We start from the raw sequence: 142,906 nt of genomic DNA on the forward strand, positions 1-142,906 counted from the left end.
CTGGTGAATACAGAACTGTACTCAGTTTCTATTCTTTTTTTTACACAGAATATAATACCGATGATATAATTATAGAAATGTATAAGACAACTTTCTACTCATGACTGCATTGTAAATGAATGGCTGGACAACTCAAATGCAGTAACACCCTGGGGTGACTTATTGTTGTGTATTAACCCACGAGTATTCAGTCTGAAGGTGGACAACAAAATCCTCTTCTGTGCATTTTAAGTGTGTAAAAACACTGTTTTACACATTCTGTACCCAAATATACACTTAATGTATACAGCAGCAGTTATGAAGGGAAAACCTAAAGCTGAATCTTAAATTCTCTTCCTCAAAATTGGCTCAATTTCTCAAGAGCAATTTCCTCACAAGATCCTTCTTCTCCTTATTTGAATTGAGCATCTTGTTTGCACTTTATTTCACCGTTATAACTCCCTAATATATTAGATTTGTATTAAGTAATAGCACAGCAGCTTCCTGCAAGTTAATACACTGGAATAAGTCTCTTGTAAAGGGAAATGTTACAATTTTTTCTTTCTGGTTTAACTTTGACAGTTGAGTGACAAAGACGGAGTACCTTAATACTAATGCTATTGTTAATGAATGCCTTTGTACAGTAGTGGATAAGAAGCTTTTCATTCTCCTGTTTTGTAACTTATGGTATTTAAATGTAGGTATTATTATTGTATTTAGAGGTATGAGAAGACTGGCAATATTTTTGACTATTTAAAGTAATTTTGAACTCATGATATTAAAGAGGTACCTCAGGCCAATGACGTTCGTAGACTGGTGAGACTTGTGAGTTCACAGGAGAAAGGATTTATCAAATGCTGGTGACAAATGATCAGGAGACATACCTGTTGGTGCTTCACCCAAACTACTACACCCTCTGTTGAAGTCAAAGAAACACACCTCTGTGAACAAACAAATGCTATGTTTTATATTCAAATACAGTGACCGCGGCATTCAGTGGGTGCAAATTGTTTTTGCTGGTTTTTTTTCTTTTTTTTTCTTTTTTTTACAGGCATTATTAACTAAATTAGTCAGCAGACAATCCCAGAATTTGCTTCACAAGGTTTTATTCAAATGCAAGGGCAAGACTGTAAATTAAAAAAAGAAAACATCAGAATAAATGAAAATGCTAGGACAAAAGGCAAACAGGTATTCTTGGAACAGTTTGTCGATACACTATGGTGTAAAAACAACTGCAGTGTTTAGTGAGTCCACTATTTTAGGCAATCTTTCCTCTTCTTGTATTTCTCTATTTTGATATTGCACTTCTCAAGTGACTGACAGGTATTCAGACAAAGGATCATGTAGTCAGCTTGCTTTGATTATAGCTCTTTATAGGAAGCAAGCGCATTGGGAAAAAAAAAAAAAGATTTGGCTGGAAACACTTTGGAAAGAAAAACAGGATACAAACAAAGCAATGAAATGCAAAAATACAGCCGTGTCAAGGTTATTTATATATAAAGGTAAGTGCACGTGACAGTTGGGTCAGTCAGGTGAGAGACAGCTGGTTCACAGGTGTCACCGTGTGAGCCTGCTTTCCCAAAAGTTTTGAACACACTGGTGACCGTGGTTAAGAGGAGCAACATAAACCTCAACACTAACATCTTATGGGAAACTTTGTCCTGGGTGGTTAGAGTGATGTGAAGTCAGGTAAGGTCTGAGTTAGGCTTAAGCTAAAAGTCAGGTCAGTGTCTGTTTTATGCTACATGATGAGGGTACCATGGAAGAACGTTGTGCTGACAGAAGACATGCCTCAGGCTGGCTCTGCCAGGAAAACAAACCATCTCAAGAACTCAGCTGCTTTCACGCTGTGACATATACATCCGTGCCTGTTCTTTCTGCCTTGTGATTAATCTGTGAATGGCTCCCAACAGAAGCATATTAGAAAAAAAGCACAATCTTTTTGCATTAAAGCTGTTTAAACCAGTGCATGCTAAAACTCTTCCAAGCTCAGATCTACATTTGTGAATCCACATCTTTTTGCTATGTTTATTCATTCCATGAATTCAGGTCCAATTCCACAAGTTTGTTCAGTGCTTTTAAACTTACTTAGCTAAATATATATTTTTCACCAGTGATTAAAGCATAATAATTGTTCCTATACAGATAAAGTGATTTTGAATTTGGACTATGTATCATCAAAGTGCTCAAACCATTTCTGTCACTGAAAGGATTTTGCACTTGTTGGCTGTGAATTTAGAGTGTGAGTCCATGTGTGCATATCTTCACTTCCAGCACTGTGAGTAACAGGCCTCCTACTGTGTTCTTCTGCCCACCGAATGCAGAGAAAGAAATTTGAAAAAAATGCAATAAAGTGGAGGAGAGAAAGTGGAGAAGATGGCAGGAGAAACCGCATCAATCACAGCCGAATGCTCCACAGCCCACATCGACTCCCCATAGCGCAGAGAGAATCTAGCCTCCTACGTACCATCCATCACTCAAACAAGCGTGACTGGTTTCACTGTTCTGTCGTGACTATCCCTCATATGAAGTTTGGGAATCACCAAGCAAATCTGCCCACAAGCACCACTAACCGTGACCTCCACCTCACTGAACAAACTCTGATATCCCCTTGTCCAAGCCTCTACTACCATAGGTGTTTCAGATTAGAGATGCTGCTGGACGTGGCAAATAATGATAAACCTACTGCACTACTACTGATAAATTTACTGCAGTCTCTATTTCTCCTACCAACCCAGCCATCTGCTGCGGTCAAACAGATGGGTCGATACATATTCGCTCACCCAGAGAGGCAGTGAGAGTTGGGGGGTGGTGAGGCCTGGAAGAGGACAAGAGCAGAGGGAGGGGCACAAATCTGGTGGCACAGAGAAAAGGATTTAAAGACAAGCTCAGCTCCTTATACTGTCAGACACGCCCACACTCACATGAAATGGGACAAAACCAGATGGGCAACATAGTGAGGGGGCTCAGTCTGAGGATGCCACTTGATGAAAAATATCAGATTACTGTAATGATTTACAATCTGGACATTAAATCCAGCGATCCCAGTTTGAACGCGTAATCTTCTTTACATCTTTCAATCTCCCATGTGTCCTCAAATTACCAACAAACCAAATGTTTCATGCTCTAGGGTGAGTGAAAAAAGATCACACACCTCTCAGCACTATAACTTTCCATATACAGTTTCGCAAATAAGTGTCAGTGCAGTGTGTCGGTGAAACAGTACATCTGATAAAAATAAAAAATAAACATGGAATCAGTACAGTCTGGTGACAGGAATAAAACCACAAGGAGCTACAGTAGTAGTAAAAACATAATTACTAACCATCATGATGGTGAATGTAGGGTGAAAAAGAAACTGGAAACAGATTGACCATAGACCTTTGAAGCATTTGGTGAGTCTGTGATAATTAGTGTGACTCTCTGGCCTTGGCTTAGTCACTGGGTACATGTGTGACTGGGCTGTGTGTGCTTGAATGAGTGATTAACTGTTTGTGTTTTTACAGTACAGTGCAGCACTCTACAGTGCAGTACAGTACAGTGTGTGCAGTGCCAGAGGGTGAAGTCATCTGAGTTATCGATTCGGCCCTGAATCCTAGCTTTCCCAGTCATGGCCAGCCAAACCATCATCATCTGAGTCAGATTCTGGTGAGGCCTCCTTGATGCGGCGCAGCGCCTCATGGATACTCCTAGTCAGGGGGTCAGTGGAAGGTGGGAACTCTCCCTGGTCTTTTCTCTCTTTGCAGGGGACCCGGCGAAGTTTGACCCCCTTGCGAATTTGAGCCAGGATGCTGTTGGGGTCATCCTCACCCTTGGCAGGAGGTAGGGAATGCTGGTCGACCTTCCTCAGATGGAAGCTGCCTCTCTTCAGGGAGGCGAGCACCTCGTCCATGGGGGAGCTTACTGCATGCAGGCAGGGGAGAGGAAGATGGACCATGATTGGCTACTGTAATTAGCTAATGTGAAAAGTCAAATAATTTTGATACTTAATGGTCCTAGTACCTTTTCTGCTGTGGACGTCAAACTCTGGGGTCTTCCTCAGCTTTTTGCGGGCGCTTACCAGCTGACTGCTGTCAAAGAAGCGAGGGATGAATGGGCCTAGCGGGGAGAGAGCAAGCTCTTCTGATGCAGTTTTCCCCTCAGCCCTCTGCCCATGTCGCCCTGGGCTCCCAGAAGGTGACAACTCCTCCCTTGTTGGTGGTGGAGGGGGAGGGGGAGGGGGAGGAGGAGGGGAGATAGGGGACGCCAGCAGTGAGGACAAGGAGCAAGGAGAACAGGAGGAGTCTGCAGGACTGGGCACAGGCAGAGGTGGAAGTGACGCATTGTGTGCCGTTGTGGGTTGAGTGGTGAGTGTGGAGCTGGGGCTAGGGTCCGTCTGCACGCTGGTACTCAGACACAACGGCTGACCCCGTTTCTGCACATAAACAGAGTCCACACACTCCCCCCTCTCACTCAAGCTACTCATTTCCGCGGTTCTTCGCTCTCTTCTTGTGGTGTGAGACGCACGTAGACGAGTGGACTTTAAAATCACCTGACCTGGGTACCGCTAGAAAAAGACACATGAATAAGAAATAATTACATATACTGAGATGGTTCCACTTAACAGGAGACCACATACCTGTTTGAAAGTGCGTAGTCTGTCTAGAGTTCTCTGCCTCTCCTGGCTTACTCTGCTGCTCTTCTTTTTCTCATCTTCCTCTTCTTCATTTTTGAACTGGCAAATTTATAAGTTTGGAGTAGGAGTGAGTTAATGATGCTTTAGCAGCAAAAAGTACAATTATTAGAAAAAAAACAACTTCTACCTGGGATGTGGGATCCTTTTGGAGGATCTGACGTTTCTCTTGTTTCTGAGTGTGGTTGGAGACACAAATTTCCTATTGATAAAAAAACACAAACATACTGATCCTCACACACCAGCACCAATTTAAAAAACTGCTTCCATAAAAACTTAGTCATGGATATACCATGATTTTATATATATGTATATTTGGTTGGAGCCATGTTAAAATAGTGAAAGACTTTTAATTTAAAAGTTTGTGTATGTCTGTACAAAAGAAATTTGCTACAGAAGAGCTGAACAGGATCGGGACCACAGTATAGCAGTCACTTCTGCTTGGAGATTTGGCCAACCCCCCCCCCCCCCCCCCCAAAAAAAAAAAACCCAGCACAATCTATTGCCCATTTTGAATAGCCTCCAGGATCCAGGATATACTTCAGGAATGAAAATAAAAGCAAGTAAAGCACACATACCCTCTTGTTCCTTAGATAGGAGCGCTTGGCAGTGATGCGCCCCCTCCTTGCCTCCAGCTGTCGAGCGCTGACCTGAAGCCTGCGCAGCTCCTCTCTCTCTGCAGTATCATCCTCTGTTATATCATCTGCAGTTTCAAAGGTGTCATAGTATACCACTTCATCCTGACGCTCTGAAAGGATATATACATAAATATATACCATTAATGTACTGTCAGAATTCAGAAAGCAGCCAATAGTGCAGAAATGCAGTGTCGGGACTCTCTTCAAAGTAGGACAATCCATTTTAAGGGCCTTATCTTGTAAACAAAAAGTATTTGTAGCAGAATACCTGTCATCTGTCTACGGATGCTGTCCAACTGAGCAGTGAGGAGCAGCTCTTCACACTGTAGTATCTCAGCCTGGATGTCATAGAGTTGGAGCTGCAGCTCATAGTACTGCGTTTCCATGTAGTCTAAGAGGGCCATCGCGTCCTCACTGCTACACAGACTCTGCATCTGGATGGAATGTTGCAAAAAAACGATCATCACAAAACAGAGTGTGCTTACTGTAGGTATGTGCTTGTCGGTTTCATTTGGTTCCGAGTGTGCTAACACACCTCTTCTCGAAGTGTGTGTTTCCTCTGTTCTAGACAGATCTCCCTGGCTCTCTGGAGCTGCAGGGTTTCCTTTGCAACAGAGTAACGCAGCCTCTCCATGCGCTCCACCGCCGCCGTCCACGAAGACTTACCAAACTTACGCTGGTCCACCTTCATACGCTCATACACACCTACACACAGAAATGCATAGTACAGGTGCCTGAGTGAAACATGAGAGTGAAGCACAGAATTGTTCAGTTTCGCCCTCTGATACAGTGAGTGGGCACGTCACCCAGAATTTCTTTTCCCTTTATGTGTTGACTAAAGGCTCACATGAAAAGGAGTAAGAGTTTCTTACAGTAGCACAGAGGGAGACATCTATTGGCCACATTTGGATACTACAACCACTTTCTTTTCAGTTGCCTCTTCAAGCCACTGACTTACTTGATTTTTTGATCTGATGAATGTCAGATAATAAAAGAACAAGGCAGCTGTGTAGGAAAACATGGGATAAGAGGGGCACATTGTGGAGTAACCCTGCACAGACAACATCTGCTGGTAGAGCTGGTTGATCAATAGGTTGTCCTTGTTTCCTCCTGTTACTGCTAAAGCACAGCTGTCTGCAGTGTCTCATTGATACCAAATCACATTAGGTCACAGTTCAATAACATGCCAATATGTCTACTATGTGAGCGTGTTCTGTGATTGATTATTCAAAGTCATCCTTCTACTTCTTTATTGACTTGATGTGTCAGTGATGGCAGACTGTACCTTTCTGTGCTCTGGCAGTGATTTCAAAGTATTTTACAGTAAACTCTTGGATATTGAGGACGGCCTCCTGAGCCTTCTTCTGCCAGTCAGAGTCTTCCTTTTTTAGAGCTTCAATCCGCCTCGGGCCCAAGTAGTCATTCTCCATGGAAATCTAACGAGAAGATATGCACATATTTTTATCTGCAAGACTAAAAAGTGACATTTAAAGAGACACATTTTTCTGTGAAAAATAAAATACGAAGAAAGTTTTTTTTTTTTTATAAATCGTATAAACCCTTCTCAAAATCCATGCACGTTGGAATATAGTATATAATCTGCTGATATAGATATGGATGGAATAAGAATGATTTCATCTGAACTAATAAAAAAAAAGATTTGGAAAGCAGCTCCTGTGTACACAGAGGAGTCAAATCTCACTGGCAAGTTAGTGGCATATTCATAAAAACCCACAACTTTAACACAGCACTGCTTCTTTCTCATTTGAAATTCAGAGGTGGTTGCACCCCTAATTGTCACACATTACTAAACTACTGCCACTTAGTGGTAAGACTGAGTTACAGAAATGGTTCCCCAAAACTCTGGAGTCATTGCCCGACAGTATACATATCAGTACAGTTACCACACACACACTGTGTGTGTTGATTGGCTGCATGCTGTGAGGAACAGTTTTAAAATTTTAAACACACACTCCATCTGAGTGCTTTCACCACAAAAAGCAGGCCTGGAGAGGGAGCCACACTCCCACACGTGGAAGCACTGGCAACTGATATGAAATTCATCTTCTCTTTTAGTTATGTTGTTGAATTCCCATATGCACAGTCAAATGAGCATGAATGCAATGTATGCATCTATAACAAATATTGTCAGCCTCAGATGGTCACAAAAACAAGTAAATCTGACACGTTTTTGTTTTTTTGGTTATGCATGCGAAAGATAGAATAATGTCAGTTATGTGTTTAATTATTTATACTATTCAATTCAGTTCAGTTCAATTCAATTTTATCTATATAATGCCAAATCACAACAGTCACCTCAAGGTGCTTTACTTTGTAACTGATTACAGAGAAAACCCAACAATCAAAACAACCCACTATTAGCAAGCACTTGGTGACCGCGGGAAGGAAAAACTCCCTTTTGACAAGAAGAAACCTGCAGCAGAACCAGGTTCAGGGAGGGGCAGTCGTGTGCTGCGACCAGTTAGGGGTGAGTAGAGAGAGACAGGAGAAAATACAGTCGGAGATTAGTAATAGCTAAGATTAAATACAGAGTGGTGTATGAACACAGAAAGACTGAAAATAAGTCTGAAAAGGAAATACTCAGTGCATCATGGGAAGCCCCCAGCAGCCTAATCTTAAAAACAGAGAGGGTGTCTGTCTCCCGAATTCAAACTGCGAGCTGGTTCCACAGAAGTGGGGCCTGAAAGCTGAAGGCTCTGCCCCCCATTCTACTAAAGGATCCTGGGAAGCACAAGTAAGCCAGCAGTCTGAGAGCAAAGTGCACTATTGGGGTGATATGATACTATGAGGTCTTTAAGATAAGCCCCGATTATTCAAGACCTTGTATGTGAGAAGAAGGATTTTAATTCTGGATTTAACAGGGAGTCAATGAAGAGAAGCCAATACAGGAGAAATATGCTCTCTCTAGTCCCCGTCTTTCTCATTTTTGAGATGCAAAAAATGCAAATGCAAATGCAAAAAAGCAGTACTACGTATTTTTTTAACATGTGCATTTAAGGATAAATCCTGGTCAAGAATGACTCCAAGATTCTTCACAGTGTTACTGAAGGCCAAGGTAATGACAGTAACTTTAGTTTTATCTGAATTTAGAAGCAGGAAATTACAGGTCATCCTGTCTTTATGTCTTTAAGTCATTCCTGCAGTTTAACTAACTGGTGTGTGTCATCTGGCTTCATGGGTAGTTAAAGCTGCTATCGCCTGCATAACAATGAAAATATATGCAATGCTTTCTAATAATACTGCTTAAGGGAAGCATGTATAACGTAAATAGAACTGGTCCTAGCACAGAACCTTGTGGAACTCCATAATAATCTCAGAAAATTCCCCATTTACATTAACAAATTGGAACCTATTAGGTAGGTATGATTCAAACCACTGCATCAAAAAATATACAATATCATGAAAAAGCTTTTTTTTCATAGCTTAATTGAAAAATATAAACTTCATTTTGATGATCATGGCTTGTAGCTCATTAAAGTCAAGAATCCACTATCACAAATTATTAGAAAATTTCATTTTGACTAAATTACTCTTCAAACATTTTCTCTGTATTATTGTAGCATCTTTACCTTACAATATAAAGCACCTTGTGGTAACTGTTGTTGTGCTATATAAATAAAATAATTGAATTGAGCACTATATATACTGCACATCTCTCTGTCTAGATCAGAACACTCAACCAAAACCATGGAGTCCAAATCACAATCATCTATAACAAGAGCAGGCAATTTATTTCAGAGTGTACATGAGAAACTGGGACTGTTGTGGAGGGCTGCACCAATGAGCTAAACTCAATTCTGTTTAATATTAATTTGATCTCTTTATAAACTGCTACACGAAGGAGTAGATGTTGCAATCAGGCATTGAATATGTGAAATAGGCATAGTAAAAACACCAACATTTTATCACTATTTGTACAACATTCCTAAAAACAATTGTGAACAAAACATGTGTTTTTTTGCAAAATTAAAATTTTTGTTAACTTTAGTCAAAGTGCTATTGCTGTTTTGTTTGTAGTTAAAAGACTTCATCTGTATTTTTCCAGTTCTTTTTTCCTGTTCAGTGAGAGAAATCTAGCCTTTTTTTGGCTTGAAGGTTCAAATGTCTCTGCATCAGTTAAGCTGTTGTATGTCTCTGCATGTTTAGTCTGGTAATGGCGAATCAGATTGTAATCCTTAAACACAGCACTCTGCTCTCCACACACTAAGCACACAGCTTTATCTCTGACTTCAGTAAATAAATACTTCCATGCCTTGTAAAACTGTACATTCATCTTTCTCACATCTTTTATAAATGTCAGTTTCAACGCATTTACAGTGAAGCTATGTTCAATTACACACACACATATATAAATTTTTGTTAAAAAGCAGACGCCTTCAAAATAAGAGCAACAAAGTTGTACTGTGATTTCTCACAAAATCGCAAAAAAACTGTAAAGAATTCTCTGATGGGGAGTGGCTGGAGGAGGCCTGGGGGTCTCATCCAGCCCAGTATGAGCACTGGTCTGATCTGCAAGCTCCACGAGGAGGGTAAGCCACAGAAAGTCAGTGCTGAAAAGACTGGCTGTTCTCACACTGCTGTATCACAGTAAACTAATACAGAGTTATATGGAAGGAAAACCTGTGGTAGGAAAAGGTGCACAGGCAACAGTGATGACTGCAGGCTTGACAAGGATTGTCAAAAAAAGTTGATTTAAGAACTTGGGAAAGCTTCATAAAGAGCGGGCTGAGGCTGATGTTGCTGCTTCAAGAACGACTATACACAGATGTTTTCAGGAAAGGGGCTACAACTATCGCAATCCTAATATCAAAACACTCCTGAACCATAAAAAAAAATGGCTTCACGTATTTCACTTCATGTGTAATGAATATAGAATATATGAAAGTTTACCTTCCCGAATTAAATTATGAAAAGTATGAGCTCTTTTACAATGTTCCAGTTTTTTGAGATGCACTAGTACAAACTTAAATAACCAATTAAAGTCTGAATCATTTCAGCATTACACACTTTGTCATCTAATTATTACAGTGCAGCATCATTAAGGAGTTTAAAACCAGAAGTGGAAGATGACATTACTTTCTGTGCAGAATCATTCTCAGTCATCATACTCAGAAAACAGAAAATGTGAAGTTTGATTTAAAATATTTAACAAATAAAACAAATTTGTCATTAATGAGGAAAACAAAATGGGTTCATTTATTACAAGAAGAGAAATGAACAGATGAGATTAGAGAGCTACAAATCACCTGCCTGACCCTATTCAACCTTACCTCACTATTCAGAAGTGCACAGGTATCATTTCCTACTGCAATTTCCTGCAGCTTTTTTTTTTTTTTTTGGAATTCATCCATATTGATTTGTGCTACTGCATAGCTAAGATTACAGGAAATAAAGAAATATTTCACTAGAGGATATCAAATGCTCTGGATCTATATGCTACCTTGGGTACAAATGCTGTCAATACATTTCATATGTATAAAACCTTTCTTGCTAAAACTTAAGCTTGTTTTCTTTCCAATGTGTTTTTCTCTCCATGAATCCTCTGAGAAGTATTTTTTCACCAAAAACAGCTGTTTTTGCAGTTTGATATTAAGCACTTCAACCAAAAATTAAAAATCCTACTCCATCATAAAGTAGACAGACACAGTGTTTGATTCACATATTCACACCTAATGTCAGTTCTGAATCACCAGTTAATCAAATACGCATGAAAAAGCTGGGGTACCCAACGAATGTGTACTCATATTGGTGTCTGACTATTTAGTGAAGTTAAATGAAACACTGAAAGTCTCCCTGTGTTGTAGCTGCAGACACTGTAGGCTATAAATAGACCTGGAAATATGACTATGACTTCCCCTCCCGCCTCCCCCTCCCCAGTAGGAGGTTCCATGGTGTAATGGTTAGCACTCTGGACTCTGAATCCAGCGATCCGAGTTCAAATCTCGGTGGGACCTGCAGCTTTTGCAACCTCTTTGTCCCCTCTTGTTTTCTGGCAAAGCTTCTCGCTTGAGATGACATGTTTGTTAACAAACTAAATGCACTGCAGTAAAAACCAAAGAGTGCAATGGCAGAGACACAAAAAGGAAGGGTCTACTCTGGCACAAACAACTGAATATACATGTATCTATACTGAATATACATATATCTATACTATACCCATCTGACCTACTATCAACATAGAGGGTTAAAGCTGCAAATAGTTTAACGGCTTATCAAAGGAAAAAAACACTTATTTGGCTGTCAAACTCACTGACTATTATTTAATATGAAATAAATATTAAATTCCACTGGAAATATTTTTCCCTGAGCCTGATAACAAACACCCTGCTGTCAATTCTGAAGGACTGTGATTGAAAGCACCCACACATGAAGTGTGTGGAGGATTTACTCGACAATCCATCTTTCCATTCAGTGCCATCTTAATGACAGTTTGTGAAATAGTAACAATCTCTATTGATTTGTGCTTCTGAACATAAATTTTCCACCTTATTCCACCTATTATTTTTCACTAAAATCTGTCACTGAAATCATCTCTCTATCTGTCCAGTCTCATATGTACCGATTTCTTTTCATGTATATGAAATGAATATTTTCCACCTTTAAAGGGCAAAAAAAGTCAACATTCAAAGGATGGAGGGGTTGGTGGTGGAATGAATAATGCTTACACCAGAGACTACAGTTTGAATCATACATGATTTTGACACACTATTTGTATTATTTTTTATATTTTTTTGAGTTATTATTTAAAATTCATTATCAATTAAACTTGGTTAGATTTAGGCAACAAAAAATACTCGGCTAGAAAAAGATAATCATCTGGGGTAAAGTACAACGATTCCCACGTCTTCTGAGGCTCAGTTTCCCTGGTTGCCAGAGTGACTCATCCCTGCTGAACAGTGTGGACATACTGTATGTACTGCAGGCATAAAATATACTTCCTACTGATATACATCAGTTTCAAAATAGTCTTGTCATAAAAGAACGTGACATTTCACATCCAGGAACATAAACATATAGACTGTTTTTTTTTTTTGGTACTATTTCACAGAAAAGAGATCCTGCTGCATGCCTGTTGATCCCAGTGTGTCAGCATGGGCTTGTATCTGCAGTAAGCCTATAGGACCTCACATAACATGATTTATTCATGTCTCTGTGAGAATACAGGAAATTGGAGATCCATTCCAGCTGACAGCATGTCACTCAAACCCCAGGTTCCCCATCTCAGAGGTTTTCCAGATACTGTGGAATACTTAGAGGAAAGAGTTTTGATCCAAGGTTGGAAAGGCTGTGTTTTTTTTCTTAGTAAATGAATATTAGGTGGTAATATGACACAGAGGTCTTATTATTATTGATGTGCTGTGTGTGAGTCATGGAGCTAAATATAAATGTACCATCATCACTGCAATGATTGAACAAAGCTTTTCCACCATTTATTCATTCACCAGCGTTCATCGTCCCTTTGTAATTAGATCCATCTCATCCCCCTCCCACTGTGTTGGAGCTTATCAGAAATACAAGATAATGTGTGATACCATAATACATCCTAGTCAAACATGCACATACACACTGATGAACACAAACAGAGCAGGTCCTATTTTAGGAGACATGAGAATTTCCTGTCACATCAGTTGTGTTTTATGATCCTTCCACACCACTGGCCGTAACTAAATGCAGAAATTCATTGATTCACTGTCCCATCTCCATAGCTGCTCATTTCCCACCTATGTAATTTAAACATAGCATTTAAAAAAAGAAAAGAAACCCACACAATTCTCATGATCTACGATAACAGGGTGAAACTAACTGTTTGAGTCATATTTTATTTTTATTTTCTGCTGATTGAATGTCTCTTTTTTGTCCACCATGTGTTAAAAGCTGTGTATATCATGTAGGCTACTTGTCAGTGGCGTATCGTGACTGAAAAGGGCCTGGTAAAATGCCAAAGAGGTCCTGACAAATTACTGGGTCACTAAAGGATTTTAGGTCTTTTAGTGGAGTAATTACCATAAAATATCAAGAATGCCTCTCTGATTCCCGTGGACTTAAACAGCAGTACAAAACGAGGGGAAATCATTACCTTGATCTGCTGCCTGCGCAGCATGGCTAGTTCCCGCATGTCTCTGAAGGGCTGCAGAAGGTACTGGTACAACTGTGTGGAGGCCTCAAGCAGACCTCCATAGGCCTGGTCTTCTTCCTCATATAGTTCCAGTAACTCCACCATACTGTCCATGGACTTGTGCTTCTCCAGCAGCTGCATTACATGCACACAAGATGTTATTCTTCTTAATGTCAACAACTTGGAATATAATGGAAAAACGTGCACATCAAGCAGATTACAAACATACTGTAAGTCAGGGATGTGCTACCATGATTTTTAAAATGGGGGTTGCATTGGGGGGGACCTTTTACTTGAGTAAAAGTCTTAAATCTACTTGAGCCATAGTACAATATTTTTAACAAAATATACTTACAAATGATCTAAAGTAAAAGTATTTATTATGCAGAATAACATATATTAATGTGTGTATTATTACTTCAGTGTTTCAGCAGGAGGTGATTTTGATCACTTATATAATGTTGTCTATAATGAAAATCCTTAATACTAAATCCCTAATATTATATATGGTATTTGCATCCAAAAAGAGGAGAGGGGAGCAGAAAAAGAAAACAAAATAAAATGGGTGGAAACCTGCACCTGACTGTGAGACTATGAGGATGCTTTGTGTAACTGTAAATAACAGGAGTATATCTGAACGCAGTCTCTTGCTGCAGAGACTATGGCTAAGTGAGCAGAGTCATTGCAGCTGCTGGGAATAAGATCAATACACACACATTCTTGCCAGACTGAACGATCCTGTAGGCTACCAGCAACACCAAAACAGGCATTAACTCATCCCTCAAATGGAGTGAGAGGATCGATGTGCCAGTGTGTGTGCTTGTGTGTGTGTACATGCGCGCGCTCGTGCGTGTGTGTGTGTGTGTGTGTGTGAGATATCTGACAAAACAAACAGCTTCTGTCTTTGAATGAGCTACAGAGCGCTCTTACTGCAGACAGGCGAGCTCAGGCTGTGATAAAGAGTTGAATAAGATCAGTAGCTCTGTCCTGTCTCTCCTTCAAGTAAAATGGGAATCCCAAACTGACAAACACTTACTGAAACAATCAGAGGCAATTAGCTCTGGATGGTTGGCGCATATTGTGTGAGACTGATGACTCTGCTGTTTGATGTTTTCAGATCAGGAAAAGGGCAGCAAAGCAAAACGCTTCCTCTGTCTGGTTTTCTGCCTTTTTTTTTAACTTTGACTGCGGGTGTTTCTGAACAGTGGGAGTGGGTGTGGAACTGTCTGGGTGGAACGATATGTGGGTAGATCGTGTACGCTATTCAGTGTCTTTCACTGCCAAAAGGAGAGCAAAAGCTTCAGCCAGAAAAAAAATCACATAAGCACATCAGTATAAATGAATGTAGTTTCAATTCTGAGATTAAAAGATATGAAATGCACAGACTGTGACTATAGTCCATGTATTTCAAAGATTGTATCCCATAAATTCAGGTAACACAGCAAAGTGTATCTACCACTTCCACTGTAATGTAATGAAGAAGTAACACTGTGATGGGAACAATTGAAAACCCTTCCATTAAAGGCCTCTCTCACCTGTTCCCTCAGGGGCTTTCTTGCACTGCCTGGCTCCATGAGTCAAGGATGCATTAATCTACCACCATTGATTAGTAGGACAATGTGAGAGCCAGTGAGCATCAACATAATGTCTGTTTCTATTATGAACTGTTAACCAATCATTAGCTGCTGCTGGTGTGTCAGATGAGCAGGCCCGGAGCATGAATGGTGTCTGGAGTATGTCTGCATTGTTGGTCAGAGTCTGTGTTACTGCAATTTGAAATGAAGGATGTTATTAAAATAAATACAAAAGTACTTTTACTGCATAACATCTTTTATTAAGGCCACAAATCAGCCATGCTCATAAGTTCAAAAACTAGTTAAAGGTCATTAACATAAATGTCCCTGTCTTTACCACAGACAAGACTTCAGCCAGCAAAACTAATGTTTTTTCACTTCTTCTGAGCCACAGTAAAACTATGTGATTTGAATGCTGATCTGTTAAATAAATGTACTGTTCTAGTAACAATTCCTATTTCCTATTTCACCCTTTTCCTCACCTTTCTACACCTCACTTTCTGTCTTCTTTTCCTCATCATGTTGGTTTGCCACTTAACTGAAATTGCTTGTCTCACATTATTTAAAGAAAGCACTCTTTTTCACCTTCAAAGGGGGTGGCAGTTATAGTGAATTAGGCTAAGAAAGAGCAAATAACCTAACTCACTTATATCACTAACTTTATGATTTACACGTTCATCTAACAAGCGAAAGATCCCTGGCTCAATCCCGAGAGGAGACACAAATCCCTTTGGGCTTGCATCAGGAAGGGACTCTGGCATATAAAACTCTGCCAAATCATACATGTGGAGCTAAAAAGTAGCTTTATGTAAGCTATAAGCTCAACAATTAAAAGTATAATGTTTTGCTTTTTCCCAGATTAAGCAGTTTGTGTCTCCTTTTCTTTGTTCATACACAACTACAACTAATTTAAGTGGAAATGATGGTGTAATCCTTTATATATTCTGACCACATGCCTTTGATCATATCAAATCTTTACCTCTTAAACATCCTCATTAACAACCACTATGTTACAAAATACTTACATTTGACAAAATGGTCACTGTTTAAAAACCATGCATTCCCTGCTATCTACTCTCTGCAACAGGAACAGAAGAAAGAAATCTCACCATGATAAATTCCATTTCGGCCAAATGGATTGCTTTGCAAAGAAACCTTTTTTTCTGAAATTTTTTGACACTCCTCATATAAGTGTCATTCATATGTTGACTACTCTCAAAAATAAGGACACTGCAATAAAATAATGACATGGGTCATTAGAAGCAGCACAGTTCTGTCATAGGCAACAATTTTGCACATTTTTTTTATAGGCAGCTCTTTACAAAAGAAAATAAGTGCTTAGATTGAGTCTGTGTGTGTGTGTGTGTGTGTGTGTGTGTGTGTGTGTGTGTGTGTGTGTGTGTGTGTGTGTGTGTGTGTGTGTGTGTGTGTACTTGACTCTCAGCTGTATAAGCAACAGACTGCAGTGTGTTTAGTACTATTACTGGGCACTCCACCTTATCTCTGGAGCAAAGGGAAAAACTGAAGCACTTTAACTGTCACTGACTGGGTGTCTCTTGTACTACAGAGGTTACACTGACTTATTTTTTTTTTAACCTCCTCTAACTTCTTGTGGTCTGTTCTTCTAACAGTTTAGTCCCCTTCATGCTTTAGACAGGTGGTTCTTAACTTGTAAAATAGAGGTGCAATACAGCACTGTGCCATCAGTGTCTGAATTACTAAACTCGACCTGTTATGTTTCGTCTTTTCTGTTCCAGTGGTAGTTGCACATATTAAACATGGTCAAAGTTTCTCATAATGAGGTGAGTATATGTGCAGCGTATGTGAGCCCAGAGCTGAGGTTTCAGATTGCTCTAAACACTCTGTATCTGACAATTTTGGTTTTTCTACTCTTGGCTCTGGAGGTCAGAGAAGGACTATTCTTAGTAAAGTAATCTTAGGCATGAGGGGCAGCCAATCCGAATAAAACTGGCTTAAAGGAAGAAATTAAAATAGAAGGGCTGCACCAAGGCCCAATAAAAAGGGCTTATTGAGGTTATTCTTAAATGAGGATCTTTGTTAGTCTGTTGTGTTTCATTTTGTGATCAGTTATTACAAAAAAGAAAGCCTAAAAACAAATATGTTGATCATTATTCTCTGACCCTCACTCCCAACAGATTGCAGCAGAGGGCTGTCCCTCCCCAAGCCTTGTTCTACCAGAGGTTTTTCCCATTAAAGGGAGTTTTCCCTTCCCACTGTCACCAAGTGCTTGCTCCTAGGGCGTCATATTGTCATATTGTAGGGGCTTTACAATATAAAGTGCCACAAGGTGACTGTTGCTGTGAATTTGCACTATATAAATAAAACTGAATTGAATTCAATTTTCTTGTTTCTTCCTGACCTCAAACAACAGAAACTAGCTTCTTGCTCAAAGGGAATGTGATTCTGTTTGTTGTTCTCTCCTCCTGTTAAGTTTTATAGCAGTGGACAGAAATAAAAATGAAAGTGTGCTTGTTGTTTTAATTAATTCTAGGTTTTGTGGTTTTAGTCATTATGCACGACAGTTTTTTAAAGAAAAATAAAAACTTAAGTCCATCCTGCAGTACTACTCTAACCCCTAAGGCTTCTAGTACCCTCACTAGTACCAGAGCTTGTTAGACTTGACTTGGAGCTTAATGCAAAGAAATTTAAAGAAAATTTCCACCTAGTTTCACTAGAAAACTGCTCATTTTTTAATTGATAATAAAATATGCATGGAATGCATGCAGATCTTCAGGTTTTTTTTTTTTAACTCAAATACTTTGAGTAAAAAAAATAACCTTGCCAGCTTAAAAAAACAAAAAACAAAACAAAACAGCAGATCAAATAAATCAGGTTTCAACAGTTCAGCCATTTCTGTTGAACATGTCTGCTTTGTGCTGGTCTGCACAACATTTATTTTGTATTAAGTCTGCCTATTATAACTGTCTAACCTACAGAGAACAAATTTATTACAGCAAAAGGAAATTACAGAATCCTCACTGAAGAATAAGCCAGTGTTTGTCTCAAGAGAGTTCCTGCTGTGTGCATCATTATTCAGAGCAAACTCTGACTTGTCCTGTATACTGATGACTCTTATTCTGTCAGTTCTACTCCCACAGCTTTTGCTTGTATGTTTGTTTTCAGCCTGAATTTTCGTTCCGGTTTTGGTTTTCTGATGCCTTTTACATCCTGGTAGAAGAGAGAGGCTCCCACTTGCCTGATCAACTTTTTAAGTCTTATTGCAGATGAATCCCATGTAATAGTATTTTTGTGTTGTTAAAATTCACAATTACATTAAACAAAGACCCTGAGCAGTTAATTGGGTCTGGTAGGAGCAGCACATCTTCATTTTCCAGATGTGCGGATTACACCCATGTGAATAGGAAGCAGATGGAGTAACTGAGAAGCCGTGGGAGGACCACAGAAACTCACCTCATGTAGATGTTTATTTGCTCGGTTGAGCGCCTCCTCGTACCCGGACTGCCTCAGTTCGCTCAGGCTTTCGTAGTACTCATCCGGGTCGTCGTTTTCCGTGAACAGAACCTGGGAAAGTATCTTCCAACCACAGGTGTCGAGCGCGTGACCCAAGTACACCTGTAAACTGTAGCACAGCTCGTCCATTTCTGTTTCGGATACTTCCGCCGGGCCGAACAGCACCGTCCACATCCCGGCCGGCTCCTCTGGAAACACCGGGAGGCAGGGCTCCAGGACGGAGTTTACCGAGCACAGCTGCTGGTGGATTGCCCGAAGGTCCTGAAAGGAGAAGAGTCCTGCCCAGCTGCAGTCCTCCCTGCTTAGACTGTCCAGCTCCTCCAGGTCCAGGCAGTCCAGTGAGGGAGACAGCTGGTCCTCTCTTAGTGATTTTAACGCGTCGATGTCGGGGCCAACGTGAGCGGCAGCGGGTTTGAACGCAGTCTGAATTTTGACAGGACTGTGTTTTGATGCGGACTTGATTTTAGGGCTGCATCCTTTAGCCTCACTGGCTCCTTTGCTAGATGCTTTATCCCTGACGGGACTTTCGGGCCATTTTGTTTTGTCCCCATCCAGACTAGTCACCTCGGCAGGAGGGTCCCTACCAAAGCTTCTCCTCTGCACCGTCCTGTTATGACACGTAATGGCAAATTTACCCTCCACTTCATTCCAGGCGACGATGAAAACAAATTTATGCTTCTCTTTCTCCTCAAACGCATTCGGGCGAACGGCTACCCACCCCGATTCCAAATTATCCTCCATTGTAAAGGACATCTCTGCAAAGTGATGAAACAGAAATACGCTCCGGCCAACAGACGCTGCAGTGGCACTGTTTGGGAGCGGGACGCAGCGTCGTAAAACGGTGCGCCTCACAGCGCTATAACGTCGTTTACCAAACCTTTTTCTCTCCGAGGATATTTCGCCTGAGGGGCTATCCTCCTTCGCTCAAGCGGATGAATTTGGAGCAGTGAGGTTTCATGTCCCATCTCTGGCACACCTGCATTCAACTCGGACGTCTAAAGCAGCCTCGAGCAGCCCTTACCTCTGCCATTAGCTTCAAAGGCTCGGCTCTGACACATAACAGACGCCCGTGTGTCTACCAGTCCAATGGTCGATCCGCCTGTCAGCTGGGTTCCGTTATTCTCGGTCTCTCGGCTCCAGAGCCCCTTTCTAATCATGAAGTATGACACCAAAACAGCTGCGTACATCGTTCAGATACAGCACACAGAGAGCACGCGTGAGCGTTACACAGAGATTTCTACGAAAGGTGAGCATCGTCTCCAAACTCAAAACATTACCCTGCTTTCTTCAGCGTTTGCCAGCAGGACCACAGACGCAAAATATGACGCCTTCACATTGCGATGAGATAAGTGGGACTTTAGAGCTCAGTAATAAACTTCGCGACATAGCGGGAGATGGGCAAAGCTACATGCCAAAGCGAGACTGCGATATATTTATCAAAAAAATATGCGACTTCATACAAACACGAAAAGCGGTTTCCTTTGGGGTTTGTAATCCCATGGAAAGTTGCTATGACATTTTTGACTGCTACCAGATATTTACCAGCATGTGTTTGAGTATTATGTAGCCGTTTGTAGTACTTATCATATTCCTACTGACGGCTATGCTAGTGAAAGCTCCCCGTGGGCATTATCAAGTTTCATTGTGGCAAATGGGGCAAAAAAAAAAAAAAAAAGGTCTGCAGTGCTGTGTTCCAAAGGCACGTGAAGGCAGCATTAGAGTCTGCACTCGAGTAGGGCACGCCAGTACGTGCTGACGTTCAGGGTCGAGCAGTCAGGCAGTTCAGAAAATAAAAACATTAAATAATTCATTAAATAATAATTTGATACACTCGTGAATGAAGTTCATCTCAACATTTCAACAATTAAACTGACAGCTGTTGCTGTAGCCCCCTTGCATTCAGTTTTGAGAATGATCCATGTCATCATGACCACTATTTCTGCGATGGCGCTTTATAGCTCATAATTAACTCGATTCCCAGAAGGCCCCTGAAATCATGTAATAAAAAAAAAAAAAAAATCCTCCTCCTATTAGAGGACAGGCAGGAAGCCGAGTGGACATACATTATCTGCAGTTCACCAGGGATCACTGAGATGACTCATACGGATGGCCATTCACACCTACAGCCAGTTCAGAGACGCTTAATCTAACCCGCTTGTCTTTGGGCTGTGGGAGAATTTTGTTGCCATCATAATGATGATGTAGTCCAAAACGAATAACGTATAATAGCGTGGTTAAAAAAAAAATAATAATAAAAATTAAAGCCGCAAGCGGCGTTTTACGGCCCTCGCTGCCTGCGCGACCGCCAAACCCAGCGCGAGCCGCAAGTGAGCCCCCGCGAACCCCCAGCGAGCCACCTACGAGCTCCGCAAATCTCCAGCCAGCCACCTGCGAGCCCCGCAAACCCCACTGCATGCCGCCTGAGAGCCGCTGCTCCTGCAACCTGCGACCTGCCTTCCCTGCGAACAACGTGCCCTGCAAACAGCCTGCAACCCACGTGCGAGCCACCTGAGATCCCCCTTCAAGCTGTGAGAGAGCCAACTGTTCTGCCAAATGTAATCCCCACTGGCAAAAGATGAAAATCTTGGCAAGGACGGACATGATAACACTGGTGAATCTATCTATTTGACTGTCGCGAAGTTGTCTACCTTTTTTCATGCATTTCAGAAAACCTAAATGTGATTCCCACCATCTAATGCTTTTGTTCCATCTGTAGGGGGCACTAGTGCACTTGTTGCTCTGAATCCACAAATCTAAATTAAGTCTTGTCCAGTACATAAGGGAAAGGAAATTGCAAGCAAAGTGCAGAAAGAGTGCGTGAGTGATTGCGCAATACGTGTGACAAGGTTGTGGTTTCTCCATAGTGACGTCATCTTGACATTGGGGTGGTGGGCACGGCTGCAGCGTGCAAAATAGGGCATAGGTCTGATTGAAATGCATGAAAATTTTTTTACATGTTCTTCAGATACTCCTGATCAGAAAAGTCAAAGAAAGTAATGCGGTGGACCTCCATACAAAATTGCAGTGTCTTCTGTAGGGGGCGCTATTGCAGCAATCGCCATTGTTTCTCCACTTATGGATTCAGTGTAGGTGTGTTCATAAATGATTCCATTTTGGGGCAGATCGGGCAAAGCACGTGCGATTGATGGCAGGAAAGAGGACGGGAATTTTTGGTCAAACGAACGCCAAATTCAGGGGCCTCATGTGACAAGCCCGTTGAATTGAATACGAAGCCTTCGATAACTTTGGATGCCCTATGTCTCTAGATGATGCAGAGCCATTTTGGTGTTAGTGCGTCAAATGCCCTAGAAGAAGTTCGAGCAAATATGAGGTGTCCAACAGTGCAAAATTGGCAAAAACAGAATTTCAAGCCAAGCTAGCGGATTTCCTGTGAGAATGTGGGCATGGGTCTCATTGACTTTTTTGATCGTGCTGGGGTACAGAATGTTTGTCTCGAATTGCATGCATTTCTGAGAAAGTAAATTGTTGGCTCCCCATATAAACGCAACGCACATTTGCGGTGTGGTGGCGCGTGTGGCGTGCAAAATTGGGCATAGGTCTGATTGCCTTTTCTGACCAGGAGGATCTGAAGATGGTGTAAAAAAATTTTCATGCATACCAGAGAAACTAATTTTGTGGACCCCCATACAAATTTTCATTTTGTTCTGTAGGGGGCGCTATTGCATCAATCGACATGGTTTCTGCACTTATGGATTCAGTGTAGGTGTGTTCATAAATGATTCCATTTTGGGGCAGATCGGGCAAAACATGTGCGAGTGATGGCAGGAAAGAGGACCGGAATTTTTGGTCAAACTAAGGCCAAATTCAGGGGCCTAGTGTGACAAGACCATTGAATTGAATACGAAGCCTTCGATAACTTTAGATGCCCTATGTCTCTAAATGATGCTGAGCCATTTTGGTGTTTGTGGGTCAAATGCTGTAGGAGAAGTTCGCGCAAATACAAGGTGAGCGAAATTGCTGACTCGGCGAAAGCCAAATTTCAAGTCAACCTGGTGGATTTCCTGTGGGTCATGGAGGGGTGCCTCAAGAGGATTTATTGTTTGTCCAGACATGCTCTATGTGTGACGAGAATTTCATGACTCTAGGGCAAACTTGAATTTGGCCTCTCCCATAAGGGCCCCGAAAAATGAAATTTCCAGGGGGCGCTGTGGAGCCGTGTTTTGGAGTTAGTTTGTGGCGACATTAAAATACGTAATTTTTCGCCAGACCTGACCACCATGCAAAAAATGGTGACTTTTCGCGCATGTTCAGGGGGTCAAATTTAGGTTCAAAGAGAGAGAAAGTATAATAATAATAAAGAAAAATAATAATAATAATTAAAGCCGCAAGCGGCGTTTTACGGCCCTCGCTGCCTGCGCGACCGCCAAACCCAGCGCGAGCCGCAAGTGAGCCCCCGCGAACCCCCAGCGAGCCACCTACGAGCTCCGCAAATCTCCAGCCAGCCACCTGCAAGCCCCGCAAACCCCACTGCATGCCGCCTGAGAGCCGCTGCTCCTGCAACCTGCGACCTGCCTTCCCTGCGAACAACCTGCCCTGCAAACAGCCTGCAACCCACCTGCGAGCCACCTGAGATCCCCCTTCAAGCTGTCAGAGAGCCACCTGTTCTGCCAAATGTAATCCCCACTGGCAAAAGATGAAAATCTTGGCAAGGATGGACATGATAACACTGTTGAATCTATCTATTTGACTGTTGCGAAGTTTTCTACCTTTTTTCATGCATTTCAGAAAACCTAAATGAGATTCCCACCATCTAATGCTTTTGTTCCATCTGTAGGGGGCACTAGTGCACTTGTTGCTCTGAATCCACAAATCTAAATTAAGTCTTGTCCAGTACATAAGGGAAAGGAAATGGCAAGCAAAGTGCAGAAAGAGTGCGTGAGTGATTGCGCAATACGTGTGACAAGGTTGTGGTTTCTCCATAGTGACGTCATGTTGACATTGGGGTGGTGGTCACGGCTGCAGCGTGCAAAAAAGGGCATAGGTCTGATTGACTTTTCTGATCAGGAGTATCTGAAGAACATGTAAAAAAATTTTCATCAAGAATCAAGAATCAAGAATCAAGAATGCCTTTATTAGTCCCACAAATGGGGAAATTGCAGTTAACAGAACATCCATCCAAAACAAAAACATAACACAGACAGGGGGGGACAGATGTCTGAGGTCATGCAGCCGTTTCACAACGGCGCTACCTTTAGCAGAGAGACAGAAAGAGATACATTGGGATAGTTAGGTTCAAAAAAATCATCTCATACTGTGTTCATAAAGAACACCTTACGAGGTTCCAAAAAACACCTCAGCAAAAGCATATTGCACATATAAAGCCGGGATAGCAGTATGGTGGGTAGGGTCAGGGTCAGGAGGGGACGCAGACGGAGACGAGAGGGTGGGGGCATTGTGGAGCCCAGATGCCAGCTCTCAGGCAAACAGTTTGCTGATAGTGATGGAAGATCATCAGCAGCCTTGGTACACCAGATCCAGCTTCACAAATCACAGAGAGGGCTGAGGGGGATAGCGGCCTTCACACATAGTTCTGGAGAGATATGATTGCCAGCCAAGGCCGGCTAGGGAGCCGAATTCTGATAATGCAGGTGTTGTTTTGGAACAGGCTGCTTGTTTTTTCAACAGCCTTCAGTCTCACTGGGAAACCATTCAATAAATCCAATAATCCAAATTCATTAGTTACCGTCCTCACTGAGCAGAACCGTACCTTATCTCCAGATCGAACCCCTCTCACCTGCTACTCCCCAAGTCTATGGCTCAGGTTCATCAGGCTTTGAGTCTGAGTCTGTACCATTCTGGTCAGCCCATCCACCTGGGTCGGCAGCCTCTGCAGATGTCGAACTGCCGTCCAGGTTTTCTTGATTTCACGGTAAATCAGGTATCCTCCAAGCCCAAACAGAAAAGATACCGCTACCAGATAGCCAAATATGTAAGCGTCTTCCACGTCTTCCACCTCTAGGGCCGAGAAGCACACAGGTCTCCACGAGCTCCAAGAGTCGATGACGTATCCAACCGGGTCTGTTCCACTCGGACACGCAGGCTCCCCTTTCCCAGATCTCATAGTGGAAAAAATTCGATCCATGGTCTTGAAGGCCCAGTTTGCCAAATCCATATTGCTCTCAATCTTATTCTTATTCGAACAGTGTGCAAGAGACGCTCTCACAGCAAGCAGCAAGCAGGAAAGATAGGGAGGGCAGGGAGAGAGATAGAATGCGACCGTCCCCGTCAGAGGCTGGAGCAAGAGTCATGCATTTCAAAGAAAGTAATGCGGTGGACCTCCATACAAAATTGCAGTTTCTTCTGTAGGGGGCGCTATTGCAGCAATCGCCATTGTTTCTCCACTTATGGATTCAGTGTAGGTGTGTTCATAAATGATTCCATTTTGGGGCAGATCGGGCAAAGCACGTGCGATTGATGGCAGGAAAGAGGACGGGAATTTTTGGTCAAACGAACGCCAAATTCAGGGGCCTCATGTGACAAGCCCGTTGAATTGAATACGAAGCCTTCGATAACTTTGGATGCCCTATGTCTCTAGATGATGCAGAGCCATTTTGGTGTTAGCGCGTCAAATGCCCTAGGAGAAGTTCGCGCAAATATGAGGTGTCCAACAGTGCAAAATTGGCAAAAACAGAATTTCAAGCCAAGCTAGCGGATTTCCTGTGGGAATGTGGGCATGGGTCTCATTGACTTTTTTGATCGTGCTGGGGTACAGAATGTTTGTCTCGAATTGCATGCATTTCTGAGAAAGTAAATTGTTGGCTCCCCATATAAACGCAACGCACATTTGCGCTGTGGTGGCGCGTGTGGCGTGCAAAATTGGGCATAGGTCTGATTGCCTTTTCTGACCAGGAGGATCTGAAGATGGTGTAAAAAAATTTTCATGCATACCAGAGAAACTAATTTTGTGGACCCCCATACAAATTTTCATTTTGTTCTGTAGGGGGCGCTATGGCATCAATCGACGTGGTTTCTGCACTTATGGATTCAGTGTAGGTGTGTTCATAAATGATTCCATTTTGGGGCAGATCGGGCAAAACATGTGCGATTGATGGCAGGAAAGAGGACCGGAATTTTTGGTCAAACGAAGGCCAACTTCAGGGGCCTAGTGTGACAAGACCATTGAATTGAATACGAAGCCTTCGATAACTTTAGATGCCCTATGTCTCTAAATGATGCTGAGCCATTTTGGTGTTTGTGGGTCAAATGCTGTAGGAGAAGTTCGCGCAAATACAAGGTGAGCGAAATTGCTGACTCGGCGAAAGCCAAATTTCAAGTCAACCTGGTGGATTTCCTGTGGGTCATGCAGGGGTGCGTCAAGAGGATTTTTTGTTTGTCCTGACATGCTCTATGTGTGACGAGAATTTCATGAATCTAGGTCAAACTTGAATTTGGCCTCTCCCATAGGGGCCCGAAAAATGAAATTTCCAGGGGGCGCAGTGTAGCCGTGTTTTTGAGTTAGTTTGTGGCGACATTAAAATACGTAATTTTTCGCCAGACCTGACCACCATGCAAAAAATGGTGACTTTTCGTGCACATTCAGGGGGTCAAATTTGGGTTCAAAGAGAGAGAAAGTATAATAATAATAAAGAAAAATAATAATTAAAGCCGCAAGCGGCGTTTTACGGCCCTCGCTGCGTGCGCGACCGCCAAACCCAGCGCGAGCCGCAAGTGAGCCCCCGCGAACCCCCAGCGAGCCACCTACGAGCTCCGCAAATCTCCAGCCAGCCACCTGCGAGCCCCGCAAACCCCACTGCATGCCGCCTGAGAGCCGCTGCTCCTGCAACCTGCGACCTGCCTTCCCTGCGAACAACCTGCCCTGCAAACAGCCTGCAACCCACCTGCGAGCCACCTGAGATCCCCCTTCAAGCTGTCAGAGAGCCACCTGTTCTGCCAAATGTAATCCCCACTGGCAAAAGATGAAAATCTTGGCAAGGATGGACATGATAACACCGTTGAATCTATCTATTTGACTGTGGCGAAGTTTTCTACCTTTTTTCATGCATTTCAGAAAACCTAAATGTGATTCCCACCATCTAATGCTTTTGTTCCATCTGTAGGGGGCACTAGTGCACTTGTTGCTCTGAATCCACAAATCTAAATGAAGTCTTGTACAGTACATAAGGGAAAGGAAATGCAAGCAAAGTGCAGAAAGAGTGCGTGAGTGATTGCGCAATACGTGTGACAAGGTTGTGGTTTCTCCATAATGATGTCATCTTGACATTGGGGTGGTGGTCACGGCTGCAGCGTGCAAAATAGGGCATAGGTCTGATTGACTTTTCTGACCAGGAGGATCTGACGAACATGTAAAAAAATTTTCATGCATTTCAAAGAAACCAATGCGGTGGACCTCCATACAAAATTGCAGTTTCTTCTGCAGGGGGCGCTATTGCAGCAATCGCCATTGTTTCTCCACTTATGGATTCAGTGTAGGTGTGTTCATAAATTATTCCATTTTGGGGCAGATCGGGCAAAGCACGTGCGATTGATGACAGGAAAGAGTACGGGAATTTTTGGTCAAACGACCGCCAAAGTCAGGGGCCTCATGTGACAAGCCCGTTGAATTGAATACGAAGCCTTCGATAACTTTGGATGCCCTATGTCTCTAGATGATGCTGAGCCATTTTGGTGTTAGCGCGTCAAATGCCCTAGGAGAAGTTCGAGCAAATATGAGGTGTCCAACAGTGCAAAATTGGCAAAAACAGAATTTCAAGCCAAGCTAGCGGATTTCCTGTGGGAATGTGGGCATGGGTCTCATTGACTTTTTTGATCGTGCTGGGGTACAGAATGTTTGTCTCGAATTGCATGCATGTCTGAGAAAGTAAATTGTTGGCTCCCCATATAAACGCAACGCACATTTGCGGTGTGGTGGCGCGTGTGGCGTGCAAAATTGGGCATAGGTCTGATTGCCTTTTCTGACCAGGAGGATCTGAAGATTGTGTAAAAAAATTTTCATGCATACCAGAGAAACTAATTTTGTGGACCCCCATACAAATTTTCATTTTGTTCTGTAGGGGGCGCTATGGCATCAATCGACGTGGTTTCTGCACTTATGGATTCAGTGTAGGTGTGTTCATAAATGATTCCATTTTGGGGCAGATCGGGCAAAGCATGTGCGATTGATGGCAGGAAAGAGGACGGGAATTTGTGGTCAAACGAAGGCCAACTTCAGGGGCCTAGTGTGACAAGACCATTGAATTGAATATGAAGCCTTCGATAACTTTAGATGCCCTATGTCTCTAAATGATGCTGAGCCATTTTGGTGTTTGTGGGTCAAATGCTGTAGGAGAAGTTCGCGCAAATACAAGGTGAGCGAAATTGCTGACTCGGCGAAAGCCAAATTTCAAGTCAACCTGGTGGATTTCCTGTGGGTCATGGAGGGGTGCCTCAAGAGGATTTATTGTTTGCCCAGACATGCTCTATGTGTGACGAGAATTTCATGACTCTAGGGCAAACTTGAATTTGGCCTCTCCCATAAGGGCACCGAAAAATGAAATTTCCAGGGGGCGCTGTGGAGCCGTGTTTTGGAGTTAGTTTGTGGCGACATTAAAATACGTAATTTTTCGCCAGACCTGACCACCATGCAAAAAATGGTGACTTTTCGTGCACATTCAGGGGGTCAAATTTGGGTTCAAAGAGAGAGAAAGTATAATAATAATAAAGAAAAATAATAATAATAATAAAGAATAATGGAGAATTCGAGCAAAAACAATTAGGCGTTTTCCCAGTCACCCCGACGCATACCTTTTCGGAAACGTCTCGACCTGACCCACGTCCCTATGAGGTCAGGGGTCACTGGCGACCGCGTCCCATGCGACCGTGGGGATTTTAACGCATTTTGGGGTATGTGGCATAGTGAATCCAATAGGCTCCTCGCCGAGACTTCGTCGGCTCGGGCCTAATAAAGAATAATGGAGAATTCGAGCAAAAACAATTAGGCGTTTTCCCAGTCACCCCGACGCATACCTTTTCGGAAACGTCTCGACCTGACCCACGTCCCTATGAGGTCGGGGGTCACTGGCGACCGCGTCCCATGCGACCGTGGGGATTTTAACGCATTTTGGGGTATGTGGCATAGTGAATCCAATAGGCTCCTCGCCGAGACTTCGTCGGCTCGGGCCTAATAATTAAAGCCGCAAGCGGCGTTTTACGGCCCTCGCTGCGTGCGCGACCGCCAAACCCAGCGCGAGCCGCAAGTGAGCCCCCGCGAACCCCCAGCGAGCCACCTACGAGCTCCGCAAATCTCCAGCCAGCCACCTGCGAGCCCCGCAAACCCCACTGCATGCCGCCTGAGAGCCGCTGCTCCTGCAACCTGCGACCTGCCTTCCCTGCGAACAACCTGCCCTGCAAACAGCCTGCAACCCACCTGCGAGCCACCTGAGATCCCCCTTCAAGCTGTCAGAGAGCCACCTGTTCTGCCAAATGTAATCCCCACTGGCAAAAGATGAAAATCTTGGCAAGGATGGACATGATAACACTGTTGAATCTATCTATTTGACTGTCGCGAAGTTGTCTACCTTTTTTCATGCATTTCAGAAAACCTAAATGTGATTCCCACCATCTAATGCTTTTGTTCCATCTGTAGGGGGCACTAGTGCACTTGTTGCTCTGAATCCACAAATCTAAATTAAGTCTTGTCCAGTACATAAGGGAAAGGAAATGGCAAGCAAAGTGCAGAAAGAGTGCGTGAGTGATTGCGCAATACGTGTGACAAGGTTGTGGTTTCTCCATAGTGACGTCATGTTGACATTGGGGTGGTGGTCACGGCTGCAGCGTGCAAAAAAGGGCATAGGTCTGATTGACTTTTCTGATCAGGAGTATCTGAAGAACATGTAAAAAAAATTTCATGCATTTCAAAGAAAGTAATGCGGTGGACCTCCATACAAAATTGCAGTTTCTTCTGTAGGGGGCGCTATTGCAGCAATCGCCATTGTTTCTCCACTTATGGATTCAGTGTAGGTGTGTTCATAAATGATTCCATTTTGGGGCAGATCGGGCAAAGCACGTGCGATTGATGGCAGGAAAGAGGACAGAAATTTTTGGTCAAACGAACGCCAAATTCAGGGGCCTCGTGTGACAAGCCCGTTGAATTGAATACGAAGCCTTTGATAACTTTGGATGCCCCATGTCTCTAGATAATGCTGAGCCATTTTGGGTTTAGTGGGTCAAATGCCCTAGGAGAAGTTCGCGCAAATACGAGGTGTCCAACAGTGCAAAATTGGCAAAAACAGAATTTCAAGCCAAGCTAGCGGATTTCCTGTGGGAATGTGGACATGGGTGTCATTGACTTTTTTGATCGTGCTGGGGTAAAGAATGTTTGTCTCGAATTGCATGCATGTCTGAGAAAGTAAATTGTTGGCTCCCCATATAAACGCAACGCACATTTGCGGTGTGGTGGCGCGTGTGGCGTGCAAAATTGGGCATAGGTCTGATTGCCTTTTCTGACCAGGAGGATCTGAGGATTGTGTACAAAAATTTTCATGCATACCAGAGAAACTAATTTTGTGGACCCCCATACAAATTTTCATTTTGTTCTGTAGGGGGCGCTATGGCATCAATCGACGTGGTTTCTGCACTTATGGATTCAGTGTACGTGTGTTCATAAATGATTCCATTTTGGGGCAGATCGGGCAAAGCATGTGCGATTGATGGCAGGAAAGAGGACCGGAATTATTGGTCAAACGAAGGCCAACTTCAGGGGCCTAGTGTGACAAGACAATTGAAATGAATACGAAGCCTTCGATAACTTTAGATGCCCTATGTCTCTAAATGATGCTGAGCCATTTTGGTGTTTGTGGGTCAAATGCTGTAGGAGGAGTTCGCGCAAATACAAGGTGAGCGAAATTGCTGACTCGGCAAAAGCCAAATTTCAAGTGAACCTGGTGGATTTCCTGTGGGTCATGCAGGGGTGCCTCAAGAGGATTTTTTGTTTGTCCTGACATGATCTATGTGTGACGAGAATTTCATGAATCTAGGGCAAACTTGAATTTGGCCTCTCCCATAGGGGCCCGAAAAATGAAATTTCCAGGGGGCGCAGTGTAGCCGTGTTTTTGAGTTAGTTTGTGGCGACATTAAAATACGTAATTTTTCGCCAGACCTGACCACCATGCAAAAAATGGTGACTTTTCGCGCATGTTCAGGGGGTCAAAATTGGGTTCAAAGAGAGAGAAAGTATAATAATAATAATAATTAAAGCCGCAAGCGGCGTTTTACGGCCCTCGCTGCCTGCGCGACCGCCAAACCCAGCGCGAGCCGCAAGTGAGCCCCCGCGAACCCCCAGCGAGCCACCTACGAGCTCCGCAAATCTCCAGCCAGCCACCTGCGAGCCCCGCAAACCCCACTGCATGCCGCCTGAGAGCCGCTGCTCCTGCAACCTGCGACCTGCCTTCCCTGCGAACAACCTGCCCTGCAAACAGCCTGCAACCCACCTGCGAGCCACCTGAGATCCCCCTTCAAGCTGTCAGAGAGCCACCTGTTCTGCCAAATGTAATCCCCACTGGCAAAAGATGAAAATCTTGGCAAGGATGGACATGATAACACTGTTGAATCTATCTATTTGACTGTTGCGAAGTTTTCTACCTTTTTTCATGCATTTCAGAAAACCTAAATGTGATTCCCACCATCTAATGCTTTTGTTCCATCTGTAGGGGGCACTAGTGCACTTGTTGCTCTGAATCCACAAATCTAAATTAAGTCTTGTCCAGTACATAAGGGAAAGGAAATTGCAAGCAAAGTGCAGAAAGAGTGCGTGAGTGATTGCGCAATACGTGTGACAAGGTTGTGGTTTCTCCATAGTGACGTCATCTTGACATTGGGGTGGTGGTCACGGCTGCAGCGTGCAAAATAGGGCATAGGTCTGATTGACTTTTCTGATCAGGAGTATCTGAAGAACATGTAAAAAAATTTTCATGCATTTCAAAGAAACTAATGCGGTGGACCTCCATACAAAATTGCAGTTTCTTCTGTAGGGGGCGCTATTGCAGCAATCGCCATTGTTTCTCCACTTATGGATTCAGTGTAGGTGTGTTCATAAATTATTCTATTTTGGGGCAGATCGGGCAAAGCACGTGCGATTGATGGCAGGAAAGAGGACGGGAATGTTTGGTCAAACGAACGCCAAATTCAGGGGCCTCATGTGACAAGCCCGTTGAATTGAATACGAAGCCTTCGATAACTTTGGATGCCCTATGTCTCTAGATGATGCAGAGCCATTTTGGTGTTAGCGCGTCAAATGCCCTAGGAGAAGTTCGAGCAAATATGAGGTGTCCAACAGTGCAAAATTGGCAAAAACAGAATTTCAAGCCAAGCTAGCGGATTTCCTGTGGGAATGTGGGCATGGGTCTCATTGACTTTTTTGATCGTGCTGGGGTACAGAATGTTTGTCTCGAATTGCATGCATGTCTGAGAAAGTAAATTGTTGGCTCCCCATATAAACGCAACGCACATTTGCGGTGTGGTGGCGCGTGTGGCGTGCAAAATTGGGCATAGGTCTGATTGCCTTTTCTGACCAGGAGGATCTGAAGATTGTGTAAAAAAATTTTCATGCATACCAGAGAAACTAATTTTGTGGACCCCCATACAAATTTTCATTTTGTTCTGTAGGGGGCGCTATGGCATCAATCGACGTGGTTTCTGCACTTATGGATTCAGTGTAGGTGTGTTCATAAATGATTCCATTTTGGGGCAGATCGGGCAAAGCATGTGCGATTGATGGCAGGAAAGAGGACCGGAATTTTTGGTCAAACGAAGGCCAACTTCAGGGGCCTAGTGTGACAAGACCATTGAATTGAATACGAAGCCTTCGATAACTTTAGATGCCCTATGTCTCTAAATGATGCTGAGCCATTTTGGTGTTTGTGGGTCAAATGCTGTAGGAGAAGTTCGCGCAAATACAAGGTGAGCGAAATTGCTGACTCGGCGAAAGCCAAATTTCAAGTCAACCTGGTGGATTTCCTGTGGGTCATGGAGGGGTGCCTCAAGAGGATTTATTGTTTGTCCAGACATGCTCTATGTGTGACGAGAATTTCATGACTCTAGGGCAAACTTGAATTTGGCCTCTCCCATAAGGGCCCGAAAAATGAAATTTCCAGGGGGCGCTGTGGAGCCGTGTTTTGGAGTTAGTTTGTGGCGACATTAAAATACGTAATTTTTCGCCAGACCTGACCACCATGCAAAAAATGGTGACTTTTCGTGCACATTCAGGGGGTCAAATTTGGGTTCAAAGAGAGAGAAAGTATAATAATAATAAAGAAAAATAATAATTAAAGCCGCAAGCGGCGTTTTACGGCCCTCGCTGCCTGCGCGACCGCCAAACCCAGCGCGAGCCGCAAGTGAGCCCCCGCGAACCCCCAGCGAGCCACCTACGAGCTCCGCAAATCTCCAGCCAGCCACCTGCGAGCCCCGCAAACCCCACTGCATGCCGCCTGAGAGCCGCTGCTCCTGCAACCTGCGACCTGCCTTCCCTGCGAACAACCTGCCCTGCAAACAGCCTGCAACCCACCTGCGAGCCACCTGAGATCCCCCTTCAAGCTGTCAGAGAGCCACCTGTTCTGCCAAATGTAATCCCCACTGGCAAAAGATGAAAATCTTGGCAAGGATGGACATGATAACACTGTTGAATCTATCTATTTGACTGTCGCGAAGTTGTCTACCTTTTTTCATGCATTTCAGAAAACCTAAATGTGATTCCCACCATCTAATGCTTTTGTTCCATCTGTAGGGGGCACTAGTGCACTTGTTGCTCTGAATCCACAAATCTAAATTAAGTCTTGTCCAGTACATAAGGGAAAGGAAATGGCAAGCAAAGTGCAGAAAGAGTGCGTGAGTGATTGCGCAATACGTGTGACAAGGTTGTGGTTTCTCCATAGTGACGTCATGTTGACATTGGGGTGGTGGTCACGGCTGCAGCGTGCAAAAAAGGGCATAGGTCTGATTGACTTTTCTGATCAGGAGTATCTGAAGAACATGTAAAAAAATTTTCATGCATTTCAAAGAAAGTAATGCGGTGGACCTCCATACAAAATTGCAGTTTCTTCTGTAGGGGGCGCTATTGCAGCAATCGCCATTGTTTCTCCACTTATGGATTCAGTGTAGGTGTGTTCATAAATGATTCCATTTTGGGGCAGATCGGGCAAAGCACGTGCGATTGATGGCAGGAAAGAGGACAGAAATTTTTGGTCAAACGAACGCCAAATTCAGGGGCCTCGTGGGACAAGCCCGTTGAATTGAATACGAAGCCTTCGATAACTTTGGATGCCCCATGTCTCTAGATAATGCTGAGCCATTTTGGGTTTAGTGGGTCAAATGCCCTAGGAGAAGTTCGCGCAAATACGAGGTGTCCAACAGTGCAAAATTGGCAAAAACAGAATTTCAAGCCAAGCTAGCGGATTTCCTGTGGGAATGTGGACATGGGTGTCATTGACTTTTTTGATCGTGCTGGGGTAAAGAATGTTTGTCTCGAATTGCATGCATGTCTGAGAAAGTAAATTGTTGGCTCCCCATATAAACGCAACGCACATTTGCGGTGTGGTGGCGCGTGTGGCGTGCAAAATTGGGCGTAGGTCTGATTGCCTTTTCTGACCAGGAGGATCTGAGGATTGTGTACAAAAATTTTCATGCATACCAGAGAAACTAATTTTGTGGACCCCCATACAAATTTTCATTTTGTTCTGTAGGGGGCGCTATGGCATCAATCGACGTGGTTTCTGCACTTATGGATTCAGTGTAGGTGTGTTCATAAATGATTCCATTTTGGGGCAGATCGGGCAAAGCATGTGCGATTGATGGCAGGAAAGAGGACCGGAATTATTGGTCAAACGAAGGCCAACTTCAGGGGCCTAGTGTGACAAGACAATTGAAATGAATACGAAGCCTTCGATAACTTTAGATGCCCTATGTCTCTAAATGATGCTGAGCCATTTTGGTGTTTGTGGGTCAAATGCTGTAGGAGAAGTTCGCGCAAATACAAGGTGAGCGAAATTGCTGACTCGGCAAAAGCCAAATTTCAAGTGAACCTGGTGGATTTCCTGTGGGTCATGCAGGGGTGCCTCAAGAGGATTTTTTGTTTGTCCTGACATGATCTATGTGTGACGAGAATTTCATGAATCTAGGGCAAACTTGAATTTGGCCTCTCCCATAGGGGCCCGAAAATTGAAATTTCCAGGGGGCGCAGTGTAGCCGTGTTTTTGAGTTAGTTTGTGGCGACATTAAAATACGTAATTTTTCGCCAGACCTGACCACCATGCAAAAAATGGTGACTTTTCGCGCATGTTCAGGGGGTCAAAATTGGGTTCAAAGAGAGAGAAAGTATAATAATAATAATAATAATAATTAAAGCCGCAAGCGGCGTTTTACGGCCCTCGCTGCCTGCGCGACCGCCAAACCCAGCGCGAGCCGCAAGTGAGCCCCCGCGAACCCCCAGCGAGCCACCTACGAGCTCCGCAAATCTCCAGCCAGCCACCTGCGAGCCCCGCAAACCCCACTGCATGCCGCCTGAGAGCCGCTGCTCCTGCAACCTGCGACCTGCCTTCCCTGCGAACAACCTGCCCTGCAAACAGCCTGCAACCCACCTGCGAGCCACCTGAGATCCCCCTTCAAGCTGTCAGAGAGCCACCTGTTCTGCCAAATGTAATCCCCACTGGCAAAAGATGAAAATCTTGGCAAGGATGGACATGATAACACTGTTGAATCTATCTATTTGACTGTCGCGAAGTTGTCTACCTTTTTTCATGCATTTCAGAAAACCTAAATGTGATTCCCACCATCTAATGCTTTTGTTCCATCTGTAGGGGGCACTAGTGCACTTGTTGCTCTGAATCCACAAATCTAAATTAAGTCTTGTCCAGTACATAAGGGAAAGGAAATGGCAAGCAAAGTGCAGAAAGAGTGCGTGAGTGATTGCGCAATACGTGTGACAAGGTTGTGGTTTCTCCATAGTGACGTCATCTTGACATTGGGGTGGTGGTCACGGCTGCAGCGTGCAAAAAAGGGCATAGGTCTGATTGACTTTTCTGATCAGGAGTATCTGAAGAACATGTAAAAAAATTTTCATGCATTTCAAAGAAAGTAATGCGGTGGACCTCCATACAAAATTGCAGTGTCTTCTGTAGGGGGCGCTATTGCAGCAATCGCCATTGTTTCTCCACTTATGGATTCAGTGTAGGTGTGTTCATAAATGATTCCATTTTGGGGCAGATCGGGCAAAGCACGTGCGATTGATGGCAGGAAAGAGGACAGAAATTTTTGGTCAAACGAACGCCAAATTCAGGGGCCTCATGTGACAAGCCCGTTGAATTGAATACGAAGTCTTCGATAACTTTGGATGCCCCATGTCTCTAGATAATGCTGAGCCATTTTGGGTTTAGTGGGTCAAATGCCCTAGGAGAAGTTCGCGCAAATACGAGGTGTCCAACAGTGCAAAATTGGCAAAAACAGAATTTCAAGCCAAGCTAGCGGATTTCCTGTGGGAATGTGGACATGGGTGTCATTGACTTTTTTGATCGTGCTGGGGTAAAGAATGTTTGTCTCGAATTGCATGCATGTCTGAGAAAGTAAATTGTTGGCTCCCCATATAAACGCAACGCACATTTGCGGTGTGGTGGCGCGTGTGGCGTGCAAAATTGGGCATAGGTCTGATTGCCTTTTCTGACCAGGAGGATCTGAGGATTGTGTACAAAAATTTTCATGCATACCAGAGAAACTAATTTTGTGGACCCCCATACAAATTTTCATTTTGTTCTGTAGGGGGCGCTATGGCATCAATCGACGTGGTTTCTGCACTTATGGATTCAGTGTAGGTGTGTTCATAAATGATTCCATTTTGGGGCAGATCGGGCAAAGCATGTGCGATTGATGGCAGGAAAGAGGACCGGAATTATTGGTCAAACGAAGGCCAACTTCAGGGGCCTAGTGTGACAAGACAATTGAAATGAATACGAAGCCTTCGATAACTTTAGATGCCCTATGTCTCTAAATGATGCTGAGCCATTTTGGTGTTTGTGGGTCAAATGCTGTAGGAGAAGTTCGCGCAAATACAAGGTGAGCGAAATTGCTGACTCGGCAAAAGCCAAATTTCAAGTGAACCTGGTGGATTTCCTGTGGGTCATGCAGGGGTGCCTCAAGAGGATTTTTTGTTTGTCCTGACATGATCTATGTGTGACGAGAATTTCATGAATCTAGGGCAAACTTGAATTTGGCCTCTCCCATAGGGGCCCGAAAAATGAAATTTCCAGGGGGCGCAGTGTAGCCGTGTTTTTGAGTTAGTTTGTGGCGACATTAAAATACGTAATTTTTCGCCAGACCTGACCACCATGCAAAAAATGGTGACTTTTCGCGCATGTTCAGGGGGTCAAAATTGTGTTCAAAGAGAGAGAAAGTATAATAATAATAAAGAAAAATAATAATAAAGAATAATGGAGAATTCGAGCAAAAACAATTAGGCGTTTTCCCAGTCACCCCGACGCATACCTTTTCGGAAACGTCTCGACCTGACCCACGTCCCTATGAGGTCAGGGGTCACTGGCGACCGCGTCCCATGCGACCGTGGGGATTTTAACGCATTTTGGGGTATGTGGCATAGTGAATCCAATAGGCTCCTCGCCGAGACTTCGTCGGCTCGGGCCTAATAATAATAAAGAATAATGGAGAATTCGAGCAAAAACAATTAGGCGTTTTCCCAGTCACCCCGACGCATACCTTTTCGGAAACGTCTCGACCTGACCCACGTCCCTATGAGGTCGGGGTTACTGGCGACCGCGTCCCATGCGACCGTGGGGATTTTAACGCATTTTGGGGTATGTGGCATAGTGAATCCAATAGGCTCCTCGCCGAGACTTCGTCGGCTCGGGCCTAATAATAAAGAATAATGGAGAATTCGAGCAAAAACAATTAGGCGTTTTCCCAGTCACCCCGACGCATACCTTTTCGGAAACGTCTCGACCTGACCCACGTCCCTATGAGGTCAGGGGTCACTGGCGACCGCGTCCCATGCGACCGTGGGGATTTTAACGCATTTTGGGGTATGTGGCATAGTGAATCCAATAGGCTCCTCGCCGAGACTTCGTCGGCTCGGGCCTAATTAAAGCCGCAAGCGGCGTTTTACGGCCCTCGCTGCGTGCGCGACCGCCAAACCCAGCGCGAGCCGCAAGTGAGCCCCCGCGAACCCCCAGCGAGCCACCTACGAGCTCCGCAAATCTCCAGCCAGCCACCTGCGAGCCCCGCAAACCCCACTGCATGCCGCCTGAGAGCCGCTGCTCCTGCAACCTGCGACCTGCCTTCCCTGCGAACAACGTGCCCTGCAAACAGCCTGCAACCCACCTGCGAGCCACCTGAGATCCCCCTTCAAGCTGTCAGAGAGCCAACTGTTCTGCCAAATGTAATCCCCACTGGCAAAAGATGAAAATCTTGGCAAGGATGGACATGATAACACCGTTGAATCTATCTATTTGACTGTGGCGAAGTTTTCTACCTTTTTTCATGCATTTCAGAAAACCTAAATGTGATTCCCACTATCTAATGCTTTTGTTCCATCTGTAGGGGGCACTAGTGCACTTGTTGCTCTGAATCCACAAATCTAAATGAAGTCTTGTACAGTACATAAGGGAAAGGAAAATGCAAGCAAAGTGCAGAAAGAGTGCGTGAGTGATTGCGCAATACGTGTGAGAAGGTTGTGGTTTCTCCATAATGATGTCATCTTGACATTGGGGTGGTGGTCACGGCTGCAGCGTGCAAAATAGGGCATAGGTCTGATTGACTTTTCTGATCAGGAGTATCTGACGAACATGTAAAAAAATTTTCATGCATTTCAAAGAAACCAATGCGGTGGACCTCCATACAAAATTTCAGTTTCTTCTGCAGGGGGCGCTATTGCAGCAATCGCCATTGTTTCTCCACGTATGGATTCAGTGTAGGTGTGTTCATAAATTATTCTATTTTGGGGCAGATCGGGCAAAGCACGTGCGATTGATGGCAGGAAAGAGGACGGGAATGTTTGGTCAAACGAACGCCAAATTCAGGGGCCTCATGTGACAAGCCCGTTGAATTGAATACGAAGCCTTCGATAACTTTGGATGCCCTATGTCTCTAGATGATGCAGAGGCATTTTGGTGTTAGCGCGTCAAATGCCCTAGGAGAAGTTCGAGCAAATATGAGGTGTCCAACAGTGCAAAATTGGCAAAAACAGAATTTCAAGCCAAGCTAGCGGATTTCCTGTGGGAATGTGGGCATGGGTCTCATTGACTTTTTTGATCGTGCTGGGGTACAGAATGTTTGTCTCGAATTGCATGCATGTCTGAGAAAGTAAATTGTTGGCTCCCCATATAAACGCAACGCACATTTGCGGTGTGGTGGCGCCTGTGGCGTGCAAAATTGGGCATAGGTCTGATTGCCTTTTCTGACCAGGAGGATCAGAAGATTGTGTAAAAAAATTTTCATGCATACCAGAGAAACTAATTTTGTGGACCCCCATACAAATTTTCATTTTGTTCTGTAGGGGGCGCTATGGCATCAATCGACGTGGTTTCTGCACTTATGGATTCAGTGTAGGTGTGTTCATAAATGATTCCATTTTGGGGCAGATCGGGCAAAGCATGTGCGATTGATGGCAGGAAAGAGGACCGGAATTTTTGGTCAAACGAAGGCCAACTTCAGGGGCCTAGTGTGACAAGACCATTGAATTGAATACGAAGCCTTCGATAACTTTAGATGCCCTATGTCTCTAAATGATGCTGAGCCGTTTTGGTGTTTGTGGGTCAAATGCTGTAGGAGAAGTTCGCGCAAATACAAGGTGAGCGAAATTGCTGACTCGGCGAAAGCCAAATTTCAAGTCAACCTGGTGGATTTCCTGTGGGTCATGGAGGGGTGCCTCAAGAGGATTTATTGTTTGTCCCAGACATGCTCTATGTGTGACGAGAATTTCATGACTCTAGGGCAAACTTGAATTTGGCCTCTCCCATAGGGCCCGAAAAATGAAATTTCCAGGGGGCGCTGTGGAGCCGTGTTTTGGAGTTAGTTTGTGGCGACATTAAAATACGTAATTTTTCGCCAGACCTGACCACCATGCAAAAAATGGTGACTTTTCGTGCACATGTCAGGGGGTCAAATTGGGTTCAAAGAGAGAGAAAGTATAATAATAATAAAGAAAAATAATAATAAAGAATAATGGAGAATTCGAGCAAAAACAATTAGGCGTTTTCCCAGTCACCCCGACGCATACCTTTTCGGAAACGTCTCGACCTGACCCACGTCCCTATGAGGTCAGGGGTCACTGGCGACCGCGTCCCATGCGACCGTGGGGATTTTAACGGATTTTGGGGTATGTGGCATAGTGAATCCAATAGGCTCCTCGCCGAGACTTCGTCGGCTCGGGCCTAATAAAGAATAATGGAGAATTCGAGCAAAAACAATTAGGCGTTTTCCCAGTCACCCCGACGCATACCTTTTCGGAAACGTCTCGTCCTGACCCACGTCCCTATGAGGTCAGGGGTAGGGTTAATATTTTTCCCGAAAATGACATGAATCAAATCCCGGGAAATGACGAGCCATTTCCCGGGAATCCGGGAAAAAGTTTATTTATTTATTTATTTATTTTAATTAGGCCTTCTGTAGCCTGTGTCGGCCTTAACCTATTGTGATATTGTAGAGGTAGCTTTCCAGCTATGTCCTGTTATGCCCAGTAGGGGGCAACGTTGGCTTGATTAACGCAATAAAACCTACATCTCGGCATTTGAGTGCTCGAGCTATGCGGTGTTGTATCGTTCCTCAACACTCCCTTAACAAATATAATTCAAATATTCCTGCATTGTACATGGAATTATACCAAGATATTTTACAACTGCTGGTGCAAAACAATACGGTTCATCTCCACAGCATTGATAATGGCTCAGCCACGCTGTCGTGGCGACATCTGTTACACTGTATCTCCACCAGTGGAACGCTGTAATAGTCATTGAAAAGTTAACTACCGTACTTCACTATAATATGGCATAACACAGGGCCTTGAGTAATGCACTACGACTTGGTCATTGCCATTCTGGCAACAGCAAATTTATAACACCGTGTCTGAGGGTTAAAGTAGGTTCGCTGTGAATCGTCTTTTGAAAAACTGGCCAATCCTTATAGCCTAAAAAATATACATTTTACTCAACTCCATTTTAAAAGCGAAATATGTTAAAGCAATCTATTTCATGATAATTTCTTCACACATTAGGCCCGTATCCTAATTCATGGTTGTTAGTAAGCGGCTGCAAACGAGGAAAAGAAACACTCGAAGTTAAACAGATATTTCTTTATTGTTCAGGGCAGGCATATTTTATAGGCTATATAATGCAATATAACAATATATAATAATATAAAATTATATAATACAAAATACCTTAGGGTAAACACATTGCCTACGATTTCAACAAATTAAAGAGGAAAAAAGTACAACTGTGTAATACCTCTATTAAAACGCTTGCGATGAAGGCTGAAGCCTTAAACGGAGGCTGAACGTGCCTGAAATGAAGAGTAATGCTTTTCGCATTAAACGAACCCTTCTCTCAATATTTCCTTTAAATTTAACATTCTGAAGCTTTCTTTTCTTTCTGAAAGTCAAATCGACGCGCGCGACTTTTTCCCGGTTTCCCGTCTAACGTTTCCCGGGAAACGGGAAATGGTTCTGATCGCATTTCCCGGGAATCCCGGATCCCGGGATTAAACCCTAGTCAGGGGTCACTGGCGACCGCGTCCCATGCGACCGTGGGGATTTTAACGCATTTTGGGGTATGTGGCATAGTGAATCCAATAGGCTCCTCGCCGAGACTTCGTCGGCTCGGGCCTAATGACTGAACTTGCATGGCTGAGTTCAGAGCTTTGGGAGAGAACTGTTATTGAGCTGCACAGTCATACCGTTCCTGATGTTTACACGTTGGCTGGAGTGTTACAGAAGACAGGAATGGAAAATAGCATTCCCTATTATTGGTCACAGCCTTGAGACAGATAAAAGTGAGTCTCTCACTAGGGTCGGTTATTCCTAATGGTGCAAAGAAAATCCTTAATGGGCTCCAACGAAGATTGCCTGCAGAAACAGCCTATGGAGCAGTATGTTTGCATTATTAAAAAGATCCCTGGCGTCCCTTCTATATCCAGTAGCTTTTTAACACATTCACTGTGCAAAATGCTGATCGCCTGCTGAGAATATTGAGCAAATGAGGACTGAGCAGTTTTGAACCAAAATTAAGATGGCATACTCATCCGAAGCCTAGAGAACAATTTTTTAAAAATCCTACAATAACTGGAAAGCTGCCTGCATCTATGGGTAATGACGGGTTTAAAACGGCTGAGCTGCGATGGTTAGCTCTTAGAATACTCATGGTCCTTGCACTGCTGTGTTTGATCTTTTGATTATACTCACACTATGAAAAGGATCAGCAAAGGATTTGCTCAGAATAAAAAAGAAAGTTGATTGTTGATACTTAATAACAAGAAACAGAGCCCGTCTTCATGCACAGAGGTGAAAGAGGAAGGAGCAATTTCATATCCATGTTGCCATTTAGTCTGCTAATTCTTTGATGTAATGATCACTTTTACTTCTAGTGTGTTACCACGCCTGCTGTTTTACCTTGTTCTGATTTCACTGGATGGCCATCTATCAAAACATGCATAAAACCCTCCATGTTGTTGAACTACTGTCTAGGAGCGCGGCGGGATGCTTGAGCTGATGTATTAAATGTTTAAGCTCCCCGTTCTGAGTTGTTGTTTTTTTTTTGTTTTGTTTTGTTTTTGGAAAGAGCAATAAAAGAAAAACCTGTTATTTAAAGTCTAAAATTTGTGAGTAGATAACAACTTGTGAGCGTGAAAAGACCAGAAGTAAAAATATTTAATTCAAAATGCTTAAAATCTTCGTGGGCGATCTCACTGCCTGTGCCACTCACGCTAACAGAAATCCAATAATACAACTCAGAAAATGAAAGTGCCACAGCTTAAAAAGTGCAAAAGATATTAAAAAACTGGATACAGTTTTAATAGTTCATGGGGTTAGGTTAACTGAATTAGCCAAAGGTGTTAACGGACGAGTTTGCAGCTAAATTTCCTTACAACAACTTACTGTATAGTGAGATTCATGCTTTGCAAAAGTCTCACCAATTATGTAATCAAGAGTATATTAATAATGCTGGTGTTAAAACAACTTTTCTATACCGTTTCCCCCCTTTATTGTCATCTAAGTGACATCAAAAGCATATCATCCCAAATTCTGAATGTGCGGCATAAGCTTGTGTTGATAAAGTCATAGGAAAATGAAAGTGAGCTGACCTTATCAGGGGGCCAGATAAATCAAGTGAATGCTGGCTCAAGTACACATGAGCTTAATATTGCATCAATATTTCTAATGCTAACTGCATTAAAGAAAAGCTTTATCTGGCACTTAAATCACCCCACTGTCCAACATACTTTTTTCTGCCAACAATCGACCCTGAAAGAGCAAAGAGCTAAGGTGGGGGTAGACTGAAAGAAAGGGAAGCAGTATTTATATAAGCTGCCCCCCCCCCCCCCCCCCAAAAAAAAGCTGTATACTATAATTGTTAGTATCATATCATGTTCTTATATAGCAATCACTTAACATCTTATTAACATGTTGGGAAGGTGGTTTTTTTGGGAGATACACCATAAATTTTCCCTCTATTGGATCAGATCATCTTTAGACTAACCAGTGACTGTAACACAAAAAACAATTTCTATAATTGTTCATATCTACTTGATGTAGTGTTTGTGTGAGAATATTTAAATATACCAATAAATAAATACAGTGGTGTGAAAAAGTGTTTGCCCCCTGCATCATTTCCTGTTTTTTGCATGTTTGTCACACTTAAGTGTTTCGGAACATCAAACCAATTTAAACAATAGTCAAGGACAACACAAGTAAACACAAAATGCAAGTTGTAATGAAGGTGTTTATTAGTAAAGGTGAAAAAAATCCAACCATCATGCCCTGTGTGAAAAGTGATTGCCCCCCTTGTTAAAACATACTATAACTGTGGTTTTTCACACCTGAGTTTCAATTTCCCTAGCCACACCTAGGCCTGATTATTGCCACACTGTTCCAATCAAGACATCACTTAAATAGGAGCTGCCTGACACAGTAAGGTCCACCAGAAGATCTTGAAAGCTACACATCATGCCGAGATCCAAGAAATTCAGGAGCAATTGAGAAAGAAAGTAATTGAGATCTATCAGTCTGGAAAGGGTTAAAGCCATTTCCAAAGCTTTGGGAATCCAGCGAACCACAGTGAGAGCCATTATCCACAATGGCGAAGACATGGAACAGTGGTGAAACCTTCCCAGGAGTGGCCGGCCGCCCAAAATTACCCCAAGGGCGCAGCGACGACTCATCCAAGAGTCACAAAAGACCCCACAACAACGTCCAAAGAACTGCAGGCCTCACTTGCCTCAGTTAAGGTCAGCGTTCATGCCTCCACCATCAGAAAAGCCTGAGCAAAAATGGCCTGCATGGTAGAGTTCCAAGAAGAAAACCACTGCTGAGCAAAAAGAACATTAAAGCTCGTCTCAATTTTTCCAAAACGCATCTTGATGATCCCCAAGACTTTTGGGACAACATTCTGTGGACCGATGAGACAAAAGTGGAACTCTTTGGAAGGTGTGTGTCCCATTACATCTGGCGTAAAAGGAACACTGCATTTCAGAAAAAGAACATTATACCAACAGTAAATACGGTGGTGGTAGTGTGATGGTCTGGGGCTGTTTTGCTGCGTCAGGACCTGGAAGACTTGCTGTGATAAATGGAACTATGAATTCTGCTGTCTACCAAGAGATCCTGAGGGAGAGTGTCAGACCATCTGTTCGTGTACTCAAGCTTAAACGTACTTGGGTTCTGCAGCAGGACAATGATCCTAAACACACACCAGCAAGTCCACCACTGAATGGCTGAAGAAAAACAAATGAAGACTTTGGAGTGGCCTAGCCAAAGTCTGACCTGAATCCTATTGAGATGTTGTGGTATGACCTTAAAAAGGCCGTTCATGCTCGAAACCCTCTAATGTAACTGAATTGGGACAATTCTGCAAAGAGAGTGGGCCAAAATTCCTCCAGAACGCTGTAAAAGCCTCATTGCAAGTTATCGCAGACGCTTGGTTGCAGTTGTTGCTGCTAGGGTGGCCCAACCAGTTATTAGGTTTAGGGGCAATCACTTTTCACACAGGGCATGATGGTTTGGATTTTTTTTTTTCACCTTTACTAATAAACACCTTCATTTACAACTTGCATTTTGTGTTTACTTGTGTTGTCCTTGACTATTGTTTTAAATTGGTTTGATGTTCCGAAACACTTAAGTGTGACAAACATGCAAAAAAACAGGAAATGAGGCAGGGGGCAAACACTTTTTCACACCACTGTAGATATGGCAATTAGCAAATAAAGAACTCATTTAGAGCAGGAAGCACCCTGAAACTGCAGAAGAAATGCAAATGCTTTCATAAAGTCCTCAAGTAAAAGTAAAGACCCCACTGCTGGTCCTAACCAGAGCCGGCCCAGGCCTTTAAGGGGCCCTTAGTAAAATTTGATTCGGGGCCCCCTTCATACCACTTCATTGTCCCCTGAACCTAACTGTATTAATGCTGGAGGGTTAAGGTTGATTATTATTTTTTTTTTAGGATGGATTGGTGTTTCAGCCTCATGTACATAAGCCACTGAAAAACAATGTATTTCCAATTCAATCACCTCAATATTATACAGTTCAAATCAACAACAAACAGTCGCCTCAAGGCACTTTATATTATAAGGTAAGACCTTACAATAATTACACAGGAAACCCAACAGTCAGCCTAATCTTAAAAATAGAGAGGGTGTCTGTCTCCTGAATCCAAACTGGGAGCTGGTTCCACAGAAGAGGGGCCTGAAAGCTGAAGGCTCGTAACAAACAGTTAAGTCTCACCTTAGGCAAGAGGATGTTGAAGCCATTGCACAACACAATGAGGTCCTGAAGAAGAAAAACAACTTAAACATGAAACACTTTAAAGAGTCCAAACCTCCTCACTGCTGGGTTTATTTTTGGAAGTCGCACTTACAGAGTTGTCTCCCACATAGCATGAGGTCGCTTCAAGGTGGATGATGGGAGAAGCAGTGGGGCAGGACTGTGCAACGTGTGAGCCATGACATCATGCTTCAGCATTCGCTCTTCTTCAGCCACCATGGCAAAGTCGATGTCCTCTGCGTAGCTATCCATCTCTGCAATCTGAGCATCAGTGGGGGGCAGATCCAAAGCCTGAGGATGAGAACATTAAAGATAGGTGTGGTGAGAAAGAGGAAGAGTTTATACAAGCAGCTCATGAAGTTTAAAACTGTGCAACTTATTCTTAACTTTTTTACTAATTTAATTATGTTGACTTGTGTCATTTGGCACTATACAATAATACTGAATGTAGTTTTTACAGTAGCAATGGTAATAAACTACAACAGTAAATCCCAGCATAAGAACTCAGTAATAATGAACATGCTCGAATAATTACTTTTTATGTTTTTTTGTGTTTATGCAGATCCTGGACATCCTCATCTGACACACCTAAAGGTTTCTCCTTCATCTTCAAGAAACAATGCTGATTCCAAACCCACCAGGTGAGCTCATTTTTGGACAATATGAACATTTTTTTAACTCAGTCTGACATAAGCATCTATTTTAAACTCAAAATGCGAGCAGCGTTTTTAACCCTTTACTGTCTGATAGGAATGTTTAGTTTAACAAACTGTACATAGCTAATACTTGTATGCATTTTTTGTTATTTTGCTTTTGTTGTATTATTATGTTAGCTTCTGCTTCAGTGATATTCTCTGAGGTCGTCTATGAAATGTTTGTAGATCTCTGCTGGCCAAACGCGCACATCCAATAATTAAAGGGGTGCAGGAACAAAGATAGTTACATAAGTAGAAGAAGACAGTCTGCACACCGGAGCGCTCCTGGGAGATAATTTATTACAAAGTACCTTCAATAAATCAGTCTGAAGAAGGGCATGGATGCCCAAAACATCACTTATTTATTGAAGGTACCTTTTGTAATAAATTATCTCCCAGGAGCGCTCCGATGTGTGGACTGTCTTCTTCTACTTATGTAGTCTATGAAATGTGTCACTTTTGAACAGTTCACAAACTTTTCATAGTTTCTTCATAAAGGAGTGGAGTCCTGTATCAGAGCGATGATGGAGGAGCTGCTGGAGGAGCAGACTGACCCTGGATCAGTTGAAGTTGCTGCCATTTTAGAGGGTGCAGATGTCTGAGGGGGACTGCCACATTTTGGTGTGATGTTTGATCTGCTCTACACTCTCAGCACTGAGCATCCAGAGAACTGCAAGTACACATTTAAGGCAGTCCAGAAGCTTTTGTTGGGGTGCTGGACTGAAACTGATCAAACTGTTACAGAGTTCTAGTTTCCCTGTGGTGGACTACTGACCTGTCTGTGAATACATGCAGCCTTATACTGTATTTGTCTCTGTGTTGGTGTTTCAATATCATAATTAATGTTGTTCCAAGAGTATCATTGAAACTGACTAGTCACCTTGCTGTGACCTCGCAGCTTTGCAAAGACAGCAGTGGGAGAAGTTTTCTAACAGGGGTGGCTGTAGTTCAGGAGGTAGAGCAGGTCACCCACTGATCAGAAGGTTTGATTCCTGGCTCCTCCGGGCCGTGTGCCAAAGTATCCTTGGGCAAGATATGGAACCCCAAGTTGCTCTCCAACGCAAGTGTTGGAGTATGAATGTTAGACAATAAAAGCACTTAGCTTAGTTATATATGGAAGTGCTTGTATGAATGGGTAAATGTAAACGTGTTGTATAAGTGTGTTGAGTGCTCAGATAGAGTAGAAAAGCATTATATAAGAACTAGTCCATTTACAAAAACACTTTAGAGTGAAACCCTCACAGCTCCGCTGTGGTGACAGACGACAGCTGTCAGCTGACAGACATCCAAAGGATCTTAGCAGCTACAGGCCGGTAGCCCTGACATCGCATCTAATGAAGACCCTCGAGAGGCTGGTCCTCAACCATCTACGCCTCATGGTGTCGTCTTCGTTGGACCCGCTGCAGTTCGCCTACCGGCCTGGCATCGGGGTGGGGTGGATGACGCCATCATCTACCTCCTGCACCGAGCTCTGACCCACCTGGAGAAGCCTGGAAGCACTGTGAGGATCATGTTCTTTGATTTCTCCAGTGCTTTTAACACCATCCAGCCAGGACTTCTGAGAGACAAGCTGGAACTGTCAGGAGTGGACCACCACATCTCCGAGGGATACTGGACTACCTCACTGACCGCCCACAGTATGTGAGGACACAGGGCTGTGTCTCTGACAGGCTGGTCTGCAGTACGGGGGCCCCACAGGGAACTGTGCTGGCACCGTTCCTCTTCACCCTCTACACTGCAGACTTCTCCATCAACTCCCCACGCTGCCATCTGCAAGTTCTCTGACGACTCTGCCATAGTTGGCCTCATCACAGGTGAGGATGACTCAGAGTACAGACAGTGGACTCAGGACTTTGTGGACTGGTGCCAGCGGAACCACCTCCTGATCAACGCCGCTAAAACCAAGGAGCTGGTGGTGGATTTCCGCAGGCGCAGACCCACCACACGGACACCGGTGAACATCCAGGGAGTGGACATTGAGATAGTGGACTCTTATAAGTACTGGGTGTCACCTAAACAATAAACTGGACTGGACTCATAACACTGATGCGCTCTACAGGAAGGGTCAGAGCAGACTCTACCTGCTGAGAAGGCTGAGGTCTTTTGGAGTGCAGGGGACACTCCTGAAGACCTTCTATGACTCTGTGGTGGCATCAGCCATCTTCTATGCAGCAGTATGTTGGAGCAGCAGCTTATCTACAGCTGAGAGAAGAAGATAGACAAGCTCATCAGGAAAGCCAGCTCTGTCCTAGGATGCTCTCGACTCAGTGCAGGTGGTGGGAGACAGAAGGACTCTGACCAAAAAACATCACTGATGGACAAGGTCTCCCATCCCATGCATGAAACTGTTGCTGAGCTGGAGAGCTCCTTCAGTGACAGACTGCTGCATCCTAAATGCACAAAGGAGCGTTACCGTAGATCCTTCCTCCCAGCAGCTGTAAGACTTTATAATCATCACTGCTCCCAACAAAACCACAATAACCTACACAATGTAGGATAATATAATATACTGTAAATAGTCCGGCCTTTAAGGTTCAACACACAGGCACATCATGTACATTGTATATAGTGTTATTATTAGTAGTATTAAGGTTAATATTGTTTGTTGATTTTATATATATTTATATTCTTTCTTAGTGTGAATTTATATTTTTACTTATATTTATAATAACTGCGGCTGCTGTTACACCCAAATTTCCCCTCTGTGGGACAATAAAGGCTGTTTCTTCTTCTTTTCTTCTTCTTCTCAGCTACTCCTTGTTCATTTAGATTTGAAATCTAAATCTAAACTTGGCACAATACTCCTTGGATAAGGCTCTACAAAATAGGGGAGACTGATTTTTTGATTTCTGACTTTTTTAAAATTTATTTTTTTTAATTTTTTAAATTTCCAAAACATGAAACAGCATCAGTTCAATGATGGTTGACCTGCAGTCAAATTAGTTGCTTCCAGTTTATCATATTGTACACGTAAAACATTTGACAGCAGAGCTCTGAAGGCCAACACGACACTTGTTTAATTTTTTCAGTTATAGTTTGGGCAGGTTTAGGCAACAGAACTACTCAGATTTAGGCTTGTTTAATAAAGTTTGGGGTTAAAATCGTCTCTTTCACAGATGAAAACTTGTGTTAGTGCAGTTTTTAAGCATAAACCCTGAAGACAAATTTCTTAGATATCAAACGTAGTTAAGGGACGGCCTCTCCCATCTGAGAACCCTCAGTCACCCTCCCTGACTCTTAATACTGAACTCACCCATTCTCTGAATCATCATGTTTTACTGGTTTCAGGTCAGTTTTATGTTCAGCAGTGTCAGAGCATCACATGTCACTAAAATGTGATTGGTCAGTTTCAGTGAGGCTCCTGAAACAACATTAATTAGTTTTTAGTAGTTAAAGATTAGTGATTATTAAATATAGAATCTGTAAGGAAGGAGAGACACCAGTCTTTATGGACCTTTTGCTGCTTTTTCCTTTGTGATTTTTAAGGTAAATAAAGTTTTTTTTTTCTTTAAATCAAATGGTTGTGTATTTAATTTTTGAAGTGACCACACTGTAATTATGTTAGGCCAACTTGCTGTGAGAGAACAACAATGAGTGAGACCAACAACTGCAACTAACTGAGCTAACTTAATTTAAATAGTGTAACAGCCGGGGGAACTGGACCCCAATGAGAAACATTAAGTTGACCCAACAACTGTAATAAGCTGCGCTAACTTAATAGTTCACCTTGGAGGAAAAACTGGGCAACTTTGACCCAAATAAAATAAGTTGAGCCAACTCAAAAGTCTGAATGATAAAGTTCTGTCAACTTAAGATTTTGAACTGTGTACATGTTGTATCAATTAAATGGCAACATAAAGTTCTATGTTTTTTGAATAAACTCAAAAAAGCTGTGTAACTTTTTACTGAACGTTTTTACTTAAACCACTGGATATATATATATATATATTTTTTTTTTTACAGTGTGTAAATCAGCTCAGTTTATCCACAAATATCTAAAATCATGAACGGTACACAAATATATGCACAATGAAACCAAGAGATTATAAATTTAGGGAACTCAGTCAAATTAATTTTATTGTATCTTTTATTGTTATTTTGGTGTTTGAAAGCCAAAATGTGAACCACATTAACCTTGTGAATGTGGTTCCATGGTGTAATGGTTAGCACTCTGGACTTTGAATCCAGTGATCCGAGTTCAAGTCTCGGTGGAACCTGTTAGTTTTCAGAAAAGGCGCACTTAGATAAGTTATTGCAAAGATTAGCTGTGATACATCGATCGTTATCTGTCCGATACAGGAGGAAATAAAAGACCAGCTGGTCCCGACAGACTGTTTATAGCACCAACTCTGGAGCAGAGGGGCGAATGAGGGAGACCAAACTTCACAACGAAAGAAAGCATTACAGCAAATCACGTCTGTGCTCTCCTTGATGAAGAATATTTGTTTCCAGATACTGTATTAAATAATGTACAGTGGCTCTATAGCGCTACTCTGTCACTTATAAAAAAAAGAAAAAACGCTAATCTTCCGTATGCATGCGTGGCCTAAACACAATAAACCTGTGTGTTTGTGCTTTCGTCCTCTCGGCCTGCACGGGGCGCTGCATCGTTTGGTGGTGACAGACATACGTGTACGTATCTCGACTCTCCGTTATGTCTTGGGGGACCGCGTCGTTATAAAATTGAGCGGCGGGGTGTGTAAACAAGCGTTTAACATATTGCAGGTGACCGGAGATTGTCGGAAAAAAAAAGCCACTTCTATTAAATCAACCAAACAACGTTAACGTTAAACAGCAGCGTAACATAACAGGGACGCGGGAGCGTAACCTTTACGTTTATTCATCTGACGACGTAAGACAGCGTTAACCCAACGTAAACAAGGTAAGACTTTTTAACGAAACTTCGGTAGATTTAGCGCTGAGGTATAATGGATGAAAACACGTTAATAACATTATGTGGGAACGATCTGTTTACATGACGCTCTTACCCTGAGCCGGCGTTTTTTTTTTTTTTATAGTGTATTATGTTTGTTTACGCTGCGGTATCGTCACAGCTTTCCTATCCAGGAACCCGGGGTTTGTTCTTAATTCGAGTTTCCTTTTACTTCCCCATAATAATTCACTTAGCTACACCTTTGCCGGTGCTGGGTTGGACCGCCTTTTGCCTTCAGAACTTGCCCTCATACTTGATGGTACAGATTCAACAATGTGTTGGAAATGTTGCTCAGAAACTTTGGTCCATATATTAAAGGATTCTTATTGCCATTCGCATCACATTTACATGCGGTGGAACGAAATTTCTGACCTCAGTCCCAGTGTTGCCCTTAAAGAAGAATAATATATAGAAAGTAACAATAATATAAAAGAAATATTTACATGTATACAAACACACTCACACATATATACACACATCCGTACCCATACACATACATAATTGATTAATATAAACAACATACAATTAAAGTTTGAGATGCAGTAGAGGTAGTGATAGTTGGTGGAGGGGGTCCTTCAGGATGCAGGTGGCCATTTTTCTGCATCTGGCGGTGTAAATGTCAGTGGTGGTGGAGAAGCTGACTCCAACAGTCCTCTGTGCGGCCTTCACCACCCTCTGCAGAGCTTCTTCTCTGCCGCACAGTGATGCAGGAGCCCAGGATGCTCTCCACCACACATCTGTAGAATGAGGAGAGGACTGAGCTTCTGAGTCCAGCATGCCTCAGCCTCCTGAGGAAGTAGAGGCACTGGTGTGCCTTCCTGACCAGACTGGAGGTTGTGCCCCAGGTGAGGTCATTACTTAAGTGAACACCCAAGTACCTGTACCTTGGACCACTTTCACCACAGATCCTCCAATATTCGGGGGAAGAGGGGGTGTCTGACTCTTCTGAAGTCCATGATCATCTCCTTTGTTTTTGCCACATTGATGCAGAGATTGTTCTCTCTCACCAACCCTCCAGGTGTTCCACCTCCTGTCCGTAGCCAGACTCACCGTTGATAGCGATGCGTCAGACCACTGCTGTGTCATCCGCAAACCTCACAATATGGCAGCTTGGGTGTTTTGCTGAGTAGTCATATGTGAGCAGGGTGAACCGAAAAGGGCTTAGCACACAGCCCTTGGGGGAGCCAGGATGATGGGGAAGGAGGAGACATCATGGATCCTCACAGATTGCAGCCTGTTCATCAGGAAGTCCAGGACCCAGTTGCAGAGGGAGGAGCTCAGTCCAAGTGTGAACAGTTTGTGCACCAGGTCCTATCTTGACATGATAGCATCACACAGTTGGTGCAGATTTGCAGCATTTGCACACTCATGATGCAAATCTCCAATTCCAGCTCATCCCAAAGGTGCTCTGTTGGATTGAGATCTGGTGACCGAGTGCAATGAACTCATTGTCATGGCCAAGAAATCAGTTTGAGATGGTTTGAGCTTTGTGACGTGGTGCGACGTAGTTTATCCAGGTGGTAGCAGCCATCAGAAGATGGGCACACTGTGGTCATTTGTGACGTGGTGCGACGTAGTTTATCCAGGTGGTAGCAGCCATCAGAAGATGGGCACACTGTGGTCATTAACGGATGAACATGGTCAGCAAAATACTCAGGTAAGCTGTGGTGTTTAAATGATGCTCAATTAGTACTAAGGGGCCCAAAATGTGCCAAGAAAATATCCCCCACACCATTACACTACCAACAGCCTGAACCATGGTTTACAGCAAATTCTGACTCTACCATTTGAAATTTGCAGCAGAAATCAAGACTCATCAGAACAGGCATCATTTTTCCATTCTTCTGTCGTCCAATTTTAATGAACCTGTGCAAACTGTAGACTCAGTTTCCTGTTCTTAGCTGGCAGGAGTGGCACCGGTGTGGTTGTCTGCTGCTGTAGCCCATCTGATTCTAGGTTCAACATGTTGTGCATGCAGAGATGCTCTTCTGCATACTGTGGTTGTAATGAGTGGTTATTTGAGTTACAATCTAGTCATTCTCCTCTGCCATCAATAAGGCATTTTCACAAACTGACACTCACTGGACATTTTCTCTTTTTCAGACCATTTTCAGTAATCCCTAAACATGGGTCGTGTGGGGAAAATCCCAGCAGATCAGCAGTTTCTGAAATGCTCTGACCAACCAGTTTCGCATCAACAACTGTGTCGCATTCAGAGTCACTTAAATCACCTTTCTTCCCCATTCTGATGCTCAGTTTGAACTTCAGCTCTCTTGAGCATGTCTACATGCTTAAATGCATTGAATTGCTGCCATGTAATGGACTATTTGTGTAGACAAGCACTTGAACATGTATACCTGTGAAGTACAGTGAAGGGTCAACAAGCAGACAGAGACTAAATAGCTGATTATTAAGCTGTTATCGGTACCTCCCATACAATTATAAACATGTGAGCTGATAGGAGTGAAAGATAAGTGTGTAGGCTGACATGCAAAATTGTTCTGCGGGGCCTCTAGTAGTTCGAGAGGAGTTGTGTAATATTTCTAAAACTGGAAACATCCTGTTTCAAAGTGATGATGAAAAAATAATTCATGCATTTATTACTTCTAGGCTGGACTATTGTAATTCATTTTATCAGGCTGTCCTAAAAACTCCCTGAAAAGCCTTCAGCTGATCCAAAATGCTACAGTTAGAGTACTGACAGGGACTAGAGGGAGCATATTTCTCCATATTGCTTCTCTTCATTGGCTCCCTGTTAAATCTAAAATACAATTTAAAATTCTTCTTCTCACATATAAGGTGTTGAATAATCAGGCCCCATCTTATCTCAAAGACCTTTTATAGTCCCATATCACCCCAATAAAAAAACTTCGCTCCCAGACTGCTGTCTTACTTGTGGTTCCTAGGATATTAAGAGTAGAATGGGAGGCAGAGCCTTCAGCTTTCAGGCCCCTCTTCTGTGGAACCAGCTCCCAGTTTGGATTCAGGAGACAGACACCCTCTCTATTTTAAGATTAGGCTTAAAACTTTCCTTTTGATAAAGCTGATAGTTAGGACTGGATCAGGTGACCCTGAACCATCCCTTAGTTATGCTGCTATAGACCTAGGCTGCTGTGGGGGTTCCTCTGATGCATTAAGTATTTTCATTCACCTCTTTTTACTCTGTTTATACCCACTCTGCATCATTCATTATTAGTCTCTGGTTCTCTTTCATAGCATGTCTTTTGTCCTGTCTCCCGCCCGTTACCCCCAACCAGTCGTGGCAGATGACCGCCCTCCCTAAGCCTGGTTCTGCTGGAGGTTTCTTCCTGTTAAAACAGTGAGAAGGTTCCCACTGTCGCCAAGTGCTTGCTCATAGGGAGTCGTTTTGTGTTGGGTTTTCTCTCTATTTTATGGTTTTAACCTTACAGTATTATGTGCCTTGAGGCGACTGTTGTGATTTGGTGCTTTTACAAAATTGCTTTGACTTGAACTGCTTTAGGGATAGCTGCGCAGGAAGGAATGTATGTTGGGAAATTTATGTTGAAAATTTGAGTCATAAAGAGATGATACTGTTTTAGTAGTAAAAGTTGCTTGTGAAGTGGAAATTTATAGGGTTGTTTTTTTTCCCCCTATATATGTATAATGCAACGGTTTCAGTGCTCTGGGCCACTAAATGCTTATATATCAGACCGGCTGTACAAGTAAGGAAGAAGACATAAATAGAGAGAGAGTAATACCAAGCTTTTTTTTTTTTTTATAATAGCTGGTTAACATAATTAACTAGTTGCTCAACTGTAGTCTAGGGTGAGTATTGAGTAGTCTGTATGTAGGTAGTGGGTAGGGTTGCTTAAGTTGTTCACTTATGAACGTATATGTAAAAATTTGTCAGAGGTTAAAATGAGCATTAAAGAAAGCTAATCCAAGTGTCACTGCAGCAGTCTTGCGGAAGTGCATGAGTAGTAAAGAAGAAACAAAACTGTTAACGTGGACGTTCTTACTACCAAGCCACAGTTTTCCACTCCAGCCCGGTAGGTGGCGGTATTGAACCTGTAGGTGGTTGCTGATACATCCCAAAGAGTAACAATAACCCATTTAGCGCAGTGACGGCAGTCATACCTATTGCGCAATTGATTGCTGAACAGCACCTGTACAGATGAGTGTGAACAGTTATCCTGCCGTCACATTCAGTGACTGACATTAACCAGCTAAGCTAACAGAGGCTGCGCAGGCGTTGCTCAGTTTATGCAGTTTGGACTTAAAGCATCATTAATTACGTTACGAAAGGTAAGAATTTGCTTTAAAATAAATCCACTTTAGTTTTAGCGTTAAGATGGTAGCTGCTGAAAAACAGCCGCGGTCACCTTAAAAAGATGATGTGCTCTGACTGGAGCTGCCAATATAAACTGTTTTACAGCGCTGAGAGGTGGGGTGCTAGTCCAGATTTCAGCTTCCTTTTTTTTTTTTTTTCTCTTACCTTCGTTTTAAACCTGAAGCCCGCATCTTGGTTTATGCTTGACTATCAAACCGACGGGTGACAAATTAAAGGAACAATCCGTAAGGACCCCATGTGCACAAATGTGCAACGCGTGGCACTTTGAAGCGATGACACTACCAGTGATCATAGGCGTGGGAACCGGGGGGATGGAGGGGACGTGCCCCCCCACCCCCCCCCCCCCCCCCCCCCCCCCCCCCCCCCCCCCCCCCCCCCCCCCCCCCCCCCCCCCCCCCCCCCCCCCCCCCCCCCCCCCCCCCCCCCCTCAATATTGGAGACAGGCGCATTGTCCCAACCAAAATTACACAGCAGAGGGAAAAATACTTGATTTGAAATCTTTATCTCGCGTGCTTTTATTTTGAAGGCACAACATGCCCCCCCCCCCCCCCGAACGGCTCTGAGTCTTTGGGAGGTGGGAGACAGTGGCAGGAATCAGAAACTCTTGAATGAGGTAAAACAGTCTGTTGGGATCGTTGCCATGAACAGAGCCGACTGAGGCATAGGCAACATATGTGGCTACCACCACCAGGGACCCCCAAACTCACTTACATTTGTAATGAAACTTTATGCTAGTGCACTGGTAACAATTATCTGTGCACTGGTAACAATTATCTGTGCACTAGTAACATTTAGCTGTGCACTGGAAACATTTATCTGTGCACTGGAAACATTTATCTGTGCACTGGTAACATTTATCTGTGCACTGGAACATTTATCTGTGCACTGGAAACATTTATCTGTGCACTGGAAACATTTTATCTGTGCACTGGTAACATTTATCTGTGCACTGGAAAACATTTATCTGTGCACTGGAAACATTTTGTCCCCTTAGAATTATAAGTTCTATCTACATTCTGACCAGTTTTGAGATATTGAGCTTTAAAGTTTTTGCACGCTGTATAGCAAAAATTACACATGGAATAGTCTTGTTCACACATGATTATGAAACACCACCTATATGTATTCTAAATCAGTAATATCAAAATCCTATTAATGTGCCCTAGATCTTTTTAATTTTACAAGCTGCAATCTACCTGAAAAAGCATTCTTTAAAATTCTGAATAACATTTAGATTCTGAGTCTAGTCCACTGAGTACAAAAATCCAAATAAAAACTCATCCCACTTAAAAGGTAGATTTTTTAAACTTGGATCTTTAATTAAAATCATTCTGCTATAAAAATGTCACTGACATGAACTGTTTTCTTTCGGTTGTATTTTATTCAGGAAAAATGTAACAATTTCTTTGCCGTCCCTTTTCTGGTGTTTTTTTTTTGTTTTACTTGCTCTTCTGGAGTTTGATGACAGAAATAAAAAAGAAAGAGCTCATTAGCATGGTACCACTACTAGGTCATAGAATATATTAAAATCTGAAGTCATTCTTCAATAATATTTTATACGTGAGGTAACTTATATTATGACCTTTGACTATTCTCAATATTACCAACTACATTGCTTGTTTGTTTTTTTATGTTAGCACTGACCACAGACAAACAATACAAAACTAGTGTTAGCTCGCTAGCTTCGTAGCTAACAGTGCAAAGAAACAGCTCAGTGCAATCTAAAAAAAAGAAATCAAAATTTAAGAATTTTCCTGCCATTAGTACTTCTGTTTGTTGTCAACTCATTTTTGAAATCCTCAAGCTTTAGATGTCTTGTAAACAGCCCCAGCTTACATGAAACATTTTCTCTAGCATCTCCTCTGCTCCTTTGCTTGACATTGGGCACCAACATTACAAAAAGAAGCAGCCTGATTGGCTCTTGTGAACATTTCAAGTGCCTATTGGTTCACAGATAGAACCTTATAGTACAAAGTTAAGCTTGATTTTGCAGATAGAACCTTATTATTTTGTGAATAAAACGCCCAAAAATATATATATTTGAAAAAATCTCTTACATATTGTTCATAAGTGGTCAGCAAATAAGTATATGACAATAACTCAGTTTCGTCAAAATGTCAGAACCTTATTAATTCTAAGGGGACGATTTATCTGTGCACTGGTAACATTTATCTGTGATCAAGCCAGTTTCCTACGATTATAAAACATATACATATGTAAATTATACACACAATCATATAAGTGTACACAACACTATTTTTCCAAGAAACATTTGAAAACTAAGAAGGTAAAAGATCAAATAGCATTTTTTCTTTTTAATGCTTTTCTCAGAGTATTTATGGATCTGTCAGGTTTCCGATATGTGTCCCCCCCCCCCCCCAATAGGAAACTCATTCCTACGCCTCTGCCAGTGATAGTGTATCATTAAATAAATGCTGAGCAGGCCAGGTTAATAATGATTTTTTTTTTTTTAAAAATTAATTTTTTATATGAGATGACAAGAGAAGGTTGAAGTGAGTTTAGAAGTGGGTCCATTGTGTGGACACAGGTGCAGGAGCTTCAGCCTCTTTGCGCGTATCCGGATTGCATTTTCCGTGCATGCTCTGCCGATAAAGAGCTGTTTTGCAAACCACTGATTTCAGTGGTTATAGTTGAAGGGCGACAGCCAGGAAATCCCATAGATGCAGCCTGCAGAATCTGCTTGCAATTTTCTTCTTGTGGCAATTAACCCAACTTAACTACATAATGTTATGTAGGGCTGGGAGATATGACCTCCCATTGTCATATTCTGATAAAAGTCATTTCATGGATATATGATATAGTAGAGGTGGGGCATGGTATATTAGATTTTACACCAAATGCATATATATTGAGGTATGAATGAATGTAAGGCTGTATGATAGGGGTTTGTATGTTGGGATATGTATGGATGCTTATTTCTGCTGCTGGGGGGGGGGGTCCTCATTGCCAGAGCCAAGTTTCAAGTTAAGTATCTAAAAATTTCTGCTTAACTCAAAATTTCAAGTTATTTTCTCAGAAGTTTTGTCAGTAGGTTGAAATTTTGAGATGCACTATATTGCCAAACAGTATTCACTTCCATGGCCACAGGTGTATAAAGCCAAGCACCTAGGCATGCAGACTGCTTCTGCAAACATCTCTGAAAGAATGGGTCGCTCTCAGGAGCTCCGTTAATTCCAGTGTGGTACTGTGATAGGATGTCACCTGTGCAGTCCAGTCGTGAAATTTCCTCACTACTAAATATTGTACAGTCAACTGTTAGTGGTTTTATAACAAAATGGAGGTGACTGGAATGACAGCAACTCAGCCACAAATGTTAGGCCCTGTAAAATTACAGAGCGGGGTCAACGGATGCTGAGGTGCATAGTAAACAGAGGTCGCCACCCTTCTGCAGAGTCAGTCGCTACAGACCTGCAAACTTCATGTGGCCTTCAGATTAGCTCAAGAACGGTGCACAGAGAGCTTCATGGAATGGGTTTCATGGCCGAGCAGCAGGCATCCAAGCCTTACATCACCAGGTGATGCAACGCGTTGGAGGCAGAGGTGTAAAGTCGCTGCCACTGGACTCTAGAGCAGTGGAGACATGTTCTCTGGAGTGATAATCACACTTTTCTATCTGGCAATCCAAAGGTGAGATCCATAAAACATGAATGAGCAAGTTTGGTGTGGAAAAAACTTCACTTGCCTGCACAAAGTCCTGACCTCAACCCACAGAACTCCTTGGGATGAATTGGAGCGGAGACTGAGCTTTCTCTTCCAACATCAGTGTTTGACCTCACAGGTGCACTTCTGGAACAATGGTCAAAAAATTCCTATAAACACACTCCCTAAACCTTGTGGAAAGCCTTCCCAGAAGAGTTGGAGCTGTTATAGCTGCAAAGGGTGGGCCGACATCATATTAAACCCTGTGGATTAAGAATGGGATGTCACTCAAGTTCATATGCGTGTGAAGGCAGACAAGCAAATACATATATAATATTATATATTGGTCTTTTTCAGTATCGGTGAATAGTAGTTCCTTACTTTGGATGAAAACCCACATGTGATCTCACATGAACCATCTCTGTGGTTTGATTTGTCCTCTCCAGGCACCGTCACACTTTTTTGTGATGGATTCATCTGACAGCGAGGGGAACCTCAATCACGTGGTGAGGACCGTGGGGCTAAATGATGCTCCTGACAGCACCACCGGACAGAGAGACACCTCACCCGCAGACATGCTGAGGTTGTTCTCCGCATCTCTCACCCACAGCATGGCGTTTAAAGTCAGCTTTAATCCAGTTGTATTCATGTTCCCTCTGGTCTTTACTTTACAGAATAAAACAGCAGATGTCCAGCCAGTGCTTGAGATGGCAGTACAGCTCAATGCAGGTACAAAAACAACTCCTCTCGATGACACTGGATATATTTATCTTTCTTTAAGAACACAAACAAATTGATTTTAATTTGCCCCTGACAGGAAAAAGTAAAAGGTCATGCAGCGCATCTGAAGCAGAGAGAGACCTGTGAGTATTTGACATTTTGACTTGATGTGGATCCAGATTTTAAACCAAATGTTTCAAAGGAGTTCATTTCACAAATAACGCTGCCACACGGATGTTGCAGGCCAGAATGTATGAGTGAGCTCGAAAGTGTGAAGACGCTTCATTTAACAGCACATTGGCCCTGCACAGGTAATCAGTGCTTGCATTATTAGTTTTTTAGACTTTGGGTGTTCTGTTCTTAACCAATGACGGATCATTGATCATTTCTGGCTTCTTTCAGAATGCAGATGTGGCACGCTATCGGAGAAGAAAGCTGAACTGGAGTGACTCTGAAGCAGAGTGAGTCAATTCACAACATACAGAAACAACTGAAGTACATTTTATTTTTATTTTATTTTTGTCCAAACCCTTTGTTGTGTCATGTTTTTTGTTTTGTTTTGTTTTGTTTTGTTTTTTTTCTTCTTCCATCAGTGCCCTGAAAGCCATAAGTGCCGCTGCATGAGCCTTTGTTCACACATAAAACACCTTCAACAGGTAAGCAGCTTCAATGTGTATTCTTCTTTGAAGTGTTCTCTGCCTTTCTGTTGAGGTGTGTGTGTGTGTGTGTGTGTGTGGTGTGTGTGTGTGTGTGTGGTGTGTGTGTGTTAGAGGACACATTTGTCATTAGGCTGCTGTGATTGCTAACAGTACTGTGCAAGTCTCGAGCCACCCCTCATTTCTTTATATTTTGCTAGGAAAATGGGTGCAGTGATTTTTTATTGAAACATGTGCAAACATATCTGAAAATACAGGATATAAGGCAAAACTGAGTTTGTACAATTCTAACAAGCTTGAAAGTCATATTTCTAATGACCACCTTTATTCTTCAGCACAACTCTGAACTCTCTCAGGCAGCTTTCTTGTCATTTCTTTAAATAGTCTTCAGGAATAGTTTTCCAGGCTTCTTCAAGGATAATCGGAGCTCTTCTTTGGCTGTTGGCTGCCTTTTGTTTTGTTTCTGTCAAGATGATCCCACACTTGAAAATGTTGAGGTGTGGGCAGGTCAATCCATGACTGAAAATTCAATTTCATTTTTATAGTGCCAGTTCACAACAGTTGCTTCAAGGTTGCATTTCAAATGAGGAATTTATTTCTACAGCTGACAACTAATGTATGTCAAGTTGAGTTGTTTCATACCCACATCTCTTCTGCTTTCCACAGGAGTCAAAGAGTTTCAAGATGAAATTACAGAAATGCAGAAGAGCAGACTTGGTGTGTTGTATGGGAAAGAAATATATTTTTCATAGTTATTTATTAATACTTATTTATTAGCTGTTTTTGACTGTGGATTAAGTAATGTGTTTGCTGCAGAGATGAAACGACTCACGCGTGAGAAAATCAAACAGATGGAAGAGTTGTCGTCAAAGAAGGAGTACCCAGATATGGAAATATACAAGGCTGTGTTGGAGAAGGGCCAAGCAAACCTGGAGAAATATAAAAGATGGCATCATGGCACAAAATGTTCTCAGGGGTAACTTTAACAAAAATAGATGGGGCAGTGTTAAATGTGTAATGCAATTAATAAAATTAGGAGTGAATGTGTTAATATTTGTTTTCCTCCTCAGGGCATCCTTCTGGCCTGTAAAGTCAACTGGCTGGATGATCCCAAACTTCGAGACATCGTCATGACACTTGAGGAGTTTCCCATTTCTGAATAGAGATGGAAGTCTTTTGTTTATGTTGTGTTTAAATAAACTGTTTTAAAAACAGTTTCGTTTAATCTTTAAAGCAATATGGTCAAGCCTCCACTAGGGGGCGTTGAAGAAACTATTAAAGCGATGACATCTGCAGCTCACCTGTCAGTGAAGAAGAGAAGGAGCAACACCGTGAAGGATTGCACGTGTTCACTGAGTTCAGGCGGCCCGGCTTTGGCTAGTTATTTAAAATTGTACTTTTTGCTCTTTAGCGGGGATAAAACAAATAAATGCCGAGGTAAAACGGGAGAAGAAAAGCAGGCAGCACCAGGAGGTGAAAAACCAAGGTACGTTTCTCAAGGGGCGGGTTAGCATTAGCACGTTAGCACATGGGCTTTAAAGTCGGGGTCCATGTCTGTGCAGTTTGCAACACAGCTCTGTTATCACGGTCTAACAATCAGCGTTCATATCGGCTGCTTGTAATTGTCACTTTTGTTGACGTGAAAGCTTTTGTTTATGTTAGCATTTCAGGTCTGGCTCAGCAGCTGCTTCAATTAAAGCCTTCGCAAATAAAAGTTAAATTTTATTTTTTTCTGCAAATTGCTCATTCGTCATAACTGCGATGCTAGTCCAGATATTTAATGTTTTGTGTATACACTGTTTTAGAATGTGAACAAATATAAACATACTTGCCAAATTAGTTGATTATGGTTAATCAGATAATCCTCTACATAGCTATCAAATCAGAAGAAACAACTGACTGCAACAGTTCTGATTAAAGTCAGATTTACATTTTTTTTTTTTTTTTTTTGCAATATTGTGTGTATGTATACGTGTATATAGTTAGACAAGAGGCGACTTTTGTATTAAGAAGTGTTGAAAGTCATTGTTGATAAATAAATAAATGCCTTATGCTCTTATTTAAAAATGTTCGTTTTTCATAATTTTCATTTATTATATGAATGGCAAACGTATATTGATGATCAGGGGCTGCAGTTTGGGGAAGGCGTCTGAGGGTTGGTAGTGTCAGATCCTCTTGAGACGACAGCCAGAGAAAAAGGGGGAGTGAGGGTGTGTTGCAAAGAAAGAAGAGCAATTAATGTGTGGCGCAAGTGACCATTCCTAGACATCAATTACTCTCACATGGCAGGTAGTTGTGAGCATATTTCAAATGAAGTTGATCCCACCGGAGAGGAAGTTGGAGATGACAGCAAGAGAGATGCATTTGATGCTTGTAATGAGCACCAACGGCTGAGTGTGGACGGGGGACGGCTACTGTGATAATTACAGTACACATTTTAATTCACAGGAAGAGCTGGGCATGGGAAACGGAGCAGCAACATTGAAAATTCTGAAAAGCAGGTTGAAACTGGAATGAAACGAGCAAGGTTCTAAATTTGGCCGCATTAGTTGAAGACGAAGATTGAAAGTTGCTCTGCCTCATATGGTTGTCTCAACCAAGGGTAGGTTGTCAGTGTGAAATAAAACTGATCTTTCGATGATTTATGCCTCCAGAGAAGAGCCGCAGTTAGTGCAGAATAGGTCTGAAAACAGCTGAAGTTGGCTAGAGAGAGTTGACCTATAGTTTCTGAACTTGGGTGATTTGATGGAGATACACATTCTGCTGTTAAACCCCAAAACTGGTGAAATGAGTAGAGTGAATGTTGTGTTGGAGAACACTTGGTCCCAAAAGAAGATACCCCTTAAAGCTGGCTAGGGGTGTTACTGGAGGCACATTTGGGATTAGATGAGCTGCTAAAGGTAATTGTGATGACAATGAATGAGTGGCCCAGAGAGATGATGCACAGGGCCAAAGTTAAGTGCCACAAGGAGGAGCAGAAAGTCTGATGCCATCAAGTTTCTCTAAGAATTGGACGGCGCCTGCGCAAGGAGCGTTGAGGATGACAGTTGTTGAAGCTCCATAGCATTTTGTTGTTATGGATTCACAATGAGGCTTTGCAAAATTGACGATTTAACCTATTGATACTTGGCATATGGGAGCTTACAGGCTACAGAAGATTTTATTTCTACTCTGTTGAAAGGTGGCATCACTTGTAGAAGGGAGAATTGGCCTCAGTAGCTCAGAGATGTAGCAACTGGTGCTGAGAGCTGTGATGTAGGTCGATGATGAAAATTTCAGAAGCAGTATGTTTCACCTGGCAACTTTTACTGAGAAAGTGATGAAGAGGCAGGCCTGAACTGTTAATTCATCCCTGTCTGAAGGCTGCCAACATGTAAAGCCAAATGATGTCTCAGTGCCAGAGAGAAGTGGAGTTAAAAAAAAAAAAAAGATGAGAGCAGGAACACTTTTTAATCTGCAGCTGTGGTCACGTTTCTCAGCAGTTTCTAGACAGAATAGAAATAGTGTGTAATGGGTTTTAAATCATCAGAAATTTAACCTTATCACCGCTGGGTGTGCGTAAATCCCACTGAACAAAAAGGAGTGCAACATCTCATCAGCAATAGATGGAATGCTTAGTAACAATCTCTCAAGACACCAGATCAGGAGACCAGCTGATGGGCCCTCAGATTGCAGCAACATAATAAGGCATTTAATGCAGCAGCTTTTAAATAGACATTTTCTTGGGCAGAATCTAGCCCAGATGAAATTGGGAGAACAACTGGCATCCCTGTGTCAAGTATGAGCTGAGTGACCTTTTGTTGGCAACAGATTCCTACAGTTTCCAGCATGAACAATGAAGAGCAACTGCCACCTTGCCAGATCAGAAGGCAGTGCACACTGGATCAGCTGTAATCCCATCTGGGGCAACACTTGTATGTTGTAACATCTGGTTGCTACATTTTATTGAGATTAAATGCAGACCTGGAGAAGGCTCAACTGTGGGGATGGAGAAGATTTGGCAACCTGGTGCCGGAAGAAAGAGCAAACGGATGTAACAAGTAGGATAGAGAGAGTGTAGCTGGAAACCGCTGCCTGAAATGGGAGCAGAAGAACACTTTAAAAATGGGATAAACACAGTATCTGTGCCTGAATTGAGAACTCAAGAATGTTTAAAAAGTAGGATAGAGAAACGATAACTTGGCATCTTGGTGCCAGAAATTGGAGTAGTTTCTATCAGCGAGCAGGAATTAGCATCTCGGTGCTTAAAAATGTCTTATTATTTGAAATGGTAATATTACGCACTTTCCATTGACTGTCATCTTATGTTCAGTTATTTTGTTACATAGCGAGTTAGTTTTTTTTGCTGTGTTGAGAGTGTTGATGTAGAGAAGAAGTTGCACTGTGTCCTTGTGGATCTATAGAAGGGATATGATGGGATACCAAGAGAGGAATTGTTGTACTGCAACTGGAAGTCGGAAGTGGCAGAAAAATATACAAGGCTGGTACAGGACATGTATGAGGACAGTGAGACAGTGGTGAGGTGTGCAGTAGGAGTGACAGATGGGTTCAGGGTGGGGGTGGGATTATATCAGGGATCAGCTCTGAGCCCCTTTTTATTTGCTGTGGTGACAGGCTGACATATGAGGTCAGGCAGGAGTCTCTATGGACTATGATGCTCATAGACAACATTGTGATCTGTAGTGAGAGTATGGAGCAGGTGGAAGAGAGCCTGAAGAGTTGTAGGTATCGACTGGGAAGAGGAATGAAAATTAGAATACGTGTGTGAATGAGAGGGAGACAGATGAAACAGGAATATGCAAGGAGGAGAGGTAGTGAGGGTGGGGTCAACCATGGGAAGCAATGGATGGAACAAAAGGTGAAGAAGAGAGTGCAGGCAGGGTGGAGTGGATGGAGACGATTGTGAGGGGTGATGGGTGACAGAAGGATGGCAGCAAGGGTGAAATGGAAGGTTTACAAGAGGGTGGTGGTATGTGTGGTTTGGGGATGGAGGCACTGACAAAAAGACAGGAGGCTGAGCTGGACAAGATTAGAAATGAGTCCATCAGAGGGACAGCTCAGATTGGAGATGGTTTGGAGACAAAGCTAGAGAGGCAAGGCTGACATGGTTTGGACATGTGCAGAGGAGGGATAGTGGATATACTGGATGTTAAAGATGGAGCTGCCAGGCAGGAGGAAAAAAAGAGACCGCAAAGAAGATTCATGGATGAAGTGAAGGAGGTCACGCCGAAGAGGTAGAAGGGGTGCAAAGGATAGAATGAGGAAGCAGATATCCATTGTGGCAACCCCCAAAGGGGTCTGTCAGAGACCTACACTCACCTGCCGTTTTATTAAGTATACCAGTAAAATGCAGCATGAGCGAAAGACCAGCTCTTCAATAAATCCTACTTTTACTAACCACACACCTACATATTCTTCTTCAAATGGTAAAAATTGTGCTTTGTGTTTAGAACTGAAGTTATGCGGTAGTAGTATACTGAACTGCATTATATTTAAAAGCATTCTTAAGATTGTATACCCCATTAACATCTTTGTTTTTCTTTTTTTTTTTGGCTAGCAAATAATTTGTGTACAGATTTACTTGATGATTGTAAAACATTCCACAAAAGCTGTTTAGCTTGAAAATGATCCTCAGTGTTTCGTACTGTACACATATAGACAGTACAAGGAGTCAGTTGCATTAAAATCCAATTCAGTAGAGAGGCTCAAAAAAATACATAAAAAATCAAATTATGCTCAGAATGGGAGCAAACAAATGAAGTATTTGGAGTAGAGCTTTAGGATTTTGCATGAACTTCACAGATGTTTTCTCATGGGATTAGATGAGCTGGCATGGATGGACTCATCCTTGGCTTTAACTGTGAACTAGAGACATAAACAGATCTAAGTGTTCTGATATGCACGACTGTAGTTGTCACACACGGCCAGCATGCAGTGTCCAGTTTGCTTTCTGTTGCAGGGATCATGTTCAACACTAGCGTCGGGCAGCACATCCTGAAGAATCCTCTGATTGTTAATGGAATTATTGAAAAGGTGGGAAGTACTCGCTGACTCTGCTACAGAAATGAATAAAAACATTTTAACATACATAATCAGAAACACATGAATGCATTTAAACAGTAAAAACTGGGCTGTCAGGTACAGGCTTCTGCTCAGTGTCTCTAACTGAACTGTAATGCGTCTCTTTCAGGCTGCCCTGAGGCCGACAGACGTGGTGCTCGAGGTGGGACCTGGTACTGGTAACATGACGGTTAAGCTGCTGGAAAAGGCTAAAAAAGTGAGTCTCACACTGTCTGGGGTCTTTTTCCAAGCACTCAGGCTGAGGTTCATTAATAAGAGTAATGCTATATACTTTATACAATGTCAATAAATACAGAATGCATGTTTTTTTTTTTTTTAATAATTTAAAATGTGTATTTGAGAATAATGTAAATGTATCAAATGTTGAAACTTAAAAATAAAATAAAAAGTTTTTACATTATTAATTTTTTTTTGTTATGAGATGTTCTGCAGCTTTTTGAGTCCCAGATTTTTTTATGCACAGCTGACATCAGATACAAAGTGAACATGTTTTTAAAAAAAAAAAAATAGGCTAATCATTACATTCATTTTATTAATATTTTACACTGCATCCCAGTCTGGCAGCAAGAGTTGCAGTCAAGCATTTGTGATAGCTGGCAATGAATTTTTCATATCGCTGTGGATGAATTTTGGCCCACTCTTGTTTGTAGAATAGCTTTAATTCAGCCACAGTGGAGGGTTTCCGAACACGAACGGCCTGTTTGAGGCCATGCTAAAGCATCTCAATGGGATTTAGTCTGGACTTCAGCTAGGCCACTCCACAATCTTCATGTGTTTTTTGGTTTGTTTTTTTGAACCATTCAGAGGTGAACTTACTGATTTTGGATCATTGTCCTGCATAACCCAAGTGTGCTTGAGGGCACAAATATTCTCCTTCAGGATTTTCTGGTAGAGAGCAGAATTCATGGTTTCCTCAATTACAGCAAGTCGTCCAGGTCCTGAAGCAGCAAAGCAGCCCCAGACCATCACACAACCACCACCATGTTTGACTGTTGGAGTAATGTTCTTTTTTTTTCCAATGCTGTGTTAGTTTTCTGACAGAGGTAACGAGACTCTAAGCTTCCAAAAAGTTCCGCTTTTGTCTTGTTAGTCCACAGAATATCTTCCCAAAATTTGGGGTATCATTAAGATGTTTTTTGGCAAATGTGAGCCTTTTGTGTTCTGTTTGGTCTGCCGTGGTTTTCTCCTTGGAGCTCTGCCATAGATGCAGTTTTTCTTCAGTCTCTTTCTTATTGACCTTAAGAGAGGCAAGTGAGGCCTGCAGTTCTTCGGATGTTTGTAACCTTCTGGATGAGTTGTCAATGCGCTCTTGGAGTAATTTTGGTAGGCCGGACCCTCCTGGGAAGCCACTGTTCCCAGGTTTTCTCCAGTTGTGGCTCTCACTGTGGTTCACTGGAGTCTCAAAGCCTTAGATATGGCTTTGTAACCCTTTCCAGACTGATAGATGTCAGTGACTTTGTGGCACGATGTGTTGCTTTTTGAGATCTTTGACAAAATGAAGTGGGCTTAAACAGGTTCTATTTAAGTGGTTTCTTGATCCAGCAGGTCTGGCAGTAAACAGGCCTGGATGTAACTAGTGAAATTGAACTGAGCTTTCCCAAAAATGCAGTTAATCACTTTTAATTCATTTCACTAGTTACACAAAGGAGGGGTGATTACTTGTTCACACAGGGCTGGATAGGATTACAGATAAGGAACTTTTCTCCCTTTAATAAATTAAATCATAATTTAAAAACTGCATTTTGTATTGACTCTGGTTATTTTTGAGTAATAGTAAATTTTGTTTAATGAATGTGCAAAAAAAAAAAAATCAGGAAGGGGGCAAATGCTTTTTCACAGCAGTGTACAATCTGTGAAGTTTGGCATTTGTTCAATGCTGCAGTAAAGAGTAAAGAAAAGCACATGTGAACACAGATTTTTGAAGTTTAATCCAAAAATTGCTGTTTTTGCAGGTTGTCGCCTGTGAGTTGGACTGCAGATTAGTGGCTGAACTTCAGAAAAGAGTACAGTGCACGTGAGTGAATAAAGCAGCGCTTTTCTCACTTATACTGTATATTTGTAAAAATGTAAATAAATTTAAAGTGATCAAATGAAACTGTTGTTTCTCCATCAGGCCCTTACAGACCAAGCTTCAGGTCTTAATTGGAGATGTACTGAAAACAGATCTGCCTTTCTTTGACGTCTGTGTGGCTAATTTACCGTACCAGGTACAGACATGTTTGTCACGCCACACAAGAGTTTCAGTGTTGTTCATGGCAACTATCTCAAATACAATTTTTCTTTGTGCAGATTTCATCACCTTTTGTCTTCAAGCTCCTGCTGCACCGACCTTTCTTCAGGTAAGACACGGCTGAAGGTTCACTGAGGAAGTTTGTCTCCTTCTCATTTCCATGCTGAGTGTTAAGTGCCAACTTTGTTTGTTTCCCCTGCAGGTGTGCCGTGTTGATGTTCCAGAGAGAGTTTGCCATGCGCCTGGTAGCCAAGCCTGGAGACAAACTGTACTGCAGACTTTCCATCAACACGCAGCTTCTGGCTCGTGTAGATCATCTCATGAAGGTCGGCATTCAGTCTGTCTTGGTTGTCTAATGCTAACAGCAACTCTCTCCTGACCAGTGTTTCTCAAACTGTGGGGCGCGAATGACTTGAGAGAAAAATCATGCAGAACAAATGTTGAACATCGGATGAAATGGCGAATAGTGAAATTCTCCACAGTGTTTTGTCTACATGGAGCCATCATGCCGCTTCTCCACCAAGCCAAGTTTGAGAACCACTGCTCTAGACTATGCAGTGTCTTAACATTTTATTTTGTCATAGTGTTGTTTGTTTCCCCCCCTATTATCAGGTAGGGAAGAATAATTTCCGCCCTCCTCCCAAAGTGGAATCAAGTGTTGTCAGGATAGAACCGAAAAATCCTCCTCCTCCAGTGAACTTCCAGGTCGGATTTGATTGTTAATGATTTGTGCTGTAAAAAATTACTCATTAAAAAAAGATGATGAACTGAAGGGATCTTATTTTTTTCTTTTTTAAAAATTCTGAATAGGAGTGGGATGGCCTGGTCAGAATAGCCTTTGTAAGGAAAAACAAAACCCTCAGTGCAGCTTTCAAGTGAGTACCTCTCAAACTGAAGCCAGTTCTATCAAAAGCAGATGATCATGTCAGCTTTTAATTTGTAGATCTGCAGCAGTGGAGCAGCTACTGGAGAAGAACTACAGAATTCACTGTTCTCTTCACAATGCGGTGAGTGAATATTAAGTGAACAATGTTGTCAGTCCACTTCAAAGATCCCCCATTGGCTGGTTTGAATCATAAATGTTTTTCTGTATCTTGACAGGATGTCCCAGCTGACTTCAGCATTAGCAAAAAAATCGAGAGTGTTTTACAGGAGGCCGATTTCAGTGAGAAGAGAGCCAGGTCGATGGACATTGATGACTTCATGGTGTAAGCTGATATTCTACATCTTCATTTGCAGCCTGCAATTTATAGAGTGATCAGTACTCAGTAGTTTGTATGGCCCCCAATGGGCTTGTATGCATGCTTGACAACGTCAGGGCATGCTCCTAATGAGACTATGGATGGTGTCCTTGGGGATCTTCTCCCAGATCTTGACCAGGGCATCATTGAGCTCCTGGACAGTCTGAGGTGCAACCTGGCGGCGACTGAAACATAACATCTGAGAGGTGCTCTATTGGATTTTGGTCAGGCGAGTACGGGGGCCAGTCAGTGGTATCAATTTCTTCATCCTGCAGGAACTGCCTGCATACTCTCGCCACTTGAGGCCGGGCATTGTTGTGCATCAGAAGGAACCCAGGCCCCACTGCACCAGCATAGGGTCTGTCAATGGGTCCAAGGATTTCATCCCGATAACTAATGGCAGTCAGGGTGCTGTTGCCTAGCTTGCAGAGGTCTGTGCGTCCCTCCATGGAAATGTCTCCCCAGGCAAGGGTAGAACAAACAAATTATATGACAGGTAGGCGGACAGCATGGTGGTATGGTGGTTATTTTGTAGGCGTTCTATACCTACAAATAAGTCAGAAGTGGACTTTAGGATTAGAAAAACTGCAGCACTTGTCTAAGACCGGACTGCCACTTCAATGAAAGAGAGGCTGTCTGCAGTTATGAGCAAAGGGAATTTAAGAATGAACAACTTCTCAAGATAATCTTTTTTAGCTGAATGTCTACTCCAGTGTCTCTATCCCCCAAAAACAGAGGAGACGGCACCAATCAAAATCCTGCCAAATGTAACACATGGCAGATGAGTCTTGAAATCGGTTTTTGTTATAGTTGTGATGTCTGAATGATGTAGTTTGGTACGTTAATGTAAATGTGACCTGCGTCTGTATGACATAACTTCATCCATTATAAATTGCAGACTGCATTTGTTTAAAGGCTTTAGTGTGTTAATTTATTTCTTTTCTTCTTTCTCAGACTGCTGCATGCGTTCAACTCTGCAGGAATCCACTTCTCTTAACTTGCAGAAGAAGCTGATGAGAAGATCTCAATGTCTCCCAAATTTATCACGTGAGGCAGAAGTTTGTGATCAGATCAGTGAAGGTTGGTCTGATCCTGCTTCTGGAGCTCTGCTTGAGGGAAGTGATTGAAACAGCTGGATGAAATATACAAGTATTATCAGATGCATTTAAACAGCTCATATTGAGCGCTGTTTTACATTTGTGAAAATATATAAAGTGTGATAACTTTTGGCACAGAGAAGACTTCAAGGCCTCTTTGCGGTTCATTGGAGTGTGTTTGTCCAAAAATGCTGATTTGCAATCTAAAGAGACATTTTCTAAATTACACAAATTTTGTTCCTTGTGAAAAATGTCAGTGTCCAGTTTATAAGATTTTATTTTTTTGTTATTCTCAATCTATGCAGTTAGTCCTGTGAAATCCCAAAATAGAAACAGAACTAGAAATAATAGGTCTCCTTTTGCAAGCATCATTATTTCCTGTCACACTACATAGCCAATTGGAATGCCTTCATCACAAGTGTTGCCTCATGGTTTTGCCCTGGTGTCTTTTTATTTTTTAAAGTCTGTACCAGAAAATGACCTGTTAATGGCATAACTATATGTGTAAAAGCCAGAAACAACCTGCAAGCAGCCCCTGGATAACTCAGAATAAGGATCATACTAAAGAACGCATGGGGGGGGGGGCTCAGTTAATAAATGTTGTGAAACAAGAATAATCAGCACCTTTTTCTCTCTCACAATAATGCACATCTTCATTAACTCCTGGGGACAGAAAACACTGCAAAAACATGGACATACAGCAAGAACGTTGTACATCATGAACACATGTGGCCACTAGAGGGAAATAAATAGCAATGAATGCCCTGCTCATGTTAAGGTATAAATATTTGCTACCAATAGTGAGGTGACTTTCAAAATAAAATGCCCACCTTTTGCCATTCAGGATTTGTTCACAGCTGTAAGTTAATTACTCTCACAGACATCATTCAAATGAAACATGAACTTTATTACTTCATCCAGCATTACATCTGGTGGAAACACTGAGCAACATAACCCATGATAGGTCAGTGGTCTTCACTATACATTTAATAGTTTTTCTAGTTCCATTTTTTTTTTTTTAACAAAGTGTTAAATGGGTGGAAAAACATTTTTCTTTTGAGTCAGTTGCCACATGGCACAGACTGAAGCAAAACTACATGTAAAAGTCTGTCAGGGGACAGAAGGAACGAAACAATGTGGTTTAAAGGGGACGTATCATGCTTTTAAATCCTTCCTTTTCATATGTAAATCATTCACTTGTGGTCTATATGAAGTAGAACTGCTTTGGTCTGAATTCCTCATTGTTGTAGCTCCAGAGCCCTCGTTTACCTCTCTTCTGAAGTGCATCTTAGAGCAACTCGTTTTGGTGCGGTCTCTTTAAATGTGAATGAGACGTTTACATTTTCTGCACTCCTAGACACTCAAAAAAAAAATGTATTTAAGGGATATAAAAGTGGATTTTGCATGATATGTCCCCTTTAATGCTTCCTCCAAACTGGTAAAAACTTTTGAGGAGGGGGCAAAAGGGAGAAGAGGTCCCCTACAATGAAGTATGACTTTAGGATGCTGACAGGGACCCCGAATCATGAAACAGCGGTGTACATAAGTTATCACAGAGTGCACATGCAGAAATGTCAGCCAGAGCAAACCAGAAACCAAATACTGGTTTTGTGTAGTAAACTTTGAAGTATGTTAGACCGAGATCTCCTCTTAACAGGTCAAAAGGTTTCTGTTCAAAGGAAGTACAAACGGGTATAAAAGAAAAAATAATTTAAGTACAAGGAAAGGAAACTAAACATTCTCCATTTAAAAAAAAAAACAAAAAAAAATCATCTAAATAGGAAGGAAATAAAACTAGTTTCCTTCCAGTTTTCTAACAAGACCAAAGTGTGAGTGGAGAGCCAGTTTTTGTTACTAGAGGGATCATAACAAATGCAATTCATTGAGCCTGTTGGTACATTAGACAGGCCTTATTTGTGTTTTCACAGCTGCTAGTGTCAGCTCGAGTTGTGCCAAACATCTAGTGGTTATGTTTCCGAATGTGCCACTTAAACCTCTCCAGACTCTAAAGAGCACGTGGCCTCTTGGGATTGATCTGCTTACTGGCTTGCTCCTCCTCCTGCAGTGCAGAGCGGAATGACTTCACTTTATCTGTTGATGAGAGGAAAAGGGTTTCATACATTTTAAAATGAAAACGGTTGAATATTAACTGAAAGGAGGAAGATGTGTTGTTAGTGATGCGCGTGTGTGCTTCAGGCATACCTCGGAGCTCGGTGAGGATTTCTATCTTTTGATCTAGGATTTGCTCCAGCTGTGTGGCATAAGACTCCACGTCATAATCCACCTCTTCTGTCATCTCCAGCAGCACCTTCTCATCTTCCAGCCACCGGATAGACTCCTGCTCAGAGAAGAGACACAGCACCAAAGAACAATGAAGAGAAGTTATGAATTCATTTTCGTTTATCTATTTGGATTCATGCAAGGATGAGCTGGACTGTTTTCTAACCTGGAAAACAGCCCTGTGGTCCTCTAGGACCTGCTCCTCCATCTCTACCAACTGTGACACAGCTTCGTGGAAGGTGAAGAGCTGGGGAGACACTTCTTCCTCCTAGGAAACAGGTTTACAGATTCAGCAACAAGATCCAGATTTAAACAAAGGAGATCGGGCCTTTTCAATAGCTGCTCCTAAACTGTGGAACAGACTTTTCCATTAGGACGTCTTCAACGTTAAACGTTTTTTTTAAACCCTACTGAAACCCCATGTTTATTCTTTTCTGTTTGTTCTTCCATTTGCATTTAGCTTGTGTTTGTGATTTTTAAATGTGTTTTAATCTTTTATTGACTCACTATTTTGTATGGCACATTTCAGTCAAAATCTCATTTCCTTACAAGAACTTAATGGAAAGAGACGGCACATCAGACACCATTTCTGAAATCTGGTCATCTACCTTTCACTGATAAATAACAGTATTAAGCCTAAGCACTTTTAACCTGATGTTCACACTTTTGCACTGATGAATGCATTGGGAGCAATGTGGGGTTCAGAATCTTGGCCAAACATGCAGGTTTGCAGGCTGAGTTACAGCCCCCACATTTACAGATATAATTTCCAGATCCTAATAACGAGATTTATGTTTCAAAAAACCGACTGTGTACACTTACATTCTGCTCACATAGAAGTTTGAGGTCATCTCTCTGCGGTGAGATGCTCAGCCACTCCTCATCCAACAGTTCCAGCTGGTTGACAGCATGGATATTGGGCCGCCCCCCTTCCATCACTTGGTTGGGGTCCACTGTCAGCTCCTTCACCCTGCAGACAAAACAAAAAACAAAAAGATAAGGACCCAGTGATCACAGGTCAGACCTGTTCTTAACAAGGCTGGTGTTCGTGGTTTGCACAGCATGGTAGCATCATGGCAGCAGTGACATCATGCACAGGGATAGATGACAATGCTCAATCTCCAGATATCAGTTTTCACAGGAACTGGAGTCTGGGTGGTCAGAGCTCACATTTAACTAGGCTTTCACAGAGCTAACATGGGATTACAGCACTGTACCCAACCTGCAGGTGCCAGCAGTAATTAATTAGGACTACGACTAGGATTAGGGACTACCTGCTGAGCGTTTGGCTCAAACAAAAGCTCTTTGTTGATGCTTTTGCCAAAGAGCTTAAGTCGAGTTTTGCACCGGCACATACTCGTTCTGACTTATCACACCCAGCTTTCAGTTATCCCTGACATCCGGGGCGTCAGCAACGATGAAATAACAGAGCAAACAAAAGACACACCTACAGGGGCAGACAGACATATTGTTCTTCAAGACTGAGTGAAAGAAACAAAAAAAAAACATTTGTCTACAGCTCAGATGAAAGTCAAAGCTGGGATGAAAAGTGTCACAACATGGAGATGAAAAACAGGGGAAGACACAGGACGTCTACCACAGTGAACAGCTGATGAAATGAGCTCATGGGTGTGTTTTATAATGTATTATATACACAAAGGGAGGGGCATGCACTGTGTGTACTTGTGTTTATGCGTGCAGTGCTGTGCTTTGGGAGTGCTTGACCTGCTGGGAGAGGTAGCAGCAAAGTCATCATACTCAAAGGTATTGGTGGGCGAGTGCTCAGGGCGGCTTCCCTGACCGCTCTGGGAGAACGGGATGTCTGACGGACTAATCCCAAACTCCTTCACTCTACACAGCCATCATACCAGCACAGAGAGCAGCAGAGGGCAGGAGACAAGAAGGAAACAAAGTAGGAAAAAAAAAGGGAAGAGGACACGAGAGTCAGAACGAACAAGAGTAAGCAGAGAAATTTAGAGTAGTACAGCTAATTACAGTCTCTACAAAAGCCACTGGGGATTATAGAGGAATTAAAAGGAGCTATAATTTCATAAAAGGGAATAATCCAAGATCTTTCTGTAACAGCAAGATACTGTCCAAATCACCGGAGTGGGTCATCATAATCCCACCTGTTAGCGTAGCGTAGTGTGTTGAGTGTGTTCTCACAGGATGTCATCCCAGGAGAGATTGTTGCAATCTGGAGAAAAACATCATTTGGATTCATTTCAGATTTATTAATCTCCTGAAGAGTTGTGACAGCATGGTCAAAGCTTGTATATGAAGACAGAACTGACCATGCATGTGCGTGAATTTTCCCCGATAAAAGAGTCTCTGAGGACCTGGGTGAGTTTACTGGCTCTGAATGGAGTATGAGGCTTGTTACGCCCGAGAGCTCTGATACACTCCTGCAACAAGAAGAGAGACGCACTTAGTAAATTTAAAAAGAATCTATGTATTTCTCTGTCTTTTCACAAACCAATGAAATTTATTAGGTTTTAGCCAGCCCTTGAAGTCAGCTACCCCCTTCACTGCCCACAGACCTTCAGAGCCAACAGGCTTTTGTTGATTTCGGCTCCCTCCAGACGAGTCTGGCGGTCAGCACTCGATGTATCTGCCCCCCTCTCATTCCCCGCGAGATCGATGAGGGAGAACTTTCCATGCATCTTTCCCTTCCTCCGAAGAATGATCTGGAATACAGCATGGCTGCGAGACGAGTGAGCATTGGCTGACGTCTGCCCTGATGTTCTACAAGAGAGGAAGGAAAAAAAAAAAAAGATGAAGACAGAGTGAACTGCTAAACTGAGCAAGAAATTCACATAAGGATGAGGCCTCTTTCATTTGCTGTAAATAGAACAAAGATTCTGTCACAACATTAAAGGTGTTTCACAGAGTTTTGATATGATCACTAATCAAATACAAGCATTCAAATTCTTGGGATTCCTGGCAAAGTTTCTGTTGTCCTACCTGCAACTGTTTCCCACTTCTATGAGTTTCAGGACATCCTCTGTGCACTTGACCTCCTTCTCCTGCAGCCCCACCACCTGTACTTGCTGTTTCCCATCCTCCAGCACCCTCAGCTTAGCTTTACGATTCAGCAGGTCAAACACCTATCGTTACAAACACAGTTCCGTCAGCACGGGCTAAAGCTCTATTTAGAAAAGAAAGAAGAAAGAAACGAGCACTTGCCTTCCCACTGTAGATTTCAAAGAAGGTTGCGTACACTTGTAGATCTAACTTTTTGTAGCTGGGTTTCTTCAACATGAGAAATACATCCCGAGCTGCACGAAAACAGATGAGATATCTAATACCAGCAAATCAAAGCAAACCCTTCATAATATAACCAAACAAATCAAATGCATTCTTTGGTCAACAAAAAGTTGCAGCTAATGTGCTTACCAGCTAATGCATAAATTCCTTTAGAGCAGTCTTGGTTCTTCCCAGAGAAGTCGCCACCCATAGTCTGTGACACAATAAAAAATACAGATGAAACTGTATTTTCCAATTATATAAAATACAATAACTATAAGGTTTAAGCCCTTATATGCTTTTTAAAAGTCATTATGTGTAACTCACATGTGTTTTTCCACTGCCCGTCTGTCCGTAGGCGAAGCAGGTGGCCATGCCTCTTTCAAAAATGGTTTCTACAAGAGGTCTGGCAGTGAACCTGCAGGAGAAAAAAAGAACGCACAATCACGCTCTACTCCATCCCCAAAAGCAAGATATAAAATATCAACAATTCATTAATCTCCTCATGTTCATCAGTCACGTTTCTTCCTGCTAAAGAAATTAGATTAACATGCAAAAAACATTTAATTCATTTTCAACCTGAAGATGTCAAACTGTGGCTGCTCTTTGAATTATTGTGTTTTAGTAACAATGCAAATAGATAAACAGTCACTTGCAGCATGTTTGTAAATGATTAAACTTCTAATAAAAACTCCACTAGATTTACAAGTAACCACTGATCGATCGCAATCAACGCTGCATTACTGCCACAGGCTCAAGATGGAAGAGTTGCCAGGATCACTAAAGGAGCAGATTTTGCTGGCTGACTGGACAGGTCGCACCCCTAGACGTGTGGCTGCGCCGAGCCGAGTTTCCCCCCCCTCACAGCCCAGAGGTTGGCTGGATGAGGATATGGGGAAAACAGTGAGTTGTCCATTTGCAGTTTATGGCTCAGAAACTATTCAGTAAATTGTTTCAGACATACGTCTGAGAGATGTTTGCAGACGTTGATGTTAAGATAAACATTTTAAGAACTGGAAAGTCTGGTTGATCTAGAGCAGGGGTGTCAAACTCAATCATTTGAAGGGCCAAAATTGAAGCCAAAGTCTGAGTCGTGGGCCTAACAGAATTAAAAATCATTTTAATCAGCAATATGATTTGAATGGTCAGAAAACACATTAAATATAAAATGATAATTTTCTTTAAAAATAACATCAGAAAAAATATAATAATAATAATAATAATAACTAGATAAATAAAATCGAAGTCATTACTACTTTTGAAAAAGTTATTTTTAATGCAAAAAGAGACTTTTTACCTGATCAGTACATATAAAAGCCACGCTGCCAAAAACTGACCGCACCTGTACCAGGAATATTCTTTATCGCTCAAAATGACCTGATACCATTCACGAGATATTCATTTCAGATATTATAGGCCAGCAACTTGTTTAGAACGGTTTAAATATCGGCATTTATTTATTTTTATTTATTTATTTATTGGCAAAAGCCAGAACCTGACATGTTCTCCACAATCTGACATTTTCAGCTTGGGTCTGTTCTTGGAAAGGTTTTAAGAACAGTGAGAAAGTGATCATGAGCGTTCAAGAAAAGATAATCATCTCGTTTTCTCGAGAAAACCATCGGTAAATTAACTCGTTATCTCAACAAAGTTCGTTTTCTCGAGAAAACAAACCTCTGTCTTTGGCTAATTTTTCACGTGCTGTATCACACAATTTGAATCACATAATCTGAAATTAAATAAATCTAACGGCTCAGATGCAGATCCGGATTGCAAACCTGTAAACCATCTCGTTGGTGGTGCTGTCATCAAAGGCATAGTCAAAACGGAAGGTCTGATTCTCCAGGTAGCGGGTCAGGTCCACTTTTTGTTTAGGTTCATGAACCATCACCACATCCTTACTGGGAATAGTGATCACATCCAAATCCTTCATGGCCAACTCTGAAACACAGCAGAGGCAACACTGTCAAATGTCATATAACAGTAGTTAAAATTTACCCTTTAATTAGAAAATAGCAGGTAACATGAGATGAAACTCAAAGATCTTTACCTTTTTTGTTGAGTGGACGTTTCCTCACACAAACGCATATTCTGTGCTCTTCAATCTGGGCGGTGCAACAAGAAGAACATTTTATTTAACTGCAGCTGAAGATCGAGTCTTACCAATCAGGAGAGAAGAAGAATTTTCACCAGGTCTGCTGTGGTCAGGGGCCGGTAGTCTAGACTGGCTCGGAAATCTCGGATCATGTACATGATCTCATAGTTAGGGATGGTGGTGTCCACCTCCTGAAGAAAGACGAATAGAGGCGAAGATGTAGATGTGGAAGATGTAGCCCCAACTTAATCACCAAAGAGACAATTATTCTTACGTCAAATAGACTCTCATTTCAATTTAAATCAGCTCAGTGTCAACAATATGTGTGTTTTATTGAAATCCAACAGATATATTTTGTCATTTACAAAACAAAAAATATGAACAGCATCGGGGTACCTGAGCCCTCTTCTCCCTGAGCTCCTGTTGCTGAAGCCGGCGTCTTTCTCTTTTCTCTTGAAGTTTTTCCACCTCCTTCACACAGTTTGACTTCCGTCTCGCTGCCATTTAGAAAAGAGAAACAGTAATTCTTCTCTCTTTCACATCATGCATCAACAGCCTTCTCTTCTTCTTTCATCTCTTTTACGGTGTGCTACTCCTCCTTTCCCAGTCTCTTCTATCAGCGTTCATTTATTTAAAGAGAAGGAAAACCTTTGGCTCACTCCAACAAAGCAGAGCAGTGATACAGCTACTACAGAGTAGGATGCAGCGGCTGGCACGCAGCGTCTCCCGCATAATATTAGCAGCTTTCTCTACAAAACCAACAAAAGGCCTTTGCAGAGTGTTCAAAACCTGCTCTTTTTATTTGTTTTCTCACACACAACTGGTCATGTGACCTCTGAGGGGAAAAAACAAATACAAACAAAAATCACTTACAATGCAGGATGTGTGCCTCGCATTACTGTTTTAATTCAGTCTGATTACAGTAAGAGGCTGTTTCAAATCAAGAATGATTGTCTTAAGAAGGTTATTCCAAAGCTTCCAAGCACCACACCCCCAAATTAGTTTTGTTTCAGGTCAATCAAACTATTAGTCACCATAATAAGAGAACACAAGTTAGCAAATATGTGAGTAAGAGCCACTTCTGATTCACTGCAGAGTTCATCAAAACAGTGTTATTTGATTAGCCCTGGCTCGCCGCTGCAGCCCCAGCTTCCCACTGCAAAGGCCCAAGCACTGTAACACAGTCCTGTCCTCCTGCTGGCTCCAGTCCCTGAGAACCCAGACTATCGGAGCAGAGGGATTAATAATCTGCTCTAATCTGGGAGGAGAAGATGAGCTGGGTCAGCACCGGGACAAGAAGTATGAGGAACTCAGCACCGTCACTGCTTGTGGGGTATTCAGTCTGTCTGTGTGTGTGTGTGTGTTGGGGGGGTGTAGAGGGGGGGCAAGACATTTTAATCCCTCCTCTCAGCTCTTTGAATGACAGCGAGCACTTTTAGGAGAATAAAAGGCTATCACTGCTGTCTGAGCCCAGAGACGTAACACACAGTACTGTTCTCGCAGGCTCTTCCACGTGTGCGCCCATGTGTGACTCAGCAGAAATCACACACAAAAAAAGCAGTGCAGCCAAACAGCGCCACAATTTTTTTTTTTCCCCCTAATACCCAGAAAGCCTGTCTGCTGGATGGATTGTCCTTGTGCTGCTTCGTGGCCACATAGCAGCTCTGAACACTATGTGGCAGAGATCTGGGTGAGCAATCGTCTTGTATGACTAGAGGACTACCACATTCTATTGGGAACTATCAGAATCACTGTAAAGCACTGAGGGCAGGGGTAACATGCAGGTGATACATACAAAGCTGTCCAAACTCCTTTCTGGATAGTGGGTGATGTGAGGACTCTGTGATGAACATGTGGTCAACAAAGACATGACATTAAAAGATTTGAATGATGGGCTTTTATGTGATAGATTAATTTTCACTAACATCTAAAAGTATACTTGTATTAAAAAAAAGTTATATGGATTATGCTTCACATTTGCATAAGGGATTAGTCTAGAGGCTTTTGGCCAAATGCTTAAAACTGGTTTCCTGAAAATATAATTTTCTTGACAAATTTCATGAAATGACAGCTTTACTTAATTAAAAAAACAACTGTTTTGATTTTGTTACCGTTCTGTAGCTGCTGTTGTGTCTGGGCCTGAGTAGGCTGTGCAGGCTGCTGGGAGGGAGGAGGTGGAGCAGGCTCTGGCTGCTGAGGTTGTGGAGGTCTGGCCCGGGTTGGAATAGCTTAAGACACAAAACCACAAAGATTAAAACGCACATATCTACCAAACAACATTTGAAAACAACTGTTGTAAAACCTAGAAACAAAAATCTCTTTCACCATGTGGTTTTTTTTAATACCAGATTAGCAAATCACATTTCAGATTGCCGTCATTTTATTTATGTTTTGTTAAACCAACGTTAGCGTTTTACTAAAACAAGGCCTGAAAGACATTTTAGTTAACTGACATAAAAAATTACGGAGCCCTGCAAGTGACAAAAAGAAAGAAGTTCATAGGGAGATTAGGCCATGAACTTCCGGGTCAGTCTTGATACCACAGAAAGAACCACAGTGATGGAGGAGACACACTCACGGGAGAGATTCATAGATTTTTATTTTGAGCTTGGTCTAAACTATGAACTCAAAATAAAAGCTTGCGGGATTTCGCAAAAGATCTTTTTTTTTGTATTTTTTAAACTTCAATGACCCTTGTGGGGCTCCGTAAAAAAATTTGGAGTACAGAAAGAAACAAAAGCCGACTGAAATCAAAATGAACTAAAATAAAAATAGACTGAAAAATTTGTCAACACAACAAACAAACTGTTGCAAAGGTTTACTGAAACTGAATGTCTATAAGACTGGATACTCTGTATTGTAGAAATAAACAAACAAAAAAAGCTACTTTCAACTGCTCCCTTATTCACACGGGGTCGCAACAGTCGGTAGCTCCGTACAGATGTTTTTACGCATCCCGACAAAATGGATTTGTATTTCCTCCTGTGATCAAACTACTGATCCAAAATGTGTAAACCACTACACCATAGAACCACCTGACACTCATAAAATTTAGACATGTTTAAACAACTAATACATGCCTGTACTACACCATGCTTTGGCCTCTGTGTGCTGTTAGCCTTGAAATGAATATCATACGATGCTTTTGTAAAGCATGGTAGGTGCATACATGCAAAAAAAACTGTGCAATTTTAACCCACTGTTAGGTGGTTGCTAGGCATGTATAATTCAGCTTTAGCAGATATAAATGAGAAGCTACTGTCATGAAATATAAATTATACAGTGCTTTTATAAGATGCTAGAGGTGCATAAATACGAAAAAATAAAATAAAAATAAAAAATATAAAAAATAAAGAGAAGAAGGTGATTTTATCTTGCTGCTAATGTGAGGTAACATGATGGCATAATATGTAATATAGATAAGAACCTTTAGGGGCCTAAGATGTTTGGTTGCCCAACACCTGATTGTGTAGGAGGAGTTGGCAGACAAAAGCACAAACACACAGATTTTGTGCATTACAGTAAAATAATTACTAAAGTAAAGCAGGCAATCAATGAGAAAAAAAAACAACAACCTACAAATGAAAATTGATGAAAAAGACAAAACTATAATAATTGTTGAAAACAATCAATAAATTCAATAACAATCAAATAAACTATAATTATGTGAGGATGGTGAAGCATTTCCTCAAACACTGCATGAAACAAACCTCTATTATCCCTGGATGGAGTTTCATTCTTAACAGGTGCTATCGTCCGTCGGTTCTGTGAGCAAAGAGTAAATAAATAAAAATAACAGTGTTAGCTAGAGTGATTCCTAATTTTGTTGGCCACAAAGTTTCAAACTTTTCTCATCATGACTACTCTGCATACAGAGATACAGAAATACACACAAGACATGAGAATAAGCCCAAAATTCAGATTAGTGCTGATTACGAAGGCCCCTTTCAGAGTACAGTGGTTGATATATCCACACGCCGTAAAGCACACTGTGTGGCACAGATGGAGGAACAGAGCCGCACAGGTACAACTCCTGATCCTTCGTCTGTGCAGACAGCTCTTTATACGTGCAGCCTGTTATCTAATTGATAGAAATCGAAACGTTTTCCTCTTATTTCTGATCATTTGATGAACAACAATGTCTAATAAATCAGTAAATGAGAGCTGGGTAAGACTTAAATTTCATTTGGATCTCATTAAAATAGTTTTGGAAGGTGCATAAAAAAACCCCCCAAAAAAATCTTTCTGTTGTAGGAAAAACATCAGCTAACAGTTGGAGCTTATGGCACAAAACATTAAAAAAAAAAAAAAAAAAAATCCCCGGCCTGAGCCTGGCTGCGCTGAACACTGAATTCTTAATGAATCTAAAAAGAACAAAGTTCCAAAAAGATTCTCACCTGTAAGTCTATATTTATGACACACGGTGTACTTAACAGGATAACAGTTAGCTGGTTACTGAGAAGGATCGAGGTTCTATATAAAGATCCAGCAAACTGAGCCACAGTAGCTAACTGAGGAAGCCTGGGCTCTACTAGCCCACGAATGAGGGATGTTAAACAAGGGGTGAGAAAACACAAAATGCTGCTATTCTGAAACAAGTGTTGATAAGGTGACATAGCAGCACTTACCTTTGCAATTTTGTTGACCTTCACACATGTGGGTGTAGGAGGGGGTGGAGTCTCTGGACTAGGGGCAATTTCCTCATCTGGAGCCACATCTGGATTAAGTGCAAATATACTCTCCAAGTCAATCTGTCCAGAAACAGAGCAGCAGAAGTCAGCTTATTGTTGTTCATTCAGCAATGTTTGGAAGCAGTCATTGTAACAGCACAGTGTGACACAAACAAATAAAATACATTTAATATGTAATTACTTTGAGTAACCAGCAAAAAGGTGCTCAACACTTGTAAAAAAAGGCTGGTGAATGTCATTTTTAAAGCTTTGTAGTACAAATCTGAACAATACTCGCTGGGTGAAAAAGCTGAGGGACAGGCTCGCTCCATGGATGCGCTGTCATTTTGATGAGCTGAGAATCAAGGCTGCAATTAATGGACAACCTGCTGGACCACCTGAGCCATAGTTTAACTTTCTCCCTGCCCAATTTATAATGCGTTTTTTGCTGTTTGACCTGCATGTACTTGCTCTAAAGATGGAGCTGAAGCAAATCCAGAACAGACATATTTCTAAGAATTATCCTGCTTATCTTTATTGCATTTTTTATTATGTCCATGGAAATAATTATGAAAATGTGATGTAGCAAGTATGGCAATCATATTCTATGACCCTGCCCTAGGATTTACTGTTAAATTTTCACACTGTGTACATGTGATCAGAGCTGCAGGGTGTGCAGGGGGTGATGGGTGGTAGGACATGCAGCTTAGTTGTGTAATCACAGCAGCTCCTGAACATTTTTGGATCTATTATTCATTGCTTCGGAAAAGAAAACACTTTCTGCTGGAAAGGAAACTTAAGGGGTGATGAATGGTGGTAAATAGCGGTCTACCTCTTTTCCCTTTGTGTCTCCATTTTCTATCCACTCCACTGTGACGCTCTCATTGTCCTCGTTAAGTGAGGTCACCATCGCCTGATGTATGCGTCCTGTAAAAGTACCAGAGACGAGGTTCAATTCAATCCAAACATCAGATTTGCAGAAAAACATTAAAAGGTTGAAGGGAAAGCTTATTGGGACCCAAACAGTTGCACAACAATGGAAAGCTCAAGTATTTTATTGTTTAGTATGTACAGCAACAACATGACTGCATCGGCTATTCACACCTGATTGATGATTCAGCAAGGATAAAAGGAGAATATATATGTAAGTGTCTGCAAAATGACGTCATTTTACATTTCCCCCCCAAATTAATGAATCCATACTAGCTTTAATTAAACACTTTCAAGACTAATTATGTAAGCTTCTTTTTCATCCTTGTCCTAAACATAAAGAATCAGGTTTCAGATAATGCAGTATTTCAGTGGCACATTACTAAAGCGAATCCTGCCTGTGCTCGTGACAAAGTGACCAACAGAGATTTTTGTTTTTTTTTATTTCTTTGGATCATCTCCCCTTTTTCTGTAAGCAACTGAGCAAATTTGGTTTCTTGTGAGGGGAAGGCTGTGGGCTGAGGCTAATCTTGGTAAGATCAGACCCGGAGGTTTGATAATGAAATGTTAGAGTATATCTCAGAGATGAGAACAGCTGCTGTTAGCCTCTGTGCTTCTCTCCACCCCTCTGTCAGCAACACTGCAATACCAACGGCTGTAAAAACAAAAAAAAAAAAAAGGAAAAAAGGCTGCACAGCCCTCCCATTTTTGCCTGTGTGGATCCGACTGCATGCTGTAAAATCCCGTCACTATCTAAGGAAACAGCATGTTCCAGTATCCATTATTTAGAGACACAAAGGGAGCTAGCAAGCGAAGATGCTTTCAGTGTTCTCGTGCTGAACATTTGATCGATTTACCATACGAAGGTTTTACATCTGCAAAAAGCAGGAAAGAGAAATTTACCGTGTTTAAAGAGAAAGAATAGGGAAAAACATTTTGTGACCTAAAAAGCTATGTTCATAAGGCAGCCATTTAATTCAAAAGAATACAAATATTCTATTTATCAGGTCTATTCTGTGCAGTTGTAACACCTTTAATTCATTAAAATTGAGGTTATTTAACAAAAGTCCTAAAACCCACCCTAATTTGTGAACAGCCAGTATTTCAATAGTATTTCTGATGATTTTTTTTGCCCTTACCTCCCAGCTGAATGGGTAAATATATCAATCATTAATTTATTAATAAGTAGTATCATGTTCATGTGCAGGGATAGCTTATCTTACTGCAGCAACTTGCACTACAATTAAGCTGTTTTCATATTTTATTATTAGAGAAATCACATCCCATATGCTGTTATAGAAACCTTCCATATTATCAGTAATGATAACAGTAACTAATGCGAACACTGAATTTGAATGGAAGTTATTTTTTGTTTGTTTTATTCAACTGATCAGACCTTTACCAAGTACAATAAAAATATTCCAACCGCTGAGATGGAGGTCAGCACTCAGTCTGAGGACCAAAGTATAGAACAAATTGTCTGATCTTAGAGCAGACTCATCTACTCTAAGATCCTGTGTGCCTGTTATGATAGCATCACTTTGGGCCTTAATCAGTGCTCACACATCCACATCCACTGTAATGGAGGAAGTATCCACATCCTTTATCTAAGTACTGATACCATACTTGAACAAGTAAAAAAAGTCCTGTGAAGGTCCTGAAAACGTTACTTCATATTACTTTGACATAAGTGACTGTTCCACAGCACGTCTTTTGTCCTGTCTTCCTCCCCTCACCCTGAACCGGTCGCAGCAGATGGCTGCCCCTCCCTGATCCCGGTTCTGCCGGATGTTTCTTCCTGTTAAAAGGGAGTTTTTCCTTCCCACCGTCACCAAGTACTTGCTCATAGGGTGTCGTTTTGATAGTTGGGTTTTCTTTGTAATTATTGTATAAACTTCACCTTGCAATATAAAGCACCTTGAGGTGACTGTTGTTTGGCGCTATATAAATAAAATTGAATTATGACATTATATGTCATTAGATTATTAATATTATTAACATTAATCAGAAATTGATGTAGTTGGTCAAATGACTGTTTAATAGGGCTGAAATTGAAATTAATTTAATGATTATTTTCTCTATTAGTCGATTGATTAGTTAGAAAAAGCTCCATGAATAGTCAGCACTGCAGTCACAAATGAAAATGTAAAGGTCTAAGAGCACTATAGCGTGAACAAGAAGATGACTGAGTCCTCATCAGAGCTCAAGGGGACCAGAAAAACCAGGTCCTCTTTTAAGTGCACTCACGTGAAAGCAAAAAGAATTCATTTCTCTTTTGTTGGTCCACTTTTTGTTGGACTTTTAGATGGCCGAGTTTGATTCTTCTGAAAAGAACAGTCAAAACAGCCTTGGTGTCCAGCGCTTTAAAAAGTTCCATTCTCCTCAATGCTATTCACAAACAAACTGATGGGTGACTTATTAAAGGTGCTGGTCCACCACAAGCTGCCATCATCTGCTTTTTCAAAGACTGTAAATAATACAGTGTTGGGGGGAAAAAGGACATGTGACACTATATGTCACACCAGAGACGCAGCACCCAGAGGGTTTATGGAAACAACTGTGCTAAGCATGGCTCTTCAAATCACTGCCCGCTAAAGGCCCTGGAGAGAAACGGCTGCCTGCTTAGCCAATGTCAAGCAGCCAGCCACAGACCACAGACTGCCTGTGGGCTCATAGCAATTGGACTCAATAAGCTACTTCATGCACAAGTAACAGCAGCAGAGACGAGAAAAACTTCTTCCAAACTGCTTTGGTAAAATAAGACAAATGTCTTGTTATATGTTAATGCTGAAGTTTAAAGATGCACCAACATGGAATTTAAGGGCTTAAAACAATCCAAATAAACTGGGGTTGCATAAACACTGCAAAATATAAATACAAATTAAAGTCATTTAAACCCCATATTTGATTAAAATTTGTCAAAATGAGCACACACTTTTAAAAAAAAATAACTTCTCAGTTTCAGTATTTGACGTGTTGTCTTTGAACCATTTTACATAAATATAAAATAGTACAAAGGTATAACTGTTAGCCCAGCTGCCTCACAGCAAGAAGGTCCCGGGTTCAAAACCACCAGCTGGCAGGGGCCTTTCTGTGTGGAGTTTGCATGTTCTCCCTGTGCCTGTGTGGCTTCTCTCTGGGTACACCAGCATCCTCCTGCAGTCCAGAGACATGCATGTTAGGTTAAATGGTGATTCTATATTGGCCATATGTGTGACCGTAAATGGGTGCCTGTCTCTCTCTGGAAAAGGATTTGAAAATATAATGATAAATAATGATGCACTGATAGATTGATCTAAAACCAAAACAAATAGGAAAAAGAAAGAAAGGTATCAGAATCAGCTATCAGCCAAATTGCTATTTTAATCACCAGTATTGACACAGGTACAGAACTTCACAATCGCTGCATCCCTAATTAGAAATAATTGTAATATACAATTTAATATCCCACTTAATGACCAAATTGCCTCACTATTATACATGCTGATACACAAAGGGCCTATAAATATAAATTTAAAAAAAGCTCTTGAACTTTACTGTTATGAAAGGTGAAGGTCTTTCACATTAAAGTGACGAACAGCTAGCTAATGCAATGCTCAACAGGTACTGGTGGTTGAGGAGAGCTGGTCGGTCTATAACTAATAGTTTATTACTGTCAAGTAAATTTTACACAGTTCATTAAGTTCAAACATAATAAGGCCATAGCATGTTTTTAGCTCTTTCATAAGAACCGACAACTATAAGAACAACACACTAAGGCAGAATAACAGTTATATGATCCTGATGAAACTGATGAACTGATCAGTTTCTTTCCAACTTTGCAAGACGTTTGTTGAGTCAACAGTGGCATCTTCACTGTATAGTGCCAGCACTTCATCTGTTAACAGAAGATATGCTGCAATTGAACTTTACAATTAGTGCAAACGCCAAGGGAGGAAGACACGATAAACTCATAAAGCAACAGTACAAGCAATTTCCCACGAAGAGGCTAAGCAAGGTTGCTGCTCGTAGAAACTCACTGTCATCAGTAGCACTGACTATGTAAACTGAGCCTCAATAGCAGTAAATACAACTAAACACAACTGTAGACATCAGGAGCCTGTGTAACCTATTGTACCCAGAGACATTTTTTAAAGTAGGAACAGCATAAAATTTATTGATTTGAATCCATTAAGTTCAACTGGAGAAAAAAAAAAACGAGTTATTTTTTAATTAGAATTAGGTCTTTTAATAATTCAGAACTGACTTATTTGGTTATCAGATCTGCTTAACAGCTAATTATTTAATCGTTCTTTCAGCAAAGCTACAGAGCCATCCGACAGGTTTCAAGGACACTGCATATGTCCTGTGGCAGACACTGTACACCTAGAAGATCCAGACGAGCTATTGTGCAGCTGCACTCTCTGACCTTGCCAAAGAAGGGAATATTTATTTTCCCTCCGGACATTAATAAGCTCTAAAGGCTGCCTAAGTCTTTCTCACAAACACACACTGTATTCCCATAGTTAAATGAGCTGAAATGGTAAGTGACACACAGGCTTGTCTTACTGAATGCCCCATCAAGTGTCCCACTTTTTTACTAAAACCTAGCTGAATAAGGAACACTGACACCTCCCAGTAGCAGAAGGGGCTTAAAATGGGGTGCTCAAGCTCGGCTAAGCCTGTGGAACAAACAAAACCCTCAAAGCATCGTTTTCACCCACAGAGCCAGAGGCACCTATTAATGAAACCAAATCAACATGACATAGATTCAGAAAAATGATGACGTGTATAAACACTATGCAGGAAGATGGCCCTTGTCTGTGGTCCTGTGCTCTGAAAGACCCTACTATGATATAACATTTTTTTAAAAAGTGAAAGCCTGATAATTAATGTTCAGGATCAATGAGCAGTATACCACCTTTAAAGGTGGGCACAACACACTAATGAATTAAACTGCTCCAAATGATTTTTATGAGACCTTCCTCTCAACAGGAATAAATATGAAATAGAAAAAAAAAAAAAACAAACACGGAGGGAGTGAGTGAGTGTCCTGGCAGAACGGAGGGAGCCGGCCGCAACAGATGGGGTGGTGGCTAATAGCCTGAATCTGGCTTGAATCTGAACCAGCCCCCAGAGAGAGAGGGAAAGGGCAATCCCTGCTCTGGATACAACACCAGACAGACAGAACTGGTTCCTTCTGTAGGCCTGCTGTGAATCTAGTTCACATCTCACTCCTGATGTCAGGCAGAGATTATGGATTTAAGGACATTGTCATCAATACTAAGCAGCACAGTGGCTGCAACACACCCCTGGCATTCAAGCTTATTTCCAAGTGCTTTGTACACAAGACCGGTGCTGTTTGAGGGTTTATTGCAAAACATTTTTACTGGGTGTAGCCTAGTCCTGAAAGGGGCCAGCAGGAATGACACAAACTTCTCTGTCATCTTTGGTTCTTCAGCCCTAAAGCAAAGCCACACAACTACACTGAGCTGGAAGAATAAAGCTGGCATTCACAGTCATACAACAAGCAACCTCTCCCTTTCTGAGTCTACTCATCTGTTAGGCCTCAGAAACAACTTCAAATCAACTAAATGCAGTGTAACCCCATTTTCTTCCTGAGCTACTATAGCTACAGTCTTAGTACCACTCTAATAAACCCTGGGTTGCTAGGTGTCTCATACACTTAAGGCTACCGTATATGCATTTTTTAAACCCCCTGACATTGCCTCCATCCAATAAAACACGATCATCTTTCGTGATCCACATGCAAAATCAAGAGGAGTAGAAGAAAAAAAAATCCTGGCATACGTCTGTGCTCTTGTTCCAAAAAGAATTTTATTGATGAAAAACATTATTAATACAGGATTTTGGACAAATAAAAAACACGTTTTCATAATAATTAGTGGTTTAGTTCCCTCAGAGAGCATTTAATGAACTAAAAATGAAAGAAATGCGGATAGAGCATAATCAAAAAGAAAATTGCATCTTAACTAAATGGAATTTACTCCGGCACTGCTGCTGCATTAAGCCGGGAAACAGCACACAGCCGTTTTGGCTAACCACAAGCTAACGCTAATCTCGCAGTCTACCGGAATAACGTTAGTTAGCTAAGCTAGCCGGGTTAGCAATGTAGCTAGCCTGGCTAATCATAAATTTGAATTCCTTGCTATAATAAATAATTTAAGAGACCGGGTGGCGCTAGAGTTAATGTGTTTCTACGTTTAATACATTTCCCATCAAAGCCGTTTGTTGTTATTTAATGATAAGAATTTAGATATATCGGGAAATATCTCCTGAATGGGCATGCTAACAAAGGTAAAGGCGCCCATTCAAAGGCTTAGGCCGTGCTGAAACTCTCCGCCCTGACAACTAATACTAACCCCAACATTACGCTCTGCAGCCAGGAACAACGGTTGCTATATTCAACAGCAGCGCAGCAACAAAGATCCCCCAAACAACTTACACAGCGCGACGGGAAAAATAAATAGACAGGGTGAAACTTACCATCGCTGCGTTTTATCTCCACATAAGTACCAACGACTATCTTCCCAAAGCTAGACGCCATTCTACATCACTTAAAAATAACAACAAATACTGGACTAGACACTTAATGCAAGCCGAGTAAAATCAGCTTCTTTGGCTGTCTTTGGTTTGAGAGGAAGATGCAGACAACATTACGCATTAGCTACCAAGAATAGCAGAGTTCTTCCGGCCAGCCTTTTCAAAATAAAACGACGATGGTGAATCATTAAGCATAGCATTTACTCATAGACTAGATAGATTACTACTGGTACCTCAAAGGAAAATATCGTACTTCATATTTAATTTAATTGAAAAACTATAACTTTTACCTTGTAAGTGATCACTTTGGGTACAGGCCCAACAAATAAATATTTTGTAGATATTGTAGGTTGTTATAATAAACTCCAAAATATTTTTTTAAGTTATTAAAATTAATCTGCTCTTACGCGATTTAAAATGATGACAATAACCAATGCAGTAGTTGATTATCCTGCAAAATGAGCACTTATATCTTTGAGGCTTTCAGTGTTATAGTTATACTTTGAAAATAAGATAAGATAAGATAAGATAAGATAAGATAAGATAAGATAAGATAAGATAAGATAAGATAAGATAAGATAAGATAAGATAAAACTTTAATGATCCCACGACGGGGAAATTTGTGCATTACAGCAGCTCAATACAGAGAAAAAATGAAAAGGATGAGTAAGAACAAATAACTAAACTAAAAACTAAAATAGAATAGAATAAAATAAAATAGCAAAAAACTATACACATATACATAAGCACTATATACATAAATATATATATCAGTGTCAATACCCACATTTACATATACACACATATACACACACGTCAAAACACTATATACAGATATCAAAATATTATATACATTTGTAGCCGGTAAGGTACACAGCATACATGGTATGCAACAGGGTTATTATAGTTAACGAAAACGAACGAAATAACGAAAACTGAAATTGAAAAAACATTGTCGTTAACTGAAATAAATAAAAACTATAATTAAAAGGAAAAAACGATAACTAATTAAAACTGAATTGTGAGTTTACAAAACTAACTAAAACTAACTAAAATTATCGATAAACTGACTTTCATTTACTTGTTTTTTTGGGGTTTTTTTTAAGCCTTGTGGATTGATATGAAATCATTGTTTCCGCTCTCGGAGTTTAAGCTGGGAGCGCCACAGGACAACTGTGTGAGTGCGCATGTGCGTGCGCTCACCGCGCTGGTCCGCAAAGTAATGGCTGCGGTCTGCCGAGTCCCGTATGGAGGTTCTTTGAGTACAAACACCTGCACACGACCACAAGGTAATTAACACACACAATCCAGCTACACAAGCATAAATGCGGACATGAGGTCGGCAACTTCTGTAGGTTGTGTACAGAGGCCGCAAAGACCCTGCAGGTTTAATTAGCAGCATCTAACCAAGCTAGCTCCAAAACAGAAGCAGCTTCAGGTGGTGAGAACATCAGGATGCAGATGGATTTGAGCTTTGACTCCTTCAAAGAGTTTGTTTTTGTTTAACACCACATGTAGCTGTTGTTAATCTGCTGCACTGATGCTGAAGTTTATTGTGGAGTTTATTGTAGAATTTATTGAGTTTGGGAGTTCATGTTTTTCTTTGTTTCTCCCTGATTATGCTCATGTGTGTCCTTAATATTACACAAATTTAGCATGTCTTGTGAACAGTTGGTTGTTGACTATATTTCTTTAAACTGTATCTTTTGTCAAGTTTTCATTACACAATAGTCACTTTTGCGCCTTGAATCTTGCACCTGATTAGGTATGAAAATACTAAAACTAATACTGAAACTAACTAAAACTAAGCATGAAACCAAAAATAAAAACTAATAAAAACGGGCAAAACCACTCTGAAAACTAATTAAAACTAACTGAATTAGAGAAAAAAAAGTAAAAACTAACTAAAACTAAACTATAATGTAAAATCCAAAACTATTATAACCCTGGTATGCAATAATATATTACTTGTAATGAAGTGACTTTGCATTGTGGTCTTACTTTTCCTTAAATAAAGAATCTGTGTACATATTTATTTATGCCACATTGTAAAATCACTTCATTACATTCATTATTGCAGTGGATGCAGTATACCACCTGGTGGTACTAGTGCTCTAACTGGTCCAGATATGGTGTATCACAGTTCTCTCCTCCTTTCTTTACTGTACTTGAATAATGTGAAAAAAATATCAGTGATTCACCTATGAAATTCATTGGTAAATACAGATCTGTCTCTGTGGAAGACCTGATAATAGAGTTAGGACCACACCCAGCAGGCATCGTTTATAAAAAAATGAATAACATACAGGGTGCGTGTTGCATAGCTCTGACGCTGGAACTGAACTGCTGAAAAGCAGATTATGTACAAAAACATTTTCTAACACAAATATAAATTTAAAAAATAAGCAACAATGAAACCCATGAAATTTAACAAACATAATTTAACAATATTTCTCCGTTCAGTGTAAAACATAAATCAGTTCTTTGAGAAGGTCAGTAGAGAGGTACAACAGTGAGCGTCTACAGCCATCTGTAAAACACGATGAGGGTCTGTCATTGTTTGGGGCTGCATTTCAGCCAGTGGTGCTGGGGGTTCTTTTCAAATGGAATTATGAATGCAGAAAGGTGCTATCAGATTTGATCCACCATGTAATATCATGTGGAAAGACTGATTGGTAATGTCTTAATTTTTCAGCATGACAATGATCCAAAACACACTGCCAATACACTAAAAGCATAGCTGGATAGCAAAAACACACAGTGGTGCACTATCAGTCATGGACTGGCCTCCCCAGAGTCCAGATCTCATCATCTTGACAGAAAAAGAACAAAAGGCAGCCAACATCCAAATAAGAGCTTTGAATGTCCTTCAGGAAGCCTGGAGAACTAGTCCTGAAGTTAGAATTCAGGAAACTCTGTTTTTGCCTTATAGTTTAGTTTAGTTTATTATTGTCATGTACACGTAACAATGGCATCACTACCGGCAATGAAATTTTTAGGCCCCACAATATTTTACATATAAACCAAAAGCAATATTGCACATGAACTAACACTTAAATAAATAGAATATAAAAACAATCTAAACTATATAAAAAGAGACCGTGAAGACTGTACAGATAACAAATATAGAATCAAGATACCACACACACACACACACACACACACACACACACACACACACACACACACACACACACACGCATTTCTGTTTCTTGTTTTCCTAGAAAAATATGAAGAAACTAGAAAGGCACTTAGTAGAGTGCATACCTCCCTCATACTACACTGCAATAGATACCAGCCAGTGTTGTCATACTCCATCATCAATTACTAGATCACAAAGACTAGAAATGTAACAGATAATGGCATGTAAAATCTGAATATATTTCATTCAGCTTATGAACTCTAATAGCATCCTCTAAGAAAACAAATGAAAAAAAGAAAAATAAACATTTGCTGAGATATGAATTGTATATGTATGTGTGATTTTTGTGTAGGGTTTGTAGTTCACTTTGCATTACTGCATTTTAATTAAAAAAAAAAAGACAGTTAATTATTAACAGTAATTGTTTATACATGACTGCCAAATTTCATCATGATAGATGAAAAATTCACCGGGATGTGAATTCTAAAATGTTGCCAATGATAACACAGGGATTTTTTTAAATTCATCATAACATCCACAGACTACATGGTCAGACTCCATATGAGCCTGACTGCTTCCCGAGAGCTTGCAGCAAGGCATTTTTAGTGATCCTAAAGACTCCTCTGGTCACTAAAACTGACCAAGCCTTTGCTGCTTGGGCCTCACAACTGTGGAATTCCCTGCCTGGAGAGCTCAGGTAGGGAACTCTGTAATCTCCTTTAAATCTCTGTCATTTTTGACCAAAGACTGAGGACCTAAGCACAGACTCAGATGATGGATGCAGTTCAAAAGGCTTATTTAGAGAGCTCAAAAAACATCAAGCAGCGAGTTTGTATTCGGCAGGTTTGGAAACTGAGTGGGCAGGCAGGTTAGTGGTTACAGATTTCTCCTTCTGAGGCACACTCGAAGGTTTCTTGAATACAGAAAACAGACAATTTAAGCATTTAACCACAATTACAGCAGAGTTAACCATAACAAAATAACTAAGAGGACCCTGACACTTTGGGAAGCTGAATTTTCTGGAAGAGAGAAAACCGGTCCCAAACACCGTGGCAGTGATGAGAATATGGGAGACAGGTTTGAGAACAACCCCTGCTGCAGCTGCTGAGACGTATGCTTCTCAAAACCTCTGACCAACCACTGAACCTGTGTTAGAGTAGGTGGAGATAGACACTGAGCACCGCAAGGCAAGAGAAAAAGAGAGAGAGAGAAGGTCAAGGAGAGAAAACCAGGGGGCAAGGGCACTGGTCTCCAGGACCATGACACTCTTCTTAAAACTTTTTTCTATCATTTGGCCTTTTTAAATCACCAGTGCCTTGTTGAACTTTCTGTTTTTAATCTGTGCGATAGTGTGTGCGCGCTTGTTCTCCCTCATTTCCATTGAATTTGAAGTTGTTTTAATTTATATTGAAGTTTCTTTTAATTTTTCAAATTTGTGTGTTTTTATTGTTCGCCACTTTGTATCTGTTTGTTTTGAAAAGTTCTATAAATAACGATAAAATCAGTAAAGATTTGATGGATTGCAAGGTCCTCAGATTCTTTCTTCCCTCCTTTAATATGTATTGAATGTCAAGCCATGATGTTTCTTCACTGGACTTCCACAAAGTAGAAAACATTTCAGGGCCTTAGTTGGGTGTAGGTGTGCTGAGAGGACACCAGATAGAGGGCGCATGTAGCACAGCACTGGAAATCTTTGAAAGGATTGCTAATAAGCATTTTAAGAACAAAAACATTTCAACACAAATAATAATGGAAAAAAGGAGCAGCACAGTGGCACAGTGGTTAGCACTGTTGCCTCACAACAAGAAGGTCCAGGATTTGAATCCACCCTGTCAGTGGGGCCTTTCTGTGTGGCGTTTGCATGTTCTCACCATGTCTCCACAGTCTGTCTCTATGCGTTAGCCCCGTCTCTCGCCCTATGACAGGTGGGATAGGCTACATCACCCCTTGAACTGGATAAGTGGAAGAGGATGGCTCAATGAAAAAGAAGGAACAGTTAAACAAAGATAAGTAAACTTCAGTCCAAGAGCAATATGTTTCCGATCAATGTAAAACAGTCAACACACATGTGGCAATAAAAAAAGCAATCATCCCTGGGTTGTACTGTAATATATTCTAATATGTTAGATGTATGTATTTAATAATGTTTCTGAAGCTTAACATTGAAGGTTTGTAGCCTGTTCTTGCACGCACTGAAAAAAAAACAACCTCAGCAGTTCACAGCTTTTAACAGTATTGCATCGTTCACCTATATCACATTTTACTTCATGCACACAAAAAAACCAATAAACATATACACACATTGAGGGCCCTTCCACCTCAAACTCTGACCTTTTCCCCTAAACATCATAACTAACTGCTTAACTTCATGTCAAAGGCTTAAGCTCATACTCTTTCCAGAAGCTACCAGTTTCCACCAGGATCCTATGTGTCAACTCCCCCCCCACACACACACTTTAACTCCCCCTCCCACCCCTCTCCCCTCATCAGGCAGTTGCTGGTGAGTTCTCAGCTGTCTATGCCCTAAATAGACCTCATCAGGGGCAGACCACCTTTGAGGGGGTCACTTTTAACAAAATTACTGAATCAGAAGTGTTTTATTCCTGAAGCTTTGGATTATTCAACAGCATTTAAATGACATGTTTTTCAGTACAAATAGTCATGACATACACTGGCCTTTAGCACAAAGCTGTTTTCAGGAAAGTTTGTGTACTTTGGAAGGAACCTCTTCTGTCACTGATGGTCCACCTTAGTTCTGTCCCACCTCCTTGAGATCTCTATAAATATAAATTGCAGTGCTGGTAGGGGAGGTAACATAAGGCAGATAAGGTTGGTAAGAAACGCTTGGGACTGCAGGTCCAGATCATCTACGCAGGAGGAAAAACACAGGAGCAGGGAACAAAGAAGAGGACTGAACAATATACACTCAACAGAGATACAACCTAAAGGTACAGTATAGCTTTCACACAGACTTGACAGTCAGGTATGCAGAGGTACTCAGTATAAGGATAGACTGTGGGTATCAGGGGAGCAGGTGGAGATAGTGTCTGTCATCCAGGAAAGTGCCATTTGTTGCAAGGCTCAGACTGGGCTTCGAGAGCATGCCCAAATAAGGCCTGAGGGGAGGCCATTTAAAGTTAGAGATAGCATGTGCATGGCCATTTTCTACAGGGGACCCAGCTCAGCGGGACAGGGATTAGCAAGAAGGTGAGAATGGAATTCATTTCTAATTGTTTGGTAATTGATGCTTTGTAGTTTGTACGGTGTGCCTGTTTAACTTTGAACTGTTTGTACACTTATTATTTTTCATGTGAAAAGACAATAAGAGTCAGCCACGATCAGCATATGTTCAGCTTGTCTGGCAAATTTGTTTTAATCCAGAGATCTCTTTCTCTGATTGAAATATGTTTTTCTTTTGTTTGTTTTTTTTAAATGGAGCTCTTGTGGCTTTATTATCGTTAAAAAAAATTATCTTCCAATTTTCTGCCAGATGGGAGACCCAATCCAGTTAAAAGATGAGGGAAACAAACACTTTCAGGCAGGCGATATCGACAAGGCCATTGAGTGCTACACTAAAGCCATCAAAGTGTGTCAGGACAAAAAAGTGCTGGCTGTGATTCATAGGAACAGATCTGCATGCTACCTAAAAAAGGTAAGCACATTGAAAAAGTAGCAAAATATACATATATATATATATCAAACATATACTCTCTGGCAAACTTTCTGTCATCGTTCCTGTTTTTTCTCATAGGAAAACTATGCCAATGCAGCATCTGATGCAACTAAAGGTACTTTAAAAACTTTGAACAGCAACAACAATAAGAGAGTTCCATGAAATGAAACTAGACATTAACTCAAAAAAATCTGCCCTCTTCCATAGCAATTGATGTTGACGCAAAAGACATTAAGGCTTTGTACCGGCGCTGCCAGGCTCTGGAGAAGCTGGGAAAACTGGACATGGCTTTCAAAGATGTGCAGAGGTGCGCCACCCTTGAGCCAAAGAACAAGAGCTTCCTGGAGACACTTCGCAGACTGGGAGCAGAAATCCAGTCCAAGGTCAGCACTAAGCAGATACACTCACATACAGGCATTCATCCACAGCAGTATTAAACTACAATTATCACTTACTTAATTCATTAAGCATTCATTAAACATACATGGAATCGGCAGGTTAAGCACTGAGTTAATTTCAGCTATGTTGACAGCCATACAACCAAACAATTAAAAAAAGCATGGTCTTGTTATTAACACTCATAAGAAATAATCAATTACATTTGCATTTTTTTCTCTGCAGTTGAAAACATCATTTTCCACAGATTCAAGGGTACAAACTATGTTTGACATTCTCTTCGATGAAGAGAGCGAAAAAGACAAGAAGGAGAAAGTAGGTATTTTCTGTACTTTGATGGAAAAATGATATTGCTTCCTGTTTTTATATTTGCCAGAATGTAGCTACAAAGGTGGTCATCTGTGGTTTTGAGACAGCTTTGCTTCTTCTTTAATGTCTAGGCTGCCAACAACTTGATTGTCCTGTCGAGGGAAGATGCCGGAGCCGAGAGAATCTTCCAGAATAATGGAGTGCCTCTGCTACTCAACATGATAGAAACGGGAAAACCAGAAATGATCCTGGCAGCTGTTCGTACGCTGTCAGGAATGTGCACGGGACACAAGGCTCGGGTGAGTCGTGATACATGCAAAGTGAAAGAGCGGTTTCAGCAACTACTGTAGAAATTCATTAAACTTATATGTCCGTGCCACCAGATGTAGGATTTTTTTTTTTTCCTTAGAGGATACATTTCTTTCCACTTTCATTAACAGGCCATGGCCATTATTCACATGGTGGGTGTTGATAAGATGTGCAGCATCATGGCACTTGACAATGAGGAGATTGCACCGGCAACCTGCAACCTCTTCCAGTGCATCAATGATTCCCTCACTGGTGGAGATACGCGAGAATATGGGAAAGAAGCAGACCTGGTTTTGGGTATGAGAGAATAATAATCTGGAAAAAGTAGCAGATAGACTGCCCACTTATTTCTCCTTGGACCTAGAACCACAGACTTCATTTAAAAAGAGCTCTGCTATTCCTGGGATTTTTCTCAGTACTATTGACTGACATACAATCTTTTATTTAATCTGTCTCTCTGCAGATCCATCTAAAGATCTAAAAACTATTCTCCTCTCTCTGCTGGAGATGGTTGCTAATAAGAAGGTGTCTGGCCATGGCAGAGACCAGGCACTGAACCTCCTGAGCAAGAATGTACCTCGAAAAGAGAAGAAGGTGATGGACCACTCCAAGACCCTCTTCACTATTGACCACGGTGAACCAGACAGCTGATTGCCTAACAGATTCCCTAACATGGGGTTTTCAAATGATATTCATCCTTACACACACATGTTTTTGTTCTCCAGGTTTGAAAAAGATCCTCAAAGTTTGTGGTCAGGTTCCTGAACTGCCAGACCAGCTGCCCCTGACAGAGAACACACAACTGATTGCTAGCGTGCTGCTCAGCAAGCTCTATGATGACCTTAAATGTGACCCAGAGAGAACCAACTTCAGGGACATTTGTGACGAATATATCAAGTATGTCCATAAAACAGACATTTACAAGGATTAATAAAGTCACTCTATGTAATTACGTGAGATTCTTTTCTTTAATTCTCCTTTCATTTTCCAAAGATCCAAAATTGACCCCAACAACATGGACAACACCATTCATGCCATCAACTGCATCTCAGGGCTGATGCAGGGTCCCGCTGATGTTGGTAATGCTTTAATTGGACGGCAAGGCATCATGGAGATGATGGTGGCACTGTGTGGCTCTGAACGCGAGGTGGATCAGATGGTTGCAGTGGAGGCCCTGATCCACGCCTCGTCAAAGATGAGTCGTGCCTCCTTCATCATTACGAATGGTATCTCACTGCTCAAGGATATCTACAAGAAGACCAAGAATGAGAAGATTAAAATCCGTGCGCTGGTGGTGAGTGTGTCACAACAAAACAAAAGCTTACTTTATGTATCTTCTTTTGTTTCTGTGCCTGTCTGTTTTTATGCATGCTCATATCTCTGTCCTCTCCAGGGTCTCTGTAAACTGGGTTCAGCTGGAGGTGACGATTACAGTTTGAGGCAGTTTGCTGAGGGCTCCACAGAGAAGCTGGCTAAACAGTGCAGAAAGTGAGTACACACACACACACACACACACACACATACACACATGGTGTCAGTGACTTAGCTTTAAGCCTGCGGGTTATTATTCATAATGATAGAAAATTACTGGACTTGTCATATGCTAACAACAGTAATATTTTAAAAATATGGTAAACAACTGCATAGAGTGTCAGGCGTCACTGCAATCATGGTCATTTTTCACTTTTCCAGGTGGCTTTGTAATCCCCAGATTGATACCAAAACCAGGAAATGGGCTATTGAGGGTCTTGCATATCTCACCAATGATGCTGATGTAAAAGATGACTTTGTGGAGGATGAGCCTGCCATGCAAGCCATGTTTGAACTGGCTAAGGTACGGAAATAATAGCCTGAGAGAAACTTGTAGTATATCTGATAAGACAAGATCAATAACCTCTTACTTTTCTCTGTGGTTTTAGTCTAAGGATAAGACAATCCTATATGCAGTTGCTTGCATCCTGGTTAACTGCACCAACTCCTATGATAAGAAAGAAATCATCCCTGAGCTGGTTCAGCTGGCCAAGTTCTCAAAACAGCACGTGCCTGAGCAACACCCCAAGGTAAGAGAAGAATATGAAACTCATATCTCAACCGATGATGCAGCATATAGAATGGGAAATATCACACCGACACACACGCACGATGTGATTTTTCTTCTCAGGACAAGAAGGACTTCATTGAGAAGAGAGTGAAACGGCTGCTGAAGGCCGGAGTCACATCAGCACTTGCTGTCATGGTAAAAGCAGACAACACCATCTTGACGGATCAGACAAAGGAGATGTTGGCAAGGTGGGACAGCAAACATTTAATAAAAGACTGATGAGGCATAAAAATATGTAAAGAAGCACATTCTGTAACTCACTGGAATCAGACGTAATATGACATGTTGTGACATTTGTGGTCTGGAGGAGAATTCCAGCTTGGTGAGAGCCAAAGAAATTAGAAATAATCACTCTTGAACACATTTTGTTCTTTCATCTTCAGGGTTTTCTTGGCATTGTCAGATGATCCCAGAGACCGTGGTACTATTGTTGCACATGGCGGAGGAAAGGTAAGAAGCAGTTTTAAAAATCAAAGTACACTTGAATTTATGGCACTTTACGAAGTTTCTCCTTAAAAAAAAATCCCACAGTTGCATGTCACTCACATTTAAATTGTTGTACTGCCCTCAGGCTCTGATACCACTCGCTCTGGAAGGAACAGAAGCAGGAAAGGTGAAAGCCAGCTATGCCATTGCCAAAATAGCTGCCATTTCCAACCCAGAAATCGCCTTTCCTGGTGAGAGGGTAAGAGAGAAGCTCCTTTGTTTTCTTAAGTGACAGTTTCACCTGTGGCGATAGAAATTTTGCTGAAGCAGCACTTTCTTTCTGCTCATCCAGTTTCTTTACCTTATGGCATTACTTTCTCATTGACAGCGTAGTAAAACTGAAGTTTTAATGGGCTGTTGATGGTTTTCATTAAAATGTTTAGATTTATTAAACTTAATTGTTTTTCCTTGGAGTCCGTGTCACAACTGTTCAGCTCACACTTACATCTTTCATTGGTTCACAGGTGTATGAGGTGGTCCGGCCTTTGGTGAACCTCCTTCACACAGACAGAGAAGGCATGCAGAACTATGAAGCTCTGAGGAGTCTCACCAACTTGGCTGGTTTCAGTGAAAAACTGAGGTGAATTTTTTTTTTTCTTTCTTTCTTTTAAAATAACACGAATAAACAAACACGGTGACACGTAAATAATTTCTTCCATGCTAGTTTACAACATTTTGCAGAGTTTGTGATTTTTAATATTACCCATCATCTGTTTTGTAGAGCGAAGATAGTGAAAGAAAAGGCTTTGCCTGAGATTGAGAACTACATGTTTGAAGAGAACGACCAGATCAGATTGGCTGCCACTGAATGCATGTGCAACTTGGTGACATGTAAAGAGGTGAGGACAGCTGATGGAGGACACGTAATCAGCAGGTTTCCCAACAGGCTGACTGAAAATGAAATAAACACTGTGTCTTTAGGTCCAGGATCGTTACCTGGAGGATGGCAATGATAAGCTGAAGCTGCTGGTGTTGCTCTGTGGTGAAGAGGATGACAAACTTCAGATAGCTGCAGCAGGAGCTCTGGCTATGATCACTGCTGCGCAGAAGAAGCTGTGCACCAAAATGACTCTGGTGGTATGTACAGCATTTTATTACCTTTTCATTTTCTTTTTGTATACTGATATAAATGTGACTGAAGTACATTCAGCTTTATTTCAAGGAGTTATTGCATTATTGCTCAGGATATGAGCCCATTTTATATGCAGCCCCCCATTTTCAGAGGATCAAAATTAATTGGCCAATTGACTGACAAGCAGTTTCATTGCCAGGTGAAGCCTGTTTCCTTGTTATGGAGTTGATTCCAAGTGCTGAACTTTGCATGAAAACTTTAAGAGTGGCCAAATCAACACCCTGGTGCCTTGTTAAAAAGGTTGAATGAACCGTCTAGCTCTGGAACACCAAAAGGCCTAGAAGACAATTAAAGGGCATAATGGCATAATTCTTTGACAATCCTTCATGAAATGCAGAGTAACCAAAGCACTGGTTACACTCAAGAATAAGAAGCTCAGATTAGACTTTGGCAGAAAACATCAAAAAAATTCTGCTAAACTGATTGGTCACAGTGCAAATGGATGACACAAAGCATACTGAAAATGTAACTCAACAGGGCATTCTTTGCCGTTATTAAATACAAAATTCAAGGCTGAAAGACCCACAAACAAGCAGCAACCGTAGGTGGCTTCAGTAAAGGCTCCACAGAAAATGTCAAGGGAGGAAACGCAGCATTTGGGGATATCCATTGCAATCAATCACTGTCTCAAGTCTCAAATGGATATCCCCCACGTATTTAAAACAATCTTTAGATTTCAAATTATGGTTGTCCAATTAATTTTGAGCCTCTGAAAATGGGTATAAAAATGTTTGTAATTTCTAAACTGTGAATTAAAGATGAAAGTCTACATTTCAATCACATCTTAACTCTTTGATTTCAAACCCACTGTGGTGTTGTCCAGAAGCAAAAGTATATTAAAAAAAAGAAAAAGTGTCATTGTCTAAGTACTTGTAGACCCAAGTGTAAGCCAGTCTTGCTAGTGTAAAAACAAAAAACAAAAAACCCACAGTGTCACTGACAGAGTGTCTTATCTGTATCAACAGACATCCCAATGGCTTGAGATCCTGCAGAGGTTGTGCCTTCATAGCAATCCTCATATTCAGCACCGTGGTCTTGTCATTGTTTACAACATGCTCAACTCAGACAACAGCGACCTGGCCAAGAAACTGATAGAGAGTGAGTTACTGGAAATCCTTTCAGTGATTGGCAAGGCGGAGGACAATCCGAAGAGGCAGGAAGTCATTGATGCAGCACGCACATGTCTGGTCAAAGCAATGGATCTTGGTCTCATCAAACCCTTCACCAGCCCTTCCTAAAGGACAAGCCAAAGATCAACGGACATTCTTCTGTTTTCCTCTGTTAAACAGAGATTTTTTTTCCCCCAAAGAACTCTTTTTTTTTGTTTGTTTGTTTTATATAGTGATTTTAGGAGTCATCAACTTGACTCCACATCTCTAAATATAACTCCTCACACTGTGAAACAAGGATTCTTTTTATATTTATATACAGAAATAATTAAGGGTTTGAGCAGTATAGGACGTATATCGGGGGTGGTGGGGGGTTCAATGATTTGTTTGTAATTGTGTTTAAATGTTTTAAGTGATGCATTTACATGTGTTTGCTTATATTTTGCCATTTGTGTGGTTGATGAGTCATAATACAATATTTAAATACACCTCAATGTTTCAGTGCCTGTCTATCCAACCTTCCTAAACTCAGTGCAAATAAACAGCACAGACTGGAAACATTACATCACACATCTTTACAGATTTTATGTTTTAAACAAAATGCAAAACAGTGAGAAGGGCAAATAATGTGTTGTGATGCATGAATCACACATAACAAAGAAAAATCTACTGCAATTGGACAAATTATATTTTAACTTTAGCGCACTTGGACTACAGAGATCCTATTTTTCCTATCACTTATCAAATGACAGGAAAAACAGAAAAGTAGGAGGAACTACATTTGTTAAAAAAGTGCCTTTTTTATGTTGCTAAATTAGCATGAAAACATTGTTGTTAACTTTAAAGATGACAAGACAACTTTCAGCAAGATGTCATAAACTCTATTAGGTTAGATTAGCTGTAGCAGCAGCTCACAGTTGTGGTGGATTTATGAAAATGTGGTTGGAGCTAAATCAAGAACCCAGGCTGCTCTCATCTATGCTGCCAACCAAAGAAGAGAGGTAAAGAACACTCCCTCACTGATCTACTGATTGGTTGTCTCCCTAACAGTGAAGAAGTTCCACCAGGGGCGTAGGAATGAGTTTCCTATTGGGGGGGGGACACATATCGGAAACCTGACAGATCCACAAACACTCTGAGAAAAGCATTAAAAAATGCTATTTGATCTTTTACCTTCTTATTTTTCAAATGTTTCTTGGAAAAATAGTGTTGTGTAGACTTATATGATTGCATGTATAATTTACATATGTATATGTTTTATAATCGTAGGATGTGGGCAAACTGGCTTGATCACAGATAAATGTTACCAGTACACAGATAAATGTTACCAGTGCACAGATAAATGTTACCAGTACACAGATAATTGTTACCAGTATACAGATAATTGTTACCAGTACACAGATAATTGTTACCAGTATACAGATAATTGTTACCAGCACACAGATAATTGTTACCAGTATACAGATAATTGTTACCAGTACACAGATAAATGTTACCAGCACACAGATAATTGTTACCAGTATACAGATAATTGTTACCAGTACACAGATAAATGTTACCAGTACACAGATAATTGTTACCAGTACACAGATAATTGTTACCAGTGCACAGATAAATGTTACCAATGCATAGATAATTGTTATCAGTGCATACACACAGAATCAAATGGCTGAATTACCCCCTCAGTATGCAGTCAAGTTCTCCAGAGTCCTGCTAATGACTTCTATATTTGACTCAGGTGTGTTGAAGCAGAGACACATCTAAAAGGTGCAGGACACCGGACCTCGAGGCCTGGATTTGAGGATCCCTGTATTAGTGGATGAGCTACTTAGAGAATTTCTATCCCTTCTATTCAGTTTCCATCTTTGTCTTCTGTGTTTTTTTTGGTTTTTTTTCACCTCTTTCAGAGTTATTTGGAAGTCCATCACTTCCATCTCCTCATTTTCTGTTTCAATTATTGCATTTTCTTGTTTATCCTTTGCTTCTTCAGTTTCTGTCATTGTCTCCAGTATCTCCCTTTGCTTTTTAACTTGCCTCTTCTATTCTCTTTTTCACCATTTCCAGCACTTTCCAATAATTCCATTTCCATTTTCCTTCTTTGCTTCTTGTATTTCTTTTCCCACCTCTTCCAGCACTCTGGAATTTCATCAATTCTTTGGTTGCTGTTTCACTTTCTATCTTTGCCTTTTGGATTTTTTTCCTTCTCTTCCAGCTGTCTGGACTTGCATATGTGCCTCTTCAGTTTTAAGTTCTGCGTCTTCTGCCTGCACCGGTGTGATTTCAGATACATTTTTGCTGCTTCAGTGGCTTTCATTACCTTCTGTATTTCTGTTTTTCTCTCTTCCAGCGCTCTTTGGATTTCCATAATTTCCATTTTTGCCTTTTCACTTGCCTTCTTTGGCTCCTGCATTTTCTTATTCTCCTCTTCAAGTGCTCTCTGGACCTCCATCAGTTCCTTTGTTTTATTTTCTGTGTCTTTCTTTTCCTTTTCAATTTCCTTAATTTCAGAAATCATAGCATGTGGAGCAGTGCTCATTTTTGGGGGGTATTCATTTCAAGATTTCAAGAAGCTGTATACAGTAATAATAATGCGATAATACCTGTATATGTAAAGATGTTTTTAAAATTGAAAAAAGAGATATACACAATACAAGAAGGTGAAAAACTGGGTGCAGGACTAAAAACAACCATAGAAAAAGAGAAGTAAAGTCTGTACACCAGGACCCTAAGCAACTTTAATGAACTTTAATCACCACACATGTATTTGGCCTTCTTTAGACAGCATTACAAGACACGCCCTATATATGCACACCTAATCATGATCATGTGATCACAATAATTTCTCTTTTGTCACAATATAGCAAAAGCTCTTTGCCCAAACAAACTTTAGATAAATATAAGCTCCATGAAGTCTCACCATAAGGACATGGAAAAGAGCCTTGCTGCTCGGGCTAAGCTTCCTTGGAGCGCAGTGCTGGATGGGCAGAGCAGTGGCAGGGTCCTGAACACGTGACACACATCCACTTGTGTGGATTTCGACTGGTCAAGCCCTTATGTTTATGATTATTTGTTTGTAAATGGTTTTTAACCTGTCAGCTTAATGCAGGAGACCAACTCATTGTAACTCATTGTTTTCTCATTTTTTAATTTTTTTATTCCCCGCAGCGAATATTTTGTCTGTGTTGGGCCATTCATTGATGTGCAGCGCTTTTTGTTTTTTAAAGCATTTAACTTTAAAGAAAATGAAGCTTTATATTTATGTGATAACGTTGAACCGTACAGGAAGTGACAATGTATTTGTCTGGTTTGGTTCTGCATGCAGAAGTAACAGGAGCAAAAAAAAAAATTCTGCACCTAAGGTGAGTCATTCCGATGGTAGAGTGCAAAAAAGCCCCTTCTTGGAAGTCAGTGTTCATGAAACTTGTTGGCACTGTTAGAGAAAAGGATCCAAACTAAAAACCGCTTAAACGAAGCGTTGCTGCTGAACATGAACGGTATGTTTCTCATTTATCACACTGTAAACTTCGCTCGGTGCTCTCCATCAGAGCGGCTTTAATCTAATTTAAACTTGCGTCTGGACAGAGTTGCTGTTGTTTGCCTTTGGACTTCTTGCTCGGCCCTTCGCGGCAGGTGACTCATTTACACTATTTTCAAGATTTTTTTTTTTTTTTTTTAACTAACTCATGTGAGATGTTTTATGCACAAACTGCGTCGTGTTATAGGTGGAAACAGCGTTCAGGTGTTTTACTGCGAGAGTGAAGGCTGTGCTGCTGGTGTGACTCACGTTTACTGCAACGATGAGGAGCTACTTAATAACAGACCCATCACAGACTGCTCCGGTCCTCCTCCACCCAGAGCCGTCTGTCAGCACGGTGACCGAGCATTTGTTTCCATCTCTGGGAATGTTTGGTGTGAGTTTGAAGGGAGCGGTGAATACGTAAAGACAAAGAAATGTTCAGGTATTTGCATCTTTGTAACAAATCTCTCACTTTTCTTGCACTCTCAATCATCCAGGTAAGGAAATCCGAAAAAGCTGGTTCTGTTTTCAGCGAATTATCTAGCCTTATAAATGCATAATTACCAAAACTAGCCCATCGACGAACAATGGGCCGTGAGTATCGAAACTGTTACCGTCATTTCTTATCAGCTGCAGCACATGGGAGGTGCTCTGCACACAAGACTGAGTGCAAGGCTTGCAAAATTTCTGCATTTGACGAATTTTGAATGTGGCCTCTTTCACATCTTGAAAAGTTGTTTGACTCGCGTAATGGAAATATTTTTTTCCATTACGCGAGTCAGTCGTGATAAGCATATCCTCTCTCTCTCTTTTTTTTTCCATAGGCGAGCTCAGTGCGCTCTTCTCAGACTGACATTTAAGGCATCTTTGCTGCTTAGATTTATATTTTCCCTCTAAAATGTACAGTAAACCGATTATTGCTGATACTTACTGCTCATAAAGATTTGACAGTATATTTTCTTGATAAAAATAGAAGTAGTACAATAGTTTTTAAAAGTTCATTAACTGATGCTATTCTGTCTTATAAGAGTTTTCTTTTTATTCAACTAGACCTCAGCGACGTCTGCCTTTCTTTTGGAGGTAAGTACTTCCTCTACACACCTTCGCCCTGCATCTCATTGCTTCAATTGACCCCTACATTCAGTTTTCCCCTTTTCATCTAGCGACCACACCCTCGCCAGTTCCTTCAAGGGGAGTGCAAAATACTGCGGATGACCTTACAGGCATCATTGTAGGAGTAGTTTGTAAGTTCTGATCAACATTTTTTTTTTTTTTTTGGGGGGGGGGGGGGGGGGGGGGGGTTGCATATTTTTCACACTTAAATCCTTCAGATTTACAAACACATTTTAATATTGGTGCAGCACGGTGGCGTAGTGGTTAGCACTGCTGTCTCACAGTTAGAATACCATCTGGAAGGCCTGGGTTCGATTCCACCTTGGCCCAGGCCTCTCCCTCTCTCTGTGGGGAGTTTGCATGTTCTCCCCGTGCTTGCGTGGGTTTCCTCTGGGTACTCCGGTTTCCTCCCACATTCCAAAGACATGCACTTACTGGGGTTAGGTTAATTGGCTAATCTAAATTGCTCATAGGTGTGAATGTGAGTGTGAAAGGTCGTCTGTCCCTCTGTGTTGGCCCTACAACAGGCTGGCGACCTGTTTAGGGTGTACCCTGCCTCTCGCCCTATGACAGCTGGGATAGGCTCCAGCCCCCCCGCGACCCTTAACAGGATGTGCGGAAGCGAATGGATGGATGGACAAAAAGTGCAGCAGTAAATACAAAATGTAGTGTTTTTTGTTTTGTTTTGTTTTTTTAATGCTGATAATTTAATTTAGTAAGGAGGAAAAAAAACAAAACTATCCAAACCTACCTGGCCCTGTCTGAAAAAGTACTTACCCCCCTTGTTATATCATTAACTGTGATGAACCACACGGAAAGATGAGCTCAATGTTACTCGTGGGCCTGATTACAGCCAGGCCTGTTGAATCAAGAAATCATTTAAATAGAAATTTTTTATTGAGTCCAGCAGGTGGCAGCTGTTTCCTGAACATCAGCAAATACTGACCAACTGATCAAATCAGTTATCATGTTTATTGATCAGACCAGTTGTGTATCTGTTATCTTAGCAACAGTTTCTTGCTGAGTTTCATCAGAGTGTCTCCTCCCATCTTGGACATTATATAGTTATCTTTTTATTGATGGCTTGAGTAGAACTGGTTTCCATGCTGTTACTTGTAAACAACCCCCAACAGCCATACACAGAAACACAATAGCAGAGTGATTGTATGAATATTGGCCATCAATGATCAGTCTATCTCCACACTGGTTGATTTTTAACATTTCATCTTGGTAATTTATTGGTCTGCCTCCCTGCTTATTAAGTTCTGTAAATAATTACCTTGTAATTGTCTGCTTGCACCACAAGGTGGTGCCACTCTCTCTCTCTTTCTCTCTCTCTCACTCACTCACTCACATTACCACCACCATGTTTGACTGTTGGCATGATCTTTTTATGCAATGCTGTGTTAGATTTACTCCAAATGTAACAGGACTCAGACCTTCCAGAAAGTTAAACTTTTGTCTTGTCAGCCCACAGAATATTTTTTTCAAAAGTCCTGTTGATGCGGGGGGTATTGGCAATATAAGACAAGCGTATGTGTGTCCTTTAGGTCAGCAGTGATTTATTTTTTCACACAGGGCCATGTAGGATTGGATAGCTTTTTTCCCTTAGATGAAATTATAATTTAAAAATGTCATTTTATATTTACTGTACTCTGGTTTTCATTGTGTGATGTTAAAATGTGATTGATGATCTGAAACTTTTAAATGTGACAAATATTCAAAAAAACTAAGAAAGTAGGACATGAGCAAGGACTTTTTTTACAGCACTGTATGCACCATGTTTTTTGAATGATGATGAGAGTTAATCTGGAATGCCTTTGAGCACTTTCCTTTCAATAAGTTTAGTTGGTAAATAATTTTTTAAGATATAATTTTCTGATACTAACCCAGTTTGGTTTTACTGTCAATCTAGCACTTTTTTTTTTTTTTTTTTTTGCTTAGAGTCAGAATATTTGAAATATGCTGATAGTCAGGTGAGATGTTTTATGATGTTTTATAAATTGTTATTCATGTAGTGAAGCTTAAATATTAACCTCTTGATTTCTGCTTTTTGGTCTAGCTATAAATATTTGTTAAGAACCCCACCCCTTATTTGTGGACATGACCTGAACATTGAATACATGTAAATACTCTATAGATGGAAATATACTCATTTTAAGATAACTTTTATATCTTTAGATGTCCTCAAGCTGGTCCTGGATCAGAAAATGGCAGCCCTCCATCCATTCTTACTGGGTTTAGAAGACATTATCACATCACCCTGATCCTGGCTTCTCTTCATTGGAGAGATTACTTATTCACATTTAAAGCACATCTGGATCCCAGTCTAGAAAGAAGAAATCTTGACCCAATGTCAGTCAGCCCTGATCCTTATATCCTCAGCTGGGGCCCATCTGGCTGAGACCAAAATTTAGAAGTGACCATACTTTTGCTGTCAGAGCCTCTGGACTTTGGAATGGCTTTCCTGGAAAAAATGATTATGTGACACCTTAATGTGTGGCGTTTTTTTTTTTTGTTTTTTTTTATACATTATGTGATCATTTAGTTATCCTGCATACTGCCTGCCTCTAGTCTCTATTTTATATATTCATCATTTTAATAATCTGTCTTAAACATTTGTCTGTGTGGATGTAATCTAATGTTTGGTTTTCTGTGTTTTCTACCTTGAGACTTCTCAAATAAATCCTACCATAAATTAATGCTTCAATCTTAAATAAGATGAATCTGTAATGGGCTATCTACCACAGGCTTGGTGGCAGTAATTAAACCATTACTTAAGCCTATCCCAGCTGTCATGGGGCAAGAGGCAGGGTACACCCTGTACAGGTTGCCAGCCTGTCACAGGGCTAATACAGAGAGACAGGCAACCATTCACACCTATGGGCAATTTAGCGTGACCAATTAACCTAACCTCAGCGCATGTCTTTGGACTGTGAGAGGAAACTGGAGTACCTGGAGGAAACCCACGCAGACAACATGCAAACTCCACATAGCAAGAGGTACAGGCCAAGGTGGAATTGAATCCAGGCCTTCTAGACATTATTCCAGCTGTGAGGCAGCAGTGCTAAACACCATGCCACCATGCTGCCCACAGGAAGCATATTTATGTAACAGAGTCCAGTTTGTTCATATAAACGGGGAGTCTTCTTCATACACTAAATTTGATTATGGAGTTCCACAGGGTTCTGTGCTAAATACATAAAGGCCTGGATGATTTCTAATTTCCTGCTTCTGAATTCAGATAAAAGAGAAGTTATTGTAATCGGCCCCACAAATCTTAGAAACATGGTGTCTGATCAGATACTCTGCATAGCATTACCTTGGACTCCAGTAACACTGTGGAATCTTGTACTCGTTTTTGACGATTACCATTGACCATTCCTTTTTGCTCTTTTGGCTTGTTCAGAGCCCCAGCCACTTTTCAGTGTCTCGTGGACAGAGTGCTGTGTCCGCACGCTGCACACATTGCCACCTTCCTGGATCATGTTATCATCCACAGTAACACCTGGGTGGAGCATGTGCAGCGGGTGGCTGCAGTGCTGGACTCTCTGAGACAGGTAGCTAACCCAAAGAAGTGAGCAGTTGAACGGAAGGAGGTACTGTATCTGGGCTACCACTTAGGAGGTGGGCAGGTGTGCCTTCAGGTAGAAAAACAGCTGCCATCGCATCCTACCCACGTCCCAAGACCAAAAAAGATGTCATTGTCTCCTGCAGATTCTGCTTTTGCATGTGCACTGCAGGCAGTGCAGTTGAGGACACTGTTTAAAAAAAGAAAAATGAAATAACATGAGCATGTTTTACACATATTGCATGTCTCACAAGACTCATACAGTCACCAGCTACGTTGTTAGGTACACCTTACTAGTATTGGGTTGCCTTTAGGACTGTTTTAATTCTGGTCTTTCTAATACTGTTTCTCTATTTTCTCAACCAACCCTCAGCAATGTGTGCCTTTTCACTAGAACTAAGTACAAACCTTTCACCTGCTTTTCTAGTATTGATTGGAGTTTATTCCTTTTCATCTAGCGACCAGATCCTCACACTTACCTTGATGGCTGTTGCAGGGAGGGAAGGGTCTTACAAACTACATCATAGTTGTAGTTTGAAAGTTCTGCTCACCATTAGTTGTTTTGTCTGCATGCATCCCATTTTTCTAGTTTCTGAATTTGCACCTAATGAGATGGTGAATCTGCAAGGTTTCTTTAAGTGTAAATACAGCTTTCACCTTCTAACTTAACTTTTTTTAATATGCAACCCTCACTGTTCTTCCTTTGCTGATGACCAACAAGTCATCAAGTTTGCTCATTTACAAAGAAATCAACAGTCTCCATTTTTATGGTAGTTTCATTTTAATGGAGAATATCAAAAAACAAACAATTAGATGAATTTATAAAAATCTGTTTGTGCAGCTCTACATTATCTGCATTTTGTGCCAGTGAATAGATATTACAACATAAAATGAAGAACATCTTTAATAATTATGGTATTACACTGTAATACCTAACAAACAAAACTAATATTTGTGGCACTTCCATGTCTGTTACAGCTGGGATTCAGCAAAACTCGAGTTAGAATTACATTTCTGTAAAGACCTTTTCTGAGTTAGACTAATGTCAGCATCATATGTTCTGTATCTTGTCTGATTCTTAAACTTCCACATAACTGTACAATATCACTACTACACAATTGCACAAATGCCTTTTAAGCCATTTTTATCACTGGTAGAATTCTTTACAAAAGCGCTCTTATAGCTCCTTATGTCTGATCAGAGGTACGGTTCTTGATTGCAAGACCTTCTGAAAGTGTGGGGAAGTTAGTAGTTACTTCCTCCAAACCATCAACATGTTTATTAGATCCCATTCCTACTAGACTGTTCAAAAAAGTCTTTTCAATTATTGATGCTCCATTATTAAAAATGATCAATCTGTCTTTATTAGTTGGCTATGTACCACAGGTCTTCAAGGTGGCTGTAATGAAACCGCTTGTCATGGTCCTGGGCCGTCTGCCCAGCATTTTGTGTTTAGTTCTGTTTTCCCTGAGTTTTGTTATTTTTCAGTTGTTTTGATGCGTTTGTTCCCTTCGTCCCTGTCTCCCCTGCTCCATGGTCTTGTCTGTTTTGTCATGATGTCTTAACCCTGACCTCCTGTGTTTTCATGTTGAGTTTATTCCTAGTGTTGTGACTAGTCTGCGTCTCTGCCCCGTGTCTGTGTGCCAGTCCCCCGTATGTAGTCTGCGTGCACCTTGGTTAGTCACTTCCTGTATTATTTTGACAGTCTTGTGTTCCCTGTGCTTTGTGTTTAGTTTTGCTTCCTATGTTATTAGTTTCATTTGCTTCACCTGTTGCTCCCTGCTGTTTCCTCTTGCCCTGATTACCTGCTGTGTATTTAAGCCCTCAGTTTTCCTCTGTTCTTTGTTGTGTTGTCCTCTTTGCCTCCGTCGTGTGTGTGAGCCGTCTCTTGTAGTTAGTTCTGGCTTCAGCACAGCCCAGTTTTGTTATTACCTTCATGTCAATAAACCACTAAGCTCATCACCTCTGAGTCCTGCGTTTTGGGGTCTCCCTGCTTCTGCCACATGGCCCGACATGACACCGCTATTTAAAAAGCCATCACTTGACCCAGCTGTCTTAGCTAATTATAGGCCAATCTCTAACCTTTCTTGAAAAAGTAGTTGTAAAACAACTAACTGATCATCTGCAGAGGAACGGTTTATTTGAAGAGTTTCAGTCGCGTTTCAGAATTCATCACAGTACAGAAAAGCATTAGTTACAACATCCGAGATCTCTTTCCAGAAGAGCGCAATACTGGGAACAGCTAAGATACTGCGCAGGACCCTCAAGCTCCCAGCCCTCTGGTGGAGGGCAAAAATAGACCGCCCGTAGGGGCGAGCTGGGATTTTTTTTTTTTTTTTAAATAAGATGAGTAACAGCCATACATAAGGACAGTAAATGATTTGTGTGATGACCATGTGGAAGCAGTAAACAATTGCTGCATTTGTTTTCCTGCTTCGTCTGGGAATCCCCACTGTCAATTCTACATTTACATATTAAACACTACTAGCTTCACACACTCACTGGGGTTATCTATAAGTGCACAGAGAGGTGGGGTCTTTTTACTTATTTCAGGGAGGTTCTTGATCAGTCATTTCAAGTGAGATTCTTTTACTAAACAAATGAAAGGACCAGAGCAGTTTAGTTTATATAAGATGAGTTTCTTTCACTGTTATTAAAGGTAAAAATGAAAAAAAAAAAAACTTTTTAAAACATGTATTTATGACATAGTTGTTATAGCAAAATCAGGACATTACTAGCAAACATATACTAGCCAGTAATATAACTATTTTATTGTCATTTATTTATCCTGGTATAAATATCACTGAGATTAAAAATGTCTTTTTCAAGAGTAACCTGGGCAAGAAGACGGCACACAATGTAACAACTGAACATAAAGACACAAACTCAAAATAGGTACAACTGAAGTCACATCAAGGTCTTTGTAACTTTACAACACAAGCGAATCCCACCTTAGGGCAGCAGCATTTAGTCTCAACAGCAGTGACTAACCAGCCAACAGCAGCAGCTACTGTACCTCTGGGAGAAAATACAATTCAAAATACACTTGAACAATTACATTATGACACTTATTTGATTCCTAAAGAACAGTGGACGTCACAGGGTGTGAGAACACAGCTGTGTTACTAAATGTTAAAAAAACTAAAACTGCCCACAGTGTGTGTGCTTCATTCAGATAAGGCCCAGATTTCTGCGCTCAATGTGAGACATCCCTGCTTCTGAGCGGTCATATAAACATAAGGCATGGCACACCTCTTCTGATTTCTGATGTCAGATGATCATAATCATAATCATGTTCATGACAGCTTTTATATACTTATATACCTCCTGGATCTGTTGCAGAACTTGTCAGTCAGGTATAAGGACAGTGTGGCCTCAACTTCAAGCGCTGGTTTATGAATGCTCAGTTTGTAAACTAAGGAGCCTCCCTACAGTGGATTGAGTACAAGACAAATCGACACTTACTTGAGATGCATCAATGTGCTAAGGTAACTTTCACTTCAGCCCTCCCTGGATGAAGCTATATTCCTGTTTAGTGGCTAAGTCAGTAGTGGCATACTGACTTTACTGGACTCTGAGACATCCCAGCTAAAGGACATTTTGGCCTGGCACCTTAGATGTTCAGTCAGTCTTGATTTGATGCAGAGCTCCTGAGACACAGGAGGAGACAACACATTGTGCTTATTTCATATGAGCCTGGGGGAAACACCAGGCTGAGGGGCATAACCAAATTTGTTCTCAAAGATAAAGAGGTGACTCAGTGATGACTTGAAACCCTCCCTACAAATTAAAAAAAAAAAAAAACTTTCTCCATTACATGTAAACTATAGCTAAATATACAGGAAATGCTTTTAGTTGTGTTAGTCACATTTCTCACCATAATGCAAGCAACAGTGAATATGTGCTTCACAAAGTGTTATTGTAATACCTTTTTTTAATGTCTTAAAACTGTCATTCACAAATAAAACCTATAAAAGGAACTAAAACACAAACCCTGGCAACTAACTCAGTGCAAAGTGAAATTAAAACAATTAAAAACAGCAAACCGTGCCCCCGCAGCTGATTTAAATGCTGTCACTCACCAAACACTGAATCATAGAGATAACACAGGCCCCATTGTCCATACTAATAGTTTTACAAGGTCTAAAAGGTAAACTGAAAGAACTTTCACTTTATGAATGTAAATGGAGTTCCCCGTCTTAAAATTCAGCCTGCAAATCCAGAATCCGGATTGGATTCATTTTAAACCAAATTGACCTCTGACCTTTACCTTGAGCTCGAGGTCACCAAAATCAAACCTGTCCAAGATTTTTAGTAGATGCACCAATAGTGTGAATTTGAACCTCCTAGGTGACATCCTTCCTGAGTTACGGCATTCACAAGATTTTCAGAAAACATGATCTCTGACCTCAGACTTTGACAAATTTATGAGAAATAAATAAATAAAAGAATCATGTCATTGGGGTCATTGGCCATCTTTCGTGCAAATTTAAACGAAGCTGAAGTTAGTTTCCGATTGCAGCTTCCGATTCGGGAAATGGCTAAAGGGCCATTCCACTTAATTTTTCGCTACCTTCAGCATCTTTAATCTGCTCTAGTTAAAAATCTACAACACCTACACACTTCAAACCTGGATTAGATTATTCTGCACTAATAGCAGAGTATTTAAAACCAAGTGTGTGATTTGTGAAACCTTGATCTGATTCGTGAAACTTCAATAAAGGGCGATTTCAGCAACTTTTTTGCATCTGGATCACATTAGAACTGCTCTAGCTCCAAAACTACAACACCTACACACTTCAAACCTGGATTAGATTATACTAAACTGATAGCAGAATAATTTAAACCATGTGTGTGATTTGTGAAACCTTGATCTGATTTGTGAAACTTCAATAAAGGGCGATTTAAGCACCTTTTTTGCATCTGGATCGCACTAGAACTGCTCCAGCTCCAAAACTACAATACCTACACACTTCAAACCTGGACTAGATAATTCTACACTAATAGTAGAATAATTTAAACCAAGTGTGTGATTCGTGAAACCTTGATCTGATTTGTGAAACTTCAATAAAGGGCCATTTCAGCACTTTTTTTCCCATCTGGATCACATTAGAACTGCTCAAGCTCCAAAACTACAACACCTACACACTTCAAACCTGGACTAGATTATTCTGGCTAAATAATTAGAGCACAATGAAAAGAAAAGTCAAAATAGGCAAGTGTGTGTTAGTATGACAAGTCCTAGTTAAAACCATAAACATGCCAAACTTCAAACTTGTAAACAACTTTTATTTCAGAGCTTTTCTTTGAGTTTATTGATTTGATCGTCTCTCTATTTCTGCTCGTAGTTGCATGAGAAGCTCTCCTCCCTCTCTCTGCAAAAAAGGCATTAAGTTATGAATCATTTGAATTCTTTTTCTGTTTCTTATACATGATTATTTTTAGATTGTCATATTGCGTCAGTCATTTTAATTCTCTTACCTCTCCTCCACTTGGCCATGTTCAATTTGTTCCACTGCCTCAGCCCTGGTTAGTGCTCTGGTGTTTTCCAGTGCATTTATGGATGCCTGCGTTACATCCAAAAATGTAATGGTAAAAACTGTTTTCTAAAAATACAAATATTTACTTTACATTCTAATAAAGGTTACAAAGGGTTTACGCTAACATGTTTCATTATTTCAGACCCTGCTTCATCTCACCTATTTCTACCTATCTTTGTTGTGACCAGTGGACTTTCAAACAACAGATTTCTTTTGAAAAATGTTTTTGTTGCACTACTGGTCTTTTCATAAGTCAATGAGCATGACGAACAGGTGCTAATGACCTCATTATTTTACTCAGGTGTGTTAAAGCAGAGATACATTTAAAAGTTGCAGGACACCAGCCCTGGAGCCCTGGATTTGAACCCCCCACCCCACCCCTAACCTAAAGGAAGCCTTACCTTAAAAAAAGGTCAATTAAACCTAATAATACATACATTTCAATTGACAGTAGTAATCAAACAAGCCAGTAAAGTTCAGATTATGATTCACACTTGTTCCAAGCAGTTTCTTTATCTGAGGAAACCCAGCAGATAGCATCCAGTCATGGATGTGCAACATTCACTCTTTGTTCATCATGGAGCCACAGTGGACAATGATTTGCATTTGTCTTTAACTTTGCAGCAAACCCTTATAGAAAGCAAGCATGTAGCGACAACGGAGAGCAAACACTTCTTTTAACCTGGAACAACCTTCCCATCGTCAGTGTGAACAGCCATCTACCATGACCAACTGGGGGTTTAAGCAGATAAACGACACTGAAAAAGAAGCACTTATGTAGGAGTACTTTCTGTGTTAAAGAAGAGCAAAAAGTTAATACCAGAAGAAAGAGATCATGAAGTTGTTGGAAGCATTATCCCAGTTGGTATCAGAGATAAAAAGAACACAAGACCAAATCTTGCTACACTGAAGATGAAAAAAATTAGAGAAAACAGAAAGTTAAATGTGGAAATAACAGCAAAATAATGCAAATTTCAGAGAAGGAGGAGTTCAGTTGTCGTGTGGTCCAGATGGAAAAAAGTGCTGAAATGGCCTTTTATTGAAGTTTCACAAATCAGATCAAGGTTTCACAAATCACACACATGGTTTAAATTATTCTGCTATCAGTTTAGTATAATCTAATCCAGGTTTGAAGTGTGTAGGTGTTGTAGTTTTGGAGCTAGAGCAGTTCTAATGTGATCCAGATGCAAAAAAGTTGCTGAAATAGCCCTTTATTGAAGTTTCACAAATCAGATCAAGGTTTCACAAATCACACACTTGGTTTTAAATACTCTGCTATTAGTGCAGAATAATCTAATCCAGGTTTGAAGTGTGTAGGTGTTGTAGATTTTTAACTAGAGCAGATTAAAGATGCTGAAGGTAGCGAAAAATTAAGTGGAATGGCCCTTTAGCCATTTCCCGAATCGGAAGCTGCAATCGGAAACTAACTTCAGCTTCCCTCCTCCGGGGGTGCGGCGGGGTAACAATCAAAACTAATGAGAAAGTAAAAATTCACGACTCTGGTCTGACAACTTGATAGTATGCGTGATACGTTTCGTGGCACAAGCAAGACGCGTTTAAATAATTACAGAGAAATAAATAATTGCGCCGCTATTGCAAACCACGTGACTTCAGATGTCCGAGCGAAATGTATTTAGCTTGTCGCACCCTCGCTCTCTTTTTACTGTAGTGTCCCACTGAGCCGACTGTAAACTTCCACTGCGAGGTCACAAAGGTCCGTTTACCACCGGGGAACAGCAGATAGCAGGCATCCCTGATCTCCAACCTGAATGGTAGGTCTCTCCGCCTGTGAGAGGAGGCAGCGGCAGAGAGCGGCTGGCCGAAATCTGAATCCCTCAATCGGATCAACCGTGAGCTAGATACCGCTAACTCCGCGGAGCTTGAATATCCAATATCCTACTTGAACTAACTTCACCGCGGTGTCTCAGCTTCACTTCACACTCGGCTCTGTGTTCATCCTGAGAGAAGCTTCACTCCTCGGAGTGAAGCATGTTTTGACTGCAGCATTGTGCCTCATTTATTTCTAAACATGAATGTGATGCGATGTCACTGTACAGCAAAGTTTGTAAATCTCATTTTTAAAGTTCGCTATATACCTTAAATATACATAGTTGCTCCGGTGACAGCCTGGTACTTGACCGGGAGGAGACACAAATTGCTGCGAGGGTTTCGTCAAGAAGGTCGTCCAAATATTGTTCCAAATATGATATCAAATATAGTAGGGATCTGTCGAAAGAAGCGTGTTTGTGCGCGCGTGTTGGAAGCCCCACGTGTGAGCTAAGATTGTAATACAGAGGAGCGTCACGTGGATGGCCGGGTACGTGTGCGTCACTTACCGGGGAATACCTGCAGTGGCGGTTCTAGCCTGTCCTATCCCTAAGCCTGTTTGGGCTAAGCACCAAGTTTACATGGGACCAAACTGTTGCCCTGTGGTCTTAAAAAAAACATTTGAATTTAGAGGGTAATGTCTAAGAATAATTTCTTAAGAATTTCTTTTAAATTTTTATTTGAAAAAACATGGAAGAAACTGAAATATTAGACAGCTTCTTCTTTTGCTTATTTCTCCTCTTTTTCCTAAACTGCGCACCTGATGGCTTTTCCTTTCTATCTTCCGTAATTCGCACTGAAGCGGAATAGGTTATCACTGCCGCCCATCCCCATGGTTGCCAGATCTGACTGACAGTTGCCAGCCCAACACAACAAAACCTCCATTGAAACTCACGTTAATAGCACCAGGTGTGATATATATTTAAATATACACAGCTTTGGGTGAGTTGTTGGCATTTTGGCTGCTTTTCACCATATTTGGTAGGTTTATAGGAAGTTTTTATTGTAAAATTATACATGTATATAATTTTATAATTATATAGATATATCTATATAATTTTCCAGCCCAATGTGTTCACAAGCTGCAGAAACTGGCGACACTGCGCCATCCACCAACATTTGTCCGAACGTCTAGATTCGTATTTGTGTTTTTTTTTTTTTAAATCAGAATTCAGGTTCACACAAATACTGTGAATTATTGACCATATTTACAGTATTATAAATGAAATGTGCTTTGTGTTCTATCAGTTGTGTGCATCTAATTTCATTAGTGCATCTAATAAAATTAGATGCACTAATGAAATTAATGAATCTGTGCATCTAATAAGATTAGATGCACAGATTCATTTTAGGCTCAGCAATCGAGGCGAGAGAATCCCCCGCCTGCCCATTTCCTTCTGTTACAACCTGCCTGTCAGACCATGGCAGAAAGCTACATGCACCACACAACAGGCAGAGGGCGCTCATTACCCCGCAAGTGGAGTAGTACGGTAGGCAAAAACGGTTCAGGAATGGCTTGAGGAGCATGTGTGATGTTCTGGCATCTCATTAATTTAGAAGATCTTCATTTAGCCTGGAAGAAGAATTTGTTGCTCTATAGAAAAGCCCGCCATAAAGCTAGGACATCTTACTATTCATCACTAATTGAAGAAAATAAGAACAACCCCAGGTTTCTTGTCAGCACTGTAGCCAGGCTGACAAAGAGTCGAAGCTCTGTATTCCTTTAACTTTAACCAATAATGACTTCATGAATTTCTTCACAAATAAAATTTTAACTATTAGAGAAAAAAATTACTCAATCATGTCAAAGATGCATCTTTATGTTCAGCTGCTTTCAGTACTGCTGGTATTTGTTTAGACTCTGATCTTTTTTGAGTTAACTTCAGTAGTTACTTACTCCAAACCACCTACATGTCTATTAGACCCCATTCCTACAAGACTGCTCAAAGAAGTCCTACCATTAATTACTGCTTCAATCTTAAATATGATCTATTTATCAATTCACACTTCAGTGTGGATGTAGGTATTGCACTTATCACTGTCAATATGGGAAAAGGTGACCTGAAAAACTTCACAACACATTTAAAAAAAAAAAATAATAGTTGGAACTAAATGTGGCAAAAATGTTGCAGTTGATTTTAGCACAGTTCAGTTTACACTCAGCACCCCAAATCGGAGAGCATTCAGCTTAGATCTTTTTTTTTTTTAATCATCTTGACAGAGATGCTGCTGTTGGTGACCACTGGATTGGTTTTTCTGTGCTCTTCACTCACAGCAGGTCAGAAATATCTTCTCTTGTTTAAACTTTAATCACAGTAAACACAATAATCACAATAAATACATTAGTTAAAGCTCATGTGTGTGTTATGGATAAACTGCATTGTCTTACAGGTGGAACCAGTGTGCAGGTGTTCTACTGCGAGAGTGAAGGCTGTGCTGCTAATGTTACTCATGTTTACTGTGACGACGTTGAGATGCTTAACAAAAGAAGCATCGCAGAGTGCTTCGTTCCCCCTGAGCCCAATACTGTGTGTGAGCATCGCGGTCGAGCATTTCTTTCCGTCGCCGCAAATTTATGCGAATTTGAAAGCGACACAGGATACATAAAAACGAAAAACTGTAAAGGTATTTGTATTAAAAAAAAAAAAAAAAGGTTTTCTTGCAAACATTTAAACCATTCCTAAGCTTTTTTTCCCCCCTTCTTTTCATTACCCTGAAAGTAACAGATCTTAGATTACTAATTGTGCTCCAGTGGGAATGTTAGGACCATCATGTATTAGTGTCAGAAATCTGGCTAACTATTTTGGAAAAAACTGAATATTTAACCCCTGTACTCATAAATAAAGGGAATACTGTGCAACATAAAGCCTTGCATAAAGCATACAGTGAATTCAGCAGCACTTAAAAAAAAAAAAAATTAATTCTTTTATGAGTCAATGATAGAAAAGATATTCTGTTCATCTCCTGAGTCCACTTTTATTTTTGCAATGCTGGTATATCAGATACAGTCAGCATTACTGCAGCTCAGGGCTCTGTTTGATAATTACTTCCTGCTTGAAGAAATTCCTTTAAAGGACACTGCTACACATTTATTTTACATATTTTAACAGTTTAAACTCATACTATGAGTCATAGACATCTCATACTATGATTTGCTTCTGAAACCGGCCCCTGTGTCACATTTTAAAAATTTACTGTATATTAGTCAGGAATGGTATGAGTCAAGGATTGTATGAGAAAAGGCCAAGAGTCAGTTATGCCTAATGAACACTACCTGAAAAAGTCCCAATATTTAGTATAGTTAGAGCCTAGATTTGTATGTAGTTTCTCTGAAATATGTACTGTAAGTTCACTAATGTTGATTCTTATTATATATTAGACTTTTCTAGATGTAAACAGAGGGAAAAACATTGATAAAAATACCTGCGTATCTTTTTGGTGTCTAGTAACTGATGCTGTTGTTTCTAGTGACCATCTTTCTCTTCTTTCTCAACTAGCCCCTGATGTTTGTGCTTTTTTAAATGGAGGTAATATATTTTTAAAATTAGGAACACACACACCTGTTCCTCATCGTTTTGTTAATCACGAAATAAAGTTCATCTAGCATCTTTGCCTCTAGCTACCACACCTTCGGTCACGCCAACCGGTATCCAAAAAGCTGAGCAGCTCAATACTAAAACACCGGGCGTCGTGACAGGAGTAGTTTGTAAGTTGCAAACCCCATCAGTCGTCATACATTATCGTGCATTTAAAAAAAGGCTTCTGCTGCTAACCCAGCTTGTTTTTACTATGCCAATCTAACGCTTCTTTGCTGATTGCCTGACAATAGTCAGGTGAGATCTCAATTTTATTGTGTTTGCTCTTTTTGAAGCAAGTGTCTGAAATATCAACCTCTTGATTCCACAGGTTTTGTGGCACTGCTGGTCTTTGGTGTGGGTATCTTATACAAAATGGCACCAAATCATCAGCAGCAAAGGTTACTGAAATATAAAAGTAGTCACATTTATCCATTTCCTACTGTGATCATTCATCTGATCATAATATAACCTTGTTTCAGTGAGCCTGGCGTGACTGTGCCCCTAACAGAAGTCCACAGCTGTGGAGACACCACTGAGAGGTCAGTGAACATTAAATACACTCACATACTGTATAGATGAAAATATGCTCATTTTAAGATGTTTCCTATCTTTAGACACACTCAAGCCAGTCCTGGATTGGAGAATGGCAGCTCTGCATTCCAATCTGACAGTGGAGATTTGTAAATTTATTTTGTGTGTGTTTTGGTAAATAAATATTTATTAACAAACATGGTTTCTTCCCTACCTTATTATGTCCCTCTTGGTAGACCATGATAACCATGTGATAGATAGATAGATAGATAGATAGATAGATAGATAGATAGATAGATAGATAGATAGATAGATAGATCGATCTTCATATTAACGCCACTTTCATCCTTGTCTTCCTCCAGCAGTTGGGCTGGAGTATATCCCAGCTGTCATGGAACAAGGGGAGGGGTGTTGCAGGGCTAACACAGATAGACAACCATTCACACTCAATTTAGAATCACTAATCAACCCAACAGCCACGGTTTTTGGATTATCTACACCACGTGCTGCCCCGGTTATGAACTTCACAGAATCAAGTTGAAGCTTTATTGATGCTGAACAAACCTGTGATATTTGTTGCGGCCAGCAGAGGGCCTGTTCGTGCCACTTTTCGAGCTTTCTTGAATCCAGTGGCGCACTGAATGGCACAGTTGTAAAGAAGCAGGGCAGAGAGAGACAGACGCACGACACAGGGCTGCTCGGCAGAGGTTCACAGTCAGCCTGCGGTCTAAATAAGCGCTGCGTGTCCTCCTCTAAACCGCAGTTTTGTGTCGGTTGTGGATCGCGTTGAGGAGAAAGGCGCACTGTGAGGACTGCAGCGGCCAGAAGAAGAAGACGATTACTGTGAGTTTGATGCGTCACACCAAAGATTTGTAGAGACGAAAAAATGACTACAGCAACCGACACAGATGTACACCTAACATGCCCTATAGCTTTATGTACACACCGTCTCACATCGACAGTTCTCAGGTGTCGCGACAGGTGACAAACTGCAGGTGTGCGCTTGTAACGAATCAAGTCAGTCAGCTGCTCAATAACTCGTCTAATAAAGAGGTGATCTTTTCTGTGACAAACTCCGAGTCACTGAGGCTTTTTAAAATAAAAAATACAAGGTCTGATTAACGGGTCATCAATTTTAGATCCTCTTAACATAGTCATGTTAAATTCAGGTGTGATGTTGGAGATTTGAATTTTAAATGTTAATCTTGCTGATTTTATTCAGATGAGGGCTGCTCCACAGTCAGTTTTTCCTTTTGTTTACTGTGTCAACACACTATATTTTATGTATATTTTATAGCCATTTTCTGTTAAATGAAATGTTTTTCGTGATCCATTCATAGCGGCTTATTTTGTCCCGACTTGACCTGTAATCCTTATTTAAAATGTCTCATCCTTCCAAAACTAAACTGAAATATTTCAGATATAGCTGACCAGCATATACAGTACTATAAAAGCTGAGACATTTGTAATATGCTTGCCTTTTCTCATAAAACTTTACATTTGGAAAGCTGCCCTGTATTTTATTTTATTTTTTTAAGTTAAATGCGAACTAGTGGATGTCAGGAAGCCATCATCTATCAGGTGAAGACTGAGATTAGATTAAATTATAAATGCTTAGGCTGGGAAGATTAAGGCAGGTCTGTCAGTAAACTGTGTCTGATCCATTTCTCCATATTTTTATCTTCACTTTCTGTTTCCTTCATTTTGTCCCTGTCAGGTTACAACTGAATCATTAGATTTAAAACTGGAAGGTAACATTAGATTGTCAGCATCATCTAATGAAAATAAATGATGACAGCTGACACACATATACATCTACACTGATGTAGAGATCATAGGCAGTCAGCTCTGATACATGTTCATTGTTTCTCTACTCACACGTGCGCTTAGCTGAGGCTGAACATAGTTGATCGAACTAATTCTGATTAATTCAATTACATTTTATTTGTATAGCACCAAATCAGAACAAACAGGCGCTTCAAGGCACATTGTAGGTAAAGACCCTACAATACAATTAGCAGTTCTACAATGGGAAACTCAAAGTTGATCAACTCAGATTTTTTTAAAACTCAGTTTGTTGAACCTGCTTCCTGAAATACGGCCAGCTGAAACTAAATGTTGACATTTGAACTGCCTGTCTTCAGAAGAGAAATCCACTCAATCAGAAAGAAGCCAGAAGTGTAATCTGTCAATCATAATGATCCCACCCCACCCTAATTCAAATTAGGCCAAAATTTACCCATCAAACTGCCACTGTGTTGGTCTCTGTTGAACTCTTACGTGAACTTGTTGAACCTGTTAAAAGAAATGGAATTGTTGCCCTGCAAGCCAACTGTAAAAGCCAAAAGCTGAAGTTTGTATGCACTGAAGCCAAAAAGTTATGACATTTTTTGCATTTGATGCAAAATCTGATATAAAGAGCTGAAACATGCACCTGTGGCTCATTGGTCTCATCAGTGGCTCAGGAGGCAGCTTCAACTTCCAGATTGTCTGCTGTCTCTGCGTGTTAAACAGGCTCGCTCTCAGCTACTCCCTGTGATTACTTTCTCATGTATTTACCTCTGTGTTCCTGTGTGTGTTCTAGCACGTTCCTGCCAAAGAAAGGACCATGAAACTTACCTGAGATTTCTCTCCCGTCTTCATCGATTCAGTACTTCCCTGTTAAAGATTCCTTGAAGGAGATTAATCTTCTCGCCTCACCTACGCACCCTCCTCCAACCCTTCCTGCCCCTTCCTGCAAGCTCGTCCTCTCCGACTTCTTTGAGATTGTCCTGGAAACTGGCTCTTTGTGAATTACCCACTGTACCCCAGTGGAGCTAACACTTCTGTCCTTCACAAACATTGTTTCCTTGACCCTGGATGTCCTCTGCAAAAATTCAGTTTGTTTGCATCCATTCCTGTCCAAGAATGTCTGTTGCCTAGTTAATTGAGGTTTTTTTTTCTGCATATCCCTTTTCCATGTAAAGTGTTTATTAATGGATTAACAGTTAGAACTATTTATTTATAATTTTTTATTGTCCATTAAATTATTACATAATGTATTACATTATTAATGTCAAAATAAGTAAAATAAATTTAAAAAGTAATTTTTAAACAAATTTACTAATGCATGTTTTATTGCCCTGTTGATTATTAAATCATGAAATGCTTCATTTCAATATGCGTGGTCCTCCACAGATTATCCCCATACTACATGACATGGGAAATTTTTAAAAAACAAAAAATAAACAAATGCTGGGTTGCAGTTTAAAGGCTATCTCATACAATCAGGTCGAGATGGCTGCCCTGTAGGGGCACTCATTTTGGAAAATTCTCCTGTGGATTTGTAAACTGGTGCTTCATATATATATATATATATATATCTACTATTAGAAACTCTAGGAGCCACAAGTAACCCTGAGAGCAAATATTATCTATTGGAATAAAATGATACTATGAGATCTTTATACAGTGGGGCAAAAAAGTATTTAGTCAGGCACTGACTAAATACATCAAATAATGGAATTTAAATTTGAAATTATAGCACATATGGCAAATCGGGGATCCACTAATTGGTCCTAAATACATATAAAGTTGTCATAAAGGCAATAAATCAAAAGAACTGTTTAAGAAGTTGAGTTGATTAATATGACTTGATACTTTAGTGTGTTTTACTGATTGCTCTTGTAACTAATGAAGGTTTCAGTTACTCCAGACTACTACACTGTGGCAGGAATGAACTTTAAAGCTATCATTTTAATTAATTAATTCTGACACAAACCCTGTCAAAGAATCAAAACTAGTGATAGGCTACTGATTTATGATTAGAACATTTTCAGTGTATTTTATCATGAATAGGAATTTGTAATTTGAAAAATTACACAAAAAGCCAAGCATTCACCTCAACCTGCCAAAGACCAGTGCACACTGGTTGGCTTTAAGTTACAGTGAAACTTTATCTAATCTTAGATTTTGGTGTATTTCAGGGTGATGACCTCATTTGCCTTTGGAGGGTAACATCCCATACCTGCAAAAAAACAACAAAAAGAGGTTCAGAGAATATTATAATAGGACAGGTTGGACTGTGTGTATCAAATGCCCAAACAGAGATGATCTCAGACATCATGAGCTTGGTTGACTCATCAACATTAAGCGGGGTGTCACCACTCAGCAGTTGCCAGTAGTGTGATGAATCTCCTGCCAAACCATTCACACTCTGGAGGAATGGTCCATAGTCGTCATTGGCTATGTAGGCGAAGCTGTAAACACAGGGCATGACTTTTTAAAGGACAAAATTATGGGAAATACTTAATATAACAGTCAAGCTCTTATAGAAGGTCCTTTAATGTGATTGCAAAAGTATAAGAGCATCATAGGGACTTACAAGACATTAATAAAAGGAAGGCATTTTGTTGATGCTAAAGGTGTGAAGTGGTTTCTGACTGTACTCAACACATATGCAGGTTTCTGTAGTCTACTGTGATCAGATGAAAGTGTGAAGATTTGTTTTTAATGGTCAGCAAAACTGTTATATTTTTACTGAATGTCGACAAATGGGAGAAAACATTACAGTGCACAATTAGTCATCTGAAGATCAAAGATTCACACCCAGAAACTCAATTTCAATTACACATTGAGAGAACAAGAGAAAATGTCTAGCTTCTATGTGAAAAGAAACAGCTGATATGATGGCCTTACTTGAAATTTTGATCCGAGTATTTCAGCCTCACCAGTGCCCCAAAGAGGCTCCCTTTAACAGCAGCATAAGCCTTGTAGTTCGTGTTTCCACTGGGTGCACTCACCAGCACAGTGAAGGGAGTTTGATTAGAACCTGAAATAATAAAGGAAGTTGAGGTTAATATACATGAGCTGAGCAGCAGAAAAACAACAAAGGCAACTATGTGACTATTTTTGGAAATTATTGCATCTCCTTTTGGTGTTGTTTTGTTTTTGTAATTCAGCAACAATGAAAGAAAAATGTTGAAGCTTACTCATTTTGACTGCTGGGCCCCAGAATGCACACCTGAAAATTTAGATATGGAAACATGAACACAAATATACATCAGGAATCCATAAATATAACTGTTCTGGAAAGGGGCTCAGGAACACTGAGGATTACCATCAACAAACACAATACTTATATTTGAAGAAAAAGCTTATATGGGTTTACAGAGCCCTAAAACCTCAGACTGGATACATTTAATCATTAAAGTTTACTGTCTCATACAAGATTAGACTTCTTTTACCAAACAACATTTTATCCATCACTTTCAATTAAATATTTTCCTTTAACCTGATCATTTGATCCATTACTTTGAGCAGACCCATGTAGATTTGTCTTTTTTTTTAATACCATTTATCCATTTGTTATTGCTGTACATTTAAACTAGCTTTCATAGGCTTTCAATCATTAACATGGCTTACAGATGCTTTTAATTATTTTTTATTATTTATTTTTATTAAAGTGAACAACAATTCATTGATAGACACTTAAAGCTCTCAAAAACAAGCTCCAGCTAGATTAATTAATAATAGAAAGAAGAAAAAATGTCCAACCTCCTTCAGCTACTCCGTCCAGCAGATGTGTAAGAATATTCAGGTTGATAAGTGTTGAGTTGAGAAGTTTCTGCTCCTGAAGCTCAGATCAGCACATTTTATACCTCTACGCCTCACATTTCATCATACAGAAACAACCAGTGATGATACAAAAAGATAACCAAGCCCGATACTAATGTAAAACTAGTAAACAAACACATACCTCATCAGACAGAGCTGCCAACTTGTTGCATTATATAACAATGACCAAACAAAAGAGGCCTAGATCTCGCTTGACAGGCATATGAATGAGCAAATATGAGAATTATTATTAAGAGGAATGCAGCATTTGCTCATCATTTTTTAAAATGAAGAATTTCTTGACAATTATATTTCTTCCTGAGTGGTTTAGATGGTCAAAGTCTAGTTTAAAAATATGTTTATGTGTTTCCCTTCAGCCAGTGTAGAAATATGTGTGAATTATGTGGCGGTGCTTGCCTGTATTTTTCTCTTGTTTAAGATTGTGGACATTATTTAATGGGAGAACAGAGAGACTTTGTCACATCCACCTTCTGGCCACACTGAGAAACCATGCAAGTAGGCCAGGAAAGAGTCCAAGAAGACTAATCATGTTTCCATGATCTGTGTTTGTAAATATGTCAGATTTTGGTCCTTCTTTTTTCTTTATTTAAGCAGTTGTAGCAATTGATAGTTAGATCCCGATGAGGAAATGATGAGACAGTCATCTCAAATTCAATGCGTGAATTGTTACCATTTGTGCCTCACAAAAACAAGGTGTGCTGCCAACAGGAAGTGCATTGTGTGAGGTTACTTGTTCTTCTACTTTGGTGCTGAAACTTCCATGGAAGACTATTTTCAATGCACCCTTCTTTCCGTTTTCTCCCTCAACCAGTTGCGGCAGATGGCTGCCCCTCCCTGAGTCTGTTTTTCAGTCTGTCTTTCCTCCTGAGCTGGTCTCCCTAACCTCTGCTTTCAAGCCACCACCAAGGCCATCAGACAGTTTCTCACTACCTGCCCTGTCAGTTTCCACTCTTGCTTGGGCCTCAGCAGGGTCCATCTTCACTGCTGCCTTTGCTGCTGGCTGTCTGCTCTGTCTTACCACTGCTGCTATGGGGTCCCACCTCCACTGTTTTTGCGCTTTTAAAAACAAGCAGCATATCCGAAAGCTTCATTGCATTCAGTTCCAGTACACTTTGTAAACTGGTGCTTCATATCTACTGATGCAAAAAAGGGTACAACTTGGTGCATAATAATGATTAATAGAAATAAAGTGTCTGAGACTCAAAATTTGTTGCATTTGGAGCCCCCCACACTCACCAGCCAATGTACCTGCATGCCTGTGTCCATAAAGGGGCAACATTCTCATATATTGTCCAGTTTTAAAATATGTTGGCATGCTTCCCTTCAGCCAGTGTAGTATAATGTGTGAATTATGTGGAGGTGCTTGCCTGTATCTTGCTCTTGTGTAAACTGCACATTATTTAATGGGAGCACAGAGACCTTTTTCACGTCGACCTTCTGGCCTCACTGAGTAACTATGCAAGTAGGCCAGGACGTTTCCCAAGAAGGCTAATCATGTTTCCATGATCTGTGTTTGTAATTTATATATTAAATATTTGTCAGACTTTGGTCTTTCTTTTTTCTTTCTATAATTGTAGAATTTTATAATAAGTTAATGAGGAAGATGACTGAAAAAGATGTTCTTGTTTCAGGAATCTATGTTTGTAATTTGCATATTAAATGTCTGTTAAGATTACATTTACTGTCACATGTCCTTTGGTAAAATAAGAGTTTTGGCAAATGAGACAATCATGCTTCATACAAAATCTGTCTACATTTTTAGAGCCCGAGCACAACCTGTGCGAAGGCCCTATTGTAATTGCTTTGGACATTCAGGCAAATGAGTTGCTTTTTTGAAATTTTGCACACGTCAGGTCTGGTGAAAATTTAAGTATTTTAATGGTTTCAGGCATGGCCCTTTCAAAATGGCTCTACAGCGCCACCTTTAGTTCAATTCCTACTGCTGTGTTTCACATACATGTATGAAATTTGGTAGACATATGTAACATGTCCAGACAAACACAAAAGACCACAGGGTCCAATGGCCTAAACCCAACAGAAGTCCACCATTTTGAATTAAATGGCTGATTTTAGCAATTTCCTGCCCTTATACTTTCTCTAATATCTCAGAGGTTTGGGATGTTGTCAACTTCATATTTGTTTTGTCTTATATACATAACTGGGGGAATCTAAATTTCAAAAATGGTGAGTTTTCACCAGAGGGCGTGGTCGTGACACCACAGTGAATTTCAATCATTCACCAGGAAATGTTGATCGCCTCTTATTCAAACCTGCTTTAGCCAATCTGGAGCGCCACCTAGTTTGTACAGGAAATGTCATGTTTGACACTTTGAGGTACAGCTCCAAAGTGCTTGAACAGAACCATTTCAAATTTCCCCTGAAAGCCTTAAGGAGTTGGCCTTACACCGTTTTCAAAACAGTTTTCGCCAAAGGGCGTGACCCTGGCAGGATGGCAAAGTTCGATGTTTTGCCATGAACACAAAAATGGCTGTAACTCAATTCTTGGAGTCAAACACAACGAGGCTAGAAAAGTTGCACTTGAACTATAAGTTATATGCTTTATTTAATGCTTGCAGAAGCTGACACCAATAATCAGTAAAAAAATTTTATTGAAAAATAGTTCTCATTAGCTTTTGCAGCTGATCATGTGAATGTCAGAAAATGCAAGTTCAAGAATATTATGTTTATGATGATGTGAAAAAAACAAATCCTCTAAGTTTCCTGTCAATTTTAAGGATTTGAATGAACTATTCTTAAAAAAGTAAATACATGGATAAACCTGTACTGAGTTTGGCACATTTTTCATACCATTACTTCATTTTCCAAGAATTTAACATAAAACCAAAGGACAATTTTTTTTTCTGCTCAAATCATCAAATAATGTAATTTAAATTTTAAATGATGGTGCACGGGGCAAATCAGGGATCCACTAATTGGTCCCAAACACATATAAAGTTGTCATGAAAGCAATAAATCAAAGAACTGTTTAAGAAATTCAGCTGATTAATATGCAGGTGTTCATGTCTTGAAACTTTAGTGTTTTACTGATTGCTCTTGTAACTAATGAAGTTTTCAGTTACCTTAGACACTTGAGATACTGTGGTAGGAGTGAACTTTAAAGCTATCACCTTAATTCATTAATTCTGACACAAACCCTGTCAACGAATCAAAGCTAGTGATGGGCTACTGATTTATGATTAGAACATTTTCAGTGTATTTTGCCATGAGTAGGACCCTGGTTAAAACAAATACATAAAAAGCCAAGCATTCACCTCAACCTGCCAACAACCAGTGCATATTGGTTATCTATAAGTCACAAGGAGACTTTATCTAATCTTAAATTTTGGTGTATTTCAGGGTGATGACCTCATTTGCCTTTGGAAAGTAACATCCCATACCTGCAAAAACAAATAAAGAAAGAACTCAGATAATATAATAGGACAGGTTGGACTGTGTGTATCAAATGCCCAAACACAGATAATCTCAGACATAACTGTGAAGCTTTTATAGAAGGTCCTTTCATGTGATTGTAAAAGTATAACAGTATTATAGGGACTCATGAGACATTTTGTTGAAGCTAAAAGTGGTTTTTGACTGACTCTACATACATGCAGGTTTGTGTAGTTTATTGTGATCAGATGAAAGTGTAAAGATTTGTTATTAAAGGTCAGCAAAGCTCTTTCATTTCATATTATTTCAGTAGTTCCTGCTCCTGAAGCTCAGATCGGCATATTTTATACCTCTGCCCCCACATAGCATCATTCAGAAACAACCAATTATAATACAGAAAGATAACCAAGCCCAATATTTCATTATTATTAGCCCAAAGACACATCTGACCAAGCAAAAGATTTCCCAATCTGTGTTGACTTAGCAGTGATGACACTGAATGAGAAAGGGTGAGAGTAAGTATTAACCTTTTAATGCACCGTGGTCACCACATATTTCTGTGGTTCAAAAGTCCAGCTGAGTGGACATGTTTATAACTCCATAAAAAAATAGGTTCATAAACAAAATTTCAGTTGCACTGTTTTTTCCATGTATAAAGAGGAATAAAAACACTCTGGAAAAATCTTGAATTAGGTTCTCATAATTCATGCATGAAAGGGTTAAGAGGAATGGAGCTGTTAGTAATAATTTTTAAATCAAAGACTTCCTGGACAATGATATTTTCTTCCTGATTGGTTTAGACGGTGAAAGCCCAGTTTCAAAATATGTTGATTTGCTTCCTTTTAGCATCCATCATCTGGCCTCACTGAGTAACCATGCAGGCCGGGAAAGTCCCCAAGAAAGCTACTCATGTTTCCACGATCTGTGTTTGTAATTTTCATATTAAATATTTGTCACAGTTTGGTCGTTATTTTTTGTATCAATTGATAGCTAGAACTCTGTAATGAAATGATCAGTCTTGTAAAATCCAATGTATGAATTGCATTTTGAAACGATGTTGAATGATATCATTTGGAACATGAATAGCACATTGTTTTTACCATTGTGCTGCCAACAGAAAGCGCATTGAGTGAGGTTACTTGTTTTTCTAGTTTGGTGTCTTGAAGCTTCTTTTAATTGCTCTTGTCTTTCCTTGTTCTCCAACAACTAGCTGTGGCAGATGTCTGCCCCTCCCTGAGTCTGTTTTTCAGTCTCAGTCTTTCCTCTTGAGCTGATACCTCTGCTTTCAAGCCACCACCAAGGCCAGCAGACAATTTGTCACTACCTGTCCTGTCAGTCTCCAGTCTTGCTTGGGCCTCAGCAGGGTCCATCTTCACTGCTGGCTGTCTGCTCTGTCTTACTGCTGCTGCTATGCAGTCCAACCTCCACTGTTGTTGTGCTTTCATTTACTGATGCAAAAAATGGTACAAATTGATGCTTAATAATGATTAATGATTAATAGGAATGAATTGTCTGACACTTAAAATTTGCTGCATTTAGAGCCCCCACACTCACCAGCCAATGTACCTGCATGCCTGTGTCCACAAATCCCTTAGAAGGTGCAACATTCTCTTATATTGTTCAGTTACAAAATGTGGTGGCATGCTTCTCTTCAGCCAGTGTAGAATAATGTGTGAATTATGTGGAGGTGCTTGCCTGTATCTTGATTTTGTGTAAATTGTGCACATTATTTAATGGGAGCTTCATCCATCCAGCCTCCCGGGGCAACGCCAGCGCGTTCCCAGGCCAGCCGAGAGATACAATCCATCTAGAGTGTCCTGGGTCTGCCCCAGGCCTCCTCCCAGCAGGACATGCCCAGAACACCTCACTCAAGTGCAACCCAGGAGGTATCCTAGTCAGATGCCTGAACCACCTCATCTGGCTTCTTTTGATGTGCAAGAGTAATGGATTTACTCTGAGCCCCTCCTGGATGGCTGCACTCCTCATCTGATCTCTAAGGCAGAGGCCAGCCAGCCTTTGGAGCAAGCTCATTTCTGCCATTTGAATCCACGATCTCATACTTTCAGTCACTTACCCATAGCTCATGACCATAGGTAAGGGTGGGGAAGTAGATTGACCAGTAAATCAACAGCTTCACTTTTATGCTCAGCTCTCTCTTTATCATGATGGACTGGTGCAGCCCAAGCATTGCTGCAGATGCACTCCCAATCCATCTGCCAATCTCTGGCTCCCTTCTCCCCTCACTCATAAACAAAACCCCAAAATACTAAAACTTCTCTACCTGGTACAGCAACTCATCCCTGACCCGGAGTGGGCACTCCACCCGCCTCTGTCTAGAGGTGCTAATTCTCATACCTCTGTTTTGAACTGCTTCAGTGTGAGCTGGTGACTACCTGCTGATGAGGCCAACAGGACCACATCATCCGCAAAACGCAGAGATGGGTTCTGAGGCCACCAAGGCAGAAGCCTTTCACCACTTGGCTACACCTAGAAATTCTGTCCATAAAAATTGGAACAAAGGGTGGTCCCAGCTGATGGCTGAATCTACTGCCTGTAAGTCCTGCACAAATCTCCACTCAGGAGGATGACCAATGCCACATATTTCCTTAACAAGAAAAAATTGGTGTGCACACTGATGAACTGTCACATGGAACAATTACTCCTGCTTTTTTAAAGACTCAAACAAAGGCTAACTATGGCTTCCTGATTTAGTGGGTATTACTGTTGGTGAGGCCTGTAATCACATTTTGGGGTGATCAACACTGACTCTGCAATTTTATTCATGCCTACATCATATTTTGCTTGAGCCCACGATGTCAGAGGGACCACCTATAGGACTGGAATAGATACAACTTCTTCCTCTGACAAAAACCACGAGCAACAGAATATGGATGTATTATCTGTATTTTGCCAATTAGTAATATCTCTGCTGACACATGTAAATGGGCCTAAGCCTTCCCATCTGTCCCTGTATTTCCTGAAATTGCTATTTGGAAAACAAACAAAAAAATAGCATGAGTGGGAGCTTTGGTCTAAAGTGATTTGCCTGCCTGGATCACACAGAGGAGTGCACAGATTGCCATGCCATCTTGCAGTTTGGATCCATACAAATCAAAAAGCACACATTTGTTAGTTCTGAGAGACACGTTGTTTGGCAGAACACAAACAACTTACACCTACAACCTGGATATAAATTGATGCCCATAGGGTAAAAAATGTGGACTTAGCAGCAGCTGAAAAAGAACATTTTCAGATAAATCTTTGGATTTCTCTCACAATCTTTTACAAAAGTATAAAAGTTAGAAACAAGAAAAGTACTGTAATAACACACGTGGAAGGAGTACAGAAAAGTTTACAATGATAACACCAGAAAAAGCATTTCCCACTGAAAGTGCTGAAAGCTGAAGGACTGTAGAATGTAGAAAAAGTTGAAAAAAAATTATTTGAAAAGATCTAAAAAGTATTTTAATACATATGCTGAAAAGTTCAGTGGGAGGTGAAATTTTTCTAGAGTTGGATATGAGAATAATGTGGTCAAAACAAACAGGTGAAGAGGTTGGACACAGTGTGTCCGACACATGGTGGTGTGCAGGTATAACAATGGAGCTGGTCCTAAAAAAACAAGAGAAAAAGACGTCCTGTAAGGCTAAAGCAAGTTAAAGTAAATTATGTTTTTACACTCTAAGATGTAACATAAATTAATACAATATTAACAGTTGAATGAATGCACAGTTGAAACACATTACAATTAAATAAATAAGTAAATAATACTTCTATCTTTTTTAATGTAAAAAAAAAAACCTTTGTGTCTGCTGAGAACAAACCTCACACTGGCAGAAGATGTGCTTCCAATGAAGCAGTGGTCCATTCACTGCAGGAAAGTGTGGCAGCATGCTGTTGTCCTCAAGACCAGAGAGGGGGGGTCAACTTTGCTTTGAAGAATAACTGGAACTGACAGGATGTAGTGCTGTGTGGTGCTGAAGTCTCTGATCTGTGGCAGTGTAAATAACGTGGGGTTGTTACAGTTTGTGCTGATCTTCATAGTGATGGAGGAGGTGAAGCTTGAAGATACCTGGAAAAACATTTTCTTCAGTGAGTGAGGAAGAAGAGAGAATTGGGTTGTGTCAGGAAGGGCAGTGTAAAGATCTTCCAGCTTTGAAGAGTGTGTGTGTGTGTGTGTGTGTGTGTTTGTGTGTGAGCAAGAGAGTGTGAATGTCTGTGTTTTTTGTCACAAAATGTACTTAATATTGAGGGCAGAAAGCTGCAACAACGCCCCTCAGAAAGACGTGGAGACCCCAGGAAGAATAGCTGCAGTATTGCTGTAGATAATGGGGATCTTAATAAACAAAACGAAACGAAACCTGGGCCATCGTCACACCCCCAGGAGCATTGATGACCCAAGGTCAGAGTTTGGGGTCTGATTGTTTGAGGCTGTGGACAGGTGTCTTTCATACAGATGATGAGGTCAAACAGGTGCCATTAATACAGGTAATGAGTGGAGGACAGAAGAACTTCTTAAAAAAGAAGTTACAGGTGTGTGAGAGCCAGAAATCTTGCTTGTTTGTTATTGACCAAATACTTATTTTCCACCATAATTTACAAATAAATTCTTTAAAAATCCTACAATGTGATTTCCTGGATTTTTTTTTTCTCATTTTGCCTCTCATAGTTAAAGTGTACCTATGACAACTCTTATCTTTCTATATAGGAGAACTTGCACAATCAGTGGCTGACTAAATACTTTTTTGCCCCACTGTATAAAGATCTCATAGTATAATTTTATTTCTATAGGTAATATTTGCTCTCAGACTGCAGGGTTACTTGTGGCTCCTAGAGTTTCTAATAGTAGAATGGGAGGCAGAGCCTACAGCTATCAGGCCCCTCTCCTGTGGAAGCGAGTTTGGGAGAGAGACACCCTCTCGTCGTCTCTAATTTCTAACTTCTTCTCTAATAACGCTTTGAGCAAATCTTGGAGTCAAACACAACAAGGCTAGAAAAGTTGCACTTTAATTACAAGTTATATGCTTTATTTAATGCTTGCAGAAACTGACACCAATAAGCAGTTTTTATTCAACAGTAATAAATGTGCTAATATAAAAATCAATCAACAATTAATTTGATCATTTTCTGCTGAAGGATGGTTGATTGAAAAATTAGCCAGAAAAATGTCAAAAATAGTTCTCATTAGCTTTTGCAGCTGATCACGTGAATGTCAGAAAATTCTGACACTGCCAGGAGTGAACTTTAAAGCTGTCATTTTAATTCATTAATTCTGACACAAACCCAATCAAAGAATCAAAGCTACTGATTTATGATTGGACAATTTTCAGTGTATTTTGCTATGAGTAGGATCCTGGTGAAAAAAATTACCCAAAAAGCCAAGCATTCACCTCAACCTGCCAACGGCCAGTGCATATTGGTTGGCTATAAGTCAGAAGGAGACTTTATCAAATCTTAAAATTTGGTGTATTTCAGGGTGATGACCTCATTTGCCTTTGGAAAGTAACATCCCATACCTGCAAAAACAAATAAAGAAAGAACTCAGATAATATAATAGGACAGGTTGGACTGTGTGTATCAAATGCCCAAACACAGATTATCTTAGACACCATGAGCTTGGCTGACTTACCAACACTAAGCATGGTTTTGCCTCTCAGCAGTGCCCAGTAGTGTGATGAATCTCCTGCCAAACCATTCACACTCTGGAGGAATGGTCCATAGTCGTCATTGGGTGTGTAGGTAAAGCTGTAAATACAGGGAATGACTTTTTTGAAGGACAAATAGGTAATTATTAATATAACTGTGAAGCTTTTATAGAAGGTCCTTTCATGTGATTGTAAAAGTATAACAGTATTATGGGGACTCATGAGACATTTTGTTGAAGGTAAAAGTGGTTTTTGACTGACTCTACATACATGCAGGTTTGTGTAGTTTATTGTGATCAGATGAAAGTGTAAAGATTTGTTATTAAAGGTCAGCAAAGCTGTTTCATTTTGAGTGAATGTCTCCAAATGGGAGAAAACATTACTGTGCATGATTAGTCATCTGGCAAACAAAGATTTATACCCGGAAACTCAGGATTTCAGTTTCAATTACACACTGAGAAAACAAGAGAAAATGTTTAGTTTCTACTTGAAAAGAAACAGCTGATATGATGGTCTTACTTGAAGCCTTGGTTTGCTTGTTGCAGTCTCACCAGTCCCCCAAAGAGGCTCCCTTTAACAGCAGCATAAGTCTTGTAGACCCTGTTTCCATTGGGTGCACTGACCTGCACACTGAAGGGAGTTTGATTAGACCCTGAAATAATAAATGAGGTTGAGGTTAATATACATAAGCTGAGGAGCAGAAAAACAACAAAGGCAACTAGTTAGGCCTATGTGACTATTCAAGGAAATTATTGCATCTCCCTTTGGTTTTGTTTTGTTTTTGTAATTCAGCAACAATGAAAGGAAAATGATGAAGCTTACTCGCAGCTGATATCCAAAAAACCCCCAGCAGCAGCAGGGTTGCAGAAAGGAGAGCAGATGTCTTCATTTTGACTGCTGGGCACCAGAATTCACACCTGATAAGTTAGCAATGCAAACATGAATACAAATACACATCAGGAATCCTAAAATGTAATCATTTTGGAAAGATGCTCAGGAACACTGAGGATCACATTCCACAAAGACAGCATTTATATTGTTTTTTTAACATTAGAATAAGAGTGCAATTAAATCAGTGTTACCTAGATAATCTGTATTATTAGAATATTTATTCTCACAACCAATCCAGTCAGTGTTTCAGATAATGGCATAGCTAGGAGGGTCTTGCATTAACTAGCTTGAAAAAGCATAAGTGCAAATCATCTGTTACTTTGAGCTTTTTTTCTTTTAGGATCACATACAGCTTAGAGCATTACTTTAGACTATCTTTACCTAACAACATTTTGTCCATCACTTTCAGTCAACTATTTTCCTTTCAGCAGACCCCTGTAGTTTTAACTTTCTTTGACATTTATCCATTTCTTATCACTACATGTTTAAACTAGCTTTCATAGGCTCTCAGTCATTAACTTGACTTGCAGATTGTTTTTTATCTTTCAGGGATTTCTTTTTTCATTAAAGTAAACATTCATTGCGATTTATTGAAAGGCACTTAAAGCTCTAAAAAACAAGCTCCAACTAGATTAATTTAAAAAAGCGAAGAGCAAAACATTTCTTACCTTTTTCAATGACGCACTCCTTCCAACAGATGTGTAAGAATGCAGCAGTTGAGGTTGGCAAGTTTAGAGTTGAGTAGTTCCTGCTCCTGAAGCTCAGATCGGCATATTTTATACCTCTGCCCCCCACATAGCATCATTCAGAAACAACCAATGATAATACAGAAAGATAACCAAGCCCAATATTTCATTATTATTAGCCCAAAGACACATCTGACCAAGCAAAAGATTTCCCAATCTGTGTTGACTTAGCAGTGATGACACTGAATGAGAAAGGGTGAGAGTAAGTATTAACCTTTTAATGCACCGTGGTCACCACATATTTCTGTGGTTCAAAAGTCCAGCTGAGTGGACATGTTTATAACTCCATGAAAAAATAGGTTCATAAACAAAATTTCAGTTGCACTGTTTTTTACATGTATAAAGAGGAATAAAAACACTCTGGAAAAATCTTGAATTAGGTTCTCATAATTCATGCATGAAAGGGTTAAGAGGAATGGAGCTGTTAGTAATAATTTTTAAATTAAAGACTTCCTGGACAATGATATTTTCTTCCTGATTGGTTTAGACGGTGAAAGCCCAGTTTCAAAATATGTTGATTTGCTTCCTTTTAGCATCCATCATCTGGCCTCACTGAGTAACCATGCAGGCCGGGAAAGTCCCCAAGAAAGCTACTCATGTTTCCACGATCTGTGTTTGTAATTTTCATATTAAATATTTGTCACAGTTTGGTCGTTATTTTTTTTTATTTGAATAGTTGTATCAATTGATAGCTAGAACTCTGTAATGAAATGATCAGTCTTGTAAAATCCAATGTATGAATTGCATTTTGAAACGATGTTGAATGATATCATTTGGAACATGAATAGCACATTGTTTTTACCATTGTGCTGCCAACAGAAAGCGCATTGTGTGAGGTTACTTGTTTTTCTAGTTTGGTGTCTTGAAGCTTCTTTTAATTGCTCTTGTCTTTCCTTGTTCTCCAACAACTAGCTGTGGCAGATGTCTGCCCCTCCCTGAGTCTGTTTTCCAGTCTCAGTTTTTCCTCCTGAGCTGATGCCTCTGCTTTAAAGCCACCACCAAGGCCAGCAGACAGTTTGTCACTATCTGCCCTGTCAGTCTCCAGTCTTGCTTGGGCCTCAGCAGGGTCCATCTTCACTGCTGCCTTTGCTGCTGGCTGTCTGCTTTGTCTTACTGCTGCTGCTATGCAGTCCCACCTCCATTGTTTTTGTGCTTTAAAAATCAAGGCAGCAAAGCTTCATTGCATTATGTTCCAGTACACATTGAATTGTTATCCACTGCTTCATTTTTCTGTTTCCCTTTAAATGCCTAAAGACATTTGTGTCATTTACTGATGCAAAAAATGGTACAACTTGGTGCTTAATAATGATTAATAGAAATGAAGTGTCTAACACCTAAAATTTGCTGCATTTATAGCCCCCACACTCACCAGCCAAGGTACCTGCATGCCTGTGTCCACAAATCCCTTAGAAAGGGCAACATTCTCTTATATTGTCCAGTTTTAAAATATGTTGACATGCTTCTCTTCAACCAGTGTAAAATAATGTGTGAATTATGTGGAGGTTCTTGCCTGTATCTTGATCTTGTGTAAACTGTTCACATCATTTAATGGGAGCACAGAGACCTTTTCATGTCCACCTTCTGGCCTCACCGAGTAACCATGCAGGGAAGGTCCCCAAGAAGACAAATCATGTTTCCATGATCTGTGTTCGTCATTTACATATTAAATATTTGTCAGACTTATAGTACCTCATAGTACCATATCACCCCAACAGAGCACTTTGCTCTCAGACTGCTGGCTTACTTGTGGTTCCTAGGATACTTAAGAGTAGAATGGGAGGCAGAGCCTTCAGCTTTCAGGCCCCTCTTCTGTGGAACCAGCTCCCAGCTTGGATTCGGGAGACAGACACCCTCTCTATTTTTAAGATTAGGCTTAAAACTTTCCTTTATGATAAAGCTTATAGTTAGGGCTGGATCAGGTGACCCTGAACCATCCCTTAGTTATGCTGCCATAGGCCTAGTCTGCTGGGGGGTTCACATAATGCACTGTTTCTTCTCATTCACCTTATTTACTTTGTTTATACTCCACTCTGCATTTAATCATTAATTAATATTAATCTCTGGCTCTCTTCCACAGCATGTCTTTCTCTCCCCTCAGCCCAACCGGTCGCGGCAGATGACTGCCCCTCCCTGAGCCTGGTTCTGCTGGAGGTTTCTTCCTGTTAAAAGGGAGTTTTTCCTTTCCACTGTCACCAAGTGCTGCTCATAGGGGGTCGTTTTGACTGTTGGGTTTTCTCTGTATTATTGTAGGGTCTTTACCCACAATACAAAGCGCCTTGAGGCGACAGTTTGTTGTGATTTGGCGCTATATAAATAAAATTGAATTGAATTGAAATTGAATTGAACTTTGGTCTTTCTTTTTTCTTTATATGACTGTATAATTTTATTATATAATTGCATAATGTTATGATAACTTAATCAGGAAGATGACTAAAAAGATATTCCTTTGCATATAATATTGGCAAAATAAATCTTTGCTAAAGATTACATTTACTTTTACATGTCCTTTGGTAAGTGAGACAATCATGCTTCATATTAACTCTGTCTACATTTTTTTTAAACCTGTCTTGTATGGCAGCTTTTGCAATTAGAATTATGATCTGAATGCACTCTTGTTCTAAATATATGAGTTCTATAAATTCTCTATATTCCCCTCTTGTTAGTGTTTTTATTTGTGTTATTGTTCACATAAGTGTGAATGTATAATGGAAATGCCAGGGCTGACAGGCAGGAGGAAAAAAACAAGAAAGCTAAAAGAAAAAGGGGAGAAAATAGGGAAAAAAAGATGAGAACAAGAGGACAGAACTCAAGTAGAAAAACAATGATTTACCAACTGTTGCACCTGTAAAACAAGAAGAAAAAAAAAAACATACAAAAAACAAGCAGCACCTGGAAAAAAACCCACATACACACACACACACACACACACATGCAACACGTGCTGTATGTGTGTGTGTGTGTGTGTGTGTGTGTGTGTGTGTGTGTGTGTGTGTGTGTGTGTGTGTGTGTGTGTGTGTGTGTGTGTGTGTGTGAGTAAGACAGTGCGAATGTCTGTGTCTTTGTCACAATATGTATTTAATGAGGGTGGAAAGCTGCAACAACGCCCCCAGGAAGCCAGAGGCAGATAAAGACCCAGGAGACCTGGGCCATCGTCAGCCCCCAAGAATATTCAAGACCCAAGGCCACACATTCTGATGAAAACTGCATGCCCACCCCAGCCAAGGGAAGAGGGAGGCCCCCAGCCGAAGGGCAAGAGCCCCAGAGAACCAGAGGCAACAGCTGACCATGCCAGCACAGGCCAGTGGTGGGGCTCCAGGTTTCTCTTCACTGGCTAACTGTTGAATCCAGAATTGATTTTAAAATCCTGCTCACAGACAAGTTCTTCAATAATCAGGTTCCATCATATATTAAAGCCCCCCCCTA

General features: G+C 40.9%; 7 protein-coding genes, 1 long non-coding RNA gene and 2 other non-coding genes across 16 annotated transcripts in view; 7 read left to right on the forward strand and 3 right to left on the reverse strand.

Annotated features, from left to right (window-relative positions):
* Positions 1–955, forward strand: part of homer1b (homer scaffold protein 1b) — a 25,443-nt gene extending 24,488 nt beyond the window's left edge. For both annotated transcript variants that reach the window (XM_030737136.1, XM_030737135.1), the window contains one exon: positions 1–955. This exon is cut by the window's left edge and continues 1,647 nt beyond it. The gene's annotated coding sequence lies outside the window, so the exon portion shown is untranslated.
* Positions 956–1,092: 137 nt separating this feature from the next.
* Positions 1,093–19,806, reverse strand: LOC115785473 (junction-mediating and -regulatory protein-like). The gene is made up of 10 exons (XM_030737133.1): positions 18,433–19,806; positions 13,388–13,561; positions 6,575–6,725; positions 5,825–5,994; positions 5,558–5,723; positions 5,230–5,399; positions 4,782–4,853; positions 4,598–4,693; positions 3,982–4,525; positions 1,093–3,882 (listed from the first exon to the last, which is right to left on the reverse strand). The coding sequence occupies exons 1-10, from the start codon at positions 19,243–19,245 to the stop codon at positions 3,575–3,577; spliced, it is 2,664 nt and encodes an 887-aa protein (XP_030592993.1). The 5' UTR covers positions 19,246–19,806; the 3' UTR covers positions 1,093–3,574.
* trnaq-cug (transfer RNA glutamine (anticodon CUG)) lies at positions 11,193–11,264 on the forward strand. The gene has a single exon. It is a non-coding gene; the product is annotated as a tRNA-Gln (tRNA).
* Positions 19,807–50,312: 30,506 nt separating the features above from the next.
* Positions 50,313–50,384, forward strand: trnaq-uug (transfer RNA glutamine (anticodon UUG)). Its single transcript has one exon. It is a non-coding gene; the product is annotated as a tRNA-Gln (tRNA).
* Positions 50,385–55,173: 4,789 nt separating this feature from the next.
* cenph (centromere protein H) lies at positions 55,174–61,662 on the forward strand. Its single transcript, XM_030736906.1, is given in 15 exon segments — positions 55,174–55,366; positions 59,519–59,655; positions 59,747–59,772; positions 59,775–59,801; positions 59,890–59,935; positions 60,036–60,076; positions 60,079–60,103; positions 60,195–60,222; positions 60,225–60,253; positions 60,386–60,402; positions 60,405–60,452; positions 61,118–61,165; positions 61,265–61,394; positions 61,396–61,422; positions 61,518–61,662. Coding segments are annotated over 15 exon segments (765 nt in total). The 5' UTR covers positions 55,174–55,324; the 3' UTR covers positions 61,612–61,662.
* Positions 61,663–61,669: 7 nt separating this feature from the next.
* dimt1l (DIM1 dimethyladenosine transferase 1-like (S. cerevisiae)) lies at positions 61,670–71,881 on the forward strand. 2 transcript variants are annotated; one of them, XM_030736905.1, is made up of 12 exons: positions 61,670–61,934; positions 66,408–66,481; positions 66,639–66,725; positions 68,482–68,543; positions 68,643–68,736; positions 68,819–68,868; positions 68,962–69,085; positions 69,372–69,464; positions 69,570–69,634; positions 69,703–69,766; positions 69,861–69,967; positions 70,955–71,881. In XM_030736905.1, exons 2-12 carry the CDS (start codon positions 66,413–66,415, stop codon positions 70,995–70,997), a joined length of 858 nt encoding a protein of 285 aa, XP_030592765.1. In that variant the 5' UTR covers positions 61,670–61,934; positions 66,408–66,412; the 3' UTR covers positions 70,998–71,881. The 2 variants fall into 2 exon arrangements, with proteins under 2 accessions (XP_030592765.1, XP_030592764.1); XM_030736904.1 differs by lacking the exon at positions 61,670–61,934 and adding an exon at positions 62,979–63,050.
* A 102-nt stretch (positions 71,882–71,983) lies between these two features.
* Positions 71,984–90,985, reverse strand: kif2a (kinesin family member 2a). 4 transcript variants are annotated; one of them, XM_030736900.1, is made up of 22 exons: positions 90,805–90,985; positions 84,221–84,315; positions 83,347–83,469; positions 82,429–82,483; positions 80,830–80,946; positions 80,514–80,558; positions 79,115–79,215; positions 78,814–78,909; positions 78,674–78,728; positions 78,402–78,564; positions 76,951–77,041; positions 76,774–76,837; positions 76,564–76,655; positions 76,342–76,484; positions 75,918–76,122; positions 75,672–75,782; positions 75,507–75,574; positions 75,103–75,228; positions 74,200–74,347; positions 73,544–73,645; positions 73,300–73,435; positions 71,984–73,188 (listed from the first exon to the last, which is right to left on the reverse strand). In XM_030736900.1, exons 1-22 carry the CDS (start codon positions 90,863–90,865, stop codon positions 73,103–73,105), a joined length of 2,283 nt encoding a protein of 760 aa, XP_030592760.1. In that variant the 5' UTR covers positions 90,866–90,985; the 3' UTR covers positions 71,984–73,102. The 4 variants fall into 4 exon arrangements, with proteins under 4 accessions (XP_030592760.1, XP_030592761.1, XP_030592762.1 ...); XM_030736901.1 differs by lacking the exon at positions 80,514–80,558; XM_030736902.1 differs by lacking the exon at positions 75,103–75,228.
* Positions 90,986–92,101: 1,116 nt separating this feature from the next.
* Positions 92,102–103,880, forward strand: unc45b (unc-45 myosin chaperone B). 2 transcript variants are annotated; one of them, XM_030737707.1, is made up of 21 exons: positions 92,102–92,150; positions 95,929–96,951; positions 97,494–97,655; positions 97,755–97,791; positions 97,884–98,059; positions 98,298–98,387; positions 98,513–98,680; positions 98,822–98,987; positions 99,154–99,324; positions 99,416–99,587; positions 99,684–99,984; positions 100,084–100,178; positions 100,383–100,524; positions 100,610–100,750; positions 100,852–100,979; positions 101,175–101,241; positions 101,363–101,476; positions 101,742–101,857; positions 101,999–102,116; positions 102,199–102,354; positions 103,375–103,880. In XM_030737707.1, exons 3-21 carry the CDS (start codon positions 97,494–97,496, stop codon positions 103,645–103,647), a joined length of 2,793 nt encoding a protein of 930 aa, XP_030593567.1. In that variant the 5' UTR covers positions 92,102–92,150; positions 95,929–96,951; the 3' UTR covers positions 103,648–103,880. The 2 variants fall into 2 exon arrangements, with proteins under 2 accessions (XP_030593567.1, XP_030593568.1); XM_030737708.1 differs by lacking the exons at positions 92,102–92,150; positions 95,929–96,951 and adding an exon at positions 96,958–97,210 and having other exon boundaries at positions 103,375–103,647.
* Positions 103,881–118,916: 15,036 nt separating this feature from the next.
* Positions 118,917–123,348, forward strand: LOC115786157 (uncharacterized). The gene is made up of 8 exons (XM_030738204.1): positions 118,917–119,031; positions 121,308–121,364; positions 121,478–121,711; positions 122,584–122,613; positions 122,706–122,792; positions 122,993–123,062; positions 123,144–123,203; positions 123,279–123,348. The coding sequence occupies exons 2-8, from the start codon at positions 121,310–121,312 to the stop codon at positions 123,346–123,348; spliced, it is 606 nt and encodes a 201-aa protein (XP_030594064.1). The 5' UTR covers positions 118,917–119,031; positions 121,308–121,309.
* A 4,013-nt stretch (positions 123,349–127,361) lies between these two features.
* On the reverse strand, positions 127,362–128,790 carry LOC115785409 (uncharacterized). The gene is made up of 4 exons (XR_004020362.1): positions 128,731–128,790; positions 128,166–128,197; positions 127,873–128,005; positions 127,362–127,433 (listed from the first exon to the last, which is right to left on the reverse strand). It is a non-coding gene; the product is annotated as an uncharacterized LOC115785409 (long non-coding RNA).
* Positions 128,791–142,906: the final 14,116 nt, after the last annotated feature.

The sequence above is a fragment of the Archocentrus centrarchus genome, chromosome 9 (assembly GCF_007364275.1).
Source record: "Archocentrus centrarchus isolate MPI-CPG fArcCen1 chromosome 9, fArcCen1, whole genome shotgun sequence".
NCBI lineage: Eukaryota > Metazoa > Chordata > Actinopteri > Cichliformes > Cichlidae > Archocentrus > Archocentrus centrarchus.

What these genes read in the sequence shown, in the direction of transcription:
- LOC115785473 (XM_030737133.1), bottom strand. Translation starts at nt 19,245, where the DNA reads ATGTCCTTTACAATGGAGGATAATTTGGAATCGGGGTGGGTAGCCGTT. An exon ending in CCTATCTAAGGAACAAGAGG is followed by an intron (nt 4,854 to 5,229) that starts GTATGTGTGCTT and finishes TTTTATCAATAG; the next exon opens with GAAATTTGTGTCTCCAACCA. An exon ending in AAAAGGATCCCACATCCCAG is followed by an intron (nt 4,694 to 4,781) that starts GTAGAAGTTGTT and finishes TAAATTTGCCAG; the next exon opens with TTCAAAAATGAAGAAGAGGA.
- dimt1l (XM_030736904.1), top strand. An exon ending in TGGCTAATTTACCGTACCAG is followed by an intron (nt 68,737 to 68,818) that starts GTACAGACATGT and finishes TTCTTTGTGCAG; the next exon opens with ATTTCATCACCTTTTGTCTT. An exon ending in CTGCACCGACCTTTCTTCAG is followed by an intron (nt 68,869 to 68,961) that starts GTAAGACACGGC and finishes TTTCCCCTGCAG; the next exon opens with GTGTGCCGTGTTGATGTTCC.
- unc45b (XM_030737707.1), top strand. Translation starts at nt 97,494, where the DNA reads ATGGGAGACCCAATCCAGTTAAAAGATGAGGGAAACAAACACTTTCAG. An exon ending in AAAAAGACAAGAAGGAGAAA is followed by an intron (nt 98,388 to 98,512) that starts GTAGGTATTTTC and finishes TTTAATGTCTAG; the next exon opens with GCTGCCAACAACTTGATTGT. An exon ending in ACTTGGTGACATGTAAAGAG is followed by an intron (nt 102,117 to 102,198) that starts GTGAGGACAGCT and finishes CTGTGTCTTTAG; the next exon opens with GTCCAGGATCGTTACCTGGA.
- kif2a (XM_030736900.1), bottom strand. Translation starts at nt 90,865, where the DNA reads ATGGCGTCTAGCTTTGGGAAGATAGTCGTTGGTACTTATGTGGAGATA. An exon ending in ACACTACGCTACGCTAACAG is followed by an intron (nt 75,229 to 75,506) that starts GTGGGATTATGA and finishes ATGGCTGTGTAG; the next exon opens with AGTGAAGGAGTTTGGGATTA. An exon ending in GCTGCTACCTCTCCCAGCAG is followed by an intron (nt 74,348 to 75,102) that starts GTCAAGCACTCC and finishes TTTTGTCTGCAG; the next exon opens with GGTGAAGGAGCTGACAGTGG.
- LOC115786157 (XM_030738204.1), top strand. Translation starts at nt 121,310, where the DNA reads ATGCTGCTGTTGGTGACCACTGGATTGGTTTTTCTGTGCTCTTCACTC. An exon ending in AAAAACGAAAAACTGTAAAG is followed by an intron (nt 121,712 to 122,583) that starts GTATTTGTATTA and finishes TTTCTCAACTAG; the next exon opens with CCCCTGATGTTTGTGCTTTT. An exon ending in CGTCGTGACAGGAGTAGTTT is followed by an intron (nt 122,793 to 122,992) that starts GTAAGTTGCAAA and finishes TTGATTCCACAG; the next exon opens with GTTTTGTGGCACTGCTGGTC.